The sequence below is a fragment of the Anabrus simplex genome, chromosome 1 (genome assembly GCF_040414725.1).
Source record: "Anabrus simplex isolate iqAnaSimp1 chromosome 1, ASM4041472v1, whole genome shotgun sequence".
NCBI classification, from domain to species: domain Eukaryota; kingdom Metazoa; phylum Arthropoda; class Insecta; order Orthoptera; family Tettigoniidae; genus Anabrus; species Anabrus simplex.
In genome coordinates this window covers 369,757,540-369,896,648 of record NC_090265.1, presented here as the reverse complement: position 1 = coordinate 369,896,648, position 139,109 = coordinate 369,757,540, and the positions used below count along the sequence as shown (strand labels likewise).

The window sequence follows — 139,109 nt, the reverse complement described above, 5'->3', positions numbered from 1 at the left end:
GTCCGTATTGAAATGTACATTATGTCAATAATGTCCACCTATTCAATGCAAATTACTTAAAAATTAAGACTTAAATCTTGTCATATTAAACTATAGGGACATGTTTCGCCTATTTTATGGGCATCATCAGCCTCAACCTCATACCTATCGGACTAAAATCAGGATCCTCATTTGCTTTAACCAAAGTATTAAACAGAGAAAAGTATATTTTAAAGTTGAGGACACTTATTATAGGTTCTCATTTGACAATTTACGGATTAAAATACATCTAAAATATGACTATAAAAGATGATTGTTGTTGGTGCACTCTTATATTAAAATCTTCTTTAAAATTTTATACAAGCTAAAATGTCCTTATTTACGAAGGTAATCCCAAACATAAGGTCTTCTATACTTTTTATAAATACATAGACCTGTTAATTTCTACAATGGTTTATATCATTTTACAGCTTGAACATTTAGCTATTTTCCTATAAAATTACCATTTCGGTCGATGCATTTTTGTAGACGCTATGACAGTTTTTGTATGCCCAAATCATACCAGCTCGCCACCATGCTGTTCAGGAAGTTGTGAACCTCATCTTTTACCTCGTCGTCAGTGCTGAATCGCTTTCCAGCCAAATGTTCTTTCAACTTAGGGAACAAGTTATAGTCACTGGGCACCAAGTCGGGACTATAGGGCGGGTGATGATGTTCCACTGAAACTGTTGCAAGAGAGCAACGGCTTGCCGGGCGACATGCGGGTGAGCATTGTCATGGAAAATGTTTACGCACTTGCTCAACATTCCTCTTCACCGGTTCTGAATTGTCCATCTGAGTTTTTTTCAGGTTCTCACAGTACCTGTCAGCGTTAACTGTGGTCCCAGCAGGCATAACGTCGACCAACAATACCCCTTTTCGATCCCAAAACACAGTTCTTATGACTTTACCAGCAGACTGTGTTTGCTTGAATTTCCGTGGCTTTGGTGAAGAGCCACTGGCGTGATTGTTGCTTGGTCTCAGGTGTAAAGTGGAACGCCCAGATTTTGCCACCCGTGACAACTGAGTCCAACAAGTTGTCCTGTTCGGCTGCAAAGTGTTGAAGAAATGTGCAGGAAGGATCAACTCGTTGCCACATGTGGTCTTCAGTTAGCATGTATGGCACCCATCTTGCGCATACCTTCCGGTATTTCAACTTTTCCGTTAAAAATCTGCGAGTGACACTTCGGGAAACCTCAGGAACCAAAGTGCAGAGATCATTCAGGTTGATCCGCTGATCTTCACGCATGATTTGCTCAACCTTCACGACTTTCTCGATGGAAATTGACGGTCTCCCGCTCCTTTGTTCATCATGAATTTCAGTCCGACCAGCTGCAAACTCTCTACACCACTTATGAACATTTTTTACATCCATACACGACTCACCATACACTTCTGTCAATTGGCGATGGATTTCAATCGGTTCAGTACCTTTTGCGTCCAAAAACCAAATAACTGCACGCACTTCGCACTTTGCAGTAACATCCAACGGGAGCTCCATTCTCACCGGCTGCCAAGCCAAGACTTGGGTGCCTCAGTGTGGCGTGCGCATGTTTATATGCGAGCGCGGGAAACACTTTTCACAGGGTTTTTTACTTCACTTAAATCATTAAGATTTAGATTTTTGCTATAGTATTGGTCTAAATATATATATATAAATGCTTTCTAATTCATTCATTAATTTCCCTCCCAATTATTATTAAAAGAAAACCCTTTGTACGAGATTTTACCCAACTTATTTCAAACAGTAAATTCAAAACAAAACAACATTCTCAAAAATCTTAAATTATTTTCCTCAAAAACTCCCATTACTTTGATAAACACAACTCCCTCCCCGCCCGCCCCTATTAACATCCTGCAGCCAACAGCGCATGTATCTAACGCTCCGCCCATCTCCTCTCCTCCACCATACCACATTCCCCTAATCCCACACCGATATAACATAAGAAGTGCAAGCGTCAGTCGTTCCGACGCTGCCAAAGCAATAGGTCAACACCACAACAGTCGAAGGGGTAAGTAAACATGCACGCAACGTTCGTTTAATTTAGCCGTCGTCATTTTCTAATCCTAAGTTTTCTACCCTCCTCTCGTTACAGACAATTCACTCACATCCCTCAATAGTCGGTGTCAATATCCAAGCTCTAGTCAACACCAAGTATAAAAGTCCCCTTTCAACTAACAGTATAAGAGGTAGCAGTCACTTCCTCAAGCAAGACATCGTACGGCAACACATAGTCGAAAATCAAACATCACTTCCACAACGAAAATAAGAAGACTGTGGATTCACTATACAAAAAAGAGATAATAATACGAGGGTTGGAATGTAAATAAGGGGCAACACTACTGTGGAGATGGTATGCAACGGAATCTAATACTGTCGCTGATAGCACACGTTGGTTACATACCTACCTTACCTCACAGCAAAGGGACTCGCCCTTCCCACATCACCTGCACGCTCACAAGCGAGAGGAACAGAGTCATGTGTGAACTAGTGGTCTAACTTAATGTAGTCACTATGGTTTCCAAACAGGAACAACAGAATTGGATCAAGATTGAATGTGCCAGAGGTTGTACAGCACGACAGTGTCATCAAAGTCTTCAACGATGGTCGACGAACTGTAGAGGACATTCATCGGGCAGGTCGTCTTATGAGTGAAGAAGTGCATGCTCTTGCCGCGTTACTGGACAGTGATCGAAACCAGACGATTCGTGAGCATTCGCTTCAGAATTGTTGCAGAGATTCGGCAGGCAGCAGACCGCTCCATTCGCACCATCAACGGAACAGGCTCTGCTAAAGGTATACTACGACTTCCACATCGCTGGCAATGGGTTATACACAACGCTGGTGACGACATTGAAGGACAGTAAAGGTCGCTAACATGCAACTCTTTTGTATCTGTTGTAAATAAATAGTTGCCACTATTTAAGTTCCAATCTTCGTAATTTCACAAGTTAGACAGCTTAACACTATATGTTAAACTCTCATTATAAGCGATCAATTAAGACAAATCACATCATCACCCTATAATTAAGCTGTTCAAGTTCAAATTATATATAATTTACGACCTCAACTAGATAGGATGCCTTCAACCAGATTCCATTTAATGCACTATATAAAACACAAACATGTTTAAGTAGAACTTTTAACTTGTAACATGAGGCCACAATTTCAGCCACGGACATTCTTATAGATCTTGTAAATAAGGACATTTTGGCTAGTATAAAATTTTAAAGAAGTCTAATGTCAGAGTGCACCAACAACAATCATCTTTCATAATCGTATTTTAGATTTATTTTAATCTGTAAATTGTCAAATAAGAACCTCCAATAAGTGTCCTCAACTTTAAAATATTCTTTTCTCTGTTTAATATTTTGGTCAAAGTAAATCAGGATCCTGATCGTAGTCTGATAGGTATGAGATTGAGGCTGATGATGCCCATAAAATGGGCGAAACATGTCCCTATAGTTTAATATGACAAGATTTAAGTCTTTATTTTTAAGAACTAATTTGTATTGAATAGGTGGGTAATAATAAATGTTTGTAACATTGACTTAATCAATCGAAAGGCTAATTTTCATACCATACTCACTGCACCTATTTTCAAGTTCCAATAGGCCAGACTGCTTGCTACATTTCCACCTAATTGAATTCAGCAGATGATCCATGTAAATTACGAACAACAGAGGTGAAAGATTACAGCCTTGCCTAACCTCTGCAAGTACCCTGAACTAAGTTCTTGTTCTACCATCAATTCTCACTGCAGCCCAACTGTCAACATAAATGCCTTTGATTTAAATAATCTCCCCTTAATCCCATAGTCCCCCAGTATGGTGAATATCTTTTACCTTGGTATCTTGTCTTATGATTTCTCTACATCCAGAAACCAAATCAAACCCCATGGTGCAACAGCTCGAAGGGCCATGGCCTACCAAGCGACCGCTGCTCAGCCCGAAGGCCTGCAGATTACGAGATGTCGTGTGGTCAGTATGACGGATCCTCTCGGCTGTTAATTTTTGGCTTTCTAGAACGGGGCCGCAATATCACCGTCAAATAGCTCCTCAATTGTAATCACTTAGGCTGAGTGGATCTTGAACCAGCCCTCAGATGCAGGTAAAAATCTCTGACCTGGCCGGGAATCGAACCCGGGGCGTCCGAATACGAGGCGAGTGCTCGCTACCCCTACACCACGGGGCCGGCTTCTCTAGATCTACGAAACATAACTCTCTATTCCTCTCCTAGCATTTTTCAGTTACCTGGTGCCTACTGAAGATCTGATCCCGACAGCTCCTCTGTGGTCTGAAACCACACTGGTTTTCATCCAACTTTCTCTCAACGACTGATCGCACCCTCCCTTCAAAGATGCCAGTGAATATGTTGCCTGGTATACTAATCAATACCTTGATAGTTGTTGCAATCCTTCCTGTTCCCTTGCTTACAGATAGGTGCAATTACTGCTTTTGTCCAATCTAAAGGTACCTTACCAACACTCCATGCTAATCTTATTACTCTATGAAGCCTTTTCAATCCTGCCTTCCCACTATACTTCATCATTTTGGGTCTAATTTGATCTATTCCTGCTGCTTTATGATGGAGTTTATTTACCATCCTTTCACCTTCCTCAAGTTTAATTTCACCAATATCATTTTTCTCCTCCCCATGAGCTCAGTTGTTTGCAAAATCACCAGAAGATTTCCTTTTATGTTGAGAAGATTTTCAAAACATTCCTTCCACCTCTCGTGATTCCCTGGGGTCTATTACGAGTTCACCTGAATTACCCAAAACACTATTCTTTTTTTTTCTCCCTTCCTAAGATTCTTTATTACTATCCAGAAAGGTTTCCCTGCTGCTTGACTTAGCCTTTCCAGATTATTACTGAAATCTTTCCAAGACTTCTTTTTGGATTTGTTTTGATCCATTTCTTTCATCTATGTACAATTCCCTGTCTGCATCAGCCCTTGTTTGGAGTCATTTCTGATAAGCCTTCTGTTTATGTTTACAAGCTGCTCTCACTTCATCAATCCACCAAGATGTTCACTTTTCCCCATCTTTACACACAGTTGTTCCTAGGCATTCCCTTGCCGTTTCTACTACAGAATCCTTGTATGCCAACTATTCTCTTTCTATATCCTGAACGTGCTTACTGTCCACTGTTCGGAACCTCTCACTAATCATATCCATGTACTTCTGTCTAATTTCCTCGTCCTAGAGATTTTCTACCCTTATTTGTTTGCAGACAGATTTCACTTTCTCTATCCTAGGCTTAGAGATACTCAGTTCACTACAGATCAGACAGTGATCTGTATAATCAAAAAATCCCCGGAAATCACGTACATTCCTCACAGATTTCCTGAATTTGAAGTTGGTTAAGATATAGTCTATTATGGACCTGGTACCCCTACCCTCCCATGTGTAGTGGTGAAGAGCTTTCTGCTTGAATAATGTATTTGTAACGGCTAAACCCATACTAGCACAGAAGACCAGCAAACGCTTCCCATTCCTATTAGCTTCCATATCTTCCCCACATTTACCAATCACCCTTTCGTATCCTTCAGTTCTATTTCCAATTCTCACATTGAAATTGTCCATTAGCACTATCCTACCCTTGCTGTTGACCCTGACTATGATGTCACTCAATGCTTCATAAAACTTGTGAACTCCATCCTCAACTGCACCCTCACATGCTGAATACACTGAGACAATTCTTTTCCTAATTCCTCCAACTGCCAAATATACCCACATTATTCGCTCATTTATGTGCCTAACAGAAAGTATGTTGCGTGCAATAGTATTCCTGATGAACAGCCCTACCCGCACTCTGCCCTTCTCTTTTTAACACCCGTCAAATACACTTTATAATCTCCTATCTCTTCCTCATTATCTCCCCTTACCCGAATATCATTTACTCCTAGCGCATCCAGATACATCCTCTTTGCTTCCATAAGCCCCATTAATATTGATGGCTCCCCATCGAATTCCATTTCGTTCGCCAAGTTTTTTCCAAGGAGTCCTTGCCTGTCAAATGGGAGTGGGACTCCGTTACACCCATAGGTCCAAGGCTTGCTTCAAATGTTCTGAGATTCGTAAATTCTGTGAAGCAGGATGCTACCCTTACTTACACGCAGTCCAACAAGTTTCAGCTGGCAGTAGCTCTAAAATGCCTCTGGGAGTGGCGGAACCCTCATAACAAAAGCCTATATGATAAGTGATGGCAAGTGTACAAAACTCCTATTATATATAATATATATAGTATCAGGAAATGTCCGTAACCGAGCCCCGCATGGTTTGGAGCCCGTAGCTGTCAGCTTGCATTCCAGAGACAGTGGATTCAAATCCCACTGTTGGCAGCCCTGAAGATGGTTTTCCATGGTTTCTCATTTTTACACCAGGAAAATGCTGGGCCTCAACTTTAACGAAGGTCACGGCCACTTCCTTCCCTCTCTCATCCTATCATCGCCATAAGAACTGTGTGTGTTGGTGCAACATACAGCAATTTTTTTATTTTAAAGAAGAAAGAAATGCCCGTACTTGGGCACTATCTTGAAGAGATAGGGTGTGTATGGTACATTATTGGAGTGGATCTTGGTTCAGAAAATATCATTTACTTAAATGTTCTGGCTTTATTCTCAAGTTCACATATATATATCACCTCGGTACAAGTGTGGCATTTTGCTTCGATGGTTTCTCCATGGTCCGCTGATGATGTCTTCCACATGGAACTATGACTCAAGCTATCCTCACCATGGAACTTGCGTCAGAACCATGGAATCACGTCCTGCAGTCATCTCCATGGCACCACGTATCTGTAGAGGTTCCCTCGATGGAAGTTCTTGACATTGCCGAAGTTTTGGTGAGGGCTTACACTCACTCGTGAGGTAGAAAATATAAGTCCCAAATACAATCGGAACTAATTAAATGTTGAGTTTGTTAAGTTAATTTTAAGTTTATTTGCAAAAAGGAAATTTCACTGTCATCACTGGAAATAAATGTTCAGATGAAAAATAAATCACATTGAAAAGACACTTAGAATTGAACCCATGGCCACTTGCCGTTCAGGAAATATTTAAACATGAGAATTTGTACGTATTTACAAATTGATAAGAGCTTATCCACACGCGTGAACACCGCTGTTGTCTATACAAATTATCACAAATAAAATAGTTTGTCAGAGTTCATGACACACAAAGAACATATTAATAACTACATCCTAATGAGTAATTTGCTTTAACATCACTTCAAGTTAAATGTTTATGGAGTATTATTTGAATGGAGAGTGAGAAAAGTCTATTCCACTTGAACATTGTATTTATATGTTCACCCACGATATTACAAAAAGATAAAGTAATATTCCACTAGAAATCACTGTGTCTTATAAATCAAGACTTAAGTGTCCACTTGTACTATGTGATTCAAAATTAAAGTATTACTTTCAACAAAGAAAACATCCAAGTCCATAGCACTGTGGCGTTGAAGAAAATAAAAGTTTTATTTTCAATGAAGAAAATACCTAAGTCTGTAACAATGTTCAAGGAAAAGAAAGTTTAAGTTTTTTTTCTATGACAAAAATAAGCAATTTTGCAGTACTGTTGCATAGAAGAAATTATGTCCTTTGACTGGAAGAATTTAATGTGAAACTTCCTATTAAGTCCAGCAGCTAATCAACATGATATAGCTGTGGATCATCGACCAGATACCACAGACCTGCGAATTCGAACTTTCCAATCATTGCATGAAGTTTAGATAGTGATCTTTTATATTTCGGGCATGCTGATTCCAGAACTGAAGCCAGTTTTCCCCTATCACATCAGGTTTTTGTGCAAATTCAAAATGAAAATTTGATAAATATGCAGCATGCGCACATGCAAGATTACTATTATCACATGTAAAGAATGCTTCTTTCTTATTATTTTCACCCATCTGCACACTCCTATTATACACAGGTATACTTATGAACATAATATAAATACGTAGTGCACTGTGTTAACAGATCTGTAGAAAAACACAGTCAATGGACCAAAATTTACCACGCATTAAGCCTCATAACGTACTGAGAATGGTAAGTCTATGGTTTCAATTTTATAACGTTCTACGTTAGTATAAGAAACGTCTTCGCCTTGCTTTTCGTGTGTGAGGAGTAATTGGACCTTCTCTCTTTAGTAACCAGCAGTAATCTACAAGCATGTTTTTATTCCATTTCCCTTGATATCTGCGTTCCATTTCCTGTAGATCCTGATGGAATCTTTCTCCTTGCTCTTCGCTCAGCATTCCTAGGTTCTCAGGAAAATAGTCCAGATGTGAATGTAACATGTGCACTTTCAAGCTCATTTTGCAGCTTAAATCTTGGAAAGAAACAATCAATCTATCCACCATTTGTTTGTAGTCCGAATCCTTTGTGTTTCCAAGAAAGTTTTTGACCACATTCCGGAATGCTGTCCATGCCGATCGCTCTGCAGCGCATGTAACGTCTTCAAAATTAGCATCAGAAAGAAGTTTTCTGATATCTGGACCTGTGAAAATACCCTCCTTGATTTTGGAATTACTGATGCCTGGGAATCTATGACACAGGTACTGAAAGCATTCACCTTCATTATTCAGGGTCTTAACAAATTACTTCATAAGCTCTAGTTTGATATGAAGTGGAGGTAACAGTATTTTGCTGTTGTGAACAAGAGTTTCTTGTTTTATGTTTTTCGACCGTACAATCCATTGTCTACATGGCCATTCTTTTTGAGTCCAGTGATGTAACCCTGCTCCACTGTTCCACTCACACAGAAAGTAGAGGTGCTTCGTGTAACCTCCTTGTAAACCCAACAGAATACCTATCACTTTGAAATCACCACACACTTGCCACTTATGTTCCTGGTACTGCAGTTTACACAACAGAATTTCAAGATTTCCAGGTGTTTCTCGCATAATAACTGAATGAGCAACGGGAATGGATGCAAGTTTGTTTTCATTGTGAAGAAGGATGCACTTCAAACTACGGTTGGAGGCATCAATGAAAAGTCTCCAGTCAATAGGGTCATACTGTAGTGCTCCTAGTTTTAAGATAACCTCTGGAATGTTGTTGCAGTAAACCAAGGCTCCCTCTTCAGAAAAGAAGGGTGTAAATTCTTGTTCGCGATGTCTGTACCAATAGTACGTCGTCCCTGGTGCCAACAGGTTCCTTTCACGAAATTTAGACCCGAGTAACTTGGCAGATTCCTTTGCAAGGCCAAGATCTTGAACACAGTCATTTAATGCACTTTGCTTGAACAGTCTTGGTTCTTTTTCAACACATTCAGGGGAGAAATCCCAGTCAGAGTTAGTGCCCACCATTTCTGCGTCAGATTCAGAAGAAGGACAATCCTGTAAATGTTCTGGATGCTGTGGTAGTGGTGTATCAGGGCCATGAGGAACGGGTAAAATTGCAAATCAAATATTGTTTGGATACACAAAGTTACCTTTGTTGCTACTGTTTAAGTCCCTTCACATTCACAGAACAGAAGTAGCAGTGAGTACTGTGGTCTGGGGGTTCTCGCCACACCATTGGAATACCGAATGGCAACGCAGTTCGCTTGCCGTTCACCCATTGCTGTAACTGCTCTATACAGGTTCTACAAGCCTTATGTGGTGCCCACGGCTTGTCTTGGTGTCCAAGTTTTTTTTTTGCTAGGGGCTTTACGTCGCACCGACACAGATAGGTCTTATGGCGACGATGGGATGGGAAAGGCCTAGGAGTTGGAAGGAAGCGGCCGTGGCCTTAATTAAGGTACAGCCCCAGCATTTGCCTGGTGTGAAAATGGGAAACCACGGAAAACCATCTTCAGGCCTGCCGATAGTGGGATTCGAACCTACTATCTCCCGGATGCAAGCCCACAGCCGCACGCCTCTACGCGCACGGCCAACTCGCCCGGTGTGTCCAAGTTTTAAGCCAAAGTAGGCATAGTAGGCCTTTCTCACGAACTCTATTATATTGCCCCGCTGTCTCATCGGCATGAAACTTCCACATACATAGCAGAATGTATCTGGATTGTTCTTGCAGCCATGTCGTGGCATGTTGATACATGTAAGTTCAATAAAAATATTAACACAGTCTGTCACTCACATATAGAATGTTTATGAAGACAAAAATCTCTTTTCATGAGCAAGTGAAACACAACTCAGACTGTCGCGGACGAAGCACGAGAGAATGATGCCACTCAGCCAAAACCACGCGTTGCCGGCTCTACATTCTGAGCGTGATAATGCAGGACTACGAGATGGCTGGAGGACGTCGAATTAAAAAATAATAAAATAAATTAATAAAAGAATATGGAAATCTAAATTCAAGCAACACTCTTCCTAACAATGTAAGAAGTGCATTAGTGCATGTGATGAAATAAACGAAATATAGGAATTTTGAGAAAATGTGATGTGATGGAGAAAAATTAACATTGGATGCTGATTCAGGATGCAGAAGTCATCCTAAAAAGCAATACAGGATAGTGGCAATGAAAACAACGCAGGACAGTGTAATTTGGGTAAATCTGAACCAGCCTTTGTAACAGAGAATTGCAGCTGGCAAGACAAGTCACGCCGATTGCATCAGTTTCTTGCTTCTTTAATAATCTCTGTAATAATGATCCTGTTTTCCTCAAAGTAGGAGATTTTGTAGATTTTATAGATGCGAAAGTTGCAATTGTCTGTTTTCTTAGATTACAATTATAAATATAAATATAAAATAAGATATCGTCCCTGCTCTGGCAAACTAACGAATCTGAAAATTGTCAAAAGTTAGGAGAGCTGAAAGAAGTTGTGATTACTCATGTCAAATCAATTTTTATATTTAATTATTGGTTTTATGTGTTAGGCGTACATAATGAGCTGCAGATGTGAGACTTTGTCAGAGGGTAGACAATATATAAATAACAAAATGTAGACCAGAACTTCAGAACTACAGATTCCTTAGTTTGTCAGTTTCGCTAGTTTGCCAGAGCAGGGACGATATAATATCGTGATACCAGGTGACGTGTTTCAATCTTGACCGGAAGTGGTAAGGCCTATATTACATGCTCCATGTCAGCCTGAGCAGAGAGATGATGTGTAATCACAAGCTGAAATACTTTGTAACTTTAACTTAGAATTGCTGTGCCAGAATTACGGGTACTATATATATATATATATATACACATACTGTATATATAAAGATAATGTACCTTTTCTTAAATCTGTTGATCCAGCCATTCGATGCCATGAATTTTTCAATGCCGAGAATGTTTGTCACTTTACGCGTCTTTTCCCATAAGAGCACACCATCAATTGGAATGTCTGTGGTTGTTGAAGTTTCATACGAACATTTTACAATTTTTTCCAATTTCTCTTATCGGAACATGCTGTACATTCCTCTATATTTTTTAAAGTTTTGTCTTCATTCTGAAGCACTTGCTTCCTCTGTTTTTCCTCATTGTATTCAGCGTGGATATTGAAAGCTTAAACTCGTGTGCCAATGCAACACATGCTCAACGGAACGAGTCAACTTTTTTGAGATTCATTCTCTACCATAGTGAAAGTTCTTTTTTTCCCATTATTACCCAGAAAAGTAAACACCAACAATAAAACAATAACGAAGAAGGATTAACAAATATGTATGAACATCAACAATCAATGCGGCAAATAATTTTGACTGCTCAATAAGATTTAAAATCTGTAACAAATAACAAACATAAATGCGACAAATCAGCAATTTTAACAAGTGCAACAACAAAAGCAAGCGTAAAACAATAACCATGAAATAACGAACTGTGCAAGACAAACTCTGAATCACTTGATAACTTCACGACAGTACATCAATTCAGCTTTCCAAAGAATGAATGTGCACAAGTTAAGTCACCATGTGCCTAGCCGTGAGGGAAAGCGTAAGTTCTGTGCTAAGTGTTAGACCAGGGTTGTTTGACTTTGTCATAATGCCATGGTTATTCGACGCAATTTTAGGTTAGTTGTGATGCCATTTCCTTTGTGGGATAAATGGCAAGAAGTATAAAAACATCTGCAACGTAAATTTGAGGATTTTAATACATTGTCAGCACAGGAAATCTGAGGGGACCAACAAAAAATATCGTGACATGAAAACATTGAATACAGGAACGCAAAAGCGAGGCAATATTTCATGACAGCATTGAGTTCACTGAATGGTACAGTAGTTATCCCTATGAATAAAAACAATATTAGTTTTATGTTCCACAAACAACTTAGAAGGTTTCTGGTGATATCAAGGAATCTGAATTTAGTCCTGCTCGAGTTCTTTCACAAGAGCTAGTAAATCTATTGAGACGAGGCTGGCGTATCTGAGCACCTCCAGAGGTGCTGACACCTTGGACTCAGACAGCCAGCACTCCTCCATTTGAATCAGTTCAGCTTATTCCCATGAATGAGTTTAAATGTAGATTGACCTTTACTCTTTCATTGTGAGATTCATGAAATACTACTTCACTGAAGATATTCCAGCAAATATATGTAGTAGTCAGGAATTATAAACAACCGCTGGACAAACTCTATTAATTATTGAATCATCAGTTTATTTTTACAGAAAATTTTACAAACTTGTCAGAATCAATTACTTTCTTTAATAGATGGGTTATCAAAGCTTTTACTAAATGTATAACAAATTATCTCTTTTATAACCAACAAATATTAATTTTGCTGATAAATATCAAATCTCAAATGAAATGCAGAACTCTTGAGCATATTTATTTTAGAAACTCTGTAAATACCTTATTTAAATATACTCATGTTCATGAAAAACAGAACACCTTGAAAGATTAGAGATAGAAATTCATATTCACAGGACATGTTTATTAGTATGTTCTGCAGAAACGATTAGCATTTCAGTCACCTAGGTTCAGTATGTGTCCTGTTGCCTGGTAGGCACTGGGTCCTCCATGGGCACTGATAACTTGTTCCATGCGTGATGACATTGATGCCTATAAGGCGCGAATGGCGTCCTGGAGGTATAGCCATTCATGGTGCATTCACCTGGTTCCACAGTTCATCTTTGATGGTTGGCATTGGGTCACAGCGCCGCACCCGTTGTTTCACCATATTCGATTGGCGACAAGTCCGGTGATCGGGCGGGCCAGGGCAACAGTCTGACATCCTGTGAGAATAAGAAGGCGTGTTTGTGCAGCAAAATGTGGTCGCGCATTGTCCTGCTGAAATATGGCGTCTGAGGTGTTGTGCAGATAGGGTATGGCTACGGGTCGCAGGATGTCATTCACGTACGTCAAACTGGTCACAGTGTCCTGGACACGCACCAGCTGTGATTTGTGGTTGTACCCAATACCACCCCACACCATAAAGCCTTGAGTTGGCGCTGTATGTCTTGTGCAAATGCAGTCAATGTGATGGCTCTCCCTCTATCTGCGGCGAACCAAAATTCGGCCATCATTTTCAAACAAACAGAACCTGGATTTGTCCAGAAACACTATCTGCTGCCATTCTTGTCCCCAGTGATGTTCCATACACCAATGCAATCTAGCATGTTTATGCACATTAGTCAAAGGGAGGCAGAGAAGTGGACGACGCGCCGGTAACCCAGACCATAATAAATGGCGATGGACTGTCGCTCCTGATAATGTGCGATGTGTTACACTGTTCCACCAGAGCCGAGGAGGACGCAGATCTGTCCTGCAATGGCATTCGGATGAGGTGTTGATCTTCTCGGGGCATGGTCTGGGTGGTGCGACCAGACCCATCTTGTAATGTTCTACGGCCTTCTGTGAACCATTCTGTACACACCCATTGCACTGCCAACACACTTCGTGTCACACGAGCAGCAATTTCCCATGGATGCATCACGTTCTCTCATGCCAATAATGCGCCCTCTTTTAAACTTGCTCATCTGACGGTACGGTTCTCGCATACACCTTCGAGGCATGCTACATGTCTGCTCAAGTCACACTGATCCATTACCTCGGTTTATAGCAACAATGAGAGCCGCAGGCACATTTTACCAGTCGGTGGTGGTGCGCCGAGATATTGATGTGGACCTTGAACCTGAGGATACAAACTTCATAGTTTTGATCCGTATTGAATTGTGATCACAATAATAATTAAATTTATGTCGTAAGGGTCCACCTTTTCAATACGATATTATGCAATGTTTACATTACATCTCTAATCTAGGAACTAGTTTCGGCCTTGGCTGGTCATCATCAGCCTTAATACAAAACTGTACAAACACACACAAATGACATTAAAAAGTGTTAAAAACATCTGGGATGAACTATGTGCACAACATGTAAAATATGATGAAATTAAAATTAGGCTCTAAAATTCTTAGATGTGTTGCATCATGTTAAAATGTTCCATTAGTGCTTGTTGTTAAAATATCATGAAAATGCTGAAAAGTTCCTCTGTTGGACGTTGTCAATGGTTGACATTGTAAATATAATACATAATATATATATATAATTGTAAATATTGTTACTTGAGTAGTAATAGCTATGTTCTTGAAACTCAAAGTATTTGGCGGTGTTTTAGTCTTTTCAGAGGAATCTGTCCTGTAATTGATAATACACGTTATAATTGACTTGATTTTGTTATCAGTTTGTATACCGCTGTGGTTGACATTGACAACATCCAACAGAGGAACTTTTCTGCATTTTCATGATATTTTAACAACAAGCACTAATGGAACATTTTAACATGACGTGACACATCTAAGAATTTTAGAGCCTGATTTTAATTTCATCATATTTTACATGTTGTGCACATAGTTCATCCCAGATGTTTTTAGCACTTTTTTAATGTCATTTGTGTGTGTTTGTACATTTGTTTTAGTTATTGGAAGTGTTTGTACAGTTTTGTATTAAGGTTGATGATGGCCAGCCAAGGCCAAAACTAGTTCATAGATTAGAAATGTAATGTAAACATTGCATAATATAGTATTGAAAAGGTGGACCATTACGACATAAGTTTAATTGTACTGAACCTAAGGGTCGACATAGTTCAAATGCTAATAATTTCTTCAGAACATACTAATGCACATGTCCTGTGAATATATCTCTAGTCTTTCAAGGTATTCTGGTTTTTATGAACATGAGTGTATGATAGTTTGAATCATATAATTTCCCATTTCATTTCTTACATTTTCCTCTGAATGTACACCTCTGGCATCACTTCCCCCTGTGGGTGGAGGCAGTAGAATAACACCCACGGTATCCCATGCCTGTCGTAAGAGGCAACTAAAAGGGGCCCCAGGGGCTCTGAACGTTGAAGCGTGGGTTGGCGACCACGGGGCCTTTAGCTGAGTCCTGGCATTGCTTCCATTTACTTGTGCGAGGATCCTCACATTCATCTATCCTATCCGACCTCTCTTGGTCAACTCTTGTTCTTTTCCGACCCCGACACTATTAGGTTTGCGAGGGCTATGGAGGCTTTCATTTTCACGCCCTTCGTGGCCCTTGTCTTTCTTTGGCCGATACCTTCATTTTTCGAAGCCCCTTCCATTTTTTCTCTCTGATTAGTGTTATATAGAGGATGGTTGCCTAGTTGTATTTCCTCTTAAAACAATAATCACCACCATCACCATCTGGCATCACTAACTAGCTGAAAGAAATGATTTTCTTGAGTATTCTCAAAGAACCATCACATAAACACACAACACTGAATATAGCCCTCCACACAGGATTGGCATCGAGAAGGGAATCTGACTGTAAAACAGGGCGAAGTTCATGTGTGCCACACAACTTGCATCTGCGACTTTACAAGAGAGTGGAGGAAAATAGGCAGGAGAAGAATTTCTGGAACAGATTTTACTTTTACTCTCAAATTTCATCAGTTCTCAAGAGTTCTTGCAATTTTTTTTAAATACATAAGGGATAACTCATTTTTCCTGATATCCTAGCAAATATTTGTGCACTATTTATTATTCTTCTACCTAAAAAAATCCAATATTATTTCTCACATAATACTTAATTAGTGTGACACAAATCTATGCAAAACAATGTGTAGACTGGCTCAAACTAATTTACAATTAATGTGTCTCGCTCAGTCTAGACTCTTGAACTTCCTGCATAAGCACTCTGCTCAGTGAGAGTTTGGAAGGACCAAACTCAAAAAGGAGCTCAACTTCACTGAACAAATGAGTTTACTGAACTGTGCATGTTGTCTGATCATAATGAGCAGAAATGAGCCTTGACAGATTGACCACCTCAGAAACTCGTAACTTCAAGTGACTCACTCATTGGTTATACTGTTGCCACATGCATTCGTTTTCAGAACATATATATATATATATATATATATATATTTGTACAGCCATTGTATAATTCATAACGCTCATGCATGAAGCAGTAACAAAGCAACAACTTGCAGTTTGCTATTTGCTTTACGTCGCACTGACACAGAAAGGTCTTATGGCGACGATGGGATAGGAAAGGCCTAGGAGTGGGAAGGAAGCGGCCGTGGCCTTCCTTAAGGTACAGCCCAGCATCAAGTTGCAGTTCGATCACTGACCGAGTGACTGTACAATTGAGTGGTCTGGTATACTGAGTCTGTAGTCGAGTTTATGTTGACTCATATTGCTGACTGTTCAAATATCGCCCATTTTAACTGAGCAGCAATGAGTTTGGTTTGAGTTTCTCTGTTCATTCTAGCAGCAGTCTTGTTTTGTGACAAAATGAGCTGGGTAGTCAAAGCAGAGACAGAATGAGCTCAGACTTGCTCACTGCACGGCTCTAGTTTGACATACACGTATATTGTTTCAACTTCTCAATGAAGAAAACCATATAAATACCTCATTACTAAGAGAACTGATTTAGGTGTGGATGACTGCAATTATTTCTTTGAAAACATCACTGTAGTGACAATGGAATTCAGGTTCTTTTCATGTCCTACACAAAACACTTCAAAGTGTATAAAACACAAGCGTTGATATTAAACAATATTCTGAGGTACAATAGTTAACACTAGTCAAAAATCTGAAAGAAAGTCCTTATAAAAACGAAATACCATTAGGATTTTATTTTAAAATAGTATGTGTTCTTTTTGATCTCATCCTCCTCCTTTGATGATGATTTAATATTCGGACAACATGTTAAGACTGCTTAACCCTCTTGCACTAAGCGCGCCGATGGTTATTGCAAGAGCGCACACGGTGCCGATACATCGGCTCTGTCCTATTTAGGAATTCTGGCAATTTATGTGGCTATTGTATGGTAACAAGTGATCATGACAGTAACTTAAGGTGTTGAATTTGCATTTTACTCAACAGATATATCCACCAGCACTACGAAATATTTTTATTTTTGACAAAAGAAATCTGTTGACCGTGAATGTTTATGTCGTGGTTGTTCGAAGTTGTTATTCTGAGGATCTGTTTTTGGTTGGCTTATCAATACAAAAATTTGATCTTGCTTTCAGTTTAGTTTAGAGTTTATTTTGTTTCTCTGGTATATCGCGTGTTGCTGTACTTCCCAAACTATAATTATACATCTTCTCATTACTCCGTCGTTGCATATGCTTGCGTCATCTTTCCTTCATAATGGCTGGGCCATGTTCAAGCCCAAATGATTCCGATATCCTTAAATTTTCGGATGATGTACATAGTAATAGTGACTTATTTTGTTGAAGTGCTTCCCGTTATGTGGAAAGTGACGATTTTACTCCTGAAAATTTTCGCACAATCATAGCTGCTTACCGTCCATCAGACCGTGAAGAACCTGACATCGATGACAGTCACGTGTACAGTGAATAACTTTATGTCATACTTTACGAGTGATTTGCAGCACACACATCATACTGATATCAAATTATTCAGAATTAAAAGTTCTTTCTTTCAGGCTTAAGAGTAAAGAAGAAAGACGCAATAATGTCTGATCTTCCTTCAATTGGATCATTATTTATTTCCAAATATTTATTTTTCGGCTTTACCAATAATAATGCGTCCAAGGTATATTCATTTCTGATGATGATGATGATTCTTGTTGTTTAAAGGGGCCTAACATCTAGGTCATCGGCACCTAATGGTACGAAATGAAACTAAATGCAATGACAAATTAAAAGTCCAAAATCCTCCACTGACCAGAATTCAAAACGTGAGGATGAAGAATGAATGGATGGATATGAATCTAAAACAATCAGTGGATCCGACTCGCAGTGCCTCACATTCACAGAAACTGACGTAAAACAATAGTATTATTGACCAAGGGACTGCTTCTAAAGCACATTACTGAATCGATGATGCTTATAGTCTAAAGGGGTCCAAAATCCAAGTCATCGGCCCCTCATAATGGTACTTAATGCTAGGAAAGTAGAACCATGGTATTTGTCATGGTGCGGTACTAATCAAAAGTAGCATAGACTCGTGGTATTCCACACATTGTGGTTCTACTCACAGGTAATGAAATTCGCACATGTAATACAGACCTATGGTGTTTCGCACACTGCGGCACCTTTTACAGGCAACGCAAACCTATGGTGATCATCACAGAAGTGTACTAACCACAGAGACTCACACTATCCCGTGGTGTTCCTCATATAGTGGATACTAATCATAGGCAAGCCAGAACCATGGTGTCGCTCATATAGTGGAACTAATCACAGGTACTGTAAAATCCGACAGTGTGCTCTAAGTGGGGGGCTGACCGCACGGTGCTCCTGCGTGCTACTGATCACAAACCTATTTGGTACCCAACATAGTGGTACCACGTGCAAGTAAAAGTGAACCATGGTGTTCCCCGCATGGTGGTACTAATCACAAGTAGTTTCATGGTTCTAATACAATGCCCGCATGGTGGTACTAATCACAAGTAGTTTCATGGTTCTAATACAATCATCCCTTGGTTGCCTCTTTTAGTCGCCTCTTACGCCAGGCAGGGGATACCGCGGGTGTATTGTTCGTCTGCGTCCCCCACCCACAGGGGTATATTCATTTCTGAAATGCTCATAGTTTCCTATATTAGTGCAATTTATTTTATTTTAATATGTGTTAAACTGTTTATGTGTTGATTTTTTGTAATTTGGTTGGAAAATCACAGAAATTAGTTTGAGCTGCTTCGAGCAAACCCCTGCATATAGGCTGAGTGCAAGACAGTTAACAAATTCAGAGCTAGGCATGGATAATTGTTTAACTTTAAAGCACAAGTGTTGGTAGTAAAACAACATCACATTGTAGTAATCACAACACCAATTAAATTTAATAAACACCACAAATATTTCATTCCATTGTTTCACAGAGATGGGACACCACTGCCAGATAGTTTTAGTGCTAGTATTGCTCTCCTTTTAAAAAAAAAATCTACACAAAGTACATTTGATAATCGTTTTGTGAAATAATTGGATATGATTGTCTCCTTTGTTTTAAATCTAATCCTAAATATCAATCAATATTAGAACATATTTTATTTGTAAATTTCCTACAATATGTTTAATACTGCATATCATGGCATACGTGAATGCAATCATTTAAAAAGGCATGATAAATAAGCATATACACTATGTTACTAATGTGCAAAGGAAATATAACCACCAAACACTGAGCTGCAAAAATACGTATATCTGTCTATAGAGCACACTTCAATTCTTGGCTTAATTTGGGGGAAAGAAAGTCATTATATACAAGCAAATAGGGTTTTACACATTATGCATGAATTTAGTTATTTATAAGGAATAAAATTCCCTACAAAATCATACTTCATTTAAAATTTTAGCCCTATCAATGATTAAATATTTATTGAAATAAAAATACTTTATTATCAGAGAAAGAATAAGTTTACAAATTTCTCACTGGCGACGATGTATGATGGTACACTTTAGAGATTATCAATATACCACAGAACTTCACAAGTAAGTTCTGTTATCATCCAAAAGATGTCAGTCATTTCAATAAGGTAAAATTATAAACTGCATACATTGGAGACTGCACTCTACTGTGGATCGTGTTAAAATACATTTACTATAAAAGTAAATAAATAGCTTTGCACAGAAAATGCTTTACACACTGTTGCAACAAACTTGCTTCATATAAATATCAACTGAAAATCAGTAATGAGCACTTGAGTGCACAAAACTTTGTTTGGAAAATGAATAGTTTTAATAGAGACTGGAGGTCATAAATATGATTCACAAGTCACTTCAAAATGCGAACATTTATGAGAGAATGCTGAGAATGCAGTCACAGATCTATGAAGTGGAAGTACCTTTTAATTCAGAAAAACTAGGACAGTTATGAAGTATATCACTTGATGGAAGTTCAATTTATCTCCAGAAATATTTGGCATATATTAGGCCAAATTACTCTAATAAAAGGCAAACTTGTCTAATCCATAATCTTTCATGCTTTCCTATATACATTTTCTTTTGAGCATCAATGTTTACACATAGAGCACCTTGTATGCTTTGTGTTCCAGTGACGAGGCTTAAGGTCCATTCTATATGTTTCTTTGTTCAGCTTTGTACCTCCATAGGCGTGGTTTCTGTAAATATAAATCAATGGAAGTATTAAAAAGAGTAAGTCATACAATCTTACAATTTTATGACATGTTAAAAAAAAGAAACAAGACACATGCAGAAATACAGTATGTACGTGGCGTTGTAAAGCCTTGTCAAGAATTCTAAGAAAGAAAGTTGCCGAGAGCAAGTCAAACAAAGCTTGTCAAATTCCTGTATTGTACTTCTCAAATTTTGAGAAAGGAAATAGAATAATTCTGAATCTAGATTTAAGCTTTTTGATGAAGACTTTTTATATTCTGAAACCTTTCAATTTTTCTTGTTTTGTCCCACGTTTATTACTGTACATATATTAGTATATATGGTCACACATCTGAGTTTTTCAGTGTGTCCAAGGGCATCAGACAGGGCTGCATTCTCTCTGCACTCCTTTACAACATTTATGGCGAATATGTCATGAGGAAAGTCCTTGATGACTGGACTGGAGCATTTCAATTGGTGGAAAAAGAATAAACAATCTGAACTTTGCTGATGACACTACTCTATTTGCCAGCAGTTGAACTTGAAGACTTACTCGCAACAGTAAAGCACACAAGTCGTATGTATGGACTGGAGATCAACCTAGGCAAGTCCAAAGTTATGATAATTGATCGAGCAGCACAGATCCAGGTCACAAGTTGTATAAGGGAACTGGAGATTGTTAAGGACTAAGTCTACCTAGGTTCAAAGATCTCTGTTACAGGAAGCTCTGATGATGAGATAAAGAGAAGGATCACACTATAACGAGTTGCCATGAATAAGCTAACCAGGATCTGGGAGAACAGGGCAATTACGAAGAGCAAAAAGGTCTGTCTTGTAGAAACACTTGTATTTTTCGTCTTGAACTATGCATGTGTGACGCGGACCCTCAAGGCTAGTAACAAAGCTCATATTGACACCTTTGAGATGTGGTGTTGGTACAGAATGGTACGTGTGCCCTGGACAGAAAGAACAAAAAATTCGTCCATCATTGCGGAGCTCAACATTTCCAGAAGCCTTTCTTCTCGCACCAACCAGAGGATCCTTCAGTTTTTGACCATGCCGTTAGAGGAGATAGTGAGAACCTGGATAAAATGGTGAAGCAAGGAAAAGTTGAGGGTAAAAGGCCAAGTGGAAGGACAGCCAGTAGATGCTTCAATCAAATAAAAAAGATCACTGGTCTGCCTTTTCAGCAGCTTCTTAGAGAAGTAGAAAAACCTTCAAGAGTGGCAGAAAATAACAAAACATGGACAGTGATGGGATCACTATGCTTAGGAATGAGTGAAATGACTGATGATGAGTCAAATACTTACATGAAGTCTTTGATATTGTCTCATCATGTCTCACTTTGAGCAATGATGACGATGCTACTATTATTTTAAAGCTCAGAAACAGATTTGAAATCAAAGTATTTTGTATTTAACTGCATTTTAGGAAGATAAAAGGACTTACATATTCAAAACGATCTTCTTCCTACATTTAAGCAATTATTTAATCCAATCTTTGTAAGTAAATGTTATAAAACTTGCAGTATGCTTTACAGTCTACGAATACAATCAAGCTTCTGTGAAATAAACCAAAAATTACAAAATAAAGAGATATTGTCAAAGTGTCGAGAGTCAATCATTCTTTTGCATACTTTTGACACTACTTCACAAAGAAACCGAACTACGTTAAAAATGAAAGTTGTGTATGATTGCTGTGAAGTGTTTCCCACAACTTTCATGTTCTGAACTCCTGCAGTGGCCGAGAAAAGAAATTCGTAAGAGCTGGTCGACCAAATCCAGCAAAAGGGGTTAAGTCGAACTGCTGTACAGTACATGGAAATGAGGTTTTGCTTACATGCTGCTTGATCTTGACTACCGTATTCAACTGTTCATGTTTTTAAAGCATTTTTTAAAAACCACTGAGTATGATATCTGAGATGGGAAAATTTGAAGTTAACAAGTTTGAACATTTAATTAATTATATTTTTTACATGTTCCTACATTGCAGGAGATGGGACTATATTTATTAATAAATTTACTACAAAATTTTCCCTCAATTAATTGCCTAACATAAAATTATATTAAAGACCATCTAAATATCAACTAATCCCTTATGTGGGATACCGATTATGGTACCACAAAGGTGGCTTACGATCCCTAGAGACAAAGTTATGTGGAGGTAGAATATGTGTGCATTTCAATATTTGCTTCATATCTACTTCCAAACGTAAATTCTCACTCATGTTGGATGTATAATTGAACAAAGAATGTTACGCCCGAAATAATATTACTATGTTACAGTATACTTTGGGTAATTAGAGCAGAAGTTACATGGTGAAAAATATTCTGGAAATTAAAGTTTGAAACAATGTCCAACTCTCTGGCTGAATGGTCAGTGTTGAGGCCTTCGATTCAAAGGGTCCCAGGTTCAATTTCCAGCGGAGTCAGGGATATTTTTTACAAGTTACTTTACATCACACTGTCACAGATATATGACAACGATGGGATGGGAAAGAGCTAAGAGTGGGAAGGAAGCAGCTGTGGCCTTAATAAAAGTGGTGTTAAAATGGGAAACCACGGAAAACTATCTTCAGGGCTGCCGACAGTGTAGTTCGAACCCACTATCTCCTGAACACTGGATACTGGTCGCAATTAAGCGACTGCAGCTACCGAGGTTGGTTTCAGGGATTTTAATAGCGCCTGACTTGGGAACTGGCTTGGGTTTGTCTCAACGCTCTCCTGTTCATATTCAGACATCACATCATACTACCAACCACCACAGAAATAAGCAATAGTAATTACATCCCTCCAGATAGGGTTGGCATCAGGAAGAGCATTCGGCCGTAAAACAGCTAAACCTCCGTGCGACACAGTTTGCACCCGCAACCCCACGAGTGTCGGAAAAGCGGTAGTAGAAGAAGAAGAAACAAACTGTAAAACATTACCATGTTTGGCATCGTTGCCATCAACTTTACATTCGTTCAACAACTATGTGCCAGAAACATTCTACGCCAAAAGCATTACATGTTGTGTTGCCAACTTTGTTCAAGGTTATGAATTTCATAATTGGTTCCGTATTGAATTAAGATTAAATATAATTTTACAAAGTTTATTCCACCTACTCAATACAGTACAATAATTGCAATGTCTATAAATACAATACATCATCATCAGCCTAAAATAAGATACACTTTGATTTGCCGAAGTCCTAAGACAAAATTACATTGTGGAATAAAAATTAGATGAGTGAACTGTGTATGTGGTGCAGTAATATACATATAAAATGGTGGAGTGGATGAAATGTTGATAGATAAAATTATGTTGTACTGATCAACGAAAAACAGTAAAATAATATAAAATTATATAATCCATAAAAATCATGACAGGCATGTTTTAATTAAATTAAGTCAAGGATGAGCACCAATATTTGGGACAAGGTTAGCAAAATCTTATTTCTAAGCAACAATCAAATCTTCTGTTTACGTTCCTGTTGGTGTTCGCAGTTTGCAAGTGAATATTTGTGTGGCAAAGCATTAGCTCTAACAAAGGAAATGAAAATTGAAGACTTCAAAGCTAGTCAAGGTTGGCTAACTATTGTAGATGCTTTGAAAGAAATTCTCTTTCAATAAGAAGAGAAATAAACATCTGTCGATGACTGCCTAATGCATACAAAGAGAAAATCTTAAAATTCTACAGTTATGTCAATTTGTGACAGCAGTGTAAATATAAACTTAGGAAAATTGGTAACACAGATCAGGCTCCAGTTTATTTCAAAATGTCGTTGGACACAATGGTTAACCTAAAAGGAGAAAACTGCGTCTCTGTAAGGACGGGTGGTTGTGAGATATGCTGCCCCACAATATCGTGCGAAAAACAGCTGATGGGGGAAAAATGCCAGGCAAAACTTTGCTAAAAGATCAGTGTGACTAGCATGATAGTCAATGGATACAACCCTGTGGACAGTTTTCGCTGGCGCACGAAAATTGAAGTGAATGCTTGCCTGCAATGAGGGACAACAGACCAAGGATCATACCTGGAAGACTCGTATCTGTACTTCAACCATTTGATATGTACATCAATAAGCCTTTCTAAGCATATTTGAAACAGTTATATGCCGAATGTGTGGCAGGTAGCAACCACACATACATACCAAACAGTAAAATCAAGAGACCCAACTTGGAACTAATATGCAAGTGGATAAAGACCATGCGGAATCTGATAATACCATAATTTAAAATTGAGAGTTTCAAGAAATGCAGTACTTCACATGCACCCGACGGCATTGAGGATGATATCTTGTGAAGAAAGAATGGGGAAGACGGTGGTGGTATAAACTGAGATGAATGTTAGAAAAAGGTATAAGAATCTAACGCATGCCATTTCTATATATTAATTCATGTCTTCATGGAATTTCAAATGATGTAGTACTAAGGTGTTTTCAGTGTCACGCTCTCCCAACTGTATTCCGAATTGTTAGGTATTAATTTGTTTTCCCACCTGTATTATGAATTGGCTGTTGTCCAGGCAAAATTCTGAACCATATGTTGTCCTCGTTTTACTGAGTGGAGTGGCTGCTTGTGTTAACAGGCCACAGCAGATTCCTTCAACCCCCTAAACCCATTTCATTCAACATCATTAATTTCATCTTCATTAGCTAATTGGCGTTAGGAAGAGCATATGGCTGCATATTTCATCTCACCTCATCCCCGACCCCACAGAAATGGGACAAAGGGGGTAGATATACATTCACATATCATCCTTTTAATTAATTGTTTATTGCACACTACTGATCCATAAATTTAAATTTAAGCCTAGCTTTTCAACACACTCCTACAGAAGTTTACATACACTGTCACTGTGAGATGCAACATTATCTTTGCGTAAGGGCTTAATCCAAGCTTGCCCATATTAACTCAAAATGATTCAAAGTGCACTGGTATAAAGGTAACTATACGGTACTTCATGCCCATGAACCCGTATCATTTCATAAATAACAAAATCTTTTTGAATACATTAGTAACTAGCAAATGTACCCGTGCTTCGCTACGGTATTCTGCATTGTATATGAATATTGAAGTAAATACTGTACATGCAGTAAATAAGATTGTTTTAAAATAGCATGTCTCTTAGCGTTATCCGAGAAACAGCATGGAGAGGTCCCCATACGTTGTTTCCAATGTAAAGTGCTTGTTACGGATATGTGATGATAACGCCAGGCTCACTTGCCTATTGCCATTCACAATCGAGTCGGGAAGTTTACATTATAATTGCAGGCCCCATTGCCTACTGCGCGGTCACAATCGATTTGGGGAGTTTCCGTTACAATGGCAGTCCCCCTTTCCTACTTCCAGACATATTACAAATTGAGGAGTTTTTATTATAATGGCAGGAAACTTCCCTACAACCAGTCAAAATTGAGTTGTGCAGTTATCATTATAATGAGAGGCCCCTTTTCCAACTGCCAGCCAGCTTACTGCCAGTCACACCAAGTTGGTGAGTTTCCATCAAAATAGCAGGCCAGTATGCCTAATGCCAGTCACATTTTAGATGGGTACATCTGTTTATAACTACGGGAACACTTGCCTACAAATAAACACAATCGGGTAAGGGGAGTTTTGAACAAAACTACATGCTCGCTTGCCTTCTGCAAGTCAAATCGAGAAGTGAATGATTCATTACAATGGTAGGCCTGCCTTATTAATGCCAGTTACAAAGGAATTGGAGAAGGACCCCATTCCTACTGCCAGTCGAAGTCGGTGTGGGGAGTACTGATTACAATAGCAGACACACCCCTTCGCTATAAGACGACATCAGTGAATATTTATAGATCGACATACGAAAGTATATGCATGCTTAAAATATTGCAAACCTTCATTTACAGATTGACTGCTGCAAAACGGACGTCATATCGACAAAGGATTGTACCATAAGACGTCAAATTTAGCGGCCTAAATGGCTGGTCGTATGATATCTGATCTATTCATGGGTCCGACTGAGTTAGAAACGTTGAATAGGGTAAAATTTTTGTAAGATTATCTCACATTGCATTACTGGGTGGGCCAATTTTCATGTAGGGTTTGATGATTCTATCTTTCTTTTAAGTGACTGAAAGTATGAATTATGCATGTGAAAAGTCCAAATTTACTTAACGTCGAGAAATAGACAAAAATCAAACGTAAAAGGGATACAGATACAACAAAAAGTCATAAGACCATGCAGATCACTCCTAATTGAGACTTTGCATTCCCTTATGTGATAGGACTTTGCGAAGATCTGCACCATCATTAAAATTGCCTCCATATTTCGATATTCTTCGGGGAAAAAGTGAAAAATTTAAAGCTCTTGGAAATGCTCTGTCCGTTACAGGCTAAAACGTATAATTTTGCCAAATTTCTGTTTTCTTGTTCGTCTGGCAGATTATGCCGCAATGTGGATTTTGGGCGAGGAGGGTTAAAATTAGGACTTTCAGGAAACTAAACCAAAAAATTATGCAGATGGTTGTTATTATTACCCCTTAAACGCGTAGCTGTGCGAACATTTCACAAAAATAGTCAATGTACAGGCACACAGTCGTTAGGATTTTACTTATATAGACAGATAAGGAATCTGCTCCACGTACAACACCTTTTGGTCTATGTCTGCTGGACTTACCCTGCAAAACCGACCATTCATGATATCGCCCTTATTAATCTTTCTGTCGAAAAAATACACATGAAAAAAGTTTTAGAAATGGATTTCCAACAAATTTGGTCGATTTCCAGTCAGGTTGGTCATGTATTCTATATATTGTGGAAGAGTAAATTCACCATTTCGGTTCCCTATAAACCGCCAGTCCATTCCAGGAACAGGAAATGTTATTGACCTTTAAAATCTACCTTTGGAAAGGTGGATGCTAAATATAAAGTTTGGTTCAAATATCTTCAATAGTTTTCAAGTTGTAAGAAATACACTCAACACGTGCCCCTTCTTAAGTTAAGTCCAGTTAATGATATCTCCCTTATAAATCCTCTTACCGAAATGATGCACATGAGAAAAAAGGTTTAAAAATTAATTTCCATTAAGGCAGGTAGATTTCTATTAAGTTTGGTTGTGTATATTTTGTGGGAGTGCAAAATCACGGTTTCGGTTTCGTATAAACCCCCCAGTCATTTCATGGATTTAGAAACAATATTTGCCCTGAAACCTACCCAAGGACAGGTGGATTCTAAATATCAAGTTTGGTGGAAATATATCCAGTAGTTTCCAAGTTATAGACAAACAGACAGACAAACAGAAAAACAGACACCAAAGCTAAAAATATGCAGATGATCATTATTACACCTGAAAAGGGATAACTGTACAGAAATGTCGCCAAAATAGTCAATGTACAGACACACTCTAGAAGTGCAGACCTTTATTTTGAGAGTTACTGCTTTGAAACTCTGCGACATATCTGCAAACGGACCTCACCATGAGACGCCTCTTTCTTTTTTTTCTTTTTTTGCTATGGGCTTTACGTCGCACCGACACAGATAGGTCTTATGGCGACGATGGGATAGGCCTAGGAGTTGGAAGGAAGCGGCCGTGGCCTTAATTAAGGTACAGCCTCAGCATTTGCCTGGTGTGAAAATGGGAAACCACGGAAAACCATTTTCAGGGCTGCCGATAGTGGGATTCGAACCTACTATCTCCTGGATGCAAGCTCACAGCCGCGCGCCTCTACGCGCACGGCCAACTCGCCCGGTGACGCCTCTTTCAGTGTTCTACATGGTTGGTCCCATGACATCTTCTCGTATCTCATATATTTATGGTTTAGATTGAGTTAGAATCATTGGGTGTAAAATTTTGTACAGTTTTCGCATACTACTTTATATTTGTGATACTCGTGTGACAGATAGAATCATAAAATTTGCCTATCACACTGCCACTGGTGATGCCAATGTGCGTGCCAAATGTCATGATTCTATCTTTCCTATAAGTGTGCCAAATTAATGTTAACATATATGTGTGAAAGTACAAAATTAACTTGAAATCGAGAAATACAGCTCTATTTAACGTATAAGGAACAGAAATACGATAAGAAGTCATAGGACCAAAGTTGTAGATCTCTCCAAAAATGAAAGGCGATTGTGCTTTCTGATTTGTGATAAGACTTACAGATTAGCCACCAATTATCCCGAAACGAAGGTGTGCACCGTCATTAAAATTACATCCATATTTCGATATTTTCCGGGGCCGAAAGTTATACATTTGCATAGCTTAGAATATTTCCTCAAAGGAAAGAGTGTCAAGCTTTCGGGATTAGCACTCGCATACATATGGTGTAATTAAGGAAGAAAATAATTCAGTAAAGAAAGATGAAATTAACAGAAAATGGATTAAAAACTGAGGACAGCCGGATGACGACAAATATATAAATACCAAGTGAATGTGTTGGAAAATCAAATGCCCCTCAATAAAATATGCTGGTGTGAGTTATGGATATAAGAAAGAGGTAACAGAGGAGAAATTTAGGCGCAGGCATTCTTAGGTCAACAGATAAGATGCCCAATGGTGTTATTACTTAAGCTATTTGAGGACGGTTATAAACTCCAACGATATTCCGCCAATATCCCGCAGAATCCCATGAATTTAAAGGTATGATGAGGAAAATAGCAATACGTTACTTCCCTGTAGGTTCGATGTCGGTCTGTCGGTCACACACGCAGACCATGATACCCGCAGAAAATAGTAAATTTCTCCGTCATTTGAATAGTAAGGTAAATTATGAACATAACCAAAGTTGTTTATAATGAAGAGACATTTCACATACGGTCCACGGAGTTTACAGGAAATCAATAGTATAAGAGAAAATGGAGGAGAACCGTTCTGGTTTTCCTATAAACCCCCGTCTAATCAAAGATTTCAAAATGAAATGCATATAGAAACTTTCCTCGGGGTGAATATACTCCAAATATGAAGTTTGGTTGAAATCTATCCAGTCGTTTTGCCGGGATGGTGGAACAAACAAACAAACAAACAAACAAACAAACAAACAGACACGAAAAGTAAAAACCACCGATTTGGTCTTGAGTTGACCTAAAATGGATAAATATCTGAAAAATTGGCTAAACAAAAGAAATTACAGACAGCGGACCCCCTACAACTTTATTTATAAGATTTGTAGAAGCACCGTGTTAACCAGAACCGGGCTGGGAACCTTTCTTGCATAAAATAAAGCATATAAATTTTTCTGATGGAATCTTAATATTTAGTCTAGAATGCAGCTAGCATTATTGAGCATGATGGTACACTTCCTAGGAGGCAAATTTGCTAGTAATCTGTTTTGAAACCAATTCTTGACATACTTGCATTCATTTCATCAACTGGCAAATGCTTTTGGAGGAAATGAACAAACAATTTCAGTCCCAGCTATCAGTGCTGCCTGCATGAAGTACCATAATGCATTTGCTGCAGGACACAGGTGCTTGCAGGCAAACATGAACAAGTACCATCATGCCATTCTTTTATGACTATGTTGTGGGTGTCATAACAAGTTTGATTGAAGAGAATAATTTGGTACTCACAAGATTCCAAATAAATGAGTCAATTTAGGTATCCGTATCTTCATGCTATATGTAGGCAGACTTCATGATAATTTAAGTCTGCGAAAGTAGAACCCAAATTTATTTAACAACTGTTGCAAAGTGCTTTCTTTAAAGACAATTTCACATACTTCCTGAAGTTGAATTTGAAGTTCTAACACAGTAAGTGACTGTAACTTCTTATATAAACTTTCATAGGTATCATGTCATATGTGAAACTCTTTTTCCAAATCTATTATCTTTATTGACCTTATTTTCTGAAGTTTTAGCTCCCCTCCACATAATCCTACTCATCATTTGCTTACTAATCCCTACTGCGTTTGAGGTTTCACAAATTCTTCCCTTTGCTTATTGGCTGCTTTCAAAATGTAATATAATAATCTCATATTTGGGTCGTTCTATATTGACTGTACAGCATAAGAAAAATATACAATTAGTCTACCTTGCATCCTCTCATATTTTTTTCGAAATTTGGCGGCAGAAATTTGGGGTGGGAATATTATTTGCGGCAAGGTTGGTACAGTACTCCTGACATACAAATCTCTGGACGTTGGTATTATTCTGCCCATTCTGTTGGCAAATCTGTTCATGCCAAAACAAAGTGGCGTCAGTTTAAGTAACACCACATGTTTAGGATGGCTGGTGCTTCTCATACACAGCTAAAGAAAAACTCCACATTATTGAAAAGACATAGCAAATTGGTAATCCTGCTGCGGGAAGAAAGCACGATGTAGACAACGTTCCATACAACTGGAGGAAAAATAAAGCTCGCCTTGAAGAGACAAGCAGTAACCACCATGCATTTTGCAGACAAAAAGATTCAGTTTGGATTTGCAGTCACAAGTGAAATGTGTTGGTTGAAGACAATACCAAAAGCAAAAGATACAGCATAGAGTGAGAACTCCATGGTAACTAGTTTTCTAGACCACTCAAAAATTCCCATATTCAACGGAGCATTTGACTTTGGTTGGAATGAGAACCCTTTTACTGATTCACCTGTTATTATGAGTGATTTGGTGTGCATTATTTTTTCAGTCATTTCTATTTATACACTAAAAGTTTCTTCAGCTTATCCAAGCTATTTCCAGGGTCGCTGGAGCCACCCAGGCTTGGTTTTGGCTGGGGGTTAAGACCAGATGCCCTTCCTGACGTCACGTGATTGTTGAGTTGATAATCTCGACCCAGGATCGACCGGGATTCGAACCTCGGCCTTCTTGAGTGGGAAGCCAGCAGCTAAGCCATTGAACTAATATTTATACACTGCAGTGTTTATATTGAATACGTTTTCGCGATAAGTGCGTATATATCAAGGCTGATGGCAGTTGTTAACTTGTTAGAAATAGAGGCTGAAGTAAATGATCACTTTACTTTAATACTAGGTACTGAAATGAAATACAATAATAATATTATTGGTTTTACATCCCGCAAACTACTTGAGATGTTTTTTGGAGACTCTGAGGTACCAGAATTTTACCCCGCAAGAGTTCTTTTACATACCAGTAAATCTATCGACACGAGGCTGATGTATGTAAGCCTCTTCAAACACCTCCAGAGTGAGTCAGGATTGAACCTCCCACGCTGGGGTCAGAAAGCCAGTGCCTCAACCGTCTGAGCCACTCAGGCATAAAAATGAAATAAGACTGTGCTGCTTCTCAAGATATAGAAGCATGCATTACTGATTTCAGAGGTTAGGTTAGTTATTCTTGTGTCTGGTTAAATTTTAGAAAGGTTGTTCCCATGTAAATTCATAGCGAAAAGGTTACCGTTACTCTACTCGGGCCTAAAATATGTTTTCATGATACATGCAGGCTTAAGTTACGTTATGTTATGTTGTTTGAGTAAGAAAAATTAAGTGTTTGCCACAGAAGCCTCTGGAGTGGTATTATTACAATTTTTAAGAATAAAATTGAAAGTGTGGATTCACGTAACATTGGAATTAGAAAGTAACTAACAAATAAGCTGCAGTAAATCATTTCTGAAAATGTAAGTTTTGAACTAAGTGACTGCCATTTCATATTGATTTTAATTTTTTTGTATTCTACATAACTTTCATGAAAAATTGGATATAACAACAATCTACTATAGACAATATGTTTTTTGCCGTATGAATCTATTATAATTTTTGCTATAATGGACTTCTACTGTATTACAACTTGCAGAGCAACAGGAAGCCCAATTCCTGGGGGTTTTAGGGACACCCTCTCTCCAGGGGTCATAAATATGGAGGGCCCTTGCCCTGGGTTATGGGTGAAGACCTCAACGGCATCTACGGCGGAGAAGATGGACTTCCGCATGGTGGAGATGGCAGAAGGGGCAAACCCGTAGTGTCTGTACTCCAGAGGAGTGGCTACAAAAGGCATCTGACTCCATGTTAGGGGCAGCCTAATTTGAACCTGGCAGAAACTAATAAAATGGCTTTGGGAGGGGTGAACCCATTGAACGAACAGCCTATAAAATGAGTGAGTGAATCGAGGCCTCAGAAAATGCTAAGGCGTCGCCCTGAGTGACACGCAGTTCCCAGTGTTATGGGGGAAATGTGAAAAGTGGGCTACCAGCCATCACCAGAATTGGTATCATCAATGTCATGACTTTGAATGGCAAGGTAGAAGAACTGATAAGAGTATATGGAGAAGAAAGACATAGTGATGGTGGGAATGAGCGAGACAAAATGGAAGGGGGAAGGTCAAAAAGAATTGAAGAAAGGGTATGGAATATATTGGAATGGAGAAAAGATAGCGACAAATGGTATTGGTGTTATATTGAGAGAAGACTTAACACAATATGTAGACAAAATTGACCAAATCAGCGACAGGATAATTGAAGTTAGACTTGGACTTGAAAGTGGAATCAAGAATTTTATACAGGTTTATGCACTCCAATCAGCGAACGCAGATGAATGTTTGGAAGAGTTTCTAGAAGAACTGGAAAGTTGTATTGAAGACAAAGAGGTTATAATAATGGAAGACATGAATGCACATGTTGGGACAGACAGACAGACAGACAGACAGACAGACAGACAGACAGACAGACAGACAGACAGACAGACAGACAGACAGACAGACAGACAGACAGACAGACAGACAGACAGACAGAGAGGCAGGCAGGGAAAAGAAGAGATAATTGGCCCCTACAGTTATGGAAACCAAGATAAAGAGATATGGTAATAGATTTTTGTAGAAAGAATGTTGGCAATATGTGGTTTAGAAAAAGAACTCACAAAAAAATAACTCCATATGGTTGGGAAGAAGGAGAAACGTAGACAACTGGAAGATGTGACAGCAATGCTAAGGGAAGACTTCGACGATGGAGATCATAAAGTGGTGGTAGCCAAATTAAGACTTGGTAAAATAATCAAGTTAATAGAAAAAAAGGGAAAGAAAAATAAAGGGATGGAAGTTAAAAGAGAACGAAATAAGGGAAAAGTTTCAAGAAGACCTGAAGAAAGAAATTCCCAAAGATGACATGAACAGTGTGGAAGAGGAATGGGCATGTTTCAGAAATTGTTTTGTAAAGTGTGCAGTAAACACCTGTAAAAGACTATCAGGGAGATAAAGGAAAAGGAGACTTCTTGGTGGAATAGCAGGGGAAAGGAAGCAGTTAAAGAGAAACACATGGCTTGGAGAATGTGGATAGGCAGCAATAGTACAGAGAATTGGCAGAAATAAAAAGAAGCAAAAAAAGGTATGTAAGAAAATAGTACAAGAAGAGAAATGGAAGAGCTGGGTAAGTTTCACAGATACTTTACAGGAGGATATAAAAGGAAGTAAAAAGGTTTCGCATGGTTTGGTGAAGAATAGTTTAAAAAGAAGGGTAGATACAAAATTTGTAAAAACTGAAACAGGGCAAATATTGAAAAAAGAGATGACATACTAAAAAGATGGGAAGAATACTTCTCAGAAGTGCTAAATATTAAATACAGTAAACTGGCAGATGAGAAGGAGCAAGAAGAAAGATTGGGGAAAGAAGAACAAGAAAAGGAGGTATCGATGTCAGAAATAGAGGAAGCCATACAAAAGGTGAAGAGTGGTAAAGATGAGGTAACTATGGAAATGATAAAAGCAGCAGGACCAATAGGGCTATAGTGGCTGTATAGATTATTTAGAATAATCTGGAGAAAGAAAGAGATCCCAGAAGAGTGGGGAAAAGGTTTAATTATCCCAATATTAAAAAAGGTGATAAAAAGGAATGTAATAACTACAGAGACAATGATTTGCCCATATGATTTGCAATATTGCCCATGTAGCTAAGATCTTTGAGAGAGTATCAGAAGGAAGACTGAGGAAGAAGCTAGATGGAAAAATAGAAGAACAGTATGATTTTACGAAAGACCAATTAACGTTTGACCTGATCTTTACATTAAGACAAATGGAGAAAAGATGGGAGTTCGGAAAAGACATGGTGATGACATTTATTCATATTGAGAAAGCTGATGACAGTGCACCCAGACAGTCGGAATGGGACACATTAAGGTAAAAACAAGTTAACAAAGTGGAAGTGCAAAGGTAACAGCTATGTAGAAAAATTGTTTTAGTAGTGTGAAGACTAGTATAGGAAAAACAAATTGGTTTAAAATTGAAACTGGTCTCCGGCAGGGAAGTGTACTATCCCCCATACTATTCATCATAGGCGTGGATGAAATTCATAAGAACATTAAACAGAGATTGGGAAGACAGGCAACAAAAGCCACATTGTTTGCAGATGATATAGTGATACGGGGTGAGGATGAAATGGAAGTGCAAAAATAAGTAGATGTAATATGGAATCGAAAGATAGAAAATTTTACGACGGAAGGAAGGAAGGAAGGAAGGAAGGAAGGAAGGAAGGAAGGAAGGAAGGAAGGAAGCTTCCCATACACGTATTTTTTTCTTCCAATTTGATTTTCCATCTGTAAAGTAGATGATCTGATGTAATAAGCGAAAGTACCGTTGAACATTTGTGAAAGACTGCCGCTTTTTGCCACCTTCATTAATCCAAAATTTCACAGCTTTTCCCTTATAAGTATTGCTGATAGTGGTTCCATCAGGTTTCCATTCTGGACTATGAATATAGCTGGAACTCAATGACTTACTTGGAGACAAGGTGCATCATTGGATTCTGGGGATTTATGTTGGAGTCTCAAACTCAGTCCTTCATCATCATTTGTGGTCAGAGAGCAAGTTTTGCAATCAAAATCACTGCAGCTTCCAATATTATTTGTTCTAATTTACATAAAAGAACTCTCTATAAAACAATCACCTGCTTGATTACTGTCAATAAAATCTATTATAAACTGATACATTGCTTTTTCTGAATTTATTTCTCCCGTACAAGAAACATCTTTGCTGGGAAAAAATCAATGCGAACTGCAACAAATGAATAGGATTTAAGACCTGTCCCTACAAGAAACACATTGTGACTATTCTCTTTTATTTTAAACAATCCTCAGAATACAGTAGAAGTCCTTTATAGCGAGAATTCATAACGGCGAAACATTTACTCGCTATTCCAGATTGTCATTATATCTGATTTTTTGTAAGAGTAACGACAATCTGTTTGTTCAAAACTTGCGTTCGCAGACTTCCATACTACAGCTTACTTGAAAGTTATTTTTCTAATTCCGATATACCGTGAACGTATATGTTCAATTTCATTCTGAAAAATTTGAGTAGTGTTACTCTAGTGGTTTCTGTGGCAAATGTTTCTATTTTCTTATTTAAACAGTCGCCTAACCTAGCTTAACCGTATATGTATCATGAAGACATACTTCAAACACCAGTAATGGTAACCTTTTCGCTATAAATTACTCGGGAACAGCCTTTCCGAAATTTAACCAGATGCGAGGAAATACATTGAAACCTCATAGTGCGGTCCTCATTAAGAAGACTTCTCGCTTAACACGTCGTATTAAATCTATTTAAACATACCTCACATATCGCGTCACAAATTTTCATAATTACCACTCAGTACGATCACATTTTTCCCAGCCATAATACTGATGTCATCCTGTGTGAAAGGAACGTGATTTCCAACATAGATTAGAGCCAGGTCGGGAAAGTTATGCGAAAATGTGAAATGGCCTTGAATTCTGGAAATTTAGAGAGTAAATTATAGCTTTGGGAAGAAAGCCATTAGCTTCAGGAAAGTTCAGTTTTGCTTTCCGGTTTTTGTTGATATTGCTGAATAACCCAGTAAGCCTGTTTTGTGTTTGTATTTCGCATTCCATTCTAAGTTAGAAATTTATTTTGTGGTAAGTGACACAGTGAAGGGTAGCGAATATTTGTCGCGTGGGTAGACTACGTAAGGATTAGGAGCATAATCATGTGAAGTTGACTAGCGTGGTGCATATTTCTTGTGGTAGCCCCGTTATAGATACAAAAAAAGCATGAAATCGCTTACTAATGAAGAAAAAATTCAGGAAGTGGACAGGCATCCACATATTTCAACTGTGGCACGTTATGTTGAAACTCACACTTGCGAGTTTCAAGGTGACGGTCGAAGTCATTTTTCTCGCACATGGCTGAGTTTAACCTCCAAATTCATGATCGAAGAGTGTGACCAGAAAACACTGTTTAACCCAATGGTTCAAAATACAAGGCTTCAGCTGACATTTGTTTGTGAAAGTGTGTAATCTGCAATAATGTGCTGATACTTTTATGGGGGCCTACTGCAAACATTTTTATATGTTGTCAGGTGTTTTAAACACCTTTTAATACACTATTTTTATTTAATAAGCCCCAGTGTAAAAGGTTTTCATATTTGTTCTCTCATCTTTTTTCATGCTTTTTAATACCGTCATCAAATCTTTAGAAATGGTAGATAGCCTGTATCTTTCACTGTAGCCCACATAATGGTGCCACTCCGTACTAATCACGGGCAACACAATTCCCGTGGTGATCCTCACATAGTGGTACTAATCACAGGCAACACAAACCCACAGTATCACTCATATAGTGGTATTAATCACAGGCAACTCCCAGACACGTGGTGTTTCTCACATAATGGTACTAATCATAGGCAACGTAAGCCCGTATTGTTCCGCATATACTAATCACAGAAAGAGTAAACCCACCGTGAACCACTCTCTCCTGCTACTAAACACAAACTTATTGTGTACCTAATACAGTGGTACTACAGTAGAAGTCCGTTATAGTGAGAATTCATAACAGCAAAAAAATTTACTCGCTATAACGGATTGTCGTTATATCCGATTTTTGTATAAAAGTCGGAAAACCCTACATGCACTTTAAAATCGGTATGAAACCGCAATCAGTTTCTTCAAAACTTGCGTTTCCGTAGATGATATCCACACTACGGCTTACTTGTTTGTTATTTTCCGTAATCCGATACTACGTGAAAGTGTATATTTAATTTCATTCGGAAAAAAATATAGTACCGTATATCTCCGAATCGAAGATGAACCCCACTTTTGCCTTCAAAAAATTTAAATCAGGCTCAAAAAGAAGTTTGTAAAATCATATGAATGTCTTGTCTTACAGTAGGCCTACACATTTTTAGACGCCGAACATTGACTTTCGTCACGCCAAATTTCTTTATTTTTGGCGGCTGCACAATTATTTATTTCCGCGGGTTTAAGGACCATTAACTCAACTTTGGCATCATAATACCGAAGAGAACTCGTTGAAGATTTTCCGGCAATACCTATTCCATGCGTCTCTACAATACAACGATCCATCGGGAAATTATTCTTGCTGTCTATAAAATTGTTACTTTTACGCAGCGTCAGATATAACCGGCAGCCGCTACACGCACGTCTCGCTTGTCGGGTTTGGCCAAATTCAGCGGCTAGCGATGTATTGGCCTAATTGCGAACGTTGAAAGTCAACGAACGAGTTTATTGCGCCACGGTATGGCCATTCCGCCCTTGCGTTTTTCGTGCACATACCTCACAATTTCATCTTCGACTTCTTTAAAGCGTCCTTGTTGCGGACCACTGAATGCATTTTTTGTACAGTACGCATTTTTTTAGCTCTTTGTCTTTACGCTAACATCAAATATTGGCTTTAGTTAGGCCTATGCCTATTTACTTGTGGCTGCACAATTATTCTATATTATCGTGTGTTTAATAAACATTAACTTATAATTGGCATCATAATATCGACTAGAACACGTTGAAAATTTGCCGGCAATACCTTTTCGACGTATCTTTACAATACGACTATCCATCACGAAAATATTCCTGCTGTCTATAAACCTTAATTTTACTAAGCGTCAAGTACAATAGACGCGTTATGACTCTGCCACTGAGTAGCCATGGCTTTTCTAAGAATTCGAAGGGTCGCACGCTTTGATGCCATTCTGCAGATTTGAGAAACACACAGGCTCTGTACAACCGGTTGTCAATCAATCAATCAAAGCGGTTATTTCACTCCCGTTCCTCATACGAGGAAGGGCGGGCCATCAGCTCAACTCAGGAGGTCTTCGGCCATAGGGAGGAAGAAAAACAGAGAAAAAATGGAAATGCAGTGGGTATGTGTCGTACATACCATAAAAGAGATTGTGTAGTAAACTGGCGTAAGGAGACTGGGCCAACAAGTCGGACCCCAGGGGAGACCCGCAAGGCACCCCGCACAAGCAAACCCCCGCGAACACCAGAGGGAAAGGGGATGAGAACTTTATTTATTGTTGGAGCAAAGCATCTCGGGCGCGCATTTCGCAAAAGACAATGTTACAGAGCGGTATAGAGAGTTACATTACACATACTGAGCTGGAGAAATAAGGGGGTGTGGGAAGTAGTTGGAGGCAGGAGGAGAGTAGTGTTGTGAGAGAAGGTGGGACAGGGTTATGGTCATGTTGGTGACGGAAGTAGCGAGTAAACGGAGAAGGTCCAAGATCGGGAGGGGTGGTAGAAAAAGTATGGGTGGGGGAGCGGGCACGTTGAGGGGCGGCGGGGGTGGGGTGGGTGGCGGGACCGGTGATGGGCGAGGAGAAGTGTGGGGCGAAGAAGAACGGACATGGTGGGGCGGGGAGCGGGAAGGTTCCACTCAATAAGTTCTTCCGCGGAGACGGACGCCAGTGGTGATCAGCTGGTCAACGTCAGCTGGAGATGAGAGCTGAAGACAGACCATGAACGTGGGGCCGTGGTCGTTGAAGACCCGACGGGTCGCAACACCAGCCAGTTGTAGTTCGGTCTGGATATCCTGTTCCGGGATCGCCGGGTCGATGCCACGGACTACGCAGCTCAGAGATGGGCGGAGAGGCGGTACTGCCGCGTCGGGCGTGGATCTACGGCGTGTAGCCGGAGCCGCAGAGGTGGTAGCCGAAACGTCGACAGAGGGAAGCAATGGACTCGGGAGAGAGGCTGGTAAGGAGATGGGGGGAGTAGACATGATAGGAGAAGAGTGGCTAGTCGTGGTATGTACTGGTGAAGTAGTCAAGGGAGTGGAGGCAGAAGTAGTGAAGGTGGGCGTGGTGTTGGTAAACGTAATGGAGGTTGGGGTTGGTGACGTCGTCTGGCGAGATAAACGTGGTCCAAGTGTGAGAGGAGGGTCTATAATGGATCGTAGATCACGGATGAGATAATCGGGTGTTGGAATCACCTCGTGCCGTTGACCAGCGACGATGGCGCCATCTGCGATGAAGTTCTCCACTTGGGCTTGTTCCCGGAAGAAGGCGAGGACGTCCAGTGAGGTCTGGCCAGAAGATCTGTCCTGAAGCCGGGCAACTTCCCAGATTGAGTGGCCGTGTCCATCAACTTCATTACAAATGAACCAGTCGGAGAAGGATGTGTCCACGCTTTTGATGAGACAGGAGTACATGGTGGGGGCGACAGCCAACTAGGCGTCTGCCCGTTTGATTGTTCTTGGGCCGACTGAGCAGAGAAGAGCGCCACCCAGCCGAAAAAATAGCGTGGAGATGTGAAAAAGAGTTGTCACCGAAGCCCTGTTCGTAGTGTGACCGTGACCGGTTGTCGCGGCTAGCAATGTAGTAAAGAGGCGGTCGTTTATTGTCAATGAGTTCTGTGCGCGTGTGAAAAGAAGCAGCGTGGTTACCGCGGTAGTTGCTAGTGGTATCCATTAACTTACTGTTAGGCCGTGAATTCAACAACACTTGAGTTTTCGCATGAGATTCTGAGAAAAAAAAAAGTCTTGGATTCGGAGAAATACGGTATCACTCCAGAGACTTCTGTGGCAAACACCTTAGCTTTCTTCTTCAAACAGCGTCTCCTAACCTAACCGTATATGTAGTCTATCATGAAAACATATTTAAAATGCATATAGAGAAATAACCTCCTCGCGAAAAATTTACATGTAAATAGCCGTAACTAGACGCAAGAAGATATGAAATATCCTCTGAAATCAGTGATGTACTCTGCCATATCTTGAGGTGTATCACATTCTTACTTAATTTCCGTATATAGCATTAAAATGAAGATATTGTTTACTTCAGTCTTTATTTTTAACGAGTTAACAACTGCTATCGGCCACGTTATTTACTCATTTATTACGAAAACATGTTTTCCTCTTTCATTTCGAATTTTCTTTAGAGAACAGCAGTCAATGGGTATTACTAATAAACTCTAACATCGCCTTTGAATGTCAACGAGAGATCTCGCAAATGCACAGAGTCAGAAAACTATACCATACTGATGATGATCGATAGCATTTTGTTGCAAACGTTTCGGTTTTCTTATTCAAACAGCGTCACGTATCCTAACTTAACCGTACTATACGTATGATGAAAACACACTTCAAGCGCCAGTAGGGAAATTATACCTTTCTCGCTATAAATTTTCATAATAGCCTTTCTGTAATTTAACCAGACGCGACAAAATATAAACTAACCTCTGAAATCAATTAAGCACTCTGCCATATCTCAAGGTGTATCCCATTCTTACTTAATTGCAGTATTTAGCCTCAAAATTAAGCGGCGGTTTAGTCAGCCTTATATTTTACGAGTTAACAATTGTTATCGGACAGGTTATTTACGCATTTATTACGAAAATATGTTCTCTTTCATTTCGAATTTTCTTTACGGAACAACTGTTGACGGATATTACTAATCGACTCTGACATCGCCTTCGAATGTCGACGAGAGAAATCGCTAGTGCACATAGCGAGGAAACTATGCCGAAGGTAATCGATCGCATGCAATATCATCGCTGGGGTGCATAAATATCGGTAATGGAAAAAATCGCGCGCGCTTAATCGCTCGTAATAACGGATGCACCAGTGATGGGGTTCTCGCTGTAACCGAAGGACGATACACAGTTTAATATAGGAATTTTGAAGGGACAGAAAAATGTCGTTGCTATAACGGAGTTCTCGTTATATGCCGTACTCGCTATATCGGACTTCTACTGTACTTGCAAGAAAAGGCGACCCATAGTGTTCCCCACGTGATGGTACTAATCACAAGCAGTTTCATGGTTCTAATTCAATCATCCCCAGGTCGCCCCTTTTAGTTGACTCTTACGACAGACAGGGGATACCATGGGTGTATTCTCTGTCTGCGTCCCCCACCCACAGGGGGTAGAGAGAGAGAGAGAGAGAGAGAGAGAGAGAAAAGAAATAGGAGGGATCCGTCACTTCGAAAAATGAAGTAACAGACGAAGAAAGGCAGGGACCATGAAGGGCATGGAAATGAAAGACTCCCTAGACCTCGAATGCAATACCATTGGGGTTGGAAAAGAACAAGAGTCGACCAAAGGTGGTCGGACAGGATAGACGTAAGTGAGGAGCCTGGTGCAAGTAAGTGGAAGCAATGCCAAGTCTCAGCTATGGGCCCCGTGGTCGCAAACCCATGCTCCCAAACTGAGAGCCCCTGGGGATCCTTTTATTCGCCTCTTACGATAGACAAGGGGTACAGTGTGTACATTCTTCCTCTGCGTCCCCCACTCACAGGGGATAGGAGCATTTTTTGGTTTGATGTATGCACACTAAGAATTTTGATTTTTATTAATGAAAGAACCTTACCCAACTCATTAAACATGAACTCATCCTGATACTCCTTCAAGAACTGGGCTGATCTATTTTCATCCAGAAATAAGGAGTACACACGTTTCACATCTTCCATTTGGACCTAAAAAGGGAACATAATAATATTCACAAAGATTCATAACACAACAACAAATAATAATAAAGCTATAATGCGTAAAATAAACAACCCATATTTACCTCTGTACTCTTCCTTTTGCGGCTCACCAAAGCTGCAGTGGTTATAAGCTGTATGGAGTACCGCAGAGAAGTTTCAAGAGCAATACGTGTTAACACTAGCAAAGCATCATCTGAGATCTCGCAGTCCTCTTCCTCACACCTGCAAAAGTAATCACCTCTCTTTGAAACATCAAATAGCAATGGATTGAAATTACAGTAATTCTATAGCCTCTTTAATGAGTACTAAATAAAATAATATACATTTTTAAGGGAGGGTTTATTTATGTCAGCTCAGGTACATCCTGCTACCGTATGTGACAGTAGCCGGTACTACCTGCAACTGTCTGGCTGAGGGTTGGGCGGATGTTACCAAACCTGAGAAACTAAGGGAGAACCAATGGCTATGGGCAGAGGAGTTCACCCTTAAAATTACTAAATCATGTATGATAAAATAAAATCCTATAATAAACAAAATTATCGCCACAATAAACAAAAATAAATAACTTAAAAAACAAATAGACAATGATCATAAAATGGTTTAAAGTAGCTACCTACATTACTGGCATCACAAACCAACATTTTACATTAAACTATTTAAACACAATCATAATATACATAAATCTCCCTTTAACACTAAAATATTTAATGGTAATCAATGAAGCAATAACAAAATAAATTCACGACTATATCCTCTTGAGCAACAGTAAATCCCAGAATATAGGCTTGTTGAAGCCATTTATGACACACAAATTCAACTGGAAGCTGCTGCTTGCAGATGTGGCAGGGGACTGCTAAAGGCTAAGGGAGATAACCCTGACAGAAAATCTACTCTAACGTTAGGCCTAGCAAAGTCAGTTGGAGAGTAACTGCAATCTCAACACTTATACGAGCCTCGGATGCAAACAAAGAACTCGGAGTAGACAACAGCTCCCGCAGACCCATGCCAGGTATGACGGCTTAGGCCAAGCCTTGCGATTGTAGTACAACCCCAGAGAAGATAACACACTCGAATAAGAACAATCAAATGTACTGAGTTTGACTGGGAAATGTGAAGAGTTAGTGGAAATCATGGAGAGAAGGAAAATATCAATCCTAGGACTGAGTGAAACTAAATGGAAAGGTAAAGGGAAGAAAGAGTTGAGGAAAAACTATACCCTCTACTGGAATGGTAACAGCAGAGAGACGAGATATGGAGTAGGATTGATATTGTCTAAAGAGTTAGATGGTCTTACACAGATCCAGTACATCAATGAGAGGACTGGGAAAGAGAAGCTGACACGGGTGCAAGTGTATGCCCTTCCGACGGGTTGCAGTCAAGATGAAGGGAACAAGTTTCTCGAAGACCTAGAAGAGACCATCAGTGAAGAGAGGGCAATCATTATCAGGGACCTCAATGCACAGCTCAGGACAGACAGGAATAGCTATGAGAAGGTGATGGGACCACATGGCTATGGGAGAAGGAATTCATAAGGGGAGCATCTCCTAGACTTCTGCATAAGAAAAGTGTTTGGTAGTAAAAAACAGCTGGTTCAACAAAAGAGTCAGTCACAAGATTAACCGTTACAGCTGGGATGGAAAGAGCAAGACAGTCATTGACTATGCCATTACAGATAAAGAAAGAAGTAGACTTGCGACTGATGTCAAGGTGATTAGAAGTGAGATCCTCAATACCGACAACCGGTTATCAGTAGATGTGAAAGATATTAATGTACCAAAAATGTCAATCAGGAAACTGCCTAAGATTAAGGTGTGGGAACTACAACAGATTGGAAAACGGACCGAATACCAGGACCGTATAAGAGGACAACTGCCTACAGAAGAAGTAGAGAGTGGTGAGGTAGAGTGGAAAAGATTTAAAAACACCTTGATAAAAAGCAATAGAGGTTTGTGGGAAGACAAGTGCGGGAGTAAGGGAAAAAGAGACACCCTGGTGGAATGAAAGAGTAAGATCCTCAATAAAGGAAAGGAACATAGCACAAAAGAGAACAAGATAGAGAGAAATCCAAGCCAGAACAGGTAAGGGACGAGGGGAAGATCAGAGACCTCGAGCAAGTTTACCGGGACAAGAAATTGAGGGTTAAAAGAGCGGTAGAAGAGGAGAAGATAAAGTCCTGGGAGAAATTTACTCAAAAACTGAAGAAAGACTGCAGAGGAAATATGAAACTATTGTTCAGAGTGATCAAAAACAAAAGGAATTCAGTTGAAACCATCAAAGCAATTGAGGTTCCTAATGGAAACCTGGCCAGGAAAGAAGAGGACATCAGAGATGTTCTGAGGAATCATTTTGATCACCTACTGAACAAGACAGAAGCAGATCAGAGAACAATAGAACCAGCTGTTGAAACCTGCACAGGGGAACCTCGCATTACATGGGCAGAAACAGAAGCAGCCCTTAAGAAGATGCCGCAAGGGAAATCCCCAGGAATCGATGAAGTCAGCACGGACATGATTAAAGCAGCAGGAGTCCAGGGTTTACAGTGGCTACACAGAGAGCTCAATGCAGTTTGGAAATATGGCAAGATACCTACTGATTGGAGCAAGGGTGTCATTATCCCCCTGTTTAAGAAAGGAAATCGCTGAAAATGCTCCAACTACTGAGGAATAACATTCCTTTCTCATGGGCTTAAGATTCTTGAGAAAATCTTAGAGAGCAGATTGCGAGTCATCTTCGAGCCAGCCACAGTTTGAAGAGGAAGAGTATGGCTTCAGGCCTAATAGGTCCACAACAGATCTAATCTTCAACGTCCATATGTTAACGGAAAAATATTGGGAAAAAAGCAAAGACCTGTTTACGATTTTCCTTGACACTGAGAAGGCATGTGGCAGCATTGTACGAGGAAGGATATGGGAATGCCTGAGAAAAAGAAATGTGCCAGAGGGAATGGTGAGGAAAGTTCAGATCACCCCGGTGAAAGTCTAATGGGGCTTATGGTTCCAATCTGCAGCTAGCTTCAGGTAGTTTCCACCCCCCGATTTTAGATGGCGCTGGAGTTAACGTGTAGATAGTTGTAGAAAGGTTCTGTAGATGGCAGGCAAGTAGGCATGAAATGAGCGATATTCATCATTAAAGGCAGTTTGTCTCGAAGTGAAGTATTTCAAGTCTAATGTCAATCAGTGGGCCTTTCTAACAAAGAATTACTGTATTTACTCGTGTATTAGAGCCCCCCCTGGCTTTTCGAGACAAAGAAAATGAAAAAAATAAATCTCGCATATAAGACCCCCCAACGTAATTTGTCAGAGAAGAACGATTCCGCTTCGAAGCGGGTACAAGTCTTATTGCAGCTCCGATGGCATCGCACAAATTTGTGAATAGTTTCGTCCGTACGACCTACGCAATGAAAACCCATCGAACCCATGCGGTACATCTGTTTCATAGTTAAGAAATGTCCGCTTGCGTAGCGAAGGTCTACTGCAGCTCTGATGACGTCGCACAAATAGGTGACTAGGCCTAGCTTTGTGTCCGATCCGCGCATTGCAAGCATGCATCGGTCATGCTATATGTATGTGTTTTGTAGTTAATAATGTCCAGCAGTGTAACAGTTAGCACAATTAGTTGATGTTCTCGGGAGTCCGACTTCAATTCCCGGTACCGTACTGCCAGAGATTTACGAATGGCAGAAAGGTTGATATGCGGTAAAAGCGGTACATGTTACTCCCCTCCACTGGGGGTGTGTCTAAAAAGAGCTGTACCACCTCGGAATGAGGAAATGAGATAACTTTAATTGAGAAATATTCGCGGATTGCTGTTTATACAGCAGGCGAGATCATTAACAAAGTATAGGTATATATTTTGGAGATAAGTAGGTTTAAAACATGATAAAAGCTATCCAATTAAAACGATTGTTTTACTCGCCAACGTACTTAGCAAATAATAATAATAATAATAATAATAATAATAATAATAATAATAATAATAATAATAATAATAATAATAATTTTATGTCCCCACGCACTTTAAACGATTTTCGGAGACGCCAAACAAAACATACTAGGGTATGCGTTAATAAAAAAAGACACAACGAATGTTCGGAATTAAACATTATGATAATAAAACACATTACCACCACACCTGTAGATCTCCATAAATGTGGTATATTTTCCTGTTATTAATTTTTATTCATTCCGTCGAGGAACATTTGGCACACCTAACCTAAACAATATGGTCTGTCTTATCTCATGGACAGCTGTTTACATAAATCCTGATGTGATAAATGTGGAGAACAAGCATGAAATGTACTTAAAAATAGGGTCTGTGTTTCACCAGCCGCAGTTATCAAAAGAATGTTTCCAGTTACTATGTAATACATTCAGAAGTACGACTCGTAACATATGCTAGTTATCACCTGATGGTTTGGCATGCCTTCTACAGTACGGCTTTATTCAGAAGAAGTGGCTTCTGCTACATATACACCAACTGGGAATATCAGGGACCATCTCCAGAAACCATTTGGGAATAGATTCACACTGTTTAGACTCTATAGTCGGGAACGAAAATTATTTTTAAAAGGTTCAAAAAGACGGGACCTTGTATACACTCGATTGCAATGCATGGCTCAAAGAGAATGAAGCATGGCTGACGCAACTGATGAGATGGCAGTGAAGATGACGTCACTTGAATTGCCGACACGCCGGTAGCAAGGCAGGGAAGTTGGCGGCGCACGGCGATAATTCAAATGAAAGCAGTGATCAGGTTTACTGTGTGGTAGGCCTACTGCTGAACTGACGGAGACAAATGACTCGCCATTAAATTCTTTTGTATCAATATTTTTTATGTAACACGATACCCTTATTTCTTTTTTCTACGGAATCGAGTATGAAGTGAGACGAATCTTCGTAGCGAGTTTTTACGGCCGTATGCCCTTCCTGACGTCTACCTCACCAGAGGAATTAATGAGATGTAACAAATGACGTGATATGAGCAACTAAAATGGACTTTTATATGTACCGTAGGCCTAAAAGTTGTGTTCACCCTTTATTGTCTTTTTTACGTTTAGAAATACTGCCTTGCAACGAAAATAGCCAGTATAACTTAAATACATTCTAAGTTTGTTAAATAATAGTATAGAAAGTTTACATATACAATTTATAGCTCTTTATAACCTAGAAGTCATGTGTTCGCTGCACAAAACTTTGAGGTTATCGCATATTGGACTCCCGTTTACTATTTTTGGCTGTAAAAGTTGGGAAAAAAAGAGGTCTAATACGCAAGTAAATACGGCAGCCGTATCACGTCAAGTATTATGGAGATAATATTGCTGCATTGCATTGAATCCGACTTTACCCAATCGATTAACCTTTCCGAACTTATATTGATTTTAAGTGATAATTCCCATGATGCTACAATATTTGTGTTGTTTGAATTCCAAGTGCTCATGTGCTTGTGCTGTAAATCTTTGTTCTTTGTGCTTGTTTATTAGAAATATATTTTCACTAGTCCTCCTGAAATCCTTTATTTCCTCTTTGAGTACATCTCAGGGGCTGAAAGCTGAATGGTTCTATTAATGTAGTTTTTTATATATATATCCTGTCTCAGTGCATTTAATTCTGTTATTTTTATTTTCATGTGGAACTTGGATATTGATGTGATACCCCATTCTCTTGCATATGGTGTGCTCTGCTGTCTTGCTTTCGAAGGGATTTCTAATTTGTTATAATATCAGCTTTGTGTTAATGTGTCAATCATTCATTTGAAGTTAAAGCTGCTTTGAGGTGTGTGGTTATGTTCTCAGTAACATACTATCATACAAACTATGGGTATCAGATCATTATTTACAACATAGTAAGTACTTGGAAATAAAAATATATGAATTACAATGTATTGGGCATAGAAGTAGTAGAACTGCATTATTATCAATGGCGTGTGGGGGAGGGGGCCGAGGGGCAGGGGAAAGGAGGGGAGGAGCTGTAAGCATACCCGGATGTGCGTCACTGCGCCGGATGTCACTTCTCTGCACTATCTGTTGATAATAGCAGTAAGATACTGCACAAAATGCGCACTGTGGCGCTATCTCTGATCGGGGACTGAAACTACTAGCCCAGAGTGGCTTGGTACCGAAATTTATCATAGAGTTTCATCTCTATTCTATTCTATCCACTTTGGTTCAGATGCTGTATAAGAACTGTACCAGCTCTGTGCGATTGGGTGACGGACATTCATCTTGGTTCAAGACCGAAAGTGGAGTCCAGCAATGCAGTGCACTATCCCCATTATTGTTTATCACCATCATGGATGACATAATGAAGAACATCAAGAAAACCTCTGGTGAAATAAATGCAATGGCCTTTGCTGATGATGTTACGATCTGGGGAGAAACTGAGAAACAAGTACAGGTGAGACTCAATGAAGGGAAGGTTAAGTTCCAGTAATTCAATCTCAAGGTAAGCAAACTCAAAACAGTAGTGATGGCAATAAACAGAGAGGGACTACCAACGAACATCATGCTCTCCTTGGAATTTAACTTTTGCTCTAGTGTTCTCGAGGGTAACACCAACGAGATTAATGAGTTTCTGGTGTAACCCAAATTCTTTAAGGATTTTAAGTAATGACTCACGATGAATACTGTCATATGCTTTCTTGAAGTCAACGGCGTCTTACTACATTAGTGATTTTAAAAACTTGTTGTTCATTTCTGGTCACTTTTTAAAAAGGTTCACACATTCCAGTTGATTGTGGCAAGACCGCTTGACAAGTCTATGCCGAGTTGTGCAAACATACAACAGCATTTTTACTCATATCCAAGAACATTAAAGTGCCATGTGATCAGTGTATAAACTTTCAATCAATATGTATATTCACAACTATGATAGTGCATCTGTTTCCAATAGATTGAAACAAGACCAGCAGTTCTATTCTGTGTTCCACGAACACAACACAATTTTTTGAAACCAAAACCAAGAACTTTTATATGCCAAGTGGTTTGTCTTTGTACATTCAATGTATATATGTTTCATCTAGTTTAGTCAGATGGAGGCAGGACTGTCAAGCCCAGGAACATTCTTGAAACGCCAACTGTTCCATATCATATGTGTGTGTTTTCAGTGTTCCGTGTCCATGAACGCACGACAGTTTAGGCAAGAACTATGTCTTTGTACATTTTGTTTCAATGTGTGTGTATTTCATCCAGTTTTTCAGATAGAAACAGGACTGGCAAGTCCAAGAACACACTTAGAGAGCCAAGGTTTCATATCATTATAAGTGTTCATGTCGTGTTTGTATACATTTTCAACCAGTGCATGTGTTTCCAGTGTTCCGTGTTCCATGAACACAAGACAGTTAAGCCAGAACTAAGAACTTTCTATATTCCAAGTGCTGCTTGCCATGTGTACATTACATTTCAAGGAAATGTCTTGCAACCCATTGATGTGTTTCCACGCAATCGCCTTTAGGTACATAATTTTTTATTTATTTTTTATTATGATGATTGTTATCAGATTCCCCTTGATTTGATTTTCAACAAGAACTGATGATAACTCCAAGGGAGTCGAAACCGGTCTTCTTATAATTTAATATATTTTACAATGTGTTGAATGGTGGAACATCCCTCAAACTCTATCTTATTAGTTAAACGTCAACACGGAAATGAAGATCGTAACCTACGATGAAGGCATTTTACGTTGTGTAACCACGGATACAGTGAAAACTATATCTACCATTTCTCAAGATGAAAGGAAAGTATTAAAAGGTGTGAAAAACACAAGAGAACAAATACGAAAACCTTTTTTGCTGGGGCTTATAAAATAACAAGTGCACTGAACGGTGTGAAAAACAACAAATATGAAAACATATGCACGGGGGCCAATAAAAATATCCAAGTATTATTGCAGATCACACTCTTTCTAAAACACATGTTTATTTTGGAGCACTGGGTTATAAAACAAATAATTTCTGGTCACACTCTTACACAATGAATTGGAGGATGTATTCGGCCATCTGCAACTGTGACAGAACAGAATGACTTTGGCCGTAATTTTGAAAACTTCGACCAAGTCGAAACTCGAAGGTGCGAGTTCAACACTCGTGACCTCTGCGCACTTAAAGATGTGGATGCCAGTCTACTTTTTGAAAGATTTCAATGTTGTCTTCATCAGAAAGGAATTTCACTTCTTCCATATCCATACTCAGGCTATCACAAGTTAAATATGCACCATGCTAGTCAATTTCACACAGTTATGTTCCTAAACCAGATACAGGCTATAGTACACACAAAAAAGCTTCACTGTACCACTCAACACAAAATAAATTTCTAACTTCTGATTGGAAAACAAGCACAAATAGGCTCACTTTTCTTTCGTAATCACGCAGCTGTGGCGATGGTCCTTACCCGAGTTGCAAATCATGTTTCTTTCACAAGGGATGACAAATAACATTTTCAGGGCTAGGAAAAATGTGATCGCACTCGTAATAAGCGGTAATAACGAAAATTCGTAATGTGATATGTTTATATGTTCCTAATCCTGACATAAGCTACCATATCACGCAGAAAACATTCACTACACTACACTGAACCACTCAACACAAAATAAATTTCTAACTTCTGAATAGAATGCGAAATACAAGCACAAACAGACTCACTGTGTTATTCAGCAATCTTGCTGCTAACCGGCAAGTGAAACTGAACATTCCTGAGGCTAAAAGCTTGCTCCCCGAACGTGCAACTTATCCTGTGAAGTTCAGGAATTTAAGGCCTTTCTCCTTAATCACGCAACTGTGGAGACGGATCTTACCCGAATTGGCAATCATGTTTCTTTCACAAGGGACAACAAATAAAATCTTCAGGTCTAGGATAAATCCGATCGTACTAAGTGGTAATAGCGAAAATTCGTGAAGCGATAAGCGAGGTATTTTTATATACATTTAATATGATGAGAATCAGGACTTTGAAATTACGACATGCTAACTGGGAAAACGTCTTACTGAGGAACGCACTAATGAGGTTTCACTGTAAATCCATGCGACTGAATGTTTCCCTATTATTGTGCAAACATCACTGAAAATTACATTTCAACATACAGTGAAACCTCGATTCTCCGTTTTTCAAGGGACCGTGAAAATAAAACGTACAACACGGGAAAACGGAAAATCCAGGAATGAATGAAAACTATCAATTTGGCTAAACATCACAAAAATGAAATATGTATAATTATAATCTTACAAAAACTCCTAAACCAAACCAAACTACAGCCCCAGTGGGACTTTGCCTGCCAAGCGACCGCTGCTCAGCCCGAAGGCCTGCAGATTACGAGGGGCGCATCGTCAGTGCGACGAATCCTCTCGGCCGATATTCCTGGCTCTGTAGATCGGGGTCGCCATCTCACCATTAGATACGGTAGCTCCACAATTAAAGGTAATCATGTAGGCTAAGTGGACCTGGAACCAGACTTATATCCAGGTAAAATTGCCTGACCTGGTCGCAATCGAACCCGGGCCCTCTGGATGAGAGCCGGGCATGTTAGACCGCGAACCGCATTAATTACCGGTACGCGAGTTCAAAATCTCGATACTTTATATTCAATTTTACAGGGGAAACTTCGTCAGTTTCCCGTGAAAACTTCTTTCAGTTCAGCAACTTTGATTACGCAAGCCAAACTCTTAGAAAAATCTAACAACGCCAAGCCAAACGACAATCGACCACAAGTAGCTTTTAATTCTCTCATCTAATAAAATAAAGCATATCAGATACAAAAGCACCCCAAATGATGGCGAAATCCGTTCATTTCTTAATCTTTCATTGTAATTTGGTCTCCGGTATACTGTTCGTAGTCAGTTTCTGGAAATCTCGTACCCCGCAAATTAGGCCTACATCGACTTTTAAAGGTTATGTTGAACTCGAAAACATGGTTTCGAATGTAAGTATCGATTCTTAAAAGTTCTCGAATACATTATATTCAATTCTGCGCGTCACAAATCCAATCAAATTGGAAAGATAAAAGAAATATCAAAACTTCAGAAATTACGGTTATTCGTGACCTTGAGGTCATCTGGAAAGTGCGCTCGCTGCACATGTCAGTACGGGTTTGAAATGATACCAATCATTTAAAATGTAACGTGCGCAAGTAAAACGACTGCAGTTTTTGGTATTTTAACACGAAAACGTAAAATTCCCAGTCTTCCATTAGTAACAGTAATAGGCAATCCCAAGACCTCCCATGGCTTTCTTTTTTTTAAATGTAAGGTGCAACATCTGTTTTCGTCTCGCTAACATAATCATGTACGATAATATAAAAAATACTGAATTTGTGTTAAGGAGCAGTTTCGATTCCTGCCTGAAAGCCCACTTAGGTCTGCAGTGCCCTGAGCAAAGTGCCGAAAACCCCTTCGGCAGTACGATCGAAAAAATGTAAATAAGAAAACATCTAACCCTGGACATAATATGGACGTTTTATAAGCGCGAACATTTAACAAAACTCGTTTCGTCTTCATGCAGAGCTGTAGAAATGCATTGCTGTGGCCACTCTCTGCCCTATGATTTTCCGAGATTCTCTAAACAATACCACCCGAATGCGATGCTAAGATGGTCCCTTATGCAAGTTCACCGCCGATCGCCGAACGCCAAGATCCATAAATATGCCATAGCCGTCCTTTCGTGAGATACAGTTTATTAAAAAACGATTGATCGAGGATTTAGCGTTGATGGGACTGGAATTTCTAGACGGTTGATCCGGAAAATCGTTTCTTCGAGGAACGGATAATGCGGGACTTTTACAACGTGATTTAATTACGATGCTCTCGGGACCACGTAATTTGAACGCATATTCCGGGAAAACGTATTTTCCGGGAACGGATAATCGAGGTTCCACTGTACATACATTATCATTATAGACTATTATGCCTTTAAACGTTCAGCCTGCAAGCCTCTGTAAGCAGGTAAATTGTAAGAATAAAATATATTTTTTCTTTTAACGTTATAAAATTTGTAAAATATGTGGCCATAGAATTAACTGTGACATACAGTAGAAGTCCGCTATATCGAGTATGGCATATAAAGAGAACCCAGTTATAATGACAATTTTTGTCTGCCCTTCAAAATTACTATATTAAACTGTGTATTATATTTTGGTTACAGCGAAAGCCCTATCACTGACGCATCCGTTATTACAAGCGATTAAGCACGCACGATTTTTTCCGTTACCGATATTTATGCACTCCAGCGATTATGTTGCATACGATCGATCACCTTCGGTATCGTTTCCTCGCCATGTCCACTAGCAAGCTCTCTCGTCGACATTCGAAGGCAAATTAGTAATTCCCGTCGACTACCGTTCCGTAAAAAAAATTCAAAATTAAAGATAACATGGTTTCGTAATCAATGCGTAAATAACATGTCTGATAACAGTTGTTAATCATAATCTTTAAGTTTAATTTCCATATTGATTATATTCACAAATATGAAGTTTAGAAGCTTCCACCTAATCAATACATATATTTATATATTACTGTTCTACAGTACCAGTCGAAACCACGCTGCTTCTTTTCACCCCCACGCACGCACAAAACTCGCTGACAATAAAACGACTGCCTCTTTATTATATACCACGAAACCGGTATTGTAGAACAATAATATATAAATATATGTATTAATTAGATGGAAGCTTCAAAACTTCATAGTACCGGTCGAAACCGGTACTGTAGAACAATAATATATAAATATATGTATTGATTAGGTGGAAGCTTCAAAACTTCATATTAACAGTTGTTAACTCATTAAAAATAAAGGCTGAATAAATAAACAATCTCTTAATTTTAAGGCTACAGTAAATACTGCAATTAAGTAAGAATGGGATACAGCTCAAGATATGGCAGAATGAGTCATTGATTTCAGAGGTTAGTTTATATTTTTTTGCGTCTGGTTAAATTACGGATAGGTTATCATCATGTAAATGTATAGCGAGAAGGTTATAATTTCTCTACTAACGCTTGAAGTATGTTTTCATTACACCGGTACGTCCAGTACAGTTAAGTTAGCATAGGTGACGCTGTTTGAATAAGAAAACTGAAACTTTTGCCACAAAATGCGGTACGGTATGATACGAGCTCTCTCGTTGACATTCGGAGGCGATGTTGGAATCGGTTAGTAATAACCGTCAACTGCTGTTCCCTAGAGAAAATTTGAAATGAAAGAGGATAACACGTTTTCATAATAAATGCGTAAATAACGTGGCCGATAGCAGTTGTTAACTTGTTAAAAATAAAGCCTGAAATTAAGTAAGAATGTGGTACACCTCAAGCTAGGCCTACATCACTGATTTCAGAGGATAGTTTATATTTTCTCGTGTCTAGTTAAGTTTCGGGAATGCTATTCTCATGTAAATTTTTAGCAAGGAGTTTATGATTTCTCTACATGCATTTGAAATGTTTTCATGATACATATACGGTTAGGTTAGCTGACGCCATTTGAAGAAGAAAACTGAAATATTTGCCACAGAAGCCTCTGGAGTGTTACCGTATTTCTCCAAATCCAAAACGATGTTTTTTACCTCAGCATCTCTTATGAAAAATCAAGGGTCGCCTTGCATTCGCGGCCTAACAGTAATGAACACCACTGGCGACTACCGCGGTAACCACGCTGCTTCTTTTCACCCTCACGCGCGCACAAAACTTGCTGACAATAAACGACCGTCTCTTTATTATATATCACTAGCCACGGCAACCGGTTGTACAGTGCCTCTCACTGAATCTCAGGAAATAGTGAAGAGATAATGACGGTCTATTAACCTCTACAAAAATGTTTCACAAATCTGCAGAATGGCATCACAACATGCAAACCTTTGAATTCTTAGAAAGGCCATGGCTCAGTGGCAGAGTTATAATGCGTTTACTGTACCTGAACCTTAGTAAAATTAAGTTTTATGGACAGCAGGAATATTTTCATGATGGATCGTCCCATTGTACAGATATTACCAGAAAATTTTCAAAGGCTTCTCGTTAATATCACGATGCCAATTTTCAGTTAATGGTTATTAGACACTTGGAAATGTACAATTGTGCAGCCGCAAGAAAGTACGGCATAGGCCTAACTAAAGCCAATATCTGGCATTACCGTGAAGACAAAGATAGCTAAAAAAATGCGTACTATATAAAAATGGATTCAGTGACCCGCAACAAGGACACTTTAAAGAAGTCAAAGATGAAATTGTAATGTATGTGCACGAAAAATGCAAGGGCAAAATGGACATACCACGGCGCAGTAAACTTGCCCGTTGACCTTCAACGTCCACATTTAGGCCTACACATCGCCAGCTGCTGAAGTTGATTGAACCTGGCAAGCCAGACGTGCCTGTAGTGGCCGGCTGTAGCAGACATTGAGTAAAACTAACAGTTTGTAGACAGAAAAAATATTTTCCTAATGGATCGTCGTATTGTACAGACGCGTGGAATAGATATTGCCGGCAAATATTCAACGGGATCTCTTTGATATTATGATGACAATTTATGTTAGTAGTAAATAAAGAATAATTGTGCAGGTGCAAAAAAAAAAAAAAAAAAAAAAAACGGCATAACTAAAGCAAATGTTCGGCGTTGGCATGAAGAAAAAGATTGTCTAAAAATATGTACTGTACAAGAAAGGCATTCATATGATTTTACAAAGTACTTTTTAAGCCTGATTTAAATTTTTTGAAGGGAAAAGTGGGGTCATATTGCATTCAGGGTAGTCTTGGATGAAATTAAATATACACTTTCACGTAGTATCGGATTTTGAAAAATTACAAACAAGTAAGCCGAAGTGTGGATATCATCTGCGAAAACGTAAGTTTTGAACAAACTGATCGCTGTTTCATACTGATTTTAATATGTATGGGGGCTTTCGTGATTTTTACAAAAAATCAGATGTAACGACAATCCGGTACAGCGAGTAATTTTTTCGCTGTAATGAATTCTTGCTATAGCGGACTTCTACTGTACTTCTTTATTAAAGCAAAATGTCAGAATATGCTATGTTGGTAGATTTCTGAGCTATTTATTACATTTATAAACATTAAAACATGTTAGTATGTTGTGTGACATGCCACAGAAAACGTGTTTGCAATCCCTGGTCTATGTTATTCCCAGTTGGTGTATGTGAAGCAGAAGCCATCCCTTCCGATAAAGCTGTACGGTAGAGAGCGTACCAACCCACCAGCTAATCACTAGCATATGTTAAGAGTTGTACTTCCAAATGTAATACATGGTGATTGGAAGCATTCTTTAGATAACTGCAGCTGTTGAAAGCCAGACATTTATTTTCTAGTATATTTAATTATTGTTCTCTACATTTCTCACATCAGGGTTTACCTAAGCAGCTGTAACTGAGATAAGAAAGACCACATTGATATGCTATCAAGTGCCTGGATAGCGCCAAAGTTCCACGGAAAAAAAAAAAAAAAAAAAAAAAAAAAAAAAAAAAAAAAAAAAAAAAAAAAAAGCCTGCATTTATGGAGGTAATGAGTTTTATTATCAGAATACAGTAGAACCTCGATAATTCGAAATCGGTTAATCCAAAATCCCACCTAATTCGAAGAAGCTCTCGTTCCCGGAAACATGAGATACAGTTTTGCATGTTATTTCAATTGTTTAATTCGAAATACGGATAATTCGTAATTCGAAGTACAATGTCGGCCCCATTACTGAAATTCAGACTTTTAATTTGAAACTGCCTTTACATTTTAAAACAATAGTATGTAACAGAGTAATTTCAACTCGAAATTTATCCGCTTCGCGTCATAATAGAACGCGCGTTCCGGAACGTGGGGGGGTAGCTTTCCGCACTTACACTCACTTCGGTGGGTCTACAGTGCGCTTCATGATTGCTAAGTTGAATGAAATCGGAATTCTTTTGTATTCAACCTTTTAAGGAACGCCGTAATATCACGCAACAGGCAGTGTGCGGGAAAACAGAATCCGTGAACACTGGCGATACCGACAGTTGACGAAAAAGCGTGGCTCATATAATAAATTCGTAGGCACCGAACAATATTGTCATTGCCGGTGAAACTGCATTGCTTTATTTTAATGCGAGCCCAAACGGTCTTATGGTTTTAAAGGAGAAATTGCCAGCCGGGAAATCGTACAAGTGTGAGGGATGGGGGTCATAGTAGTGCGTTGCAATGCACATGGAAGCGAGGTACTTTATCCCCTCGTCATAAGAAAGTTCGATAAACCACAATGTTTTAAGAGCGTCGGGCACTTTCCATGCCAGTACAAAGCATCTAAAAATGCTAACAGTACAGATATCCAAAAAATAATGCATTTGCACAGGGGAACCGGCATAATTTATCCTTGTCTTTGAATTGTGCGATTTTTTTTCTTTCATTGCGTGAGGTTATGTTTGTCAGTGATTTATCTAAGTGCATTATTTGAACATTGTAAATGCACCTTATTGGATACATTTTGGAAATAGTTCTTTTTTCATGGCATTTGAAAGGTATAAACTGTGAATCAAGGTTAACTGCATGCAGTAACGGGCCTTAGAATATTTTGTAACGCGGCAAGGGTTGGTACTTCTGAATTGCGAATTGGCGGTTAATTCGAAATCACTTATAGTTATAAATTTCATTGGTTCCGTATTGAAGTGGGATTACAACAAAATTAAATTCTTTTCAAGGTCCACCTATTCAATACAATGACGTTTTATTGTGATTCAATCACCCGCTCCGCCTCCTTCCTTCCCCTCGCCTTCCCCTAGCCTCCTTTACCGTTGCTCACACACTTCGTCCGGCTCCGTCTGTGTAACAACACGTTCACATGCTGCTCAAGGTGAGTCAATCATCATTTAACGATTCTAATGTTTCCAGTAACTTCCATACATTGCTTCCAACATCTAACTTAGCTAATTCTTCTTCAGGTTCAAATTGAAGTGGGAAGTCATCTCTAAATACATCGCGATCTTACATGATCAAAGTAAACTTCCCTGGAACCACCTAATATCTAAAGGAACAAATGTCATTCACATAGACAGCATACAACTGTAAAAATTCACCCGGATGCACACAGACTGAATTATGTAACGAACAGCCGGAATTTTAAGAATTTTATATCATACCAATTGTATCATAATTTTATCGTATTTCATGTATCACCACATTAATTGTATGTTATTTTATAATGTGTTAAAATGTGTTTTAGATGTTTTAGGAATGTATATCTTGTTTTAATTTGTACCCAAGGCTGATGATGGCACATAGATGCCGAAACTGGTACCATTTGACTATTTGACATGTGATTGAATCACAATAAAACGTCATTGTATTGAATAGGTGGACCTTGAAAAGAATTTAATTTTGTTGTAATTCGAAATCACGTAATTCAAAGTCCGATTTTTCAGTCCCAATGACTTCGAATTAACGAGGTTTTACTGTATTTAATTTCATACATTTGTTGTCTCTGTATTTTCATTAACACGTAGTATGTTTTGTTTGGCATCTCCAAAAATCATAAAAGTAGCTAGTGTGACGTAAAACCAATAACATTATTATTATTTGTCAGGCACATTGACGAGTAAAACAATCGGTATGATAGGATTGTTTTTATCACATTTTAAACCTACTTATCTCCAAAAATTACCTATATTGGCTTAAGGTATGATATATTAAACAACCATTTTGTTAATGACCTCGCCAGCTATATTAATGGTACCAACTATGAATATTTCTCAACTAAAGTAAACTTGTACCCTCAACCCAAAGTGATGCACCTGTTTTTTAGGCATGCCCCCAATGGAGGTGAGCTGCAAGTACCATTTTACTGCATATCAACCTTCCTGCCAGCTAATCACTAGCATATGTTAAGAGTTGTACTCCTGAATGCAATTCATGGTGACTAGAAGCATTCTTTAGATAACTGCAGCTGTTGAAAGCCAGACCTTTCTCTGGTAGTATTGGGAATTGAACTCGGGCCCTTGAGAACGGCAGTTAATTGTGCTCTTACGCTGCTGGACATTCCTAGCTACAAAACGCAAACATACCACATGACTGATATGTGCTTGCAATGCACGGTCGGACATACGAAACTGTTCACCTATTAGTGCAATGTCATTGGAGCTGCAGTATACTATGGAGGCATTCTTAACTATGAAACACAGATGTACCGCATAACTTCGATGTGTGTTTTCGTTACATGGGTCAGATGGACAAAACTATTCACAAATTTGTGTGATGTCAACGGAGCTGCTGTATAGCCTGTACCCGCATGTACCCACTTCAAAGTGGAATTGTTCTTCTATGATGAATAACATTGGGGGGGGGGCATACTGTATATGAAAGCTTTACTTTTTTTTCTTCATTTTTTTGTCTCGAAAAGCCAGGGTGGTCTAATACACGAGGAAATACGGTACTTACCTATTTTGGCTTTCTCTATTCACACCTTGTACTGAATTACACATAACGCAATTTCATAGTTAGAGAATATCAAACTTGATCAGAACATCCCAATTTCTAAAAAGTTTTATCCCTTCTGTTTTGAAAAAATATATTTCAGAATGAATAAAAAGCTATTTGGTTAGTTCCTCTCTCTAACTTAAGGAAGGCACACATACCTGATCTTCAAGATTTCTTTCAGTTCCTTTTCTTCATAAGGTGACGTGGACACTATGATCATTCTATCTAATAAATCAATGGGTATTCCATGTGGAGATTTGTAGTTAGTTCCTCTAATACGAGTAATACCACGGTTTGTGGCCATAATCACAACAGGAGCCATATCATTCTCTAGGGCTCGGTTCAAGAATGAGAAGCACTCAATATCCAACATGTGCACCTGAACAGACAAAACAGTAATTATCACTAATCTAAACATAATAAGCAATACAGTTACAGTAAAACCTCGTTAATTCAAAGTCAATGGAACACAAAAATCGGATTTCAAATTACGTGATTTCGAATTAACCGCCAAATCGTAATTCAGCGTCACTAAGTACTCTAAGACCAGTTACTGCATGCAATTAACCTTGATTCGCAGTTTAAACTTGGATAACTCACCAGCAAACATAACCTCACAAAATGAAATTAAAAAGAAAAATGATTCAGAGACGAGGAAAAATCTATATCGGCTCCCCTGCGTAAGTGCTTTATTCATTGGATTACTGTACTGTATGCATTTTAGATGCCTTGTACTTGCATGGAAAGTACTCAATGCACCTAAAACATCGTGGCTTATCAAACTTTCATATGACGAGGGAAGGAAGTCTTTCGCTTCTGTCTGCATTACAACACAGTGCAGTGACTATCCTTGTATGCTTTCTGGCCATGGCCATGGCCGCTTTGTCTTGTAATTCAAAATGCCAACTCTTGTCGCGTCACAAAGTATTCTAAGATCCATTAATGCATGCAATCACCTTGATTCACAGTCTAAACTTTTCAAATGCTATGGAAAACACTATTTCCAAAATGTATCAAACAAGGTGCATTTACATTATTCAATAATGCACTTGGATAAAACACTGGCAAACATAACCTCATGCAACGAAAGAAAAAATTCAAAGATGAGGACAATCTTTGCTGGTTCTCCGGTGCAAATGCTTTATCTGTTGCATTACTGTACTGTTAGGATTTTTAGATGCCTTGTACTTGCAAAGAAAGTGTCCGACGCCCTTAAAACATCGTGGGTTATCGAACTTTCATATGACGAGGGAAGGAAGTCTCTCGCTTATGTGTGCAACACAGTACAGTGACCCATACCCTCATACGATTTTCCAGCTGGCACTTCTCTCCTTTAAAACCGTAAGTCTGTTTAGGCTCAGCATTAAAAAATTAAAAAATGGAGTTTCATCAGCACTGACAATATTGTTCGGTGGGTACGGTACGAATTGATTATATGAGCCATGCTTTTTCGCCAACTGTCGGCATCGCAAGTGTTCGCAAATTATGTTTTCCGCACACTGCCTGTTATGTTATATTGTGACGTTCCTTAAAACACTGAATACAAAAGAATAACTATTTCAATCGAATTTAGCACATATGAAGCAAAATCTTGCCTAATTCAAAGCAGCTCCCGTTCCTGGAAACATGAGGTACGGTTTTGCATGTTATTTAAATTGTTTAATTCAAAATATGGATAATTCGTAATTCGAAGAACAATGTCGGTCACATTACCAAAATTCAGACTTTTAATTCAAAAGTGTCTTTACATTTTAAACAAATAGTATTTTACGAAGTAATTTAAATTCAAAATTTCTCTGCGTTATGACAGAATGCGTCTTTCGGAACGTGCAGGGGTAGCTTTCTGCACTTTCACCCACTTTGGTGTGTCTACAGTGTGCTTCATATTTGCTAAGTTGGAGTGAAATCGTAATTCTTTTGTATTCAGCGTTTTACGTAATGCCACAATATCATGTAGGAGGCAGTGTGCAGAGAAGAAGAATCCGCGAACACTGGCGATGCTGACAGTTGGCGAAAAAGCGTGGCTCAGATGACACTGACCTGCGAATACAAACTTTCCAATCATTCTTAAGTTTACATAGTGATCTTTTATATTTCGGGCATGGTGATTCCGAAACTGAAGTCAATTTTATTCTATCAAATCAGGTTTTCGTGCAAATTCAAAATGAAAATTTGATAAATATGCAGCATGCACATATGCAAGATTATTATTACATGTAAAGAACTCTTTCTTATTATTTTCACCCATCTGAACACTCCTATCTTACACTGGTATACTTATGAACATAATATAAAGATATGTAGTGTATTGTGTTAACAGATCTGTAGAAAAAGATAGCCAAATGGACCAACATTAATTCATTAAGCCTCATAAAGTACTGAGAATGGTAAGTCTACGGTGTCCTATCTTAGTATAAGAAAAGTCTTCGCCTTGCTTTTCGTGTGTGAGTAGTAGTTGGACCTTCTCTCTTTAGTAACCAGCAGTAATCTGCCAGCATGTTTTTGTTCCATTTCCTTTGATATCTGCGTTCCATTTCCTGTAGATCCTGATGGAATCTTTCTCCTTGCTCTTCGCTCAGCATTCCTAGGTTCTCAGGGAAATAGTCCAGATATGAATGTAACATGTGCACATTCAAGCTCATTTTGCAGCCTAAATCTTGGAAAGAAACAAGTAATCTATCCACCATTTGTTTGTAGTCTGAATCCTTTGTGTTTCCAAGCAAGTTTCTGAACCACATTACGGAATGCAGTCCATGCCGATCGCTCTGCAGCACACATAACGTCTTCAAAATTAGCATCAGAAAGAAGTTTTCTGATATCTGGACCTGTGAAAATGCCCTCCTTGATATTGGAATTACTGATGCCTGGGAATCAATGACACAGGTACTGAAAGCATTCACCTTCATTGTTTAGGGCCTTAATGAATTACTTCATAAGCTCTAGTTTGATATGAAGTGGAGGTAACAGTATTTTGCTGTTGTGAACAAGAGTTTCTTGTTTTATGTTTTTCGACCGTACAATCCATTGTCTACATGGCCATTCTTTTTGAGTCCAGTGATGTAACCTTGCTCGACTGTCCCACTCACACAGATAGCAGGGGTGCTTTCTGTAACCTCCTTGTAAACCTAACAGAACACCTATCACTTTGAAATCACCACATACTTACCACTTGTGTTCCTGGTACTTCCGTTTTCACAACAGCATTTTGAGATTTCCATATATTTCTCGCATAATAACTGAATGAGCAACAGGAATGAATGCAAGTTTGTTTTCATTGTGAAGAACTCACTTCAAACTACGGTTGGAGGCATTGATGAAAAGTCTCCAGTCAGTAGGGTCATACTGTGGTGCTCGTAGTTTTAAGATAATCTCCGGAAGCGCGAGGCCGGAAAATCGTACAAGGGTGGGGTCACTGTACTTTGTTGCAATGCAGACGGAAGCGGGAGACATCCTCCTCTCGTCGTAGGAAAGTCTGAAACGCCACGATGTTCTGAAGGCGTCGGGCACTTTCCGTGCAAGTACAAGGGATCTAAAAATGCAAACAGTACAGCAATCCAAACAATAAAACACTTGCACACGGAACCCAGCATACTTTGTCCTCGTCTTGGAATTGTACTTTTGTTTTTCGTTGAGTGAGGTTACTTTAGCCAGTGATTTATCCAAGTACATTATTTGAATAATGTAAATGCACCATGTTGAATACATTTCAGAAATAGTGTTTCTTCGATGGCATTTGAAAGGTTTAAACTGTGAACCAAGGTGACTGCATGCATTAATGGGTCTTAGAATACTTCACGATGCAGGAAGGGTTGGCATTTCTGAATTACGAGAGAAGTGCCATGGCGGAAAATCGTACAAGGCCAGACGAGCGACAGAATTCCTCCCCTCGTCATAGGAAAGATCGATAAGCCACGATGTTTTAAGGGCATTGGGTACTTTCTGTGCAAGTACAAGGCATCTAAAATGCATACGGTATAGTAAGCCAATGAATAAAGAACTTGCATAATGGACCCAGCATAGATTTCTCCTCATCTTTGAATCATGCTTTTTTCTTTAATGGCATGAGGTTATGTTTGCCAGTGAGTTATCAAAGTGCATTATTTGAATACTGTAAATGCACCTTATTGGATACATTCTAGAAATATATTTTTTCATGGCATTTGAAAGGTTTAAACTGTGATTCAAGGTTATTTGCATGCAGTAATGGGTCATATAATATTTTGTGATGTGGCAAGGTTTGGCATTTCTGAATTACGAGTTGGCGGTTAATTTGAAATCAAGTAATTCGAAGTCCGATTTTTGCGTCCCAATGACTTTGAATTAACAAGGTTTTACTGTATATAACTTCACAGCGAATTTTTAATTAAATCAGCTGACATTCATCCATTTTCATGCTCTTGAAAAATGCCATCCAGGAGGAAGAGTGCACTTTAGCACAGTTTTCTTTTTAAAACCAACATAGTGTGGTAGCTTTCTAACTGCCAAAATTAAGGCACAGCATGGTTTCTCCGTACCTGCATGTTTAATAAATACGCTAGACACACCCTCCATATGCACAATCGTACTTCATGGCATATAAAAACCACTGGAGTTTGGTCAGGTTTCTAATTTGAGTCAGAAGAAAATCATTTTCTTCTCCAAGAGAGATGACAAGGTGGAGAAATTCCATGACTTTGTGCAATTAGACGGTTGACTCTGAGCCAACATTGTTCATCCTCGCAGACCAAGTCCATGTCTCTGTATAAAACGAACAGCCCACGCCACACTCAGCTTAAACTGTGTACTTATGATGCCATGCTTTTTGCTGTTATTCACTTTCACTTGCAACATTTCATGCAATACAACAATGACATCATTTCTCAGAACCACTACATCATCAAGCACTTCCTTGTCAACTTCGGGATATTCTCTGCTCTTTGGTTATGAAACAATCAACAAGAGGACTTTGCTTTCATGAATTCTCCTTTCTGAGCCATCCAATAACAAATAAATTTAGGAACTTCCTTTCTCCAACTTGGAGTTTTCAGTTTTCTTGCCATGATAACATGTTATAGGTGAGGATGGGGGTATAATATGATTTATACAGTGTCATCAAAACTTTTAGCGGTACTTTTTTATCCCACAGCAGTTGTCTTTCTTAATGGAAAAAATGTGTTGCCTTGCTAATTTGATTATCCACCTCATATTTTGCAAGGTTGTCTTTTGATATTATACTACCCATGTACATAAGTTTTTTCAATGTCTAGAAATTGTAGAAATAGTAGTTTCCCTTTTCCGCCTCATTGTCCCTCCATTAACATCCTGACAGCAAATATAAGCAAATACTTTTGCACTCAAAAATAAAATTAAAAAGAGTTAAGTAAATATTTGAATTTAAAAGGAAATTCATGTAATAATCACATTCCTTACAGTTTTTTTTCCAAAGATGACAATTTACTTTTTTAGATTTTGTCAACATGTAAAAAAAAGCAAACATTCTCCTAAAACATGTACCTTTTGGAAAGAGAGGGGAAATGAGGAGAGATTCAGTAATAGATTTATCTATTAATCAATAGTTCAATTTCAAACTAGACCAAATATAGTATTTTTCCACACCTTTCTTGAAGTGATCAGACACCATCAAACGCAAAAATAAAATCCTACCTCATCAATGAAGAGCACTCCAGGTACAATTTCTGCTTTCCCCTCTTCCCGCCATTCAGCTACTTTGGCATTAATCTGCTCCCTTACTTCAGCCTTGATCTCTCCTGTATCACCTGGGAAAGTAAAGAAATAGTCAATTTTGAATATTCCAAAATATACTTAATAGAATGAGACACAAGCAGCTGACCTTAAGCTGGAGGAAAAAAAACAAAACAAAAAGTAACACAACGGAACAAACAAGTTGTGTAGAAAGATAGGAACATCAAAGGGAGCACATAATAGGAAAAACACAATGAGAGGTCAATGTAGGAAGAGGGAGATATAGAAAGACAAACCCTCAATGAGAATTAATGCCCGCCCTCCTGATGAAGCTGGGAAACAAATGACTTACCTGTAATTGTGTTTTTTATTACTTGTTCCTGTCTATGTTCCAACCTTTCTCTGTGCCTGGATAAGCAGAACAAAAGTAATCTAGTTAAGGAAGATTTTATAATGTAACACATACTCACCAGAGAAAAGAGCAAGAAAACCATGAGTACGACTATTAATTACATCCACTTCATGAACTGTAACGGTGTGAACTACTTCCTTCCGCTTTTGCAGTTCTCCCTCAGGACACTGTACAAATCGGGTCTGTGGGCCTGTGGCATCATAATCACGAGCACGAGTGAAAGAGCGACCAAGCCTACTAATTTTGCCTGTTGCTTTGTCGACAGTTATTACATCTCCAGCTTGCACCTGCAAATTATGACAAAAAACGAATCATTTAACAAGGTAACAGAAAAGAATTATGGATGGAATACAAGAATAAGATAGCAAATGGTTAAAATACAACCTTTTCTGCAGTATAAATTAGGTATAGAATGGCATATTGTGCTTGTAATATTATGTCATTCATGAATTTAAGAACATTCTCACACAAGTTTTATCTGAAGCTAAATCAAATTATATCGCAACATTATATGAATGTCAGGTAAGATTCTATTAACGCTAAGGGGGCACTGAAAAATCATACCTGGAGAAACATTTGAAAAAGATATTTTATCTTTTCATAAAGAATGAAGTTTCAGCTATCATGCCAGTCCTTGCCAGGGCACTGAAAATAATTCAGTAGTTGGCAGAAGAGCACCACCATTCACAAGTTTTTATTTTTAAACAATGTTTTACTCTGGTTAATATTTCCTTTCGTATCTGATACAGCCATCACAATATTTTAACAATAAAGAATTTTTTTTGTACATACAAATTCTTTAGGTTTGCTGTGCTTCAATACAGTTATTTTCAGAACAAGCCTTACAACTTATCACAACTTACAGTCATTTCTAGACCCCGATTCTATTCGGGTGCTGTGTAAAACAGAATTACTGTATGACTGCAGCAAGATATACGAGATATTTTAGATTCAGGAGGTCAAGTGAGGCCTTAGGCCTTTGAAGGAAGACTACTGACAAAAATGCAGGTTATTTGACCGGACAAAAGTGATATTCAATAGGTGGCCAAATTTCTAGAAAACAGAACTCAGAGAATTAGAGCATGTGAACCAAAAGATCCTGTAATGATTTAAGAGTGGAGTTCTTCAAGGCAGTATTACTGAACCTTTGTATTTTCTTATATATATAAATAATACAGGTAAAAAACTGGGGAATCACAGATAAGGCTTTTTACAGATGATATTATACTGTAGAGAGTAATTTCGAGGACTGTAAGCGAGACTGCAAATGGATTTCGAACAATTTTGCTAGATGGACAGCAGACAACAGTATGATGGTAAAACAGGTGATAAGTCCAGCGATAAGTTTCACCAAAAAGAGAAGTTCTCTCAGTTTTAATTACTGTGTTAATATGGTGAAAGTAACTCACAGGGTAATCACATAAACAGGATTGTAAATTAAGATAGATCTCTTCATATGGTTATGTGGGTATTTAGGGGTTGTAGTAAGGATGTAAGGAAGAAGGCATATAAGTCACTGGTAAGGTCTTCAGTGCGTAGGACCTTCACCAGGATTACTTGATTCATGAACTGGGAGCAAATTGTTCTGGGTGATTTCCGACAAGAGAGTACTGTTAAGTTAAAAGAAGATATGAAATGGTTCAACCTTTCAATACTATCAAAATAAGAAATGTAAGTTTATATTCCTATTTAATTAATATGGTACCGGTTTCGACCAGTATTCTTGGTCAACATCAACCGATCACGAATAAGTGTAAAACAATGCACAGATAAAAAAAGGCAAAGTTAAAATAATTCTGTTAGTTGCTGTTAGTAAAGCACTAAAATTTTTAGGGAGCACTGTGTGTTGAAGTTTAGTCAATCACAAATAAGAAGCACAGGTAAAAAAAATGTGAAGTTAAGATGAAACTGTCAGATGCAGTTAACAAAGCACTATAACAGACTACAGAGCACTGTTTGTTGAGTTTTCAATGCTAAAAAGAAGTCTAAAAATTAAATATGTATTTTACAGTTTCAGTTCAAGATACACAGTATAATTTTAGGGATCAGCACTGCGTGTCGATAGTTCTAAAAAATGAAGGAGTCGTAGATCAAATGCGTTAGTAAGACATGTGTAAGAGAGCACTGTGTGTGAAGAAATCTAGAATCAAATAATTTATATGTAGTACGGAACAAGTTCTTGAAGACAAGACAGCTGTGCTTCACTGTAGTTTGAAAGATGTGTGCCACTTTATCTAATTTAGGCAAGCCTCAAGAAAAGTAATGGGCATTGAAATATCAATCCTTGTTGTGTATATATTTTTTTTATCTAGCTAAATATGGAAATGTGAAGGGAAAAAAAAATAAAAAATTAGACATTATCGAAGGACAAGAGTCATCGTCTTCATTTTGATTTTGTAAAATCTGTTTATTTTACTTTGCCTTAAAAAAACCGACTGAGTGTGATATTTAAAATTATCATTTTGGATGAGGACCAAGAAGAAGAACTTTTGGAAATTTGTCTTTTACTATATAAAATTGTCATCATTTTATTTTCTGTACGTCAAGAACAGTGTCTTTTAATTTGGGAATGTGAACTCTATAAATCATTCATGTAACTTGTAGAAGAAGAATATCTTGAGTCAATGAACTCTTTGGAAACAGGATTATGTTGGAAGAAACTTTTGTAAAATTGTATAAAGGTGTTCATTTTGATACATAACTTTTGAGGCACCTTGTACAGACAGGTGTAGATTACTAATTACAAAATTTCTATATGTTGGAAAGGAACTCAACTTGCCCATGTAAGGAACTGCATTTTAAATGGTCAGAATAACGAACTTCTCTATTGGTGAGTACGGAGGTCTGGGGAAATTCCGTGTCTCATTGGTCTTCTACAATCGCACAATTTCCAGTTTAGGGCTCCTCGTGAAAGCGAGGCAACTGTCCGCATCTTTGTATACTGATCACCTTCAGTGGCCGGACGCACTTCGTGTCCGTCCCGTCACGGTACTCTAGACCCCTAGGTAAGTGCTAAGTTCTTTGGTTTGATTTAATTTACATTCTTTCTTATTTCATGTGACTTTGACGATAATGTGAATTTGTTCTGTGTGTCAGAGTTTCCTCTAGATTTCCACATTCACCAATTTGTGTGTTCTGAACGACTGTGCCTCGACGGACAGTCATAGCATCTTCTTGTTGGAGGCCATTCTCTGTTTTAGTTCTAAATTTGTAACCTATGTGAATTGCAATTAATGTAAATTTAACTGCCTTCCTGTAATCCTGCCTCAATTTCTGTGTTAAAGCTTGAACATTCCACTATCTGAAGAGCTGTAGTATTCAATTGTACGCCAGTATGTATTTCAGTTCAGTGTTCTTAAGTTTTATTTCCTACATTATATTCTGGCCTTCTTTTCTATTTGGTGTTATAATTTAGTTTGTTAATACATTATTTCAAGGGTGTTTGCTGCGTGTCTCTTTCTCACCCCACAACGCTATATGTTTGCATGGCCTCGTTAGGGTTCCTTCCACGTTTCCACATCCTTCCGTAGTTGTCAATTTTTAGACCTGTAAGTTTAAAGTTCTTGCATCTCGAACATGGCGTTAATCTGATTTGGTTTTAATTCCACATTTTTCTATTTTTTCATTATATTATTATTACGTGTATTATGTGTACGCAACAAGTGCTACAAAGACGAACAGCTTGATTAAATGGAATGTTCTGAGCTGTCGGTGAACAGATGGTCTGGAATGACGTTAGTAGACGAATAACTTAAGGAGTTTTTAGAAGTAGGAAAGATCAAAATATGACTATGAAGTTGGAATTCGAGAGGGCAAATTAGAGTCAATAATAGTTTATAGAAAGAAGAATTAGAGATTGGAATAATTTGGAATAACTGACTAATTTGAAATCATTTAAGAAAAGAATAGGGAAACAACTGATAGGGAATCTACCACCTAAATGCAGACCAATGGTGGTTGATTGTTTGAATATGGAAACACAACCAAAATAGCTTCCAGATGTCATTAAAACATATGCAAAAGTGTAACAACTGTTCCACACTAATAAGGTTTTTTCATTTTCCTTTTCATGTGAAGCTATGTCATTAACAGATTTTCAAGAATCTTAACCCTACATAGTATTTTGGTTAAGTTGATATACACCTTTCTTTTCAAAGATGTACTGTACTGAACTCTTAAATAAAACTGTTCAAATATTTCCAAAAATGTCCGTTCAAATTTTATAGTAATTGCCAAGTAAGTAAATTTTCCTTTAAATGACATCTGTCCTCAAAACCTGTAACCTCAAAACAATAATCATATAATCTGATAAAATAAGAAAATCATTCAAAAGTATTTTATAAGAGTGCCTGTAGCAATAGGAAATGAGTGTCAACGTTACTGAATTAATGTGAAGGCTGATACTGCACAATGAGTGCCTAATTTTATCATCTGATGTACTTGTCACTGATGGTACCAAAACTAGAAATCTGGCCTAGAACCCTGGAGTTATTACTCAATTAAATTTAAAAAAAGAAGAAGAAGAAAATTACAGGTATATGATTACACTGATGAGTAAATGCTGAAACAAAAAATATATATATTTTCAAAAGCATGGTCTCTTTGTTAATTTTATCCAGAATTCCTCATATGTGCATTGCTCAGTAAACTAGAATATACAGTAAAACCTCGATTATCCATTCTAATGCCCAGGAAGAGGTGAAAGGTTAATAAAAAAATCCGGATAATCCATATTACTAATTTTAAGGGACTTTAAAGTACATAAAACACATACCGTAAAACCTTAAAATGCAGTGCATTAAACCCTCTTTAAAACCAAAATGTAGTCAAAGCTACAACAATACATACTAAACATTCACCTAAATTACCAGCAGACCATAAATAATTTACCCGGTGTCATTTGAAGCTGCTTTAAAAAAATCTATTACTTTTTGCACTCTCCTACAACTTATTTTCTTCTTTATGTCCATTCTGAGCTTTCTAATTACAAGAATGATTGAAAAATCCATATCATCCTCTTGCTCCAAGAATTCCATTAACGTTTCAGCCGACTCCAGTGCGATCTGAGGCGGTATGCGATTGTTTGTGATGCACACTTCTTCCCCATCCCCCTCACTTTCACTCTTCACTTTGCAGCTGACTGTCAAGTTCCCGTTCGCGCTTTTATTTACTATTTCGTCATCAGATAAAATGTGATGCCCAGGCAATACATCGTCAGTATGAAGCCACTCCTCAATGTTACTATCATTCACTTCTCCAAAATGAATGTTATTTTCAATAGTCTTCAGGATGTCCTTGATCGTCAATCCCTCATTTTCATCTTCATCAGTGAACCCATGAAAATCGTCGGCGAGCTCATCAGCATCAACATACAATTTTCTCCACAATGGAGTAATGTTCTGAGCGGTTACTAGATCCAATAATTTCTGGACAAGATAAAGCTCTTCTTTAAGAAAAGTAATAGGCCTAGCAATTCCCGCTTATAATGCGCCTTAAAAGTTGTGATGACGCCTTGGTTCATCAGCTGAATTAATGAAGTCACATTAGGTGGCAAATAGGAAACAAAAATGTTTGCATCCTCTGATTTCAAAGCTGTATCAACGGGGTGAGAAGGTGCATTATCAAGAAAAAGGACAGCCTTTAATGGCAAGCCTTTGGACGCCAAGAAATCTCGAACCCGCGGAACTAACTTATTATGGAACCAAGTCCTGAAAATATTGCGTGTCATCCATGCAGATTTGTTATGACAATAATCTACTGGGAAATATTTCATCACTGTTCCTTTGAAAGAACGCAGATTTTTTGCTTTACCAGCAACAGCTAATTTTAATTTATAGTTGCCACTAGCGTTCGCACAGCACAAGATGGTAATGCGCTCTTTACTAGATTTGTGAGCAGGAGCTGATTTCTCTTCAGCAGATGCTAATGTTTTACTGGGTAAGCACTTCCAATAAGTTTCATCGGCATTGTACACTTCACTTGGAACAAAATTGTATCTCTCAATTATGCGCTTAAACTCGTATCTAAAGTTTTCTGCTGCACTGCTGTCACCACTTAATTTTTCTCCTTCGATGTTTAATTCTCGAACCATGTCTGTCCTTAAATTTCTGTAGCCAACCATTGGACACTGGTGAGGACCCTGAAAGCCCCATCTTTTTGTGAAAAATTTGTGCCTGACTTGTCATCACAGGACCACTAATAGGTACACCTTCGCCTCTCTTTTGCTGAAACCACGTGAATAATGCAGCATCCAGTTCTTTTAAAGATGATGCTTTCATTGTTTTTCTTTTAGCGTGTCTATGCGAACTGTCAGAACTCGCCGCAAACTGCAACACTTTGTCTTTATTCTTCACTAGGTCCTGCACTCTTGTCACACCCAGACCGAACTCTGATGCTAAATTTGAGACTAGTTCACCTTTCTTTAACCGTTCGATTATAGTAACTATATTTTGTATGGTTTACAGTTTTCTTTTTCCTGCAGATTTCAATCTCAACATTTCTCGGCTGTTAGAACGAAAAATAAATGTTCAACTTTATTAGACACTCTCACATTTACTTACTTTGCACTACAGTACAGAATGTAGCTTACCTGTCTACTAATAGCGGAGGTTAACTATGATGGACCGCTAGGCTGGTTTCCGATTCCTGTGCATTGTGAAATATTTACGATGCAGTAGCCTGTGGTGAAAATATTTAACCTTTATAGAGAACGATATGGAAGATCTACGTACAGTACTCGGAGATGTTACATACTACAAAATAAGTTACAGGTATCATTCTGAAGTAGGAATGACCAGCATATCGTACTCTATGCTCCGTGGGCTGGGATAGGGCACATTACAGTACATTACTCGTCAACAATGATGTGGATAATAAAGTTTGTGACTGTTCAATTTGAATAGCATCCCTCTTCTTTCGTAACAGCTAAAAGTTAAATAATTTTATACAACATAATATTACATAGTAAAAAAATGTATGAAGTCACGTCTCCAATGCCGATTGCCGGTCTATGATCATGGCCTCAGGAGTCGGAGAGTCAACATACAGTCACTCCAAAACAGAATACCGTATCAAGATACCTTGACATCAAAAGCCGGGCAGAGTGGCTCAGACAGTTGAGGCGATGGACATGTGACTCCAACTTGGCAGGTTCAATCCTAGCTCAGTCCATGGTATTTGAAGGTGCTCAAACACTTCAGCCTCGGTAGATTTACTGACACGTAAAAGAACTCCTGCGAGATAAAATTTCGGCACCTTGGCATCACTGAAAACCGTCAAAGTGATTAGTGGGACGTAAAACCAATAACATTATTATTATTGTTATTAATATTATTGGCATCAAGAGTACGCTCATTCAGTTACACTGCTTTTAATAAAATCGAGATTTTTTTTTGGCGATGGATAATCCGCAGAACGGTTAATCGAGGTTTTACTGTAGGTTCAATTACTTCAGAGACTCTTAACTTTGGAACATGGAGAAGTGACTAAGGAGCTCCACAGAATTTTGGCATTGTTTCCACTTACTTGTGCCGGGCTCTTCTCTTTTATCGTACCTGTATTACTGAAACTTTTTTTGCTCCTTAAATAATCACCACCATTATACAAAGTCTTTTGCAATTATGTTAAGTGATCTATACCATGAAAGTCTCATCATAAACCTATAATATGCCACATCATTTTGGTGTAGGGATAGCGAGCCTGCCTCTTACCCGGAGGCCCCGGGTTCGATTCCCAGCCAGGTTAGAGACTTTTACCTACATCCGAGGGCTGGTTCGAGGTCCACTCAGCCTACGTGATTACAATTGAGGAGCTATCTGACGGTGATCGCTTGGTAGGCCATGGTCCTTCAGGGCTGTTGCACCATGGAAGTGAGGGGGGGGGGCTAGGCACTGGCTGAATCAATTTAAAAACATGCAGAACAGATTGTATGAGATTACAATCTTACCTTCTCTTTCATGAGAGCCTCAATCATTTTGGTACCAAGATCGTACATGGTCTCCATTTCTGTTGTCTTGAGGGTAAGTTTCCCAACTTTTGCACCCACTCCAGTAGCTGGTCGGTCCACTTGTATTTCCACAACTTCTCCTTCGATGATTTCAGTCTCCTCCCTGTCACAATATGTATGTTTAGCAAATGCTAATATTTCTAATATATGAATATTTTGTATCATTCACAATAGTGAAGACAATGTCTATTTGTTTACACTACACAACTAAATGGTAGCACAGTCCCGAGTTTTAAACAATATCAAAATAGGACTAAGATTAAGTTAGGCAGAGAGAAGATAAATCTATATCTATGCTACATAGCATACAAAATATTTAAGTACGTTAAACAAAACTCTCAATTTCAGGTCTTACTTTAACCTTTCTATATTACAATAATTTTTTTGTTTATGAAACCTAAACATATAAAAGATGGGAACTAGCATAGTAGCACATATCAGAAGGACGGCAGTCAGTGTAGAAAGATTCACTATCATAATTATTAATAATATCAAATTAAAAAGCTGAAGAATGTTACATCTTATGCACCAGGTTTGTTTTATTCAGTCAGTTATTAATATTAATGAATAAAACTGAATTTTTACAGCTTTGTTTAGAATGTTAAAAATAGGCAAAATTGAGAAAATGTACGAAGTTGGTTAAACAAACTACTCCTGAAAGTGAAAAGCAGTCAAAATAAATTTAATATACACAAGAGTAATGATATCCAGAGAATCGAATACACAAAGTGTCTGCCAGTAAAAGATAGCAAGTATATTTTTATATAAATCTTCAAGAATTCAGTTGTTCTGTAATACACGGGTCAAATGAATCTACCGTAAGGAAGCCCTCTATCAGGACAAAACATATGATTTTGCAGCCGAGATCTTTATGCAATAATAATAATAATAATAATAATAATAATAATAATAATAATAATAATAATAATAATAATAATAATAATAATAATAATAATAATAATAAATAAATAAATCAACTGTCTGGCTTCAGCTAGAGTGGTGCTATTTAGGTAGCTGTCTATCAATTTCAACATTCCAACTGTGCAGCTGTTCAGCAATGATACCAGAATTCTACTGTATGGAGATTATGGCAGAGTTAATTTACTTTTGTTGGGTGACACCATGTATATCACCTGAAGTCTTTAACGTGCCAACAATACAGTATTCTATAGGTCTTTTCTACTCTGATGGCGGGCGGCCTACATGCTGTCAGGGGAAGTAGGTTGCGGGCAGTATGTCATTGCCCAATCAGACAAAAGATCGCCTAGCAATGGCACTGAGAACTATTCAATAAGGGACCATTTATATTGGTATGAGAACTATTCAGTCGCCCAGAGAGTTTGCCGCGTTCACTTCGCTCCACGAACTGCTGTGTTGCCGAGTAGTCTTACAGTGTGCGGTGGGTATTACCGAAAGCTTGTTTAACGAGTTTGTTTTATGAGTAATTCTTGCCGCGTCCTTTACTGCATTCTTCGATTAACGTTTTCGTGGCATGTGATGTGACGTTAGTTTTTTCTATTGTTTCTATTTGTGTTGCTCTGTGTTTTTTTAAATATAATAATTGCACTATATATCTTACAATGGCGAAGAGGAAGGAGATAAGGAGCCAGGGTAGAAAACTGATCAGCAATGTTCATGAATGTTTTCAAAAGGAAGCAGAAAATAATGGCCCTTTAGTGAGTGTGTATAAAGTGCAGCAGAGAGTGTCAGAAGCTTGTCAAGTTAGTACGCAAACCGTTCAGCGTATAGTAAAGGAAGGTAAAGACAGTACCCAGTCATGTGGTTCCATCTCATTTCAATCACCGTGCAAACGAATCAAAAGGAGCTGTATAACCAAGGCAATCGACGGATTCCATAAAGATGTAAATAGAAGGAACTCTCCTCAGTTATTACGTAAAGGGTGAATACCCGACACTGAACAAATTACGTGGCGATTTAGAAAGAGATATACAATTTAAATGGGGAGTTACTTCATTGTGGAGGATACTAAAGTCTATGGGGTTCAAGTATTAAAAAAAAGCAACGATGGGAGAAGATTTTTAATGGAGAGAGCTGATATAGTAACAGCCAGAGAAATGTTTCTGAAAAAAGTGCATCTCCTGAGGAAGAAGGACCCATCGCCCCACATATTTTATTTAGATGAGACATTCATCAGAATTACGCTCCAACGAAAATCTGGCAAGATAAAGAGGGTACAGGAGGTTTAAAAGTTCCTGTGGGGAAAGGTGGACGAATTATTGTTTGTCACGTAGGTTCCAGTCACACTGGTTTTCTACAGCAATGTAAATTGGTTTTCAGGCCAAAGGTGAAATCGACCAGTGATGACTACCACACTGACATGAACGCTATGGTTTTTGAAGTTTTAGACTTGACAAAAGGAACATCAAAGACGCAGTGATTGTAATGACAATTCAGTACCATTCAGTACAGCCAGAACAAATTCCTACAACGAACACACGAAAAGCTGATATTATATCGTGGTTATCTGCTAGGAACATTCCTCATGACAGAAATCACACCAGACTCGAACTGTTGTCTCTTGTGAAACAATTCAAGCCAAAAACAAAAATGTACGAAACTGATACACTTGCTGACAGAAAGGGTCATACTGTTGTTCGCCTGCCACCCTATCACTGTCAATATAACCCCATACAGCTGGTTTGGGGAAACATTAAAACTGCTGTAGGGAAAAGGAACAAAACGTTCAAACTAACCGACGTCTAATCTTTAATGGAAGAGGAGCTGGATAAAGTAACCGAACAGGAGTGGAAGGCTTGTGTGTAACATGCTGAAAAATGTCAAAGGACGATTACAAAAGGGACGTGGTATTGGACATAGTCATGGACGATATCATCATAAATCTGCGAGACGACAGCCACAGTGAGGAGTCGAGTGACGAGGATATTTCCGGTGACAGCTCTGGTGACGATGGAGAGTGTCAGGGTGCTGTAACACGGATTCTTCAGCTGGAATAAGGTAAGATAAAGTAAGAAAATGTGTTGTGTAACTCTGTACTTTGGAGCAAATTGTTTTTCGGTCTGTTGTCAATGCACCTGTTATACGCATTATTAATTAACTCTTATCATACTACATCAAAGATAAGAAAATAATAGAAATAAATAATAAATAAAAATAATAAAATTCATCCACAGGCCATAACCGAACTATAACATACGAAGCTCTGTATTTCATTGTTATGTGGATTTCAACACAACTTAAACACGCGCGGGCGCTCCTGGCAACATTGTAGTAGTGGCCTCTGTATCTCTCCCTTAACGGCCTCTCGCGTCGTGCTGGATTGGTCGGCCCTATGCTCCCCGCTTCCCCTGACAGCATGTAGGCCACCTGCCATCAGAGTAGAAAAGACCTTTAAAAAATTTGACAGTCCTTCAAAAATTGATGAACTCAGCCAAGATCAAACCTATTAACATGGGATCATGAGTTGGACATACTACCACTGCTCCACTGGGGCAGCTTATGCTGTAATAGGTTAAAACATAAATTTGGTGAGTAGCAAGCGTTGTCTAACCAGCCTACAATTATGTAGGAAGAGTTGTAAACTGTATGTGTTTTAATGGGTTGTACCCACTAATACTTAATCTTACTGTAAAACAACTAGGAAGGCTAGACGATAACTTGCTCAAGCTTGCATTCTAACCTATTACTACAGACGTGCAGTCTACGACAGGACCTTGAGATTTCTTGAGATTCATGCAATGACCTGTTGGTCACGAGAGGTGTACAAAGATCTCAAGAGCATTCTCTCTGAATCATGCTGCGAGCAGTGTGTAGACCTACAGTTAGGTGGAACTGAATGTTGTTTGTGCCAAGTACAACAGTAGTCAACTATGGGGCTTCACCAATCCATATACAGTACATTCTCAAAAAGTGACTAGGCCATTCAGTTCTAGGATAAGTCAATTACTGATATGGGTAACGTAACCTATAAAAAATAAGCATTATGGCAGTGTATGTAGCAGTACTCTTACTCAGGTTACCCAGAAAACTCAGTGATTTACACCTTAAAACTCTTGAGCTATAGACGCCAGATTAATTATGACATGATTAGAGGTCCTGCCTGGTAGTATTGCTTGTTCTTTAAAGGGGCCTAACATCGAGGTCATTGGCCCCTTCTGGTAGTATTAACAATATCTGTGATTTGCCTGTGTTTAAAACCAAGCACAGTACTTACAATAGTTGGCCTCATTTCTTCATACATAGCATGTGATTTTTGGGTTCATTGATGCTGTGAAATGAGATTATAGTAAAAGAGGGCAAAAGTAACATATTTTGTGAAGTATGTAACAATATTAGCACTGTAATGGAAAAAAAAGTGATCTTGGAATGTCTGTTGGTTCATTTTATTGAAACATTTACATGAAAAGGAGGTATAGAACTTATTTGTTTAAGATGCTTTACTTTATGTAACATACTGAGTACTGGTACTGTATATTACACACTTTGTAATATTATTTTAGTCAGTAGCTCTGAACACTGCATGGTTATTATCTTTGCCAGCAGTATTTGAGCGAACTAACTGTTGTTTATGCCACAGTAGGTTGAATCAGAGCATGCAGTACAGTCTACGTACGTGTATTGTTGTGCCAATAGCATCAAGCTCGGTTGCATGTCGGATACAATGTTGTTATTCCATATCAGAGAGCTTGTACACATTTGAGGAAATTACACAGAATCTGACATGTACAAAGATGATGATGATGATGATGATAATAATAATGACTATAATAATAATAATAGTAATAATAGTAATAATAATAATAATAATAATAATGGTGTATGGCCTCCGGAGAGCAGTGTTGCCAACTTAGCGGATTTTTTGCTAAATTTGGCGGAATTAGAAGTATGTCGGCAGAGAAATATATCATTTAGCGGACAGAGGATTTTTTGGCAGAATTCTAGATTTATTATAGCAGAATTTAGTGTTTTATCCATTTTACGTTTTTTTTTTTTTTAAATTTGTACTCCAGTCTGTCTTCAAGCTATTCTGCATTCCTTGTCAGGAGCTAGCAGTCACATGAGGAAAACATGTTATTTGGATTTGATGTTATGAAATCAAGGTATCATAAATTTGTAATGCGTGGGGAAAGGGTACCTTTCTCCTAGTTGACGAATGACGACAGATAGTGAAACTGTGAGAGAGTAGCATTTATATTTATGCTATGAAGGAAGACCGTTCAATGAACTGGCCTGTTTTGTGTGTGGCCCTTGAGGTAGGGGATTCACCTAGTTTGCACCCGGCACTAAAACGCCTACAAGTTTTAGCGCGCCGGCTCGCAGGCAGGGGGTTAATCCCAGTGAAAATCACAGATCAGGTGAGTGCAGACATTGATTATTATTATTATTATTATTGCTCATTATTTGAGATCGGATTTCTTGGCGGAATTTTAGCGGATTTTTAGCAGTATTTAGCGGATCTTGAAAATACAAGTTGGCAACACTGCCGGAGAGGCCTAGTGCAGGTATTTTGACTAGATACCCAGAACACGACCTGCACATCTGTGCGGATGGGGCCCTACCTAAGATTAATTCTAATGTTGAAGACGGAACAAACACCATCCTCCATGTACTTGCTCACAAACTTGCAACTCATTTACTACTCTAGACAATATAACATCATTTGCAAATATTCTTATCTGTGATTCCAGATCTTTACTCATATCCTTTATATATATAAGAAAACATAAAAGGTCCTATAATACTGCTCTTTGGGACCCTCTTCTTAATCATTACATGATCAGATAATGCTTCACCTACTCTAATTCTCTGAGTTCTATTTTCTAGAAATGTCACTCATTCAACCACTCTTTGATGATGATGATGATTATTGTTGTTTAAAGGGGCCCAACATTTAGGTCATCGGCCCCTAATGGTACGAAACGAGACAAATTGCAATTACAATTTTAAAGTACAAAATTCGTCCACTGACCAGAATTCAAAACGTGTTGATGAAGAATGAATGAATGATTATGAATTTAAAACAATCAGTGGATCCAACCCTCAATGCCTCACCATCCCAGAAAATATATGACTGACAAAGGAACTGCTTCCAAAGCACAATACTGAATCGATTATGCTTGTTGTCTAAAGGGGTTCAATATCCAGATTAACGGTCCCTCGTAATGGCACTTATCACTAGTAAAGTAGAACCATGGTATTTCTCAAGTTGCGGTACTAATCAAAGGTTACAAGTAAAGTTCTTGTTACTTGTTACTTGCGAGTAGTACCACTATGTTAGGTACACAATAGGTTTGAGATTAGTAGCAGCACAGAGTGGTTCACTGTGGGTTTCCAGTACCTGTGATTAGTACAACTATATGCGGAACATCGTGGGCTTACATTGCCTGTGATTTGTACCATTAAGTGAGAAACACTACGGGTCTGGGCGTTGGCTGTGATTAGTACACAGCGATTAGTACCCTGCATGATGGTACTAATCACAAGCAGTTTCATGGTTCTAATTCAATCATCCCTTGGTTGCCTCCTACGACAGGCAGGGGATAACGTGGGTGTATTCCTCCTCTGGGTCCCCTGCACACAGGGGCTCAAACCACTCTTTTGTCTAGTCCAATTACCACTCAAGTAGCAAGAACTTTTTGCTCTAAAGCTCGCACCACCTCGCCAAATGTTAGGCTCGCCCATCCTGCCCCTAACAACAACACCTGCACGCAAGGATCCCCCCCCTCCGTGTCCTTCACCACCTCAGCCATATCATTATAATACTGGAAGTAGAAAGGTCAGTCAAGCTAGCGTTGCTGGAACAGTCCGACGTACTTAACACGCAACAACGAGTAAGTACCGCCTTAGGCATTTTTGATGTATGGGAAGTCTCATGCACAATACCATTTAACTAGATCTCTTTAACATTTTGTTTCAGGTAAAATATCATTTCTTCGAATAAATATTTCAACAGGGATAATAACACCCACTTGACCGTCTTCTGGATACAACTGATTACCGTACTAACATAACTAAACATTGACATCAGCTAGCTTTGACACCTCAACATTTTATCATTAGCAATGTCTCCTACAAGAAGTCCCATCTTCTATTCTATGACTTTCTGATAAATCAACCGTATATATTTTAACACATTTGATACGTTCACACTTCTATTTTAAATAACTGACATTGATCTTATTATCTTGAACTTATGTTATGGGAGTGGAACAAGTATCCTCCTTGGATGATGGTGCTATCACACTCAAGGCCGTCACAGTCCTAATGGTGTATAAGAAGAGGATCCATTTTTGGTTTTAAATGCTCAAATATTCAAGATTAACCACGTTATAATCTTCAAAACTGTTAATTTACAGTATTTTTAACATACTTTCTGTGCATTATCCTCATTTTAGACGTTATACTATAACATTAGAACGATCCCATATCTAATAACTTTAAGATTGATATTGGCTGATGATGCCCATAAAAAAGGGTAAAACATATACCTATGACTTTTAAGTATTATCCTATGACTTTTAAGTATTATGTATAAATTTTAACCACATGAAATAGTGGATTGTATTGTATTGTATTGAACAGGTGGATCTATAAATATTATTATAATATTTGTGATATACTAATCAAAGGTAGCGTAACTAATGGTGTTTCAAACTTTACGGTACTACTCACAAGTATTGTACATCATATCTATGGTGTTTTGCACATAATGGCACCACTCGTAAGCAACACAAACCCATGGTGCACCTCACATAGGTGTACTAATCACAGGGACTCATACTATCCTGTGGTGTTCCTCACATAGTGGGGTACAAATCACAGGCAAAGCAGACCAACAATGTCGCTCATATAGTGGTACTAATCATAGATAACGCCCAGACCCGTAGTGTTTCTCACGTAATGGTACAAATTACAGGCAACGTAAGCCCACGATGTTCCGCACATAGTGGTACTAATCACAGGTACTGGAAACCCACAGTGAACCACTCTATGCTACTACTAATCTCAAACCTATTGTGTACCTAACATAGTGGTACTACTTGCAAGTAAAGGCAACCCATGGCTTTCCCCACGTGATGGTATTAATCACAAGCAGTTTCACGGTTCTAATTCAATCATCCCTTGGTTGCCTCCTACGACAGGCAGGGGATAACGTGGGTGTATTCTTCCTGTGTCCCCCGCCCACAGGGGCTCAAACCCCTCTCTTGTCTAGTCCAATTGCCCTTCTTTTCGTCAGTTATCTCCCATGATCTACCCTATCAAAAGCCTTGGATAGGTCTATAGCGATAAAGTCTATTTGACCTCCTGAAACTAAAATATCTGCTATATCTTGATGGAATCCTACACGTTGTGCTTCACTGGAATCACCTTTCCTAAACCCAAACTGCCTTCTATCAAACCAGTTAGTAATTTTGCAACCGTGTCTTATATAATCAGAAAGAATGCTTTCCCATAGCTTACAAACAACATATGTCAAACTGACTGGCCTGTAATTTTTTGCTTTATGTGTTCCTTTCCCTTCCGCACAGGGGCTGCTATTGCAACTCTCCATTCATTTTATATAGCTCCTTCATGCAAACAATAATCAAATAAGTAGTTCAGATATGGTACTATATATCCCAACCCATAGCGTTTAATATATCCCCCGAAATCTTATCAACCCCAGTTGCCTTTCTAGCTTTCAACTTTTGTATCTTTTTACAAATTTCTTTATTATCATAGGCAAATTTCAGTATTTTGTGATTATCAGTTGCCTCCTCTATCATGACATTATCTTTATATCCAACTACCGGGCGAGTTGGCCATGCGCGTAGAGGCGCGCGGCTCTGAGCTTGCATCCGGGAGATAGTAGGTTCGAATCCCACTATCGGCAGCCCTGAAGATGGTTTTCCGTGGTTTTCCATTTTCACACCAGGCAAATGCTGGGGCTGTACCTTAATTAAGGCCACGGACGCTTCCTTCCAACTCCTAGGCCTTTCCTATCCCATCGTCGCCATAAGACCTATCTGTGTTGGTGCGACGTAAAGCCCCTAGCAAAAAAATATATACATATATATATATCCAACTACCTTTACATATTGCTGACTAAATACTTCTGCCTTCTGTAAATCCTCGCATACACACTCCCACTGTTCATTAATGATCCCAGGAATGTCATTCCTGGAACCTGTTTCTGCCTTAAAGTATCTATACATGTCCTTCGATTGTCCCTAAAATTCATGTGACCCCCAATTATGTTTACCAGCATGTTATCCTTGGCTGATTTTCTGCTAACTTTCCTAGTGAGTTATTTCAATCTCTCCTTACTTCTGCAAACATTCCTAACTCTATTTCTTTCTAATCTGTACTTCCTTCTTAATTTCTATATTTCCCTGTTATAATATAATGGGTCATTACTATTCCTCACTACATTTAAAGGTACATATCTGCTTTTACACTTCTCAACAGTTGCTTTAAACCCATCTCATAGGCTGTTTACATTTTTACTTACCGTTTTCCATTGATCATAATTGCGTTTTAAATATTTCCCCATCCCCCTCTGATCAGCCATATGGTACTGCCTAATAGTCCTTCTTTTACAACATTTCTTTCTAACACATTTATTTTTAACTCTAACAAAGGCAGCTTCATGATCATTTTACCATCTATCACTTCAGTTTCCCTATAGAGCTCATCTCGTTTTAACAGCACCATGTCTAGAATATTTTTCCTTCTAGATGGTTTCATCACTTTCTGATTCAGCTGTCCTATCCATGATAACTTATTCACCATTTGTTGGTCATGCTTTCTGTTGTCTGCATTTCCTTCCCAGTTAACATTTGGCAGGTTCAGATCACCCGCTACAATAACGTTCCTTTCTGTGCCATTCCCCATATAGCTGATTATTTTATCAAATAATCATCCATTACAATAATGTTCCTTCCTGTGTCATTCCCCATATAGCTGATTATCTTATCAAATAATTATGCATCACCATCAGCGCCAGCCTTACCAGGTCTGTACACCCCAAAAACATCAAGTTGCCTATTATCTTTAGAGATATGTCTTACACCTAGAATTTCGTAGCTTACAAATTCTTCTTTCACCAGTGTAAATACTCCCCTCATATAGTTTCTAACCCGCCTGTATGATAAACACTACAGTTCCATGAGAATTTCTGCATCCATAATATAATTCCTAGGTCATGATTCAATTCCTCTTACAATATCTGGTAAATATATATCTATCAAATTACTTAATTCTATTTCTTTCTTTATAATATTTCTACATTTTAACACTAACAATTTTATGTCATCCTCACTCGAATTCATACAGTAAAACCCCGTTTTTTTTCGGATGACACATGGTAAATATTTTCGGAAGTTAAATGTCGAAATAAAAAAGTATAAATTCTGTTCAGCAAAGGTGCATACTGTACATTAACATTAAAATGTTTACATAATGTCTCTCATATAAAATCAGTAATTTCTTGGTGCAGCTATGTCGTGCCACTGTTTAATCAACAATACATCAGCTGGTGTAGATTCATTCCTTTGTTCAACAAAACTTTAAACTTTTTTTTGTTACTACTAAACTGAATACTGTATACAGTAATTTCAGTACAGTACTGTAATTAAAGCATGTGGTACTGTATTTTAATAAAAATTCTAAATCAATCGAATCAAATTCTCTGAATGTACCTCCCTATAACTCTTCTAAACAAATCCCCTAACCCTTTACAAGCTGGGAATAAAAGTTGGCCAAGTTTTATATATAATAATAATATCCAATGCATTAAATCCATCATCTGCTGTAACTCAATTCTCAGAACTGCTATTGTCAAGGTCAAAGTCGTCTGCATAATGTTAATGACGAATAATACAGTAATAATAATTTCTGCTTGTTCAAGAAAAAATGTATCATGGAACGAACTAGAGGGTAAGAAACTGTTTTGTTTTATGCTACACGTGCATTCTGGCGTAAGTAATAATATAAAAATAGGGTTTGCCTAGTAGCTCTCAGCACATATAGCAAGAGAATTACTAATATCGATGGCTAAGAACGAGAGGACAAAAAAAATATATTAAAATACAATTTTGCCAGAGCATTTCGGTTAAGTGAAGTTCGGTTAAGCAGGGTTCTACTGTACTTCCTATACTGTCATCACCACTCCCTGGTCCACCCAGTTTCTCTGAATGTACCTCCCTATAACTCTTCTAAACAAATCCCCTAACCCTTCACAAGCTGGGAATAAAAGTTGGCCAAGTTTTATCCTACAGCAGTAATAAATTTTAGAAATCACAATTTTACATGCTGTCACAAACACTGCTATAAGAATTTGCACTCCTGGTACACCCTCAGACCACAAAAAGTGGATTACGGAATGCTGTTCTTCCTTGGTGCAAACAGAGAGTGGCGCGGCCATCTTTACGTCACAACAGCACAAGCTGTACTGATCTGATAACGCTGAAACCTACCACAATGTACACAACGGTGCCATCTAGCGGCTGGTGAGTACGCAACTCCATAGAGCCAACCTAAAGACAATTACAGCAAAATTGCAGATACTTATTGACTTGCCTACGTACATAATGCCCCTTTGAATCAGCATGCTCATTAATTGATACCTAATTTTTTTCCACCCATACACTTATGTATTTGATTTCATGTATTTTCATAACATTTAATTAAGTAGTTTTTACACAAAGTTGATTTTCCTGGAACAGAATGACCAGCGTGGCATTCAAACAAATCATTTAGAACTGCTTAGTTATCCAAGTGGAATACCTGCGCTAATAAACTCTTCTCATAATTCTTTATAAAAAGAAGACAACTTGCTACTTGATGTAGAAGCAGTTTGTCAGTAATTGAGACACTTTTCTTTCGTTCATGTTTTTAAGAGCTTACCAGTGTTTCTCAAACATGATATATTGTACGGTGATGGTTGCCCAATTGTGCTTCCTCTTAAAACAATAATCACTACTCCCACCTGAACCATTTATCTGCAGTGATTTTAATCTCACATGCTTAAGAGAATGATATAGTTCTATCAGTTGTTCAATGAATTCTGGCAAATACTGACTTTAACCCTTACCACTCATCTGTCGGGTGAGGCCCGACATTACGATATTCCCGTTCTGGTCCCATATCGGGCGAGACCCGACATGGCATTGTATCGCCCACCGCTCGTCTGCCGTTTATTACAATAGAGTAAAATAATATATTATTGGTCCACCTTTTCAATACAAAATGAAAATTACATAGGGACTAGTTTCGACCTAGTAATAGGTCATCATCAGCCTGAAGTAAATTAAAGCGTAAATATCGAAGAAAACATAAACAATGTAAACACAAGTACAGTCTTTTTAAAGGTACATACCATGTGGGAAGTTGAGTAGAGATATATTAAAAATAATAACTCTTCCAAATGACGAAGCACTGAGCGGAAGTTATGTAAAGTTCGGTGCGCCGTATATTATAAAAGACCACTGTGCACTAAATGATGTAATAAAGAAGAATAGTAGGTTGAATGCTGGCTTCTTCTTAGCTGTTGTATATTCGAAGAAGATTACATCATTTAGTGCACAGTGGTCTTTTATAATATACGGCGCACCGAACTTTACATAACTTCCGCTCAGTGCTTCGTCATTTGGAAGAGTTATTATTTTTAATATATCTCTACTCAACTTCCCACATGGTATGTACCTTTAAAAAGACTGTACTTGTGTTTACATTGTTTATGTTTTCTTCGATATTTACGCTTTAATTTACTTCAGGCTGATGATGACCTATTACTAGGTCGAAACTAGTCCCTATGTAATTTTCATTTTGTATTGAAAAGGTGGACCAATAATATATTATTTTACTCTATTGTAATCACAGTTCAATACGGATCTATCATTATGAAACTTATTTCTTTTAATTAATGCCGTTTATTAGCCGACGAAATAAACAATGTTATACTGTACTGCCATCTTTTGGTTCAGCGTGGAACTTTGTAGAATCCTGATATTATTTGACTGTCGGTCAATAATCTATTATTTAGAGGGCAGTGTCGCCGTCAGCTGTCCACTCACGCACACGAAAGGTCGAGCGATAGTAAACAAACATGGTCACCATGTGCTCTTCTAGTCATATATAGTTTACTGTTCAAAGTTGTATATGTCGTGTAACACACAAAACCACAGTATTTTCGCACCTCTTCACCTTCCTTGTACCCTAAAAGTGAACTGGCGATGTTCGGCTTGTGTACCGTAACCCAACATGTGCCTGATGCTGACGATTGGCACAATCATAAATCAACTGATCCCGATTTCAAGAAATCGCTGTTTAGCCTACAAAATACCGTGAGGTATGAAACCAGTTGCTTTTTACCGATAATTTGTTCAGTGAAATTATTAACGAAACCATTCGGTATGCGATAACGTTAATAATAATAATAATAATAATAATAATAATAATAATAATTCGTCTTTAATTGCACATATTGCTTTTATTTGCTCCGGTATAGCTTGCTTGAAACGTGCATAGCCTAAATACATCATTTAAAAGCAAATGATATCTCCAAAATCGTGAAAGTTGAATACAGGTCATAGAAGATAAAAATTCACATTTAAAATACGAGTAGCAGAGACAACACAGAGAACTTTAATTCGAGGGGTAAGGGTTAATGGCTAGCAGCTGACTATTTCAATTTTGGCATTTCAATTGCACGGCACAGTAAAACGTTCTACAGCTCACAAGGGGGTACATGTACACAAAACTGCAGTCTGTGACATTTTCCCCCCGAGGCTAACATAATGCAGAGTAAGCAGTTAGAAAACAAAACATTTCCATGTAAGCTGTGAAGGGGGATGCTCAGAATCTTAACACGAGGGTGATAACAAATTACTTAAATATGGAAAATGTGGAAAAATTCATTTGATGACTTATAAAAATCCCATATATCTAACATAGTTATTGCAGGATGCATTTAATTGCCTAATGCATTGTCTCAGATTACTTAGAAAGAGAAGAAAGACTTTTAATCAAAATCTAGACTTTAACAGTGAGTAATTAATGTCTACTACAGCAAGAGGGCAAGAGAGAGAAAAAGGATTTAAGAGTGCGACAAATTTGCCATGCCCAAGTAACCATGAGCTAATAATGAATGCTGTTAAACTCTGGCTCTCATCCAAAGATGTGACTGATCTCATTCACAAATGTAAAATCTTACTTACTTTATGCGTACTCCAATAGATTTCCGGATGGCTTGAGTCAGAGCTTCTGTTTTGCTCATTTCTAAACTGTATATCTCAGAACCAGCCATACTGGTGAAGGGGGTATCTGGACCAAGAGCCTGAGCTATTCCCATTGCTATTGCTGTTTTACCTAAATACAAATAACAGTATTTATTTGCAGAGAAAAGAGATAAATGTCAAATAAGAACATAACAAGAAATGACTTCAACAATAGCTGTGAACATTAACTTGTAAGTTACAAACAAAAGAGAACCATCCTCTTCATGATTCAAGAAACAAATTCCTTTTTGCCAATTCACAATGCCGTATACAGTATAAATTTAATCCTTAATATTTTTTAAATAAAATCAGTACCGGTATCCAGTATATTAAAAATTCAAAGTGTTTACTTAAAAAATCCTAAAATCTCAATGCATGATAAAATCTATTTCCTCTGTAAATTTTCATGCAAAGAAATGGTGAGGCATTAGTACAAAAATACTCTCCGAATGTCACCAATCCTGTTTACAATAGTAATGGATGACATCATGAGAACAGCAAAAGCAGCATATGGAGGAAGAGAAATGAACATGATGTTATTTGCAGATGATATTGTGATTTGGGGAGAAGACGACAGGAAGGTTCAAGAACAGTTGAATGTGGTGAATGGGAAGATTGAAGAATGTGGATTAAAAATAAGTGTAGAAAAGAGTAAAACTCTTGTTATGACTAGAGGGGAGAAAGAAGGGAAAGGTCAGATTAGACTTGCAGACAAGCCCCTGGAAGTAGTGGAAACGTTTAAATACCTGGGGAGTGAATTAATGGAGAATGCTCGACTGGATGCTGAGATTAGTAAAAGGATTCAAGCTGGAAGTTGTCTCTATCATAGTGTAAGAAATATGTTATGGGACAAAGATGTGCCAATGAAAGCAAAGGATACTATGTACAAGATGTATTACGTACCCATAACAACTTACGGAGCAGAAACTTGGACAATGACAAAGAAGGATGAGAGTCGAATACAGGCAGCCGAAATGAATTCTTGAGGAGTATGATACAGAAGAGTAGAAGAGACAAAATAAGGAATGAGAAAATCCAGGAAGAAATTGGAGTGGAAAAAATGAATGATAGAATAGAGAAGAGCCGACTAAGATGGTTTGGGCACATAAAGCGAATGAGCGACGAAAGAATGCCAGAAAAGGTGATGGAAATGCAAATCCAAGGAAGGAGAGGCCGTGGACGACCACGATTGAGATGGAAGGATACCATCCAACGCAGCATTATAGAAAGAAACCTGGACTGGGACACAGTGTTGGAGGAGGAGTGGTGGAAAGACCGAAGAAAGTGGAGAGGAACCATATTTGCCCCTACCCGGCTACAGCTGGATAAAGGGAAATGATGATGATGATGATGATGATGATCAAATACTATACACCTCGCTGATCAAACCAGATACAAAGAGCTAATATCCAGTCGTGATCACGACAGTGGAGTGAGCAGATGTGCTGAGTGAGAGTGCTGAATATGGGTAATTCACTAGATCAGTATAGGGCAGCTATAGGAAGATGGAATGGAGGAAAGTGTTGGCTACTGAATGCATGATTTGAAGCAGTGTATCGATTCATTCAAGTGTCCGAGTGAATCGATTCACAGGAACGGCGAGCTCACGGCAGACGATTCAGCTTACTCCTAGCGGACAATGCTGAGTGGCGCACTCACTGGACAATGACGGGGAGCCGAGCTTCTGCTGCAGCGAGACAGTGAATCATGGCAAATCGAAAGAATCGTGAACGAGCGCGGCTCAATGAGACATAAGATACACAGGCTCCTTATCGGTTCACTGGACACTGGCGGAGAGCCGAGCTTCCGCTGCAGCGAGACATACAGTGAGCCATGGCACACCGAAACAATTGTACGCAGTCGCGGATCAGTGAGACACAAGATCCACACGGCTCCTTATTGGCTCACTGGACACTAATGGAGATCCGAGCTTCCGCTACAGCGAGACATACACAGGGAGGTTTAAATAATAGATGGATTTATTTATATAATAATAATGCTATTTGCTTTACGTCTCACTAACTACTTTTACGGTCTTTGGAGACGCCATGGATTTATTTGCAGTGTTAAAAAGGTAGTCAAAACATAATTCTGAAGTAGCTAGTAAGTAGGTAGGCTATTAGGTTGTAGTATTTATTAGTTTAATGAATCTTAGTATTATAACTTAGTTGACATTTGACAATTAAACTTACTCGAGCCTGCCCTCTGACTATGAGTCATGCTCATGACCACTTAAAAGTACCTATTTTATATTGGGAAGAACGGCTCAGTATTCTCTCACTTCATATGTCACATCATTGCACAAGACTTCAATCACATGTGGACAGACGCAATAACTTAACCAACAGTATGTTGAATCAGAAAACCAGCGGGCTACTGTACATCTCAGGTAGCCTATACAAAATATGACGATTTTAAAAAATCCTCGGCTGATAGAAAAATACATATTTTCAAAAACGACTAAGCGAGTTGTTGTGCGGTTAGTATCGCAAAGCTATGCATTTGTATTCGGGGGATGGTGGGTTCGAATCCCACCGCCGGCAGCCGTTAAGATGGTTTTCCGTAGTTTCCCCATTTTCACACCAGGAAATGCTGGGACTGTACCTTAATTCAGGCCATGGCTGCTACCTTCCTAATCCTAACCTTTCCCACCCTGCGTCGCCGGAAACCTTCAATGTATTAGAGTGACTAGCATTTTTTCTAAGAAACGAGTTCATAGTATGAACACCAGATGGCAGTTGCGAGCACTGAATGCTGTTGCTGCTGTCTTACCAGCACATACTACACAGATGCAGTAGGAGCGCTGACTAATGTGCCGTGAATGGGATCACTATATCGATTCAGTAACGTGAACGGAATCAAATGAATCGATTCAGTAAAATGAATCGAATGTCCCATCCCTAATGGAGGAGTGAAATCCAAAAGTGTGATAGGAGAGAAGAAAAGTGAGCAGCTGCTTGGAGTATTAGCAACCTTGATGGTAGCAGCAGTGGTAGTAGTTTTGTTGGAAATTGGTGGCGTTGAATTAAATCCGGGGCCTGGGTAGTGGGTGTAATAGGCTGGGGAGAATTCAAAATGATAAAGGAAGTGGTCAATAAGCATGCCAGGACGAGCAAACAAGCGATTTAATCAGGGAGCAATCTAAGGAAATAAATAAGGAAATAAAACAGCTAAAACAATGTGTAAAAGAAGACTTGACTGTGATAAAAGAGAAAGTGGCGCAAAGCACGGATGGAGTAGAACGACTATAGACAAAGTCAGGGATTTGTAGGAGGAACTTAGTCAGAAAACAGGACTAATCAAGAACTCAGGAGGAAAAACCTTTTTCTTTATGGTGTTCCAGAAGGAGACAACGGAAGTAAGGTTGAAAAAGTATATAAAGTGCTAGGAGTGATAAAAAGCAAAATGAAGATAAATTTTAGTGAGGTGGACATAGACGATGTATATAGAGTAGGGAAAGTGAAGTGAAGGTCCAATTTATAAAAAGCATGGGGATAGAGGCAATCCTAGTAATTATAGAGGAATAACACTACTAGATTCCCTCAACAAAGTATACACAGGAATCTTAGCAAATAGATTGATGAAGTAGGCAGAGGAATTTACGATTCTCACGATATTCCAGAATGGATTCAGAAAGGGGAGAAGAACAACAGATAATATCATGATTGTCAAAACAGTAATAGATAAATATTTAAAAAGGAAAGGAGGTAAATTATATATTGCTGCAGTTGACTTTGAGAAGGCCTTCGACACAGTCTGCAGGGGGGGGATTGTTCGAGAAGTTAGGGGTTTTGAGCAAGATGAGAAGAGCAACTGAGGCTGTATATGAAAGGGTATATGGCAGTATTAGAGTAGATGATGGGGTAACATGTGGACTGAGGGTGAAATATGGGGTTGAAACGGGGGTGTAAGTTACCACTGATTCTATTTTTGTTATTTATAAATGATATACTACATTCTCATAGTGGAGAGAAGTGGTCTTGTCCAGTATTATGAAACCTAGAAATACCAGGCTTGATTTTCGCAGATGATGTTCTCTTGATGAAACTAATGGCCGGAGGTATGAAAAAAAAAAGTATAAGTGAGGCGATAGAATTCTCTGAAAAATGGTCACTGAAAATTAACATTGGTCAGACGAAGGTGTTGAAAAGAAGGGTGGAAAAAGAACGGCAAATGAGCAATGGGTGATAAAGGAAGAAAAAATGGAGATAACTAACAAACTAGACTACTTACGAATATATATAAGTAGCAGTGGGAAATGGACTCAACAAATAAGAGAAGCAAAATGGAAAGGGTTTTCTAAAAGAATGGTTTTTTTTTTGAGAGTCCACCTTTCCAATACATTATGTTTTTTATTGATTTACATGCATATTTTTAAATTATTGTTGTGTCTTAAGCGGAACATGTTTCACCTAAACTTTAAGCATTGTCAGCCGCTGTTCCTACTACCTAAGATCAAAATAGCCCGGATCCAACACTTTAAAAAAAGGGAGCACCAACTATAGTTTAATACATCGAACATTTAAAATGCCCCTCACACCCAAAGACCTCAACAAAGAATTACAATATATAAGGAACACAGGCAAGTTCAATGGGTTTAACATAGAAATGGTCAATCAAATAATACGAAAAATTACAAATAGACAAATTTCAAAATTAATTCCGGAAAAACAAAAGTCTAAATTTGCCACATTCACTTACAGCAATCCCAACATATATCAAATTTCGAACCCATTCAAGAAACATGACTTAAAAATTTCATTCAAAACACAAAACACCAACCAAAACATGTTGTGGTAAAGAGCAGAATGTTATATAGAGCTGAGATATGTTCCTAAATTGCAATAGTGTCAACTCCAACAAAGATCAATACTCACGATCTGGGATTTACAAACTCACCTGTACCCAATGTTTTGTTTCATACAGACGGCAAACAGGATGAAGTTTCTCAACGAGAACACTACAATACAAACAAGTAACATAAATTTTCGGCAATGAGCGTATATATGAAAGAAACTGGACATGCCTACATGACCATAGAATCTCCGAAAACCGTAAGTAGTTAGTGGGATGTAAAGCCAATAACAATAACGACCATAGAACAAGTTTTAACTATCCTAAAGAGAATAAACAAAAGGCAAATTGATGAACGAATACAAAAACTGCATTTTCATAGACCAGTTTTTTAACAGAAACCACAATTTAAACGACATTATAGAGACTACAAAAATCCTTTATATGATCAAATCCCACAATTATAAAAGATATTAAAAATAAGAGAAAACATGTTCCAAAACATCAATAAATTTCCATACGTAAAAGCTCCGCCCACAGAAAAAACCCATCCTCCGAGAATAAGCCAATATCTCATCCGCCCACCCCTCCATGGTTGAAACTGTTGGAGTTCTTCAGAATGTCAATGGCTTCCCTCTGTAGTCGGGCGTGATAAAACGCAGTAGTTGACAGTACTTTGGTGTCGCTGTATTGTATGTCATGGCCTGCTAGCAGAGAGTGTTCAGCGGCTGATGATGTATCTGCTTGTCCCAGCCGGCTATGTCTGTTGTGCTCCTTCAATCGTGTGGTGATGTTTCGTTTTGTAGTGCCTATGTACACCTGGGCGCAGCTGCACGGGTTCTTGTAGACACATGCTGTGGAGAGAGAATGATGCTTGTCTTTGGCAGACCTCAGAACATATATATATAGGCCAACGAAGAACAGCTTCAACCGTAAGGAGGAATCTGAACGGGTAAACAAAGCCTAGTTTCCAGTCCCGAAAACCTTAAATCCGGAAGGACACGATGGCCGAGGCAGAACAGAAAAAGCAACGGGTGATCAGTTGCCTGTCTCCGCCAAGGCAGGTCGATGTACATCGGGCTCCTCAATGCTTCAACCATTGGCCGAAGAAGAGCCAATAAGTGACCCTCCCACCCAACATGGCGGACCAATAGGCGAGCAGCATATCGTAGCCTGCACTATATAATGAGGTGTAAATACAACACCAATTCATTCCACTGAGTGCTTCGCTGCTATCAAAGTCAGTCAGAATCCTTGACAATGCCGAACGCAGTCTTCAGTGAAACGTCGGGACAATTAATCACTCCTGGACCATGGCCTACAAGCCCGGAAAACAATGACAACCTTTCTGCAGGCAAATCTTCAACATAAAATTTAATCTTGGATTCCCATCACCCATGTCTGATACTTGCAAAAATCGTGACAGAACTATACAATAGCAGGAAAATATAGATGAAAAAAATGTTGCTCAACAAATTCAACAACTGAAATGTGAAAGAATGCAGCATGAAAGGAAGACGGATATGGCTCAAACTTTATTAAAAGAGGAAAGGCAGGAAATAAGAGATCCAACAGTAGCTGCCACTGCATCAGACTTGCAATAAGCATGGCCAACACCTAAAATAAACTTCAGTACATGTTCTACAAAAGGAAATTCATCATCATCATTTTACAGTTCCAGTTTCCCGGGTACTGTTGGTGAGCCTCTTCCATCCTGTCTTATTGAGATACGTTCTGTTGTTAATGACGTCCTCCAGTGTCCTTTCTTGATCTGCAATGTCCATTACGATTCAATCGAGTGGGTTCTTGGTCTTCCCACCATCCATTTCTGTGCTACATGTCTCTTCAAATTAACATATGCTGTCCTTGTTGGCTCCATCCTCCTTAAATGCCTAAACCACCTCAGTCTGAACATGATGACACGATCTAACAATGATGTAACAATCCCAGCTTCCTTCCTAACCACATCATTCCTTATCTTGTCCAGTTCAGTTTTTTTTTAAATTGTGGACCTAAGGAACTTCATCTCGGATGCCTGCAACCTTGACGAGTCTTTCTTTGGGAGGGTGCACCTTTCAATACCATAGGTTGAGATTTGTATGAAGTACTGATCGAACATCATCAGCATTGATTTTATTGGTACTTTGGGATCCCAGAGGAGTGTTTGTACTTGCTGGCCTTTGTGGCTGTGTATCTCAAGATATTACACTGCCGAGGTATGTACAGTTTTTCACACTTTCTAGTGGAAGGTTTCCTAGCATGATGTTGATAAACATATAATGGCCACCGACATCCTCCACTGTCCTTCCCTGATATGCAATGTCCATCTTTACGATGCCTTGCTGGACTCCACTTTCAGTCTTTAACCAAGATGAATGTCAGTCACCCAATTGCACACAGCTAGAACTGCTCTCATACTTTCCTCACCAGTCCCTCTGGCACATTCCTTTTTCTCAGGCATCCCATGTCTTCTCTCTTACAATGCTGTCATATGCCTTCTCAATGTCAAGGAAAACCACGAACAGATCTTTGCCCTTTTCCCAATAATTTTCCATTAACATAATATGGACAGTGAAGATTAGATCTGTTGTGGACCTGTTAGGCCTGAAGCCATACTATTCCTCTTCAAACTATGGCTCTAAGATGACTCACAATCTGCTTTCTAAGAATTCCTCAAGAATCTTAAGCCCATGAGAAAGGAGTGTTATTCCCCGGTAGTTGGAGCATTTTTAGCAATTTCCTTTCTTAAACAGGGGGATAATGACACCCTTGCTCCAATCAGTATGTATCTTGCCATCTTTCCAAACTGCACTGAGCACTCTGTGTAGCCACTGTAAACCCTGGACTCCTGCTGCTTTAATCATGTCCGTGCTTACTTCATAGATTCCTGGGGATTTCCCTTGACGCATCTTCTTAAGGGCAGCTTCTGTTTCTGCCCATGTAATGGGTGGTTCCTCTGTACAGGTTTCAGCAACTGGTTCTTTTGTTCTCTGATCTGTTTCTGTCCTGTTCAATAGGTGATCAAAATGATTCCTCAGAACCTCTATGATGTCCTCCTCTTTCCTGGCCACGTTTCCATTAGGATCCTCAATTGCTTTGATGGTTTCAACTGAATTCCTTTTATTTTTGATCAGTCTGAACAATAGTTTCATATTGCTTCTGCTGTCTTCCTTCAGTTCTTGAGTAAATTTCTCTCAGCACTTTATCTTCTCTTCTACTACTCTTTTAACTCTCAATTTCTTGTCCCGATAAACTTGCTCGAGGTCTCTGATCTTCCCCTCATCTCTTACCTGTTCTGACTTGGATTTCTCTCTATCTTGTTCTCTTTTGTGCTATGTTCCTTTCCTTTATTGAGGATCTTACGCTTTCATTCCACCAGGGCATCCCTTTTTCCCTTACTCTCGCACTTGTCTTCCCTCAAACCTCTATTGCTTCCTTTATCAAGGTGTTTTTAAATCTTGTTTACCTCACCACTCTCCACTTCCTCTGTAGGCAGTTGTCCTCTTATACGGTCCTGATAGTCGGTCCTTTTTCCAATATGTTGTAGTTCCCACACCTTAATCTTAGGTAATTTCCTGGTTGTTTCTTTCAGATCTGCTACTAAGAACCAGTGGTCGCTATTAAGGTTCTCATTTGGAATCACCTTGACATCAGTCGCAAGTCTACTTCTTTCTTTATCTGCAAAGACATAGTCAATGACCATCTTGCTCTTTCCATCCAAGCTGTAACAGGTGACTGACTCTTTTGTTGAACCAACTGTTTTTTACTACCAAACAGTTTCTTATGCAGAAGTCTAGGAGACGTTCTCCTTTGAATTCCTTCTCCCATAGCCACGCGGTCCCATCACCTTTTCATAGCCATTTCTGTCTGTCCCGAGCAGCGCACTGAGGTTCCCGACGATGATTGCCCTCTCTTCACTGATGGTCTCTTTAAGTCTTCGAAAAACTTGTTCTTTTCATCTTGACTGCAACCTGTCGGAAGGTCATACACTTGCACCAGTGTCAACTTCTCTTTCCCAAGTTGAACTTTTGCCTTTATAATCCTCATATTGATGTAATGGATGTTGATAATACCATCTAATGCTTTAGACAATATCAACCCTACTTTATTTCTCATCTCTCTGTTGTTACCATTCCAGTAGAGGGTATAGTTTTTTCTCAACTCTTTTTTCTCTTTACCTTTTCATTTAGTTTCACTCAGTCCTAGGATTGATATTTTCCTTCTCTCCAGGATTTCCACTAACTATTCACATTTCCCAGTCAAATTCAGTACATTGATTGTTCCTATTCAAGTGTGTTGTCTTCTCCGGGGTTGTTGCACAATCGCAAGGCTTGACCTATCATCAGGCTGTAAGCCATCATACCTGGCGTGGATCTGTGGGTGCTGTTGTCTACTCCGAGTTCTTTGTTTGCATCCGAGCCTCGTGTAAGTGTTGAAAGCGATTGCAGTTACTCTCCAATTTCTTGCTAGGCCTAACCTTAGAGACGATTTTCCGTCAGGGTTATCTCCCTTAGCCTTTTGCAGTTCCCCGCCACATCTGCAAGGCAGCAGCTTCCAATTGAATTTATGTGTCATTTCCTACACAATGGCTTCAACAAGCCTCCTACGGGTGAACTCCTTATGGAATTTTAAGTCTGGCATCTAAAATCTGCAGAATAGAAATGCTTTGATGTATGTCTGAAAACACTGGAAGAAGAGGATCTGATGAAATTTCAAATTGCTAATGCATTACATAGACAACAAAATTACTAGGATTGAACACATTTTGATGGTGCCAGGTCATTCTTATCTGCCATGTGACAGTGAATCTGGAAATATTGGAAAGCATCTACAGAAAAGAGAGGTATTTATTGGGATGCTTTATGCACAGCAAATTGAAATTAGCAGAACAAAGAATCCTTTTGTTATTGTGTGTTTGAGCAGACTTGACTAAATATAGAAGTTCTTCAGAATCACATAACAAAGCTACAAGTTCAGGGTGCCAAGTTTCCAGAGGCCAGAGTTCTAGTTTTCTCCAGTCGTTTCAAGATGGGATTTGGTGTCAAGACGACATTTAATACTGAATAACCTTATCTCACAAATCTGCAAAGAGGGCCTGGAAACAAATATGATTGGAAGTGTTGAACCCTGTACCAATTTTTGCACAAAAATTAGCTGATGTCTGGGATCTTCTGACCTACATTCCCCGAACTCACCATACATATTTCAAAGGTATATTCCATAGATGAGAAAATGTACCACAATTAGGCGAGGAAGAAGACATGGCCAATTTGGACGATGACTTGTTAAATTACCATAATCTAGCATATGGAATTCTCCATCAACATAAGCACTGAGTCAGCACTTTTTTCGGTACAGAAACTTCTATCATTTTAAATTGAATTTTAATATTATATAAAATAACAGTATTATTAATGTATTTTTCCATATTTTAAACAAGGCAGGAAATAGTGTGGAATGACTAACAACTATTTAGTACCTACGGGCATGATTTTTACTTCAGAAGAATGTTTTTACCCTATCCAACAAATTAACTTGAGATTTCTAAACTACATCAATATGTTCCATCATCATTGTTTTTGGAAACAGGATTTTTTCTTCTACAGTAAAATAAATGCTAGTTATTTTAACTCATGCTATTATTCTTACCATTATGAAAACTATTTTAAATTTTCTGCTTAAGTACAACATTAGAATAGGACTACTTATAGAACAGAGTGTGATACAAAACACAAAAATGAAATAATCCAACTATCTTTTAAACAAAACATGAAAGCACTAAGAGGCACACATACAAAAACCAACATCCCAGTTGATGCATACACCTCTATGCATGACAAGCAGAAAACTGTAGCACATCTCTGAGAGCACAGGTTTCTCCAAACTCATTTTTGACATATATGTCCTTCTTATTCTAGAGGCATCAATTAAGGTAAAACTACAGGATTTGCAACATGTGAAACGAGAAAACCATGGAAAACCATCAGCATGACTGCTGAAAGTGCAATTTGAACCCACCATCTCCTGGATGTGAACTTACAGCTACACTACTCAGCCAACTCACCTTATGAATGGAAATAATTAGAGCCAAAAAACTTTCATGATGAATCCAAGGAACCCTTTCTTCTGAGAATTATGATCGAGGTTCTAGTGTAATTGGACGGTGTTATGCATCACTTGACCAAGCGCCAAAAGTAGATTCTGAGATATTGATACAAATGCAAAATGCCTTGTATTAACTCACATTTCCTGTTAAATGTGAGGTATTCTATAATAAAATGAAGATAGAAACATAAATTTTCTTCTTAATGTATAAAATTAAGGGATATTTGAAGTATATTGTTGTAATCTGAGATAATGGCACTTGGTCACTTGATACTTTATTGCGGTTACCTTAGTTTTTTGTTTTGCACCACTTGACCAACAAATAAAATTGTCATTTAGTGATCGACTGAACTTTTAAAAATTCAGTGCAGTGTAAAATATGATACTTGTTAACTGATTTTATTGCTTATTTAAGTACAGGATTAAATTATACATAATGACATACAACATGAGATAGAAGATCATGAATTTTAGAATATAGTATAGAAATTACCCTCGTAGATTATAGTATTAAGGCATGATAAACACACAGTTTCTCAAAGTGTAACATAATGCAGGATTTTAGGAATTTTCGAGTTCAAAATCCATATTTCCACAATCAAACCCATCTATATCATTGTCTATTCTAGGATCACTAAAGAGGTCCTTATAGAAAGGCTTAGCATCGTTGGGAATTTCATGAGGGAGCGCGGGTCGTTCAGCTTCGCTTCTGAAACTGGTTTTCCCTTGGGTCATAACGGAGTGAGGAGACCATGTAGAGCTGATCCATTTTCATTCTGAAGCCAGCGACGAACTGTTTGAGCATCGTGAGAATCTGTATTACAGAATTTTTCAAATTCCTTTTGAGCATTTTTAGCACCTAACACGGAGAGACATTTGCAAGGGCATAGATACTCGCGAAACTCCTTAGATTCCTTCAATTTTCCCTTCTGAGTCATGTAACTTTCATTCCTTATATATTTCATTTTTCTTCTCTCCCTGTTTTCGCTGGGATATTTTCTTTTTCATCCTTTCTCTGGTCTTCCAGAGCATAATTCACTTTCGTCACTAGTTTCTGTCCTTGATGTCTCCTAAATAAAAACAGGAAATTATGACTATTAATAATAATATTTAAGGTTATAAATCTACATAAATAAACTCAAATAGACCAATGAAAATTTAAGTATTTTTAGTAACGCATTTAACACACCTGAAATTCATTTACTGCAGTCAAATGTTGTTGGCTAACTTCTGCTGGAGAGAATGTTATGGGATCTACACCTTCATTTGCCTGTTTCTTATCAGATTCTTCCAAAGCAATTGGAACACCTTCCTCTGTTGTATTATTTTCCTAGAATAGTGGTTCATCGATTACAAAAACTTAATATTTTAGGGAAAGCTAGCAAACGTGCATACACAGTTTGAATTTCTTATTTACAAGTGTGTTTAACAGCATAATTCATCGTGACGTATCATGATATCTAATAAGTGTAACGGTAACGGGCCGCATCAACTTACCACAAATTCGCGTAATGTAACCAAAGAATTTTGTCAAGGAACTCAGCATTATGAAGCCGTTCTTCGACTGCCAGTGATCTGCATTTAGTGAAACGGGCGTAGCGATTGCAGGTGTGATGGGACCGTCTAAAATATCTTCGGTTTCCTAAGATATGAACGCATTTTAAATACATAAAACAATACCTATAAGCACTGATTTGTGAATTAACAGAAGATTATTGAAGCATCTGATTCTTTGCTAACAAGAGAATTCGCTCAGACCAAGATATATGAGGATAACGGTCCATTGCTATGTTCTTATGCCTGTTGCTCACGGTAAAATTTTCTGTCAAATATACTGTACAATAATTTAATTTTATAAAATTTATGTTGCTCACTGTCAAATCCAAGTTTTATGAAACCTTTGATAAAACTTTTCATAAAATAGGACATGTTCTATTCCGTAAAATTAATTTTACGAAACGAACCAATCAGCAAAGCTGGCATCATGATTATGCTGGCGCTACGTCGTGAGAAGATTGTGAAGCTCGATTGTAAACAAACACTTCTTTCTAAAATGGCAGGATCCGGATGGACTAAGGAAGCTGTTAGTGTTTTACTGACGAATACCAGAAATATCTTTGTTTGTACGAAGTTAAAACGCCACTTTACCACAACAAAAATGCAAGAAGAGGGGCAGAAAACACAATTGCCGAATTCCTATATGAATGCTGGTCTAATCTCAACTAATTTTCGACCAAGGACAGAAATCCTCTACCTTCTTCTCTTCTTTTGATCCATTCCCGAGTCCAGCATTTCCTGGCATTTCTTTTCTTCCTTTTTACCACTGTGCAACATCAAACACACTGTAAGTTGAACAGCTGATGCTTGGTATAAAAGTTTATCGATAGATGGTAGCACATACACATCTTAACACAGAAGTGAGTTCATAGATGGCCATCCTGATGCTTTCGCGGATTTTATAAAATAATTTTACCGTGAGCAACACAACTCGTTTTCACCAAACTTTTATAAAATTAATTGTAGAAGAAATTTAATAAAAACATTTTACTTAAGAACTTATTACCACAATGAGGGATTTCAGTGAATAAAGAAAGAGTAGGTTAACTACAATGATGACACATTGCAGAGAAATCATGCGAACTCGAAAGCTGTGTACCTGCGCGGGAATCCACATTTAGCATCACACGACCAAGTGACTCCACACGTGTCATGTGGTCATTTGATGTGTAATTCTGACTCAGAAATGGCGGCTGGTCACTTGATGCAAAACTTCAATTTAATGATTGAGAGGTTGGCGTTTGGTCAAAATTCATTTCCTGCAAAATCATATTTAGAATAAAAGTTTGAACTATAACCTATGTAAAGTTTACACCTTTAACGACCAGATGATGCAATAATGTAAAAAAAAAAAAAAAAAAAAAATCCATTTTGGCGCTTGGTCAATTGATGCATAACACCATCCAATTAATGTGTCAATATAATATTTGGTGATATAAATTAACAGAAAAAACCTGGACTGGGACACAGTGTTGGAGGAGGAGTGGTGGAAAGACCAAAAGTGGAGAGGAACCATATTTGCCCCTACCCGGCTACAGCTGGATAAAGGGAAATGATGATGATTATGATGATAAAATTTCCATTTATAACATCTAGTTACTGTACAATAATGGATAACTGTATATGATACAAGGAAGAGAACAACAACAACAAAATATATTTTTAAATGTGTGCATGAAATTATACTCTTATAATTATCTGAATGAGAAATGGAGAGGAACAAATTACTGTCAAATCAAGACATGAAGTAACAAATCATTTAGAGGGCTCAACAAATTAATTTATTATATTAACTGATGATATACGCTATCAAATACAAAAATAACAGATTAGAATTCACAAAACAAAACACAACTGAAAATATACCTCCAAAAATTAGCTCATTCTCTTACCAGTTCCAGGCTGTCCTGCCAGTAGCACGGCTCGGCCAGCTATTTTTCCTTCCTTGATCATCTCTAGCACAACCCCGGCAGCACGGCGGGCTGACAATTGTCCCACCATGCCCTGGGATACCTACAAAAAACAAATAAGCTTTGCTTTATAAATGCTAACCATAAAGAACAATATACTTGTCAAGAATCTTTAATATCCGAGACTACATAGCTATCTTTTACGTCGCACTGACACAGATAGGTCTTATGGCAACAATGGAATAGGGAAGGACTAGAAATGGGATGGAAGCAACCGTGACCTTAATTAAGGTACAGCTTGATGTGAAAATGGGAAACCATGGAAAACCTTCTTCAGGGCTGCCAACAGTTGTCGTATGTACGACATCGTAACTGATGTAAAACCTTCAATTATTGTGTTTGGTATATTTTGGTTATATTTTATTAAATGCTAAATTATCGTTTATTAAATGTTAAATATGACTAATACATGGTTTCCCTGTAAATATGTATTATACATTTGTATAACCTCAAATACATATTGTGTATAAGTTCAACCTCAAAATTTACATAGTCAAAAGTGGTAGAAAACTCTAGAATGTTTGAATATTAGATTTATTCTACTATAATTTGGTATATATGAAGGGTTCTGGAAACTTACTGTAAGGTTTATTATCCAGATACATGAAGAGACATTAGGAATGTTGGAGAGATTTCCGTATGTATTGGTAAACAGTAATGAAAGTTCTAGCTGGATCCATTACTGGAGTACTCCATTCGACTAGCTGGTCGATCGATGTTTCGAGTGTGTTCCATTAGAGTGTTGTAAGAACCCTTCCAGCACTCAATAATTCCAGACGGTTGATCGAACAGTATATATATCGAGCTGTCAGTCAGTGAGTCAGTCAGGTTGGACTGGAAGGCAAGTGTTGGACTCACAGTGACTGTTGGACTCTGAGGTGGAGGCGGGGAGTTCAAGAGAGCATATGTTATAGTCCACGAGTCAGTGTTGTTGATATCTGTACTTATCAGAATCGACTTCAGGGTACTTTGCTATTAGGTGTTGTAGTGTCACTTGCTAGTGTGTATAATTGTGGTTTGTGACTTACAGTGACATTTACACAAGGAAGAGAACGTGTTTTCATGTGATATTTATTTCCGTCAAATAAAATCACATTTGAGAACAATACAGTGGGGGTTCGAACCCACTATTTCCCGAATGCAAGCTTACAGCTACGTGACCCAAACCGCACAGCCACTTACTCAGTTATGTGTTCTTAAATATGATGAAGAATAGCAAGAACTGTCCCATCATGGTAATAAGCTGAAATTCAAAACATCATGATTTGGGGTATCATGACGCCAATGGGTCATGGGTAGCCTTAGCCCTCTCATGCTTCTCACTTGTGAAACAAATGTTACTAAAACAGAAAGATTCTTCTACAACTTAAGACGAGTAGCAGTGATTTGTTCACATTACAGCAGGCGTGGTGGGTCTATGTTTGCGTGTTACCCAGGCTAACATCATCTAAAACGAAAGATCAACGAATATGACTACATAATATTACGGCATATAAATTATTTAATACCGTACACCATATTATAATAACAATAAAGCCTACTTCTCTTATAAATATCACTTTAAGTGACGAAAGCTTTAAATTTGTCGAATGATTAAGATATGCCAACTGTGCGCTCTGTTTGCTGTTTCGCTGAGGCAAACATAAGGATATTGAATCCAATTGGGACGCACCTGCGCATTCTACGCACTCGGTAAAACAGCACAGAGCTGACCATGCTGGGAACTAGACTCGCGTATATGTCCCAGTCAAGAGGCTAACTTAACAGTAATCGCTTGCAGTGTTCAGTGGTGATTGTCAATGTAACTAGAATTGTTATCAGAGTGTCTTCAGCCTGCAATGGCTTTACTGTTACTAATGGGAGATTCAGTTATGATGGAGGATGAATGCTGCTGTGTTACTGAGGACCTATTAAACATTCATTCTCTAACCGAACTACTGCTGCTAAGGTACAAATCATAGACAATAGGAGACACACTCCCAGCTATGGTAATAGAAAGAACAGACACAGTGCACAAATTATACATGGCTGTGTGGCTGAAGAAAATCGTTTTCTTTGTATTGCTGGCCTTGCCTTTTATTTTCAACAGCTTTAATACCCATCAATTGTTTTTATTCATGTTTCTACAAACTTCTGTGCTAACACTCTGATAATACTGCATTACAGTATTTATGATAAAAGACAATTAGAATAACAACAGGAGCTTATCTCCTATTATGATCTAGTCAAAAACTTCAAATGAGCACTTATGCCTATAGAGTTCCTATCTCCCATTTTTAGTCATAATAACTGGTCCATGAAATATACACAACTAGAAAGATATTCAAAGTTGTTGAATTTAATTAGGGGAATGTCTTGGCTAGGAATGAGGATAAAGCAAAACTTTCAAACTGTGGGTGCCACTTATTGAAGGATAAATACCGTATTTACTCGCATAAGTTTCCCTCCCTGATTTTTAGAACGAAAATTTGGAAAAAAAATATTATTGCATAATTTCCACCCCTTGTTTTATCTACGGTTTCCACTAGCTGTGAACCACGGACTTAACTTGTCTTCGTGATTCATGCCGATGTGTGGAAATCAGAAACTAGTTTGGAAATTCCAGTTCATGTTTCCCATGCTAGGAGAGGAGAAGTGACTGATACTCAACATTCCAGCGCCTGAGGCCAGAACACACCTGTGACTGCTAGCCATAACTCGCCCTTGTTATTGGCTGTGACTCACACGCGTACAGTAATCGCTTTCAACAGTGTTCTTACGTGTGAATTGCTGTGCGAAGTGTTTCTTAATGACATGATGGGAAAGAAAAACAGTAGTTACGACGTATAATTTTAATTGCCCGTAAAAGAATTTGCCCAAAATAACGGTAATCGTGCTGCATCTTGTGAATTTTCCGTAGCACCATCACACGTGCGTTACTGGTGGAAGCAGAAAGAAGAAATACAGTGTACCAAGAAAACAACTTTATTACTTCGGGGACCCAAAACCGGGAAGCATCCAGAAATTGAAAAGGAAGTTGTTTCTTACGTAAATCAACAGAGAAATGATGGATTTTCAGTTTCCAACGAGATGCACCAGTTAAAGGATGAAGAAGTAACAAAATCTTGAAAATTCCTTATTTTAAAGCAAGCAAAGGGTGGCTTTTTTGGTTCGTGAATAGGAACAATCTTCCTCTTTGAAGGAGGACATCTCTATGCCAGCAACTTTCAAAGGACCACAGTGAAAAAATCATGCAGTTTCATAGATGGCGGGAGGTTCTCATACTCTGACGCCTACCAGGAAGATCAAGAGGCCTTCACTAGAATTAATATGTGAGTGGATTGTTCGTGCATGGGGACTGATTTCACAAGACATTATTGCAAAAAGTTTCAAGAAAATTGGCATTTCCAATGAACTAGATGGAACTGAAGATGACTGCATCTGGGAGATGGAAGAAAATGGGAGTGATTCATTACAGACGACTTTGGAAGACAGCGACGATGAATGACAAATACATATTAGAGTAGGCAGTTTTACAGATTTTACCCTAATACAGTATTCTCATTTATTTCAGGTATCTGGCTCCTACCTTCAGTGAATTCTCACGAGACATTAAAAGATGACGGTTTCCATATAATTATTGCTAGGGAACGTATTATTGCCTTTGATTTTTATTAAAATTGTATTATACATATTTTTTATTATTTTGTATTATTTTAGGCTTAAATAAATTTTGTAACTTAAGTAAGGCAATTATGTTCGATTTTTTAATTTCCATTTTAATTTAGATTTGCATAATTTTCCCTCCCTGTTTATGAGGTTGAAAAACAGCAAAAAGAAGGGGAGGCGGGGGAGGGAAGTTACGCGAATAAATATGCCACATTTTAATATAGACTGTCCCACATGTTTAAAAAGTTACATGTTGCCAACTACGTTACTTTGTTTTGTTATCACTGCATCTTGTTGAGAAAAGGTCTTTTTATTTTGTTTTAACAGTGCGTGTTATTTAAGGATGGTGATGAATGTGAACAGATATTGTTCAGTTAAAGCAAGAGACTTTAGTTTTAATTAGTTACGTATTAGAGGCAAGGGGTGGCTAGACTTTGTTTAGGTGTGTGTGATTTTTATTTTTTCCCCTCAATAGATTTGCCTTTGTTACTCGTGTAACAAATTAGGCTTTGTTCATACAGACCTGGCAACGATAATCAGCTATGTGGGTAATGACACAGAAAGGAATGTTATTTATTGTAGATCTCATTTTACCAAATGTTAATTGGGAAGGGGTAATGCAAATGACAGAAAGCATGATCAACAAAAGATGAATCAATCTGGGAAGAACAGCTGAATCAGAAAGTGATGGAACCAACTAGACGGTTATTTGTTTTGTTAAAAATAAATGCGATATAAAAGAAGGTTGTAAAAGCAGGACTAATAGGCAATACCATATTGTTGATAAGAGAGGCATGGAGGAGTTTCTAAAAAGTATTATGGTCAATGCAAAATGGTAAATTCAAATGTAAACAGGCTATGGGATGGGTTTGTAGCAATTGTTGAGGAGTGTGAAAACAGGATATACCTTTAAAGATGGTAAGGAATGGTAAAGCCCTCATAATATTATAACAGAGAAATAAAGAGATAAGATAGTGCAGTTCAGAAAGAAATAGAAATGGTTGTGGAAGAAAGGAGAGACTGAAGGAACTTGCTAGTATAGTGAATTTAGCAAAAATGTGAGATAAGTTTTAGAGCTAGGAAAGATCCTAAGCAAGTGGCTGCGCAGTATGAGTCCTGTAGCTATCAGCTTGCATTCGGGAGACAGTGGGTTAGAACCCCACTGTTGGCAGTCCTGAAGAGTCAAACATCCGTAACAACCACAAATATATTTTTAAGGAAGAAGTTAACGATAGATGCAGGAGAATCTATAATTTTGACCATATTGACCATATTTATCTATTTATGATCTATATTAACACATAAGTACATGTTTTGAGAACATAAATTCTCTTCTTCAGCTCATCATTTAAAATTACTCAGCATTTCTGAACCTATTGGAAGAATCTCATTGTTAATACAGATAAAAAAATATTGTGTTTGCTGAGTATTGACAAGGCGGATCCAAGTAAAAGCACATTGGTAGATGCAGGAGATGCGGAGAAACAGCCAAGACAGTGGAGCATATTGTGGGTGCATGTAAGGCCATGGCAGGTAAAGAAAATACTCATCAGCATGATGAGATAGCAAAAATTGTGCACCAAAGAGCTGAGAATCAAGTCGGGTCTTCTAGATTAGAAAACCCAATATTATTAGAATAGATCATCTAATGTGTTTGAAAATGAAAGGTTCAAGCTGTATTGGAATCAATCTTTGCAGACAGACAGGACCATAAAATCAAACAGGCCGGATATTGTCCTTATTGACAAACAGCTCAGGAAGACTGATCTTCTGGATGTGATTGCCCCTTCAGATCACAGTGTCCACCAGGCCTATGTCCAGAAGATTGTAAAATAACACTGACCTTACAACAGAAGTTTGAAAACTGTGGGAAATGGACCAGGCAATAGTGAAGCCTTTAGTCATTTCCGCCACACAATCACATAATGCAGTAGTCTGTCATTCTGAGCACCTGCCGCATGACAAGAACCTCCCTATCACAGCAGTAGAGGTCGGGAAAACTCGACAACAGTCCATCTCCTGAGCAGTAAACCACCATGGCGAGTAAAATGTGAATAAACATAATGTAATAAGTTTTACATCCCATTAAATCCCTTTACAGTTTTTGGAGATACCAGAATTTTCCACCACAGTAGTCTTTTACGTGCCTGTAAATCTACCAACATGGGGCTGGCGTATTTGAGCTTCTTCAAATATCACCGGACTGAGCAGGTATTGAACCTATAATTGGAATCAATTATGTGCCACACAACGTTCTAAATTATCTTATCCAATACGAAAAAAAATATTCTTCTTCATGTAGTAAAATGTTCATTATGTAAAAGTTTATCAACCAATAAGAAAACATAGTTAAATGATAGGTTTTTATAATCTGTTATTACATGGTTTTTTTTTTTTTGTGTGTGTGGGTATTTTCTAATTTTATTAATCCTGCATTGGTTTCAACAAACTGAAAAACTTCACAAGAACACAATTTCACAGCTGTTACTTCTAATTTATCCTGGGCCCACTCAGCTTTCACTCCCATACAGCAAAGATGGTCTGAATACAGACTGTTGAATTCACTTCTTTCTTACAGAATACCACTGATGGCAACTGCGAGCTCGCTCCATTAGCTTTGCTGCGCCTTGATTCAATTTCATTTAGAATACTACCATCCTAGGAGAATACACAACCAAAGTAATGGAAATGATTCCCTGATCCAGTTTCATATTCCATGCCTGCCATTTAACCCTTTTAGGTTTCTTCTCTACAAACATCATTTCATATCATTCTCAATGAACTTCATTTCAAGCTCCAAGATATTAGATTACAGGCTTTCAGCATAGTCTACCATTAAGACCAACTTGTCCACAGGGGTCAAACTGTTTGCCACATTTCCACCATACCTAATCCCTCCTTACCATTTTATACCTTTCAGTAATTGATCCATGTACATTATGAATGAAGGTGAAAGATTACAGCCTTGCCTCATCCCCGTAACTGTTTTATACCAAGAACTCATTCTACCATCAATTCTTACTGTAGCCCAATTATCAATATAAATGCCTATGATTGCTTGCAATAACTTGCTCCTGATAAGAAATCCACAAATATTCAATACAATGGATTTTAAAAAAAGAGCAAATAACATCTGTTCTTTCTTAAAAGATTTAACATAAAAACCACAACCACTTGCACCGTTCAGATCCTGGTCAAAGCATGTACGAGAGGCTCTTAGAGTATCACACATTACCCTCTAAAGTTTCTTACATTTCTTACAATCTGCTTTACGTCGCACCGACACGGATAGGTCTTATGGCGACAATGGGATAGAAAAGGGCTAGGAAGGGGAAGGAAGCGACCGTGGCTTTAATTAAAGTACAGCATTTGCCTGATGTGAAAATGGGAAACTATCTTCATGGCTGCCAACAGTGAGGGTTTGAACCCATTATCTCCCAAATACAAGCTGATAACTACGTGACCCAAACCACACAGCCACTTGCTCGGTTAAAGTTTCTTTAAATCTGTGATGGATGCAGTTTAAACTAAAAGTTTGGTTATGCAATCACAGGCTGAAACATAATTCATCAATTTTCCAAATAGGTTATTTAAGAAAATCTTGACTCCATAGGCGATCAACTTAAACAATCATGAGATTGTTTGGAGAGTGATGAAAGGAAGATAAAATCTTTACTTTTCTCTTTAAAAACATGTTGGTTTAAAAGAACATGATGATAAAGTAAAACAGAAGTGAAACACAGTGAATTAGTGAACTTTCAAATTCTTCATGATTGAAAGGTGACAATTACAGAACAACATGCACAATTAACCACACAAAAACTGACCATCGCAAAAGATTTTCTTTCAAAATCCTCTTGTTTGAAATAGGATGAACATATCATGCTGATGGCAGATCCTTGTATTTTGTGAATGTATAAAAATATTCCTTTTCTGTCAATTTTTGTGCAGTTAAGGGAACATTAAAAAAAGGCATACTTGTCTAGGTTCAAGACTGTCATCTAAGCCCAGTCCACGGATATGAGAATGAGCACCAATCCGCTCTATGCGAGTAACTTCTCGTACTTCTTGAACCTTAGCTGCTGCAAGTGCCTGAAATAAAAATTACTGAAATAAGTTACATCTTTAAAAATTGAAGGTTCTATTACTACATTAACAATGTGTATATATCTTGCTGGAAAATACAACGGATTGAAAAAAAAAAAAAAACACAAATAATAACCTTTCTTTCTTAAACAAAAGATCTTAAATGTAAAAATATTAGTGGCAATCCAACATAAATCAAGCCAGCCAGAGAGATACGTGAATCACATTGTCACCAATTCCTCACTAAGGTCGGTACTGTTCACATCTCGACCAAAACATGTAGAAATTTTGAAATGACTTTTTGCCAGTATAATGTAGCACTAACATGATGGTTGAACCTTGATTAAGGTACAGCTTCAATAATTGCCAGATGTCTTTCTTTTTCTTCATGAAAATGAAAACCTACAACCTGTATTCCAGTCTTTGACTGGGTCAGGAATGTAATGAATGAATCGTATATAGGCTGTTATTATGATGGGGTCGCCACTCCCAAAGTGATTTATATTAATGAGTGATAGATGCTATGAAATGAGAATGGAGAGTGTTGCTGGAATGAAAGATGACAGGGGAAACCGGAGTACCCAGAGAAAAACCTGTCCCGCCTCCGCTTTGTCCAGCACAAATCTCACATGGAGTGACCGGGATTTGAACCACGGTATCCAGCGGTGAGAGGCCGACGCGCTGCCGTCTGAGCCACGGAGGCTCCCTCTTTTTCTTCATATCCAGATCAAATACATTTCCAGAATTTAACGACTGAGGTGGCCTCATTATTTAATTCCAAGATGTCCTGAGCTGTGCTAAGTAGGCCTATCCCACAGATCAGAAGATGCGCTTGGTCCTCGAAGACTCAGAACTTGCACGGTGTGCTGCTTCCTGCCAGGAGTAGTCCTCACTTTTGAAGGTTGGCCTTAAATCTTTAAACATCAGTTCTTAGCCTGTTTAGAGATCCCCAAATAATGTAAAGGAGGTCTCCTCCAAGAGCAAAAAGTGAAAACAGGAAAACATTTATTGATGATAAGAAGAAGAAGAAATATGGAACAAGGAGACCCTACCCGAAGATTGGAAAATAGCTTTGATCCATCCATTACACAAAAAAGGCAGCATGAAGAACATCAACAACTACAGAGGAATATCTTTGCTACCCGTGACTTACAAAATTCTATCATTTGTCATCCTGGAGCGTTTGGAAGCACAAGTCGAACATCAAATAGGTGAATACCAAGGAGGGTTCAGAAAAGGTCGCTCAACAGCTGAACAGATCCAAAATCTCAAAACGATCATCAGATATTGTACACTAAGGTCCAAGCAGTATGTGTCTGTCTTTGTGGACTTTAAGAAAGCATATGACTCCATTGACCGGGAAGTCCTGCTAAACATCTTAAATGAATTTGGAGTTGATTTGAAACTGCTGGCATTAATTAGCCACCCTGACCGACACAAAATCCAAGGTGAAGTTCCACGGATGTCTCTCGCATTCCTTTGACATCAAAACAGGAGTCCGACAAGGTGATGGGCTATCCCCGATACTCTTCAACTGTGTTCTTGAAAAGATCATCAGAACCTGGCGGGTGAGATTACAGGAAACCAACTACAGTCCATTGAGAATAGGAACCAAATCCAAGGGGATCGCAACAGACTGCTTAGCATTTGCTGATGATATTGCTGTTCTCTCAAACGACATAGAAACCGCTAGAGCTCAAGTTGAAATTTTAAAGGAAATTGCCGAACAAACTGGTTTGCAGATATCGTTTGAGAAAACTGAAGTAATGACTAACATCAAAGAGGCTCCACCAAAACTCCATACAAAATGTGGGGGCATCACCCGAGTAAACAAATTCAAATACCTGGGTGAGATCATCATGAAAAATGGACTGGACAAAGAAGCACTTCAGGAGCGAGTACGCAAACTGGAAATAGCCTAGCAAACATCCCGCACAATCTACAACAAAAAATGCCTTTCCCAAAGCACCAAGATACGTCACTATAAAACAGTTCTGAAGCCAGTAGTTCTATATGCAGCCGAAACACTGTTTCTAAATGCCAACAAAGGACTCCTTGAAGAACTGGAGAAAAGAGAACGCAAAATTGTGAGAGAAATCTTGGGATCAAAGTACAGAAATGGAATCCATCAAAAGAGATCCAACAAGGAACTCTAAAACAAAATAGAGAAAATTACCGACACAATCAGAAAAAGACGGGCACGATTTTACGGTCATCTGAAAAGAATGGACGGAAGAAAGTTAACTAAAGAAATCTTTCACTTTTTTTATTCAAACTCCAAAACCACAATTCCCTGGTTTAGAAATACCAAAGAAGACCTGCAAATGCTACATATCTCAGCTGAAGACGCCCTTAACAGAGATCTCTTCCGCAAGAAAATATTGACGAACGGGCTAAACCGAGACGAGCAACCGAAGAGAAGACACGGTGCCCCTTGGACAGAGGAGCGTAAGCAGGCCCACTCACAAAGAATGAGGGAAATGTGGGCTCTAAAGAAGGCCAAGTTCAGTGTCAAATGCAACAAGACTTAACATGGTCCTTGATGGCCCCAGCGAATTATATATATAATAATAATAATAATAATAATAATAATAATAATAATAATAATAATAATAATAATAATAATAATCATATAAATAGGTGGGCAGATGAGCAAGCAGTACATGCGCTTCAGCGACAGCAACGGTGTGGAACAGGCCATGAAGGTCAATGAATGGTAAACATTAAAATGAGTTTTAACAGAACAGCGGAACAGTGTTGTTTATTTCCAATGGACAGAAATCCAGATCATTTTCAATGTTGTTAGTTATTTCTGTCCTGCTTACGTATATTGTCCGGATACAATAAGGAGTTTACCAGTACCTCAACATATTTTGTACTTCACACAATGAATTACAATTTTCACTAATTATATTTCAAGAGGGGTGGGGGTGTATGTGGTATGCTCAAAGGCCTTTGACTCTGTCACCAGAAAATTACTTGAGCCTCTTATTGGAAGTCATAATGCCCTATTTATTCTGATAAGAAATATACATGCAGAGAACTACGCACAAACTGATGACAATTTGACAATGTCTTTTCCGACAGAACAAACAACAGGACTGCTTCAGGGGGATCCATTGAGCCCAATTCTGTTCAACATAGTGACCATGGATGCAATCAGGAGAGTAAGTGCGGAGAATGTAAACATTTATGTCAATGCGGATGATATGGCAATTGCGTCTTTGTCAAGTGAAGAACTAAAAGCAGCTTTTGATAGATTACTGGAATGGGCAGGTAGAAACAATTGACAGCTGAACGCAAGTAAAACAGTACTTTTGACATTCAGACAATGAGGGAAAATTGCAATGAAAGACACAATTTATTATAAGACTGAGAGATTATCGAGGCCCGCTTCCTTTAAGTACTTGGGAATGACTCTACAGATCATGGGTACCACTTTCAAGCTACATATAGAAGACAAGGTCGCTGCTGCGGTAATAGCCATGAATGAAATCAAGCATCTGAGGAGTTTTTCAGTGGATAAGGCGATGAAGCTCTTTAAAGTGAAGATCTCACCAATAGCAAGTTACGGACTACAACTAATATGGGACCATCTTACCAAGAGCATTTTGTTTTTTCTATTTGCTTTACGTCGCACCGACACAGTTAGGTCTTATGGCAACGATGGGACAGGGAAGGCCTACGAATGGGAAGGAAGCGGCCGTGGCCGTAATTAAGTTACAGCCTCAGTACATGCCTGTTAGGAAAATGGGAAACCACGGAAAACCTCCTTCAGGGCTGCCGACAGTGGGGTTCGAACCCATTATCTCTCGGATGCAAGCTCACAGCTGCGCACTCGTAACCGCACGGCCAACTCGCCCGGTCAAGAGAAATTTAAGAGATTTAGAGAAGACCAAAGCCGTTTATCTAAAGAAAGTTCTAAGCCTATCGAAATTTACTCCCTCACGATTGGTATATGAACTAGTAAGAGAAAGGATCTTCATAGACAATCTACGAGAGTGGATGCTACTCCATTCTACACCTGCCTACGACAGTGTTCTACAAGAACTTTATTCAAAGAAGAAGGAATTATGGAGCATGTTTTATACCACGGATGCCATGATGACTCAAGATTGGAAACAGCCAAATTATGAGCTACGACATCATGACACGATTTGCGGTACATGGCTTTCATCACATATTATGTTTTACTGAATAAATAAGAGGAATTTTCTTTTCTTAGTGGAAATTCTGTCATTCCCATCCAAGAAATTGGAAATCATAGCTTGCATGTTTCAATCCTGTATATTTGTACACTGTAACATGAAAATTGTAACGTGCCAGTTTTCTCTGAATGTGTAAATACAAGAAAATACAAAAATGTCTATTAATACTGAGTGCAGTATAAATCAAACCCAAATACTTTTAAAAGGCCAGTTTTTCTTGCATTTATAGTGTCCTTTTCTAACACTGTACTACAATCAACATTTTGTTGAATGGCGCGAGGAGACCTTCATAGTCACAACCGAATGTCACTGCTCCGGTCCTGTACCGAGTGTGTTCACTCCCTCGCTTGACTGTGACGTATGCTTGGTGTGTTAGCTGCCCATATTTCAAACAAACAAGCCTGGCAGCACTGGGCTATCCTTAACAGGTACCCAGCTGGACAACTTTCCTCTAGAGTGTAAAATATTACCTTGTAAATTTATCTGTGATGGATGCAGTTTTTACTAGAAGTTTGGTTACGCAATCACTGGTGTAACACATAAACATTAATACCCCTTAATATCATTACTTCAGACCAGTCGACAAGACTTTCACACACGCGTAACAACTGTTGTTTGTTTACACACTCGCGGCCTTCTCGGGAAGGATGTTGTCAAGCGGTGCTCAGAGCTGCCAACCTCTGTACTTAGGAACTAATGAGTGAGTAGTGCTTCGATAGCCGATGGTGGTGATTCTTGTTACATGATTGCTGAGGAGTTGTTCTTGCTGTGCGGATGTTAGGATAGGACATGGAGAATACCAGTGATACAGGGACAAGCAAAGGGGAGGTTAGACGCCGCGAAGCGGACCTAGGCCTCTAGTTTCATGTGGAAACACGATTGGTCTGGACTGATTCTTGCCGTGCGGACGGTTAGGATGGGACCTGGACAAGACCACTGGTCTGGAGTGGTTTTCGCCGTGTGGACGGTTAGGATAAGATCTGGACAAAACCTGTGATATAGGGACAAGCAACATGTTACATTTTCTTGCGCTATTATTGTGCTGGGGTTGGTAACAAATTATGATTAACATTATTAAAGGAAACAAGATCACGTGCCACTTTACCTTGGCCAACAGGAATAAAAGTAGCTACTTCAGAAATGAAAATGGTGTGTTATACGGGTCATTAGGTTATAAAAGTAAATGTACTTCTTGGGGCAGGATGGTGTGCTCCTGGACATCGCAATGAACACATCTCTCCTCTGAGACACTCTCCAAGTAAGATTTCATAAATTTCCACTTACTTATAACATTAGAAATATGATGTCGACCGGGCTAAAGCAATACCACATTAATGGATAAGATTTGTTGCTGTGTGAAAAATGTGCATATAAACCGACACAAGGTATGATGACCTTGATGCCTATGTCTCTTAACTGAATCAATAATATTGTGATGTTATTGGTTTTACGCCCCATTAACTAATTTTCGGAGACGCAGAGGTGCCGGAATTGCGTCCCGCAGGAGTTCTTTTACGTCGTCGGTAAATCTACACACACACACACCCCCTGGCGTATTTGAGCACCTCCCGCCAAATACAACCATTATTACACAGTACACTCACTATTTTACATGCATCGGTTAGAGAAGTGTGTTTTATACAACCATACCGGTAACTCTAGAATCTAAGATGGAACTGTACACCGTTGCCTGGTGTAAACATGGGAAACACGGAAAACCATCTTCAGGGCTGCCGACAGTGGGATTCGAACCAACTATCTCCCGGATGCGACCTCACAGCTGCGCGCCCCTAACCGCACGGCCAACTCGCCCGGTGAATATCAACATAAGTAAATAAGTGCTTTCACGGTATTTGTTACAGTCTCGCAAACGTCCGTAGACAAGCGGTGCTTTCATAATTACTTTATAATCAGTATTATAGGTTTAAAGAGCATTGGAATACTGCAAGTATTTTAAGGTTTATGACAATCATATACATATATAGTAGTTACTAATAACACTGAAACATATACAAAAATAGTACATACCGCCATTTCAATATCGTATTTCTGTGTTTCACGATCACTCAGTCACGTTTCTGTCAGCGGAAAAAGACTAGCACAATCACAGTCTAACCCTTACCGCCATGAATCAACAAACAAATGCAGGAAACCTTAGCAACCAATTACAGCGAGGAATGCATGCTGAAACACTACCAACCACAAACATATAGTAAACAGACAGGCAGCATTGTGCCAAAAACCTGCGCCCGCCGCCATCTTATTTAATGCTATGAAGTGTTCGTTTCTGTTGCTTTGTGCAAGTTTCCAATTAATTTTTCAGCAAATTACAAAGTGGCAAAATTGTGACGTAGTGTTTAAGTTTATCTTTTCCAGTTCGCGAAGAAAGAAGTAAGGAATACGAGTTTCAGTACACCAATAAGTAACTTACATGTGCTCATAATTAAAATTTCTCGGTTAGTTAATAATCTAATTACATTTGTCGGTAATATTAATTACCGGTATAATCAATTATCCAGAAGGAAGAGATCACCTACGGTCCCACTTACTTGTCCACATGTGCATATTTACAGAGAAGGGGGTATTCAGGTAGATGGGTGACAGAATATTGTCAATAATTATACCATGGTGCGTGAAGAAACCATTCATTCCAAAGACCCCTTCAAAAGTTGTAAAACTAAATGAAAAATGTTAACAGCCTGTCACCAACAAACCTAGGTTTCTGCACAGGGCTCTAGTTCTAAACAACTCAGTGCCTTATATAGCTAACATAGTTTTGTTCGACAGTACTAGAATGGTCATATTTTCTTCCCGGAAAGTTTCAAACAGATGTATTAGAGCAGGGCCTCTCAGCATGCACTATGCACGATACAAAATACTATTTCGCTTGGGTGATCATAGTGCAGAACCCCACTCCTCGATTTGGAGCAATAGCGCTGTCTCTCTCTTTCCCCACGCCTGTCTCGCTCGCTCCGCCTGTCTCCCTCTACCTCACTTGCTCCGTAGCGCTCCAAATCCGAGCCGAGTTGAGCCGAGCTTAGCCGAGTATCCCAGAGACGAAGCGTTGGTTCGAGCCGAGTGGGACCGATGCACTGTGCACAGGAACTCTGCGCCTCAATTTGTATGGGTGAGATTTTGGGCGTTTGAGAGGCCATGTATTAGAGACATGATTTGTTGAATACAGAGAACTTACAGCTGGACACGTTTTTGCTAGACAAGTGTTTGAAATTGAGAAAAACCCAGAAACTTGAATTCAATTGAATTGCCCATTTCTAAGGGCAGGGAAATTGTTGTGAATGATATACTATTAGATCACACGTAAGTAAGACCCCTGTGAAACGTGTCCCAAAAGAATTGTGCCAGTAGATCTTAATACACCTTCTGAAGTGCTACATACTCCTGAAAAACGTGGACCGAGATATTGTCAGACATCTCTAGATGTATTTCAGAAGGATGCGATATGGCAACAAATGTATAGCTATTATATGAGGAGGGAATATCTCACGCGTGAGAAACTACTTTCCTCTTTGGTAGAATCTAGCTTATCCAGTGGAAGAACGACCAGGTTAAGTAAAGTACCGGTATTGAGAGAACTTGGCTTTCGTTGGAGTGTAGTGCATTTCCTTTGGATTAGGTAATGTCACTACATGCAGTAATTTGTTTCATTTTATTGCAATATTTTATTATTTTGGTGCTACTATTCTCAAAATGTTATTTTTTAAATTCTGATTTATTTTCATTACAGTGATGCTATTTACAGAGTTCGGGCTTTAATTTTATTATTATGTTTATAGTTTACTATTATTGTGTTATTACGGTTATTCTATTCTCTGAGTGTGCTTAATTTGACTGGAATATTTGTTATTATATTTACGTATATTTACGTTATTCTTCGAGTGCGGTTAATTTAGACTAGAACGTTTTATTACTCGTATTATGGTTACACTATTCTTGGCTGTCAGTACATTAGAGGTAATTTTAGCTCATTTCCTTACGTATTTCCATCGCATTAACACAGAATCTGATCTACGTGTGCGTGAAATATTTTAGGAGTTCGCGTTTGTTTATATTGCACGGTTCAAAATCGACAACGCTATCCGAGAAACGTCAGTGCCGGACAGTGCGTGACCCGACTGTAGTGAAAGTGTATGAGATTTTCAACGTTGCAATTATTGCAATAAAACCTCAAATGATAGCAAATGGAATTGTTGTATCTGAAATTTGTGTCTGTTGACGTGAAAATGAAGTACTTTACGAAACATAGTTCTTGTTTAAACCCCTCTTAAAATTTATTGAATAAAATTTGATTTACTATTGGCATTACGAAAGTTCACGTTACCACTCTCGGCTTCAAAGAAGCGAAGAATCTTGTGTACCGGTATCCAAGTCCAAATATATCAACTGAAAGATAAAGGAATTGCTTATAAAAAGGAAATAAAGGATATAAAGAAAAAAGAGGCGAATTAATAAAAGAGTCTGTGAACTAAGGCTATGGTAGATAATAAGCACGTACTGTATGAGTTTAAGTGGTCTGCCAGACAGGGCTATACAAATATGCCTGTATAACGACAAAATAAGACTTCGAGTAACAAAACGGCAAAAGCTGTATGACAACCATTTTAAAATATCATTTGCTATTTTCTATCATTTTCCTTCTCCAAAAGCATACTGGTATTCATTTTTGAGAAACTATTTCGAAAATTTAATTTCATTGTATTTCAAATTAACCCACACGATAAATTATTTTATTTAATAATAATTTTGTGTTGCTAGCCTGGTGCAGCCACCGTAAGCCTGACCCGCCGTTTAGGATGGTCGGCATCAACCATGTATAAGTACCAAATTATTCTGTTAAGCTTTTTTTCTGTGTATTACCTGTATGTTTATTACTGCCCATAATAATGTTGTACAGAGTATACGTACTATAAAATAAAATTTCAAAAATTTAATTTCGTAAAATAATATTTCATTCATATAGCAAATTGTTTTTTAGTGTGGTGAGGATAGTGTTGTGTGTGGCATATAAGTTGCAGAAATGTCGGGTATAACATAAACGCCCAGTCCCCAAACTAAGGAAATTGAATGTTTATGAATAAAATCCATCGTCCCGGCCAGGAATCGAACCCGGAGCCGCGTGGACCGAAGGTCAAGACCCCGAACATGAAGTCGGACAATTTATGTAATCAAGTGCACTGATTACTAAATATTTTTATATTTTTATGATTTAATTGAATATCTCTGTTGATTTAACAGTTTTATAATAATTATGCAGGGTTCTTGCGGTGGGTGATAGAGATTTGTGTGTAGTATACTAAATTTAATTACCTTATACATGCATATGGTTTAATAAATACCGGGTGAGTTGGCCGTGCGGTATGCGCCGCGCAGCTGTGAGCTAGCGTCCGGGGGATAGTGGGATCGAACCACACTGTTGGCACCCCTGAAGATGGTTTACCGTGGTTTCCCATTTTCACACCAGGAAAATGCTGGGGCTGTACCTTAATTAAGGCCACGGCCGCTTCCTTCCCACTCCTAGGCCTTCCCTGCCCCATCGTCGCCATAAGACCTATCCGTGTCGGTGTGACGTAAAGCAACTTACTTTGGTTTAACAAATACCATTTCCATGTAGAATATTTGATTACATCTTCAAGCTTTTACATTTTAAATAGTGTTCTGCACTGTTGAGTGTGTATCAGTAAGACTAGGATGCTTTTCTGCTGGGTCAGTTTGGTAAAAATACTAAATAAAAACACCGAAGTGCCTTTGAAATGACCGATGCACATAGGAATCAGAGACATATACAATGCAACCATTTTATCGCAAACGTTGTAGAATGAAACTTTTGCAAGAAAATAAGTTTCAGTTGCTCTCTGTGCCGCTCTGCTGTTGTGCTCTTCACTGATACCGATCAGGTGGCGTTTTGCAATTCACAATCCGTGCGTATACAAACCGTCGTTCGCATTCGTTGTATTTCTCCATCCTGGATATTTCATCAGCTTGTAGCTGCCCTAGCTGGATAAAAACACTACCGGTTCATCTACAGCTGCATTTGGTTACCTTTGTTACTATCCATTACTGCTTGTTGTTGGTGTTAACATTAGAAGGAAAATTATATCAAATTATCGTACCGTATATTTCTTATTGCTAGTAAGATTCTCTTAAACTAGGCATTGAGCCCATGCTGGCGCTCATGGAAAGCTAAATTTATAGATATTGAGGAATGTGAGTAGAATAATTGCAAAAGATACGTGCTGTAACTAAGAGTAATGAGACCCAATGACTTAGAAGGGCCAGGCTAGTGAGAATCAACAGTAGAAAGTTGAAGCTTTGTATGACAGTGACAATGTCGCTATAAAACTTGAGGGTCAGTGCAAGACTTCGTCAAGACAATGGAAATGCAAGGTTTACTCGAGCAGAGGAGACAATGTTTTAGAAATTCAAAGAAAAGAGGGAGTTCTTGAATGGAGTGTTGTGTCAAGAAGGGTTTCTTTAAGAAATTTAAGACGGGCCGGATAATGATCGTAAAACTGCACTATGAGAAAAATTAAGCTATTTGACACACACAACACATAACGGAATGGGGGCAGTAAGTCAATGAGGGAATTGGAAAATATATGGTACAAGCGGAACGAATATGGAGAATTGAGCTCGAAGATGGATGGAGATACCATCGCCAGAGTAATCAACCAATAAGATGGGATAAACACAACGCGTGTGGATGTGATTGGAGGACGCATAGAAGCCGGATAGAGAGGAATTTATGAATACGACGGCTGAGAGAGTTATTAAAAAGGACAGAACCTAAGTATGGAGGACAGTCATTCATTCGTGTTCGTGTGAGAAGAGACTTTCAGTTCGTATTGGCAGAGAGATTCAGTTCGTATCAGTGGAAACGTTCTGTTAGTATTCTGAGACATTCTAAATGTAATCACATTGAAATTCTGCTTGTCAATCTCATTTCTTTCTTTTTTGCTAGTTTCTTTACGTCGCACCGACTCAGATAGGTCTTATGGCAATCTCATTTCTTAAGAGGTGCAATGTTAATACATGTGTGCGTTACGTCCGCCGAAGACAGTTACTGACTCAGCCTTAATCGAGTTTTGAACTCATTCTCGAACTTAATTTCAGAAGCAAACGTAGAATTATTTTATGTTGGACGGAGAGTGTCATTCTAAGATCAGTTAAATATGAAAACAATGATGAAGTATAGGCGCAGCTCGTGTAAAGGTAATTCAGAAGGGGCACGGTGTAATCGCGAGGCCTTAGAAGCAGTAAACAGGTGTGGAGGATATATCAGCGTGATTGACATGAGTGAGGCATATTACGTGTGCGTCCAAGTATCGAAGACCGTCGCTTTACAGAAACGAAACTGAAGTTGGAGAGTTTCTGACGGGCATCCGCGAATGGTGTTCGCTAGTGAAGAAAAACATTAGAAAGACAGTAGGAAATAGTGGCAGAAACAGAATCCACCAAGATAAAATGGATCACGATAGCCATTCTTAATGATTAATAACTCCTTTAGCCAAAGGATAAATAATAAATGAGGTCCGAGTGACGTTACAGACTGTCACGAGGTTACCAGCTATTCGTGCCACTAGTACGAGTCCAGTCATATCAGCGAGGGACAACAGCAGTAGCAGTGTCATATCCAGAACAGGCGACGTCATGATCCAGCTCAGCATCCAAGGAGCAGTTGATCCAATGGGACCCAGCGATGGCATCATGATGGAGTAGAAGCAGTAGGGAATGATACCCTGCGCTGGAGGAGAGATGACAGCCGAAGGATGAGTAGAACAAGTTTTTTAGCATATAAAAACTCACGTAGATGTTTTAGAGGGAACGTTTTATTTTGTAAATATTAGACACTAGGATTTTGTTATTATGAAGATTTGAAAACCGTAGTTTACGGTACAGTAAAGGATAGGAATTTGTAAAGAAAGGTAAACTGAGTGGTTTCGCTTCATTTCATTTCATTTCATCTTGTGTTATGACGGGTGGTTTAGTTAAAATGCATGGGGACCGCTTGAGATAAATTATAGATGCAAATATAGGGAAGTAAATATGTAAATGTTACGAGAGTCAAGGGATAAAAGCAGAGACATACATGGGACGGAATATAATGTCAAGCCGTAGAGAAGGTTGATTGTAATGCATGTATACGGGGTAGTACGCATGAATGTATTTGTGTTAGTATGAAAGGGTCGACTCAGATATAGAAGTGATTTTATGTGTTTAGTATTTCAGAATCAACTTTGTTTAGAGAAATTTATTAATAATGCATTGTATCATGGCTATAATTATCTAGTTAGTTTATTAATCACGGATAGGAAATGTAAAGATTGTGTGGTTGATAAAGGCAGGTTATTTCAAGAATTACCGTATGCAGTTAATATGAGATGGAAATTAGTATCATTGTGAGTGTTGAGCGTGGTTGAAGTTAGCATGATGACTGAAATGCATAGAGTTTTGTTTGTTAGTTAAATCCACGTAATCTGCAGTTAGGCAATGCCATTGAGAGTGCGCATTTGATAATTAAATAATAAGATAGGGATTTTCAGAGAGGCCATTAAGGTAAGATGGTATGAGAGTGTGGACAAGCCTTGCGGCTACATGTGTGCTATTACGGAGCGTCGTTCTCCAGGTGTATGTGCAGGCCAGTGCCCTGCAGAGTGAACATATTTGAATTCCCGTCCCGGGAGATGTGTGGTATTGGTAATCGCTGTCAGCTGATGTTATATGCCAGTTGGACCGCGAAGGTATTTATATGGATCCCAAGGAGTGTCAGATTTGCAGAGGCCTATGTGAATATAATATTAGCTTCGCACTACTCACGAGTATTGATAATTGATTTCCGTAAACGAGTGTTTTAGACCAGGAAACAACTGCAAGAACGTCAGATTGAAGTAGGTTGTTTAGTTTCAGCCATGATTATCAGTTTTTATCGGCATGAATGGAGATCTGCTTAATGTTGAATGAGAGAGTACGTGAGAGTGTATTCGCTATAACGGAGTGATATTATATTCTTAAGTGTCTGTGTGTGTTGATTTGTTTTAAATTGTGTTGTGAATCATTGCTTTGTAAATAATTGTGTGTGGTATATGAAATCCACGCGAGGGTTAAAATCCATGTTTATTTGATGTTGCGTGTGAAGTTGATAAGATAACGATTCACTCAGGATGTACAGTGTTGTAGATTAGGTTAAATTGTAGTGTTCTCCTAAAACATCTGCGCGAGGTGGATAGGGACTCATCGAAGATAGGCACATCGTGATGAGAAATAAGCAAATCCTTCGGCTAAGTGATCAAATATTTGACGGTTAATTATGTTCGTAGTTTTGAGTGGAGATATATATTGAATTCCAGACATTTGAGAGATGAATTTGAGTGCAATTCTATTCGTTTTATATCATGTGTTTTGGTCGTAATTATAGTATGTTTTGTCTAATTAATTGCTTTGATTTTCTTTTGAATAAATTAGAATAAATTTACCAAATGTTGCCATTATTTTAGCATAGCTCCAACCTTATTCATATCTGTCAGTGGAATTATATGTTCCCCGAAATCTTAGCCTAGTACAATTAGACAGACGTTCGCGAGAGGGCGTGAACCGGTCACTCCCGAGATACTGAGCAAAAGTCGGAGCAAAACCAGATTTTGGTGGCATATGGGGACAGTATATTTCTGTGGTCTCCTATTTACACTGTATGTTCATTACTGCCGTAAAAATGTTGTACAATGTGTAGGTACTATAAAATAAATTAATAATTAAATTCTAATATTATCGATTTTACAACAAAGAAATTAATTTGACGGTTGTCTGAGACGCCCGAGGTGCCGGAATTTTATCCCGTAGGAGTTCTACCGACAGCTCAAGAGATTTGTGACACCTCATTTCTTTCTATATCTGTAAGGTGAAGACTTATTTGCAACCGTTTTATAAGACTGTAAACTTTAAAAGCAAAATGACGCATCAAAAAGTGACAAAGGGCAAACCTGGGAATTTTAAAGTACAAAAGCATACCAGAGAGGATGTTATAAAAGATGAAAACGATGTAGGAAATGGTTGTAATTCGTAATTTCTGAAAGATCATTTTGGCTTCAAATTTCCTTTCACCCCGTGGGTGAGGGTGATAGAACATCCTGCTGCCGTAAGATGCATTGCCTAACAGAAGGAGTAACCCCTTGGTTGGTGGCCATAGGATCATCACTGCTTCCACTTGTGCCAGTCTCCTCCCTTTCATCTTTGCTATCCGACCTTTCTTGGTCAGCACTTGTTTCTTTCTGACACCAAAAGTATTACATTTACGAAGGCTAAGAAATTTCTCATCTTCGCGACCTCCTTGGTTCTTACCTCCCTTTTGCTGATACCTTCAATGTTTGAAGGTACCAGTACCAATTATTTTTCCCCTTCTGATAAGTGTTAAGAGGGGTTGGTGGCCCTGTTGTACTTCCTCTTAAAACAAAAATCACCACCGCTACCACCATCCTTGTTGTGCTTTCTTGTCTCACCTTCCTGGGCCTGTACTTGTTTTCTTCGAATCCTGGCAGAATTGGGTTTGCAAAACTGTTCCACAAAATAAAAATAAATAAATAAATAAATAAATAAATAAATAAATAAATAAATAAATAAATAAATAAATAAATAAATAAATAAATAAATAAATAAATAAATAAATAAAAGGAAAGATTGCAAGATACCAAAAACAAGGACCACAAAAGTAATAGGAACAAACTGACGACACGATGTGAAAGATGAGGAGGAACGTAACCTGGTAACACTCAAACTCTTGAACTCATATTTCTTGCAATATAGTTTATTAAACCTAAATCTCTTTAATATTCGCTTAATAATAACTTTCAAAATTTGCTGCACAAACATACCTTGAGCAAAGAGATTAAGGTGGCACATTTGACGCCGAGTCCACTTTGCACTCCAAAAATGATTCAAAGAAATTTTACTTTTACTTTCAAGCTATTTGTCCTGTTTCGAGCTTTAAAATTCAACCTAATCAAACTGACAACCTTGCCCGCAGGTATGTGAGATTTCGTAGTCCTTCCCTTAGATCTTGAGTAATGTCCCTACAGATGAATATTGCCATCTGGCTTAAAATATTATAATCAAAAGGGTACTTTAATTCACAATAAGTAAACAGTTAAAGAAAGGTAGATAATTTAACAAAGGCATAAACGTAAAGTGAGGAAAGCAACGGGAAACTACCTCACTCCTCATTTCCCTAGTACGTCTCTTCAGTAATGCCTAGGCCAACTATGACAGCTGATGGCAGAGCTGTTGAGGATCCACCAGCGGAACCACTGACGGAATGAACATACTATACGCGCACTTTTTCTTGAGCCCGAAGCTCCCTAGTGCTGAATCGGTAGACCTCGGTTATCTTCGACATCCATATCGGCAACCTTTGAAACACAAACTATGAATCGCTTATTCATCGCTGTGCGACAGCTGGCGTACACTTTGCAAACTAGTACTGTTGTTGTTTACACAGCAAAGCCAAACTATATAATTCATGCTAGTAACAAGATTCGCATTGAGAAATGTTATATAATGTTAAATAATGTATGTGTGACACAATCATTAACGTGAGATAATAAATGTTTAGAAAATTCATATCGATCGATCATATTATCGATTCAATTCAGATTTCATTTCCATCCAGTTGGCAGTATAACCGGAACTGGCAGCACTCCCTCCTTGCTCCTCACCACGTAAAAATCGGGCTCAAGAAAAAGTGTGCGTAAAGTACATATATTAACTTAAAAGGAACACCAAGGAGATTCTAAAGGCATGACCATGTACTATCAATATGTATGGATGTGATTCCTTCATGTAGTGGACTAGCCCCATTCTAACGGAAATATGCCGTGGCGTCATTCACGAACAGCCAACGTGAATTAAGTCATTGATCGCGTTTTATTGTTTGCGGGGCAGTTAGGCTAATTTTATCTTTAATCTCCTAGACTTGTCTAAAAGAACTGAACCTATCATGTTCTTCCCTGCCGTCCAGTGACGGAGACGAGAATCCACAGAACACCAATATATAACAGAAGTGGCATGGCCCTTAAGTACGGCCTGTTGTAGTTTTGTCGTATCCCACCTTCACCCCCGTGCGGGAAACCATAGTGTCAAGTCAGCGAGTCCTTATCTGTGTGTATTACGCAGGCTGGGAGCGTTTCTCCGCAAGCAGCAGTTGATCTTCTGTCGTGCAACTTAACTTCACAAATAAATGAAGAGTCTGATAGTTGCGTTATTCCTTGAATTGTAGGTGGTTATATTTTGGTTGTTAAAAAGAGAGTACCGTATATTTGTTGCTGGTGCTGTACTTGGTAACTTAATTGAGTTCTCACTGTGATACAAATCGTTTACTGGACTTGTGGTGTTAGTTCGTGTTTCGGTTTTCTTGCATATCGTTAGCATTGACGACTTCATGTGATGGCGGCATCCAGTGGAGGGGAGGTACTCTTAGACAATTCGCAGCTATCTATTAATAATGAGGTTGAAGTGGAAATTGACGATGAATCTTTGGATAATCAATCTAGCGATCAGCCTAATCAAGATCAAGTACCTGACAAGCAAACAACGCAACGTAGTCAAAAGCCACCACCTCCTGTTATTCAGGAAGTGTATACCCGGGAACATTCCGGACCATACGTTGTTTTGGTGGAATCAGTAGCCGATAAAAATTCCGGGCAACATCACCCTATGACTTTAGGTCGACTTTTTTACGATATCAATTTAGAGTCAAATCAATAGCACGTAAAGGCAGAAATCGTCTTCAAGTCGAATTCAATTATGCTGTTCAAGCGAACGAATTCTTCTGTCATTCGTTACTTGAATCTATTCACGCTTGAGCATACATACCCAGCACAAGTATCTTTCGTGTTGGTATTATAAGAGGAGTAGATAAAAACTTGTCTGAGGAGTCTATTCTAAAACACCTTAAAGCCGATTATAAGGTCAAATCTGTCCAGCGTTTACATCGTAAAGCTGTTATCAATGAATCCATTGAATACATATCCACTGGTTCTGTCAAAGTAGTCTTCCGCTCACAACATCTACCGCGTTATGTCTCACTTTATAGTGTATTTCTTGATGTTGAACCTTTTATTTTCAATCCAATTATCTGCAAAAAATGTCAACGCTATGGTCATACCGTCCGGCAGTGTCGGACACAAGCTTTCCGATTGGGCAAATGCTCCCTGCAGCATGCCACAGATAAGTGTACCGAACGGATTACAAAATGTACACACTGTAAAGGGGACCATCGAACAGGTCATGTTACATGCCCCGAACATAAACATCAACAGCTTGTTAAAAAATAATGAGCACTGAGAACATATCTTTCCCAGAAGCTAAATCAAAGGTTACACCCCCGATATATTGCCCTACTCAACATCCGCAACAAATCCCTCCCCTCGCTAGTGAACCCTCCTCCCCACCCGTTGAAAACCCGAGCAAACGAAAGTTTACTCAGGTTATTATGCAATTATAGAGGGATCACTTTATTGTCTCATGGTTTGAAAATATTTGAGAATACACTTGAAAAGAGCTAAGGAAAAAATATAACCATAACTACAGGAAGAACAATATGGATTCAGAAAACACCGATGAACTACCGATCTCATATTTGCACTTAGAATACTGTTAGAAAAGCATTGGGAGAAGGGCAAAGACTTAACACTAATGTTTTTGGATCTCAAAAAAGCATTTGATAGTGTTCCAAGGAAACTAAATGCTAATGCTTAAGAAAGAAAAATGCACCCAAAGGGCTTATCCAGAAAGTTAAAATGCTTTGCGAAGACTGGTGCAATTGTGTACAGATAGGAAACGGTAATTCTGATTGGTTCCAAACCACTAAAGGAGTGCAACAAGGCAGTTCCCTTTCACCCTTACTTTTTATCACTGTCATGGATGAAGTCATTATTTCGTACGTATCGCCAATCCCTTACAAGCCTGAATTATCTTAGATTGAAAAATCATATTGCTAAAACTTAATTTTCAATCAAGAACATCGTGCCGGGTGGAAAACATTTATATCTTCTCTTACTTCGCATATACCTCCCGTCCAATTATAGAGCGCCATCCGGACGTTGTCACATTCCTCCTCACATAACGGGTCCGACACATACCACAAGATATTCTCCTTTCCTTTTTCCATTCATTGTTTCTTGATTACACATTACCTCTTTTTTCAGTTCCTCAGTATCCCGCAAACTATCAATATTCCACCCTCCTCCAACCCCTTCAATTACGTGACTTTCAAACTGTTCTCCATTCCGCATCTACATCCTCTCCTGGTCCAAATTATATTACCTATAAAATGCTTCGATTATTAACCTTGCATGCGCAATCGTTGCTCCTGCACTTCTATAATGACATCTTGCTTACCACTCACACCCCTCCTCAGTGGAATGAATTTGTTCTCATTCCTATTCTCAAACCCCAAAAATCCCCTACAAACCCCAAGAATTATCGTGGTATCGTCCTAGGATCTTTCGTGCGCAAAACATTTTTAAAACTACTCTTACAACGTTTGTTACGGACACTGGAATATTTTCATTTACTCCCTAAACATCAATATGATTTTCTCAAAGGCCGTAGTATTCAGGATCATATTAATATTTTGACCATACATTCCTTCTTCTTGCCCAACGCCGTAAAGAAAGTACCCTTGCTGTTTTTATGGATATACCTAAAACTTATGACTCAGTCCCATTACATGTGCTTTGGGCTAAACTCGCTGCGAAACTGCTGCCCGCCACATTCCTAATTATCTTACAAAACTTATATACCTTTCGCTCGTTAACAATTAAATCATCATACCATCATTTAACTAGTCGAACTTCCTGTAGTGACTTGCCTCAAGAAGATATATTAAGCGGACTTCTTTTTGCATTATATATTAGTGATCTTGAACACCTAATTTTGCAGCATGTTCGTGTTCTCATTTATGCGGATGACATAGTTTTATACACTTCCCATACTTGTATTGACGAAGGCCGTACACTTATGAGTAACATCATGAGTGAAGTATACATGCGGTTTCATGATAATGGACTTCAGTTATCTCTTGATAAATGCGCTGAAATGCTCTTTACACACAAGCGCTCATATGATCGCTCCCCTCTTTCTTTCCAAGGGCATTTACTACTCATTACAAATATCTTGGGATAATATTTGACCAAAGACTTACTTGGCAACGGCATCTTACATCTTTAAGTCAAAAAGCTAATAGATACCTTCATGTTTTACAAACTGTTATACGGCGCCACTGGGGTGCTGATCCCATTACTGCCCTCTCATTATATAAAGCGACTATTCGCTAATATTTTGACTACTGTTTTCATATCATTGGTACAGCATCACCTACAACCCTTAAGATACTTGATACCATCCAGTTTCGTGCTTTACGACTTTGTATTGGAGCTCTCAAGACTACCCCTACCAATGCATTATTAGTAGAGGCAGGCAAATTTCCTCTAGTACTTAGACGGCATAAACGTGCTCAGAAATACTTACTAAAACGCCTTGCCTGTGCATCTTCTCCATTATTTCCGAAGCTACAGCTCTTATATGAATATTATCAAACACACCGTCCCCGTAATGGACGATTTCCTGCTATATACACAGCATATATTTCCTTGAATCAATTTCGACCTTCGCTTCTTAAACTATCTACACTCCCTATGTATCCTTTCCCCTTTAATCTTTTTCACTATATGCCTACTGTCATTTATTCTACTTCATTCTCTGTATCCACGACCAAATCCAATCTCCCTTGTCCCTCTTTGAAAAAACCGCGCCTAATCCCTTTCGTAGGTGGTGTAAAAATTTATACTGATGGTTCTAAACATTCCCAAGGCGTTGGTGCTGCTTTTTACATTCCTTATTCCCACACAATATAACATTTTCATCTCCCAGTAACATTTTCCATTTTCTCGGCCGAATTATTTGCCATCCTACAAGCCTTACTTTATGCCCAACAACATTTCTTTCCCAAAGTCACAATTTATACTGATGCTCAAAGTGTTTTACATGTTCTAACATCTTTTATCCCTCTGTCATTTGGTATGTATACCATGTTAAATCTTTACTTCTCCAACTTGAGCGTGATAGAGTATATTTAACTCTTGTTTGGATCCCAAGGCATTCTCACATTGCATGTAATGAACACGCCGATTCAGCTGCTAAAGAAGGCAGTCGAATTTGTACCGCTCCCCTCTCAGTAGATATACCACCCCTAGATTACTCCCCGTTTTTACAGGAGACTGCCTATCGAGCTTGGCAAGATCAATGGAGTCAATCAGCACGTTCCAAAGATCATTACTATTATCAGCTTCGACCATCCATCCCCTCACAACCTTGGTTTTATAAGGGAACATATTCACGACGATATATCACTAATATTATACGCCTCCGGTTCAATCATGCTAGCACCTCTCAATATAAATATAGTTTTCGGCTCGTTACTTTGCCTTATTGTGTGTGTGGTGATTCTGATGGTGACTCTAACCATATTTTTTTCGAATGTCCTGTCTATTTACATCCTCGCCGTACATTTCTCATACGGATGAAAATTCCTTTTCCTACAAGTATTCCTTGTTTGTTATCTGACCCTTCTCCTGACGCGATACAGGTTCTTAATCAATTTATTGATAACGCTCATTTGACTTTGTGAATTTCAATCTAGCTCCTGCTTCCATTTGAACTGTGTATACGATCTGTGCTCTAAGTGACTTCTGTATCTCATAGTAATACTGCTCATTTCATAATAGTTTTTTTTTACGTGAGAATCAGCTTTATCACATGTGTGACTTTATTGAATCGTATATTTTCTCGTGCTCGTTTTTTCTTTTTTTTCAATATTAAATGTATAGTGGCTGGGTAAAAAGTATCGTGAGCCCATAAGCATCAAGAAGAAGAAGAAGAAGAAGAGATCTTATGTCGTGGAAGAAGGCGGGCGAACCGTTCCTGGCGCCGTGTCACAAAGGCCGCCAAACTGCACTCGCCAATTAAAGGTCTTCTAGGATACAGGCTGAAATGCCTATTTATCATGTCATCGTCACCGTTATTTTAGAGTGTTTGCTTACGTAATTTCACCGTATGATCACCAGACTGGAAGAGCTTCATTCTGACATAAATATGCAACTTTTTACGTGGGTATAGTATTGTAATACGCTCACTGGACAAAAGATTAGTTACACGTGGAGAAATCATTATAAATATAATTTTGTGGTGGCTCCATCTACATCAAAACGACTCCAAAGACTTAGTGACCAATCTTTACATTATCTCTTTGCTCCTTTTAAGTTTGTATAACCTCCTTGTGGAATGTATGTTTATCAAGATGTTTATATAGGTTTGTTTATATCTGGTTGTTAATTGTGTGTGGTGCTGTGTTAACAATAAATAATAGCTTTTTACAGTTTTCGGTCTTGAATAGCAATTTAAGAGCACGAGTCAAGTTAGCTTACTCTAACAGTGGTGACCCCGACGTGATGAAATAAAAACGTGTGCATTCAAGTGTTGTGCAGTGTAACCGTTGACAATTGTGTTTCTGTAAACATGCCTAACACTGAGAATACGGAGGGAACCCTATCAACAGACATTTCCGAGAACAGTAATGCACATATCTCACGCGTCTCGGTAAAAATACCACCCATTTGGCGAAAGAACGTAAAATTATGGCTGATGCAAATCGAATCACAATTCGCTACGACCGGTATTACGGCAGAATTGACAAAATTTAATTACATAATAGGATCGCTCGAGCCTGATGTCGCAGAGCTTTTAAGTGACTTTCTGAATCGACCATTATCCAAAACTCCTTTTACAGATCTCAACTCTCGTCTTATAACTGAATTCGAGGAATCAGAAGGACGAAAGGTAACCAAACTTTTAACAGAAATCGAACTTGGTGATAAGAAGCTTAGTCAGTTACTCAGAGAAATGCGAACCCTTGCTGGAACACAAGTTCAGGACGATTTTTTTAAGAACTATTTTCATGCAAAGGCTACCAGTACATTTAAGGTTTATATTAGCACCTTCCAGTGATACACTGGACAATCTAGCAACAATAGCAGACCGAATATTGGATTACTAGAGCCCTAGCTTACCTGATATTCAGTCGCAACCGTCAGCATCACCCACCGATAGGAGTTCTAGGCTTGAAGAACAGATTGAACAATTAACATTATCAATAAGTAGTGTTCTGAATCGACCACAGTATCGTTCTCGCTCAAAGTCCCGTTCACCTCACCGTAAACATTATCAAACACGTGGTTCATTATGCAGGTACCATTTCACATACCGACAAAAGGCGAAGAAGTGTACTCCCCATGCAGTTTTACTCTTACTTGTTCTGATTCGGGAAATGCTGAGGCCCCTCGCTAGAGGCGGCACATAGTGACGTGGGCCATGTAAATTCTCGCCGCTTATTCATTACAGACCGCTCGTCTGACAGGCGATTTCTGATCGATTCAGGAGCGGATTTGTCCGTTCTTCCTCCCACAGCACAAGATAAAAGGCGTGCTTGCAAACGCCTGCTATATGCAGCTAAAGGGACACCAATCAAAACGTACGGCGAGCGCTTAATTCCACTTGACTTTGGTTTGAGACGATCTTTATTGTGGCCAGTCACAATAGCTGATGTTCAGTAATCTCCCCTCGGTGCTGACTTTCTTAATAACTATGGGTTGTTAGTTGATATGAAACACAAATGTCTCATATATGGCACAACTAATTTATCAACCCACGCACTCCCAGTATCATCCCCTGTCTCAGGAAGTGTTCATTTACTTGACCCTCACAACAAATACTCTGTTCTCTGGTCACAATATGATTAATACAGTGTAGATGATATATCTTCTAGGGTCCATAAAATATACGAAAGGGAAGAAGGCAGAAGATCTATTTCCCAAGAAGAGGGCGAGAACTGACAAGGGTGCTGTTATTACCATCGATGAACTAGGGAAAACAAATCTAGATAATTCGCCTAAGACTGAAATGATTAGAGCGGAGCTGAAAACAGTCTGAATCATTAGCTAAAAGTTTGTGTGAAGAGTTGTGCAACAATAGCGTCAGTACTGGCATAAGAATAAATTTTAATAAACTCATGAACGAGTTGCTTCAACTTCAAGACGATTCCACAGTGTTCACTTCCGGAGAATTCGTTTTAAGTGACGATTTTTATACTTCTCATGTTACGATTACAACAGAAGAAATACTTGATATAGCATTTAAAATTCAGTTTCCAAGTGAAGGTAATGAATGGTTGAAGGTGCGGGCACTATGCATTTACGCTTCAAGTCGATCCCATCGGCCTGTAGGACGCGAAACCCTCATGAATTACAAAAAACTTGAGGAAACTTCCGTGTCTCATAGAAATCTTATTTATGGCAAGGCTACTGAGGGCATTGACCTGAAAGAATACTCCTCTTTAACAGGATTTGAATGTGTAACCTCGGGGGTAGTAACACACCGTAAACAACCCTGGCTTTATGCTACACCGGACGGGTTGGTTCTAGGAAAGGATGGATGTATTTCCAAGGTTCTAGAAATTAAGTGTCCGATTTCGTGCAATGATAGAACAATAACTGAATCGCCTGACACTCAGATGGTAATTTGAGACTGAAAAATAGCCATATCTATTACAGTTAGTGTCAGATACTGTTATATTGTACAGGACTTAAGGAGCTGGATTTTTATGTACATTCACCTCTGTGTTCTGTTATTGTCCCTGTGAAGTATGATTATTCCTTTCTTGAAACAGCCATTCCATCCTCTGTTCGATTCCCATATACGACCAGGAAATCTGTGAAATGTAATTCCTTTTCCATGCGTGTTTCGTTGTGTGTTGTGTCAGTTCACTGCACAACAATATGACGGATGGTATGTTTCTTCTCACCACAGTCATATTCCGGTCAGCTGAAGGAGTTTGTGTGCGCTTCTGACGGGGTTGTACAATGGTTGGACAGTTTAGATTTGAGTTTGTGACCTGTTTTTGAGATTGGTTGATTGTTTGAAGGGTTATATTGTTTGTTGCATTTTTTAATGTTTGTGTGTAGAGTTATGTACTAGTCATAAAATAAATAAATAAATACTGCACAATAGTTTCTATTTGATTTAGGCATTGTGATACACTACTTCTACTACTGCAATTTCACATCCACAGTTACACAGCCTGGACTGACCGTTCAAGACAAGATCACCAAAACGTTACCGATTTCGTCCACTAGAGGCGCTAAGAGCGGCCATGCACGCTCCCTATAAACTTGCTCAAGCGAAGATGGAGATTCAGATAATGATTGACTTGGGTATCTACAGACATTCGAAGATTCATTGGTCCAGTCCTCTCTACATTGTACAGAAAGAAGATGGCTCATGGTGACCCTGTGGGGACTGCAGGGCCCTCAATGCCATCGCAGTTCCTGACAGGTATCCTATACCTCATCTCGAAGACTTCAATACCAGACTATCAGGTAAAATAATTTTCTCAAAGATCGACCTAATCAGAGGCTTTTACCACATCCCAGTCGCAGAAGATGATGTGGCCAAGACAGAACCCCGTTTGGTTTATTTGAATTTGTCAAACTTCCATTTGTCTGCGAAGTGCTGCCCAATCTTTTCAAAGGTACTGTAACAGTAAATTTGGTACTTCGGTAGAGATGAGACGCAGGGCGTGTACCAGTCGCTGAAGTGCATACAGAGGGAGAGGGTTTGTTTAAAAGAAATCCTAAAAACCTTTTTTCAGAGTTTATTAAAAGATTGAAATTAATATCACCTCTGTACAGCGTATACAGTCGAAAATGTTCCTCGTCCTATGGCTGGCGATGTCCTTGGATTCCGGCAGCTCCATTTTCCATAGCAGCGAACCACCATTCGTCCCCCGATGGAAGTTCTAGAAGATCTATTCGGTGTCTTGAAAATCCATGGCGTTGAGGTAGTCCTTGTAAATGGTGAACATGAATGAACATCGTTAAGCTCTGGGGTGAGTTAATGCAAAGGCTGCTTCTGCACAGATGAGAGAGTGTTTATAAATGCTTTTAACAAAGTCCAAACACAAATGTCTCGGTGAAATGTCACTTAATTTTGTCACGTGCCAAGTGAAATAAATATTCATAAAATAAAGTCCACTCGGAACTGATTGTCGAGTTTAACAGAATTACGTGAAGTTCGTTGCACCTAGTACAACGTGAAGTAATGTCACATGACTCAGTTCATTGAAGCACTGTTCAATATAATTTAAATGAAATAAAGATGTTCCGCTCGTGAATCAGAACTCATTCACGTATTGAAAATAACATGAAACCAAAGACGAAATTAATTGAGTACTGACAGTCCTTGGTTCGACTGTTCGTAAACTAAATGTTCGCAGAATTGAAATACACTGTTCATTAGAATAGAAATGCACTGTTCACACATGCACAGTTCACAGTTTATGACCTAAAATGTCGACACAGTTTATGGATTGGTAAATTAAATTTGGATTCAAACACAGTCTTATAACTCAAAGTATTTAGCAAGGAGCAATCAGTTCTAAGTCCTGTCCATAAAATTTCAATTTTGAGCACTCGAAAACGTTTGTGGGTCGTAGACACTCGTATAGGGTAACAGTCAATAGATAATGTCCAGACGATACACAATTCACCTCACGTCCTATCGGAGTAAAAGGTTGTCACAATATAAAGAAATCTGCATAAGTCCACATTCAACACGATGAGATTAAAGTCCACGAACTTGAAACTTAATAGCGGCTTCACGCTCGATCACGGTACCCGCGAACTGACTGTGCGAATACTACAGTCTAGTGTGCACATAGAAATTCCGGCCACACACTGGTATTACACTCAGGCAACATACTGTAACCTGCTGGAACACACACACTGCAGCGTACTGTAACCTGCTGGAATAGACACTCACTGCAGCGTACTGTAACCTGCTGGAATAGACACAGTACGTATTTATATCTGATCCGTCGAAACTCGTAGAACATTCTACATCGGTCCAGGCTCTGTAGTGTGGCGAGGCATGCTGTGACGTCACCCGCTCACTACGTCACACGCGCACAGCTGTTGCTCGCTGTCGAGTCAGTCCTTCGTAAGCGGTCCGGAGCATAACACGTAAGTTTAAGATTTTTATGACGGGGACTTAGTTGGTACCGCCGTTACCGGTACCGTACATGTACTCCATTTTGAGAGATTTGGACTTTGTGTTTTGCTATCTCGATGATATCCTGATTACATCTCAAAATGAAGAATGCCCTTATAAGATGGCGACTACTGTGTGTGAGTCTGTGATATCCGTAGTAGATAATGGTGTAAGATGCAGTGAAAAATGTGGCAAATGCAGAAGAGTAGTTAAAAATGTGATTCTGTGTCGTAAGTGTGATGAATGGTACCATTTTCGTTGTGCAAATATTGTAAATAGGACTGATATTGAAGAAAGTGAGTGGCTGTGTCCCGAGTGTAAACAAACTGATAGTGAGGCAGAACAACAAGAAAGAGAGACTTACGAAACTATAATTAAGATTTTAGGAGTGCTACAAGAGGACTTATGCGCTCTGAAACATGAAAATGAATGCTTAAAGGACAGAATAAAGAAACTGGAAGATAAAGAAGACATTGGAGAAGAAAGATCGCCGTGGACGGAAGTGACGCGTGGCCATTTTAGGCCTAATGTAAAACATATGGGAGAAACTACGTACAACTTAAAACCGGGAAAAAACTCTTTGCAGTGCCAAAGTAGATTTCAGTTATTGCAGCAAGTTCCAGAAGAAGACACACCAAGTTTTCCAAATAATTTTAAATCCAGTGGAGGTAAGAAAACCAACCGAAAGTCAAGATCGCCAAAGATTCATCTCTACGCAGACAGTCAAGGGCGGGGTATGGCAGAAGGCATCAAGGATGAGCTGCAGAATCCAGAGACTGAGGTTTCAGGACTAATAAAACCAGGTGCCAAAACTGAAGATGTCCTTTCAAGTTGTGATCCTGTGTTAGAGAAGGACAATTATGTGGTGATTGTGAGTGGTACAAATGGCATTGCTGCAAATGAAGGTGAGGAATTAATTACGATTCTCGGAGGTAAGATTTCCAAACTACCTGACTCAAAAGTAATTGTAGTAAATGTGCCACCCAGGTATGACCTTTTAGAGGACTCATGTGTGAACAAAGCTGTACATGATGTAAATATAAAAATCAAGAGATTATGTAAGAGTTTTAGAAATGTCTATGTAGTAGATACTTTAGGTCTTGGCAGGTAAATGTTCACTAGACGTGGGTTACATCTAAATGGTAATGGAAAAGCAACTCTCTGTAGACAAATTGCTACAATTATCAACAGAGATTTGCAAACTAATCGGTACTTAAGAAAACCCATACCACTAAATTGGCACATACAGGGAAACTTGCCAGAAAACCCAGACCCTTAAATCAAGATCTATGTACAAGGATCTGGGTTCCAGGGAAGTTCTCAACTCATGAGTCAAACGTTACCCAATTGCAACAGTCAAGTTTTAGGGAGGAAGGAGGTCTGAGATTGCTCTTGGTAAACTGTCAGAGTGTAGTAAATAAACAATTAAAATTCGGTACATTGATGGAATCTTATGAGACGGATGTGGTGATAGGAGTGGAATCGTGGTTGAGAGAAGGGGTGGGTAATACAGAAGTATTTCCAGAAGGGTATACAGTCTATCGTAGAGACCGAGGAGATAAAAAAGGAGGAGGGGTATTTATTCTGGCGAAGGAAACTTATTGTTCGCATGAATGGTTTACTGATGAAAGGGATGAAATATTAGGAATAAAATTAGTTTGTGATAATATGAAGGAGGTGGGAATTATAGGAAAATATAGGCCTGGAAGAGAGGAAAGAGATATGGAAATATTTGAGAAAGTAATAGATTATACTCATAAAACAATAATGATACGGTAATAATTAGGGGAGATCTAAACTTGCCTGAAGTTGAATGGAATGGAGCTGCAAGTGAAGCCTATGAACAGAAACTGGCAAATAAGTTAATTTGGGAGGGAGGATTTACACAAGCAGTACAAGAACCAACTCGTCACAATAACTTGCTAGATGTATTCTTGGTTATACCATGGGAAATTGTTGATAAAACTGAGGTAATTTAAGGAATAGGTGACCATAAGGCTGTAATAATGGATGTAGGACTCGTACCAAAAATGTTTAATAAGAGGGTCACAAAAGACAAGAAATTATACAGAAAAACTAAAGTTGATGAATTTGGGACTTACCTTAAATCACAATTCAGTTGTTGGATAAGTGAAGGGAATAATGTGGATACACTTTGGGCTAAATTTAAAGGAATCATTTGGGAAGGAGAGAAGAGATTTGTACCTGTTAAGAAGGGTAAAATGACCTCAGACCCTATTTATTATACAAGGGAAATAAGAAAATTAAAAAGAAAATGTAGAATAGTAAACAGGAAAATCAAAGAGGGTAGGGAGAATAGAGAAACTAGAAAACAACTAATGAGAGAACTGAATAGAGTGAAAAAGGAAGCAAAAGAGAATTATATGAATGGCATTCTTCAAGAGGGTAATGACCACAAAGGGAAATGGAAAAAGCTGTATTCATATATTAGGAATCAAAAAGGAAAAGGAATCCAAATTCCTACAATGGTGGGAGAAGGGGGTGAACACTATTTAACAGATACTGAGAAAGCAAACCTCTTTAGTAGGGAATTCCGAGATTCAGTAGAAGATTGTCAGGACTTGGAAACCGTAACGGAAGATAGAGAGGGAGAGACACAGAGGGAAACAAGAAGCTTCTCATTCACAAATGAAGATATTTTCAGAGAAATCCAACTGCTTCAGCAAGGAAAAGCAGCAGGAAGTGATCAAATTACTGGGGAGGTATTAATGGGGTGGTATATAGTGCCTTATTTAAAATTTCTCTTTGACTATGTCATAAATAATAGTGTGATACCAAGGGAATGG

General features: G+C 38.6%; 1 protein-coding gene across 1 annotated transcript; it reads right to left on the bottom strand.

Annotated features, from left to right (window-relative positions):
- Positions 1–19,705: 19,705 nt before the first annotated feature.
- Positions 19,706–116,320, bottom strand: rept (RuvB-like helicase 2 rept). Its single transcript, XM_067142972.2, has 11 exons — positions 116,167–116,320; positions 109,823–109,936; positions 102,119–102,239; positions 87,711–87,861; positions 73,474–73,636; positions 65,587–65,815; positions 65,078–65,190; positions 59,593–59,813; positions 42,107–42,245; positions 41,906–42,011; positions 19,706–20,451 (listed from the first exon to the last, which is right to left on the bottom strand). Exons 1-11 carry the CDS (start codon positions 116,170–116,172, stop codon positions 20,423–20,425), a joined length of 1,392 nt encoding a protein of 463 aa, XP_066999073.2. The 5' UTR covers positions 116,173–116,320; the 3' UTR covers positions 19,706–20,422.
- Between the last annotated feature and the right edge of the window lie 22,789 nt (positions 116,321–139,109).

Bases quoted from the DNA above. Each gene is read 5' to 3' on its own strand.
- rept (XM_067142972.2), bottom strand. The intron at 65,816-73,473 runs GTAAGATTGTAA...CATAATTTGCAG, and splicing joins AGGCTCTCATGAAAGAGAAG to GTGCAAGCTGGAGATGTAAT. The intron at 59,814-65,077 runs GTAGGATTTTAT...TTGTCTGTTCAG, and splicing joins GAGTGCTCTTCATTGATGAG to GTGCACATGTTGGATATTGA.